Here is a 120,456-nt window from a genome sequence, read left to right on the forward strand (position 1 = left end):
AGTCCACGTCAGCTGCTGGCTTGATCCAGAGAGCAGAAGAGGTTTGTGATCAGAGCACTCAATCTGTGTCTGGGGGAGCCAGGGCAAAGAGAAGAACTCCCATGGGTTCCCCGCTGTTTGCAGAAGGTATTTAAGCCACTGGTTTCAATCTATCCAATAAATAATTATTCCTTCCAAAGAGGTAGCTTCCTTCCATAGGTAGCTTCCCTTTGTTAGCTGTGTGGCTAGGTTGAGTAATGCTAAAGCCACAGTTCAGGACAGCTTGGAAAGACCCTACAGAAGGAACATCACAGCTTCAAATCCTTTATGTGAGAGTTTGCAGAATTGGGATAATGCGTCACTCCACATGTACCTGGGCTGTTGCCCTCTTTGCGGGCGCTTCTGAGACCTTCTTGGATTGAATAAAAAACACAGGCCAAAATGTGCAAATATGGGTCACCTAGCAGAGCTATCTGGCCCCATTATTGTCTTTCCCAACACCATTTTCAGAGAAACTTCTGATATGGTAATTAGTAGGTCTAATGTAGCTATGACAACATTGCTTTTGGAACCTCAGGCCTTTTTCTTGTTTCTTCCTCATTTTTAGATATAGCACATTTTCTTTTTTCAGCTCCACACTAAGTAACATCAAGCTGCAGTGAGAGTAATTCAAAAAATAACTTAAAACAGCCGAGGGTTATAAAAATAACTGGTCCTGTGGGTAGCATCCAAAAGACTTTCCATCACGATGAGTGATTAGAAGGCTCATATAATTGTCTGTATGCAAATTGCGTGTCACTAATTCCTGACACTCAGAAATCTTCAGGTTTTAAAATTAAGATTATTTATTTGCCTTCTGGCTGATTTGGGGACTTCCACTCTGCAGTCTCTGTTGTTTCAATGTAGATATTTTTGAATGATTTTTTATAAAACAAGCTATGAATACCTTGTGTTCCCTGGATTTCAAGAACTGTGGTCTTAAAATATTTCAAGGATTGGGCACGAAGGCTAGAAGGAACTCCAAAAATCATGTGTTTTCCAAATAAAGAGAATACACAGATTTTAGTTTTAAACCCTCCGTTTTTTAGGACTAGCACATACTGCTGCAGTCAGGTTGTTCACCAGCACTTGGCCACACAGATGTTTGAGTCCACAAGCATCTCCAGGAAGATGAAGCACTGCTCAACACTTTCACCTCTGCAGGGTGATGTTCTGCATCTTCAAAGTGCTTCTCAAAATGTTTCGTATTGCATCAAGGTGGCTTCCACAACCCACCACGGGCCATTAGGTAACTGTGCTGTGCTTGCCCTGCCGAGTCCTCAGCTCCCAGCCTTGGAGACTTGGCAATGAGAAAGTTTATTCCACTGTGAAGCCCCATATTGGCATCCGATGAGGGATGAATGTGGCCATGAGTGGAGAGTGGGTTTTACGGAGAGAGAGCAGGGGCTGATGATCTCCTCGGCTTCTGGGGAAAGGGACTGTAATGAATCCTGATGCCCAAGGTGTGACAGGGTATGTTTCTAGTAGTGCTAAATGCAACTGATGCTGTGGGAATTCAGCAAAGCCGGGAGCCAACCACCTCACCTCTCAGTTTTTCCCATGTAGCTGAAGACATGCATGTTAGACAATGGTGAAGAACAATTTACAGGAGCAGTCTTTAGTAGCAGTTAAATTGTCCATGGCCAAACTCTCATTAAAAGTTTATCACCCTCAATGCAGAGGACTTATTTAGGGCAAGAACCTATTTGACAAGCAATATAAATGTGATGCAACAGGGATATAGCTGAGTTATCAGTTCTGGTACCAAATACAAATGTGGCTATAAGTGAGTTTTGTGTATACCGTCATTGTTTAAAAACTGCATTCAGGCCAGGCTCTCCTTGATTAAGAGCAGCCAGATGGACACTATAAATCAGTGCGAAAACTTTGTGCCAAACTCCATGCTCGGACTGATTCATACTGATTCATTCATTTAATGTCACAAATGAGATTTTTGCAAATGGAGCCCAGATCAGAATTTGGCCTTTTATGTTTGTTTAGATTAAGAAATTTGGACAGCAAAAGGCCGCTTATGTTCTGGCTAGTAGGCTGGGTATTACAGCACTCGAATAGTAGGAAGCCCAGACAGATGGTTACATGAATCACAGCTAGGCAGGTCTGATTATCTTGATATTTTCCATGTGATAAAGCAGAGAAGTGCTGTGCCATATGGTGGAATATTGTTGAGGGACCCTCAGCAGCTGCACGGGATGTAAGCACTTCCATGGGCAAGTGGCATGCTGCAGCACTTGCTCTTGGGATGAGTGGGGAAGGTGGAGAAGCAGAAACTTCCTGGCACCACCAGAGATCCTGAATTGAGAATCTGGGAAAGGGTGAAGGAGGAGTAAAGGCCAAGGCTGGAGGGTGGTGATCAGTTGGGGAGGACAACCGCAGGCAGCAGCCCATGCTGGGAGCTTCTCAGCTGGAAAGTGGGTTTGCAGAAGAGGATGCGTGGGTCCTGGTGCCAATACTATGCTTAATGCAGCCCAGGTTACCATGAGCCTTCTTTGCAGCAAGAGAACATTGCTGGCTCATGCTCAGCTTGGTGTCCACCAGGACCCCCATTTCTCCAGCTTGTTGAGGTCCCTCTGGATGGCAGCATAACCCTCTGGTACGTCTGCCCCTCCTTCCAGTTCTGTTCTCTCTTTCTGAGGGTACGCTCTGCCTCATCATCCAGATCATTAATGAATGAATGTTGAGATGTAGAGTCATAGGGAAAGAGAAGGTAAATGAGTGAAGGTGAAGGAAGCAGGAGAAGTCTTGTGGGGAGTAGAAAGGAAGCCAATGGCTTCTGTGGGGTTGAGCATCTAAAGAAAGTACAAAGGAAACAGGAGAGCAACACTGCTGATGGAGAAGAGACAGATCTGTCATCTCTCTCCAAAAGATTGCTGTTGTTTTGCTGGACCTCACAGTTATTTCTTACATGCTACTTTATGCTTCTTTGTGCTAGCCTGAGAGACGCAGAAAAGGGGAAATTGCCTAAAAGGAGCGGATTTCTACAGACATCAAGGAATGGTTTTTCAAAGTGATCTTGTGAACAGAGATCATTTACAGCCACTTCACTTTCATGACACGTTGGCTAGGGTTGCTGCTCTGAGGCTTTCATTTTGTGCGTAGTAAATCTATTTGCAGAATATCATGTTTTAAAAAATACGTACTACTAAAAACGTGCAAACTTACCTGTGTCAATCAAAGGATGAGGTGAGTTTATTCTTCAGAAATTCTTTTGAAGTCAGGCAATGATAAGTGATACAAGAGCTCTCCAGCAGTGGTAAAGGAGGCTGTGGGTGCAAACTGTGCAGGACCCATCAGGATTAGCTCTGCCTTCCTGTTGGCACTGAATTCAGAGCAAAGTGCTAAAAGACAGTCAGAAAAGATATTAGCAACAGCTCTTTAGTTAACTGAGGGAACAAGGGCTTGCCTCTGGGGCAAAATATGTAGAGCTGCATCACAGCTTGTCTGGCATTTGCCAGAGAGGATGCTGGTTTTATTTTGCAGAGGCTGGCAGGAAAATCATGCATGTTTAAATTGGGGAAGTGTTGTAGATGTTGTTTGTGTCTGGTAGAGGGTGAAACAGGGAAATGAGGAATGAATTTTCTTTTGTTTGGGTTCTGTGGTTTGATTGCTGAAGCTTATGGCTGGCTGTATATTTAGCAGACCTCAAAAATACAGTTAGATGCATCAGTGAGCAAGTGGAAAAGTACAGGAGACAAAGCATGAGAGAGCTGCTTTGGAGATCCCATGCAGCCTGCTGGGCTGTGATGCACTGAAGCAGGTGCCCTGCAGTGCTGGATGCAGTCAGGCATATAAACCCCACAGGACAGAGCAAGCCAGCCCCAGTGAAACTGTGTCGATGGCCTTCAACCACAGAGACCAAAGACCTCGGGCCACCAGGAGCCACCCAGCCTGGCAGGACAAACTGGAACGATGACTCTAGACACTTTAAAGAGAAAACCATCAATAAATGTCTGCAAGGAAAGAACAGAATGTGTAAATAGCCAGAAGAAACTGAGATGAACATTTTCAAACCAGGTGCCAAACCTTACAAATTCGCATCAAGCACAAGTAGGCACTCTTGTTGACTGATGCCCAGCAGCACAATTCCAGAGTAATGCCATAATTTCCATCTTCATCATAAAGGGAGCTCTGTAATGGCTGCTCAGAGTACAGATGCTGTTGCAGTTTTTCTGTTTTTGCAGTGGAGTTACATGTTGCTATTTTCTTCTAAGAGCTGGAGTAAATTCATTGCATTAAAGTCATTACTCCATAAAGTACCTGACTGTCCTCTGCATGCTGAGGAAATAATGACTGTCTCTGTGATGTTAGAACATCAGACGGATTGCACAACAGAGGAACTGGGACCTTTGCATGGAGAAGTAGATGTGTGCCACGAGCAATGGCTTTTGGAGCTAGCAGACAGCTTTGTCAAGACACATGGGACATGTTTGCACAGATGTGGAAGTGCCAGCAGTTGCCTAACCTCTTGCCAGAGTGGTTAATGAGAAAGGTCTAAAGGATGGAAGTGGTGTGGAATGATTGTGTCACACTCTTCAGCTGTGGTTGTATATCACAGTATGTAGTGTGGAAGATAAGAGTGATAAATCTGTCAGAAAAGCAGGTTTTAGAGTAAGAGAAGGGATTTGATATTAGATTTATTGTCTGAGATATCCCTTGGAGTGGTTTTGGCTATCTGTTAGCCAGATAAAATATTTCTCACTTAGAGAGGAGGCGTTCATAGTGATGAATGTACCAACTAGAGGAGCAGATATTAGCAGAACCAAGGAAAAGGACCAATTTGTCTTCTCTAGACAGAAGTTTGCTGCTTCTGGTAGTTCATAGCTTCCATCTTCTCCACATCACTGCACTGCTTGGTTGAGAAGCATCTGTAGGTAAGCCTGGAGCTCAGAGACCATGCCAGGAGCTCTGTGCCAACAGGAGCAGTCCCAAAGCAGCACCAGCAAGGATGCCCACGTGGGCCAGGCCACACTCTGCCTTCATCAGCAAAGGCACAGCCTAATCCTTGCTGCCATTTCCTGGAGAATCCGCACTGCTGCTCATAGCAGCTGGTGTGCTGGGCCCTCTCAGACCCTGAGGGAGGGAGCATTATGGGTTTGCTAAAATCCCACTGTTTGGACACCTGCCTCCAAGGACTGGGTTAGCACCCCCCTCATGACTGGTAGAAGACTCCAGGAGTTTGGCTCACCTCCCAGCCTCCCAGAATTGTGAGCAGGAGGAGCTGGGAAAGCTTGCAGAGTCAGTAGTACATCACAGCAAAACCTCCAGGACGTGGAGAAGGTGATAGTGCCTCTCATTTATCCTGAATAGACTTTCCTGTTAACCCATGGGGAAAAGAAGCATGTGGATACTGTTGTATGGCATTAGAAATCTGTTGATCTGCCACTGTCATGAACCAGAAAGCCTGGGTTAGTATGAAGCAACTTGGAGATTTTTGAGATAGAAATGAGGAAGACAAACACAAGATGTTAAGAACCAACCCACCAAGGACAAGGGAAGCCACATCTTCTCCACCTCTTCTTCCACCTCTTCTCACGAAAGGAAGGTCACTACAGACAACTGCCTGCAAAGATACCATTTGTTATTATATTGTGTACATTGCTATATGTAGATGAAAACAACCATAAGCAATTGGAAAACTACGTTTTTTTTCTTTAGTTACTTACATAGCTGAACTTATCAATTAAACTCTGTTTGAGTAAGTGTCCTAACTCGACTGAATTGATCCTCAGATTCCAGAACATATTAAGCCTTGGCCTGCTTGGGCTGTTTGTTTTGTTTTTAATAAGGGACTCATTGAGTTAGATCTCCTTCAGACTTGAGTCCAGTTTCTCCCCAGCTTTGTCCCTTCCCCTGCCCATCACCCTTCCATTTTCACTGGGTACAACCACTTCCCATTCTGCTGCCTCAGGCTCCACTACAGTGAGCTGAGCTCAGTTACCTGAGTGTTACGCTATCAGAACAGAAAATAGTTTTGAGATGATTTGTTGACACAGGAGTTTTTCACAGGATAACTTAGTTTAGACACATGACCAGAATTCCTGATCTGCTATCTATTGGAAAGCTGTAGCCCCTAATGGGTGACTCTCTTCACATCTCAGCAAGACCAGGGAACACAGAGAACAGTGCCTAGTGAGAAGCAGCCCCTGTGCAAGTGCAGAAAGCTCACTTGAAAATATTTCTGAGCAAAACATACAAAAATGCTGAATTGCACACAGCTGTTGTCCTCGCCTGCAGGAAGACAGATGTGAAATATTGCTCTAGCACAGGCTTGTCTGTAGTGAAAATCCCATGAGGAAAAGAGATGAACCATTTCAGTCCCCGTATCTGGTGTGATGACTGTGCCAGCGCCGGTACTGCACAGCTCTCACCTCCACTTATTAAGTGGATGCCACAAACTCTAAATCAACTAACACTGTCTCTGACATCTTGGTTATTACAGGACCAGACCAAAAGATTTATATCTCGATCTACGTAAAGTAGTTACAGCCTGTCTCTGCTGAGGAAAAGTCACAACTGCAATTTGATGTCAGTTTTAAGATTTGTTTCTCCCTAAATCCTGCTCATCACGGTGATTTAATTCAGTCCATCTCCTATCCTTACCACCAGCTGCTCAGAGATGCCTACTCAGCTTTCAATCAGTTAAATAGATCTTGCTAGCAAGTCCCACCAGTGTTTTCATGCTATCAAGGCAAACATGGAGACTATTTGAAGAAACCTGACTTCAGAAATATCAGAAATATGAGCTGCCCCCTTCCAAACAACCAGTTCATTTTTACATTACACACTAAATGTACATCTTTCATCTCCTCAATCAAATGCATTTGTAAGACATCCAAGGACAAAATGTGTATGCATATATACAGCCCCCAATGCTCATAAATACATGAAAATATAATTTATTTACATGTACCTGTCAGCTCTCTGCTATGTATAAATGAGTTTATTTCCAAATCTGCTCTCCTTGCAGTTAGCAGTGGCCTGTGCAACCATAGAAGTACCTGAGTACATTCAAAGTCATCAGAAACTCTACAGAGGGAAAAATGCTGTCCAAAGATAACTTATTCAAAACTCAGAAAGGTTGAAAGCACAGCCCTGCTGAAAAGCGATTGTGCCCCTCTGCTCTGTGCTGCTGAGACCTCACCTGTGTCCAGATGTGGAGTCCTCAGTACAGGAGAGACATGGAGCTGTTGGAGTGCATCCAGAGGAGGGCCACAAAAATGAATCATGGGATGGAACACGAGGGCATGTTGAGAGCTGGGGCTGTTCAGTGAAAGCTCTGGGGAGACCTGAGCGCTATCTTTCAGTGTCTAAAAGGGGGCTGTAAGGAAGGAGACAGACTCTTTAGCAGGGATAGGACAAGAGAAATGGGTTCAAACTAATGGATGGGAGATTTAGATTGGATATAAAGATGTTTTTTATAGTAAGGGTGGTGAGGTGCTGGCACAGGTTGCCCAGAGGGTTGGTGGATGCCCCATCCCCGGAGACACTCAGCATCAGCCTGGATGGGACTCTGAGCACCTGATGGAGCTGTAGATGTCCCTGCTCATGGCAGGGATGTTGGACTAGGTGGCCTTTAAGTTTCAACTCAAACAATACTATGATTCTAGGACTGTCATGTTTCTCTGGTGAATCTCTGAGCTGCAAAGTAGTTACTGTTACCCAGTTGTCACACTTTTTAAAAATGCTGTGCATACAGGAGAAGAATTTTTAAAATGGATGTAAATAGAAAAGCTGAAAGAAGTCAGTGCAGCAAATCTATCACAGACCTTACACACCCATACTCCAGACACTTCATTTTCAAATCAGTCGAGGCTTGGTTTTCTGATTAAAAGCTACAGCTCTATGCCAAAGTGTGGTAAGTCAAGGCACGGTGGTAAACCACAGCTCTGCAAGAAGGAAGTTCTTGAAACAGTTACAGCACTGGCATGGCAAGTGTATTTTACAAGTACTAGATCTGTTCTGAGAGTTAGGAGAGAAATTTTCTTCAGCTTGCAAAAGTAAGAAACATCTGGGGGGAAAGGATGAGCTTCTCACTGAGAATGAATGATAAAATAAACAAACAACCTAAACCACGTGGAAAAATATCATGGCTCCCTTGCATATGTGCTCTGCATCATAGGAAACGTGTGCATGCGTAATAAATGATTGGTCGGGTATGAAACAAACGTCTCTCCCCTCCATAGGAATGTAACACTGAGATTGAACATATAATCATGAAACATCAAGAGGGCAATGGAATTATGTGCAATAAGCCACATGTGTTTCTAAATAAAAGATCTTGCCAGACAGTCTTGATTACATTTATGATGGAGTTTTACCATTACTGGACAAAGACAATGATGTAAAGGAAACGTACTGTGATTTTAGTAAAGCAAATGATAGGGTGTCTCACACCAAAGAATAATAACCAGAATTGGCCTGGAAACGAACGTTGTCACATGAACTGAAAGCTGGCTGGAGAACTACAAACAGTGTTATAAAGAATAACTACACAATGAGTAGAGAACCCTCACAAGGGACCAGAGAGATCGGCCTTTGATTCATTCTTACAGAAAAACTGGGTCTGAAAGGCAAGGCTGGGGAGAAACAACTTACAGAGCAAGCCAATATTGTGCCCAGAACTGAGCCTGTCTGCTTTTTGCTGTCAGCTGTCCCCACGTCCCTGCAGGCACGGGCACTGCAGGTGCAAGCACTGCTGAGAACAGATGAGTAATGCCAGCAGATAATTAGAAAAGTGAACAATTAATAAAAAGAAAGAAAGAGGAAAATGCAGTTTTTTTACACCTGAGAAAATATTCCTTTCTGTAGGTAACTGCAGGAGGTTAAAAGGAAGAGGTGACAATGCTGAGAGAAAACCTGAAATTTGAAGTCAAACAAGATCAAAATTCTCAGAGGTTTTCATGTCTCACCACCTCCACTGTCCCTCACGGGCAGCTAAAATACCGGTGACTTAATATCAACCACAACTATTCTGTTGAGCTACAGTTCATTTTTAGTTCTGTACTTAGGACCATTTGGTGAGTACAGTATCGTGAGGATTTGACCTCTCCCCAACTTGGTGCCACCCAGAAGTGAACACTGCTTCTTTGCTGGTCGGTATGAGAGTGTGCACTGCAGCTGATTTAATGCTGACATCTGGGACCTGCAAATGGGTGATGCCCCATGAGGGGTGCTGAGTGGCACGTGAGCCCGAGAGTTCCTCAGTCAGTAGCTCTCACCTGACAGCAGCCCATCTAGCAAGCAAAATATACCCGCTCCACATCAGTCAATAAACAGACCAGAAGGAAAACCAGTTGAACAAGGTCTGCTCTGAAAGTAATGCCTCCAATATAATTATGTTGGCCTGTGACATCAAAGGTATGTTGGTGGTACAGCAGAAGTGGTTGAGCCTTCTTCCATTACATGTTATTGCTGTGTGACAGATGGCAGTGGAGGGGAAGTCTGACAAAATGGTGTCTAACATGGAAGCATGCATGAAGCAAAGGGGTGTCGCTGAATTCCTCCATAAAGAAAAAGATGGCATCCATTGACATTCATCAGTACTTGCTGAATGTTTATGGAGATCAAACAGGGAGGAGGTGGGTGGTGTGTTTCAGCAGTGGTGGAAGCAGCAGTAGGTCAGTCACCCCTGCTGGTACAGATTTTCACAAGCACAGCTTGCAGGCTCTTGTTCATCACTGGTGGTGACCATTGAAAAATAATGTTTTGTAGTTGAGAATATATGCTCTGTCAACTAGTGTTATGGTGCTCTTTGTATATGATGTAATTTCCATGAAATAAAGAGGAGGTATTACTTTTGGAGCCACCTATGTGCATTGGAAAGCCATAGGTATTAATTTAGCAGCAGGACACTGTTATTGCCTAACAAAAAGACATTTATTTTACAGACAAAGTTCATAGCATTGAAAGCACTGAGTAAAAGAAGCAGCTTTTTGCAATCAGCCTGCTGTGACTGCTTGCCTTTAGGTGCAACTCTCCAGCAGAGTAAATCATTATTATTCCCATTGTTATGCACATTATTCATTTGTTAATACTCACATGCCAATTAGCTATCAATTCCCATTTGCCAATTAAGCAATAAAGCAATCAAATCCACAGACTGGCAAGGCAGGCTCACCTTGATATTAGTCTCCAAGACACTGAGCGTACAGAAATACCTGCATGGATTTGGATGAAAGCATATCTGGGAGGGCTTGCCTTCCTTGCCAAGGCAGCTATGCTGAGCAGTGGCCATGCCACTTCTGCAGCCCAGTGCCCTGATACCCAGTGTAGTCACCCCAGGGCAGAGGGGAGAGATGCACAGGGCTTGAACAGGAGGCAAAAGCAGGGGCTGCAATATCCAGGCTAATGAATCTGCGGGTCATCTTGATCTGCTCTGATGTAAAAGCCAAGACTTGTGCTACAAGCAAGAGACTGACATTATTCTACAGATTAGGACTTACAGGGCACAGGGTCTGCTTCGGTGCCCAGAAAGTCACCATGTCTCATAGAGAAGCACCTCCCAGATTTTCCTGCAAGGTTCCAGCACAACTTGGCGTTTGCATTCAGGCCTCGCTCCACCTATCTAGTGCTGGAAGGGGGCCTTCAATGAAAGAAATCTTTCATTTTAAGGAGCCTTTTACATTGCTGGAGAGATCCAAGAGAGCCTTGCAGCAAATGGGAAGCAGGCTTTGAACTGGGCAACTGCAACACCGCTGTGCTTTGGGACCTGCACACCACAGCAGTCAGGCCTTAGGAATTCGCAATGTAAACTATTCACAAGATGCGATGGGGGAATTTTTATTATTCTGCCAATAGCAACTTTTGGATAGAGAAGGCTGGGAAAGCTCTGGCACTGATGAAACTCCAAAGGCTTCCACTGATAACACTGGAGGCCTGTGGACATGCACCAGCTTCTGGCGCCGGTCCCTCCCCAAATTCAGAACCGCCCCAGAGACTTCATTAACATCGGACTGCAACTCTCTGCTAAGGAAATGTGATTTATGAGCAACTCACATGTAAATGCAGAGGCAGAGATTTCCTGGAACATTTTTAGTGTGTTTGAATGCAGGTGGAGAAGGAAGGTAAGCTGGGAAAAGCCAGGGCTGCTGATGACTTAGTGCATGAAATAACCTTCATCTGGCAGCTTTTTACTTTTCCTCATCGATCCAGTGAGGTAACTGTAAAATTATGGCATCCAAATAACATTGAAAAGCATTAAATAAAGCACAGGGCCAGCATGTATTTTAGAGCAAGTGGATAATGTGACATCAGTGTCAGTTCAACCTTTTGAAACTCACAGAAATGTTCTGGGAACATTAAAATGTACGTCATTATGTCATACAGTGAAGCATTAAAATCCCGCAAATTCTAGGCTGTGCTTTCATATGCATTTTAATTTCATTTCGTTGAAATGGACTTTTTTGCTGCCTTGGTTACCAAAACTGGTCAAGCAAGCACACAGCTTGGCCAAAGCCCATAACTCACTCGTTTTCTTGACAAACTTCTCAGGATCAACAGTTTCCACTGACCTGTAAGTCTGTGAGCCAGTCGCAAACCTCTTTTGTGCCGAAAGGCAGCAGAAGCAGGGGGATAGGCCTACAATTGTTATTTCACATTTCTGTTTAACAAATGCACTGTGATCTTCTTGACACTAATTTGGCAGTGAGCACTAATGCTGTACTGCCAACGCTGTGCACGCTCATGTCTATGGTTATCTTTCAGCACACTTGTCCCCTCGGGCAGCTCAGCCTCCCCAGGCACTCATGCTACCACACATCCCCACCAAGACCTCCTCTTCCCTCCCACTGTATGAGCTGGCTTGGGGACCAGCAGCATCACATCACCAGCCTTGCATCTCCCTTCTCACTCCATCCCTCTTATTGCACCACTGCTCCAAACTCTCAGTGTTCAGAGTGATGAACGTTTTCACTCTTCAAGAGAAAGGATTTTGTTTCCAAAACAGGTTAATGAGAATTTTTAGATGCCTTTCTCCCCTCTGTCATCTACAAAAATTTCATTTTTACAAGTATTTTCAAAATGTTCTTTGTTTTGAAGGTCAGGGATTTAATACTGTTGCAAACTCTTTTCTGAAGCCTGAATACTAACATACTTCAAGTCCACAATGATTAAGGGGAGCTATAAGGAAAGGAGGGGGGCTATAAGAAAGGACAGACTCTTTAGCAGGGTCTGTGATGACAGAAGAAGGGGAAATGGGTTCAAGCAAAAGAGGGGAGATTTAGGCTGAACATAAGCAAGAAGTTTTTTACAATAAGGGTGGAGAGGCACTGGCACAGGTTGCTCAGAGAGCTTGGATACCCCATCCTTGGAGACACCCAAGGTCAGGCTGGAAGGGGCTCTGAACACCTGATGAAGCTGTAGGTGTCCCTGTTCAGAGCAGGGGAGTTGGACCTTTAATGGTCCCTTCCAACTCAAACAATTCTATGATTTTATGATTCTATGATTCTACTGTCCAGTGGTTTAGTTTTCCCTCCAATTGTATACGCATCAGTGGTGATCACCTTTGTGCTAATTTAAAAGCAATAGCCCTTAGCCTGAGAGCACTGTTCTCAATAACCAGGGCCGCTATCCCGCTGACTCAGTAGAAGTGTTAGGTCACAGCTTTCACATTGAGAAACAAGTGCAGTACACATACCTGTCGAAATCTTACCTAAACTTACGTTATCCAAATATCTTAATAGCTTTACATCTATTTGCTGGCTTCAGCAGCTACAATGGCACTTAGAAAACACAAAACCAATTAATTTCTCCTTGCTAAGTGTCTTTCCGCATCATGGGAAACAACCAATGTTTTATAAAATGCTAACACTGGGCTGCCATCCCCCCTGTACCCTCCATTCTGCAGCTAATAAAAAAAAGCAGGAAAACAGTTGCTTTGGAGGTGGGGTGTGAAAGGAAGAGAAACACGTGCACACTGTCCTCGCAAACAAAACGTGCCATGTTTTGGAAACCGTCATTTAGAAAGGCTCTGCACCAGATGGAAAGAACTGAGAGAACAAGATTGATGGGAGGTTCAAAACTTACGAAATGCAAGGAAAAGCTTTAGGGGTTGTCATTGCTTACACTAGGAAAGAGGATGTGGGGAGATAGATAGTGTCCGAATTCATAAAAGGAAGCTCTAAGGAAGAAAGAATCTTTTTTGTATCCCCTGGGATTAGGACAAGTTGTAATAGGCTTAGCAGAAGAGAAGGTGATTGCAGCCAGGCATCAGGAAAAAGTTCCTAATTGCAGGGACAATGCAGAGACAGGCTCAGGAGGGAGCCTGCAAATCCCCATTGCAACAAATTCTGAAGAAGTCATCCAGATGCCCTTCAGGAAAGACACAGATAAAGCTCTTGACAGTGTGGTTAAGTGATCCACCGTGGCCCTTTCTAAATCCGCTTCTTCAGTGTTGGTGTCAGGAAAAACTTAGATCCGCTTCAAAACCACTGCTTTTTTTCCTTAAAGCACTGTGATATTGGCACTAGCAGGTGGGAGCTGAAGCATGGCAGTGGTGGTGGCATTGTCCACATGTCTCCTGCTGCTGGTGGGAGTCCAAGAATTAAACCCTTCTGCAGTGCAGAAAAAGCCAGTCCCTGTTTTGGAGTCTGACAGTCCTCATTGTGCATATCAGCTAGAAAATCCAGGAATTTCCATCCTTGTATAATGGACCATTTAATCTGTAAACCATCAGCAATATGGTTAGAGGCTGAGACAGGCAGGAGAGCCAAATCCTCACTTGATGTAGTGCAGTGAAGTTTAAGCTCCCACCTTGGCTTACAGAAGCTGAAGATATGTCCATCAGATTATATTGAGTAATTCAACACTTCATACAGGAAATATATAGCTATTTCCTCACAGAGTCCCTGTCTGCAGGAGGATGTCTAGCCCATCTTTCATTTATCTGAGTCAGTTTTGAAAGCATCCCACTCTTGCAGTGAAAAAAACAGAGTGTGTCATGAAAGGACAACTAAAAATCTTGCCCGTAATTTTTTAATGTCTCTCATTCACAGCTCAGCAGTCCTACAGGTTGTTAAAGAGAGTTCCCTGTGGTGAATGGAAAACTGTAAATCCAGAGAGGGACCAGAAGTGCAATACTATCCATCAGTGTGTTAAAAACACAAACTGACAAAAAATATGGCCCTCTGGGTTCTTAAACACACTCAAAGTAAAATCCGTCTAGGCTATGAAATAGGAAAACTGATGCCTGCAATGGATCAAGAGCAAGGATGATAAAGTGATAAGTTTTATGGATGACTGATGTGGTACACTCGAATGGACCTCTGTTTGTGGGAGATCCCTTCATGTCTCCTGTACAGCCAGCGTCAACAATCTGCCCTCTGTTTCCAATAAATCCAAGTCCCATCAGCCATAAAACAAAGGTGCTCTATTCTTGATGCAACCCCAATCTTTTCCCATTCTAGTTACCAGAAAAGTTCCTGTTATGGATGTATAATCCTCACTGGGCACATATATGCCAACTTGCTCACATTATGCAATTTATTACTCTGTGCCTCAACCCACCAAAATAGGAATCTGGCTGCTTGCACAGCCAGTGCTTTGTGAAGCTCCAGGGAGTCCATCAGCAACACCTAGCTACGACAACAATAAAGAATGGGTTATTTATGAGCTGTGTGTGCAATCACACTTCTCAACTAGAACTTTAGGACAAGCATCTTCTAACACACACTCATCAAATTTTAAGTGATAGGATGTCTTTCTCAAGAACATGTTGATAAATAGGAACCAGTCCCACTGCTGAGCATCAATGTAAATGCCCTGGACTGTGGCTTTTCAAGGAATCATGTAGTGAGATGGGTACACAGTGAGGTCTATGAAAGTTCAAGACTGTACTTGATCAGATGCGTGACATGAATATTTTGTAGGTAGACAGCCTTCCCCTTAGTGCATCTGCATGCTGTGCTCAGGACTGCCATGCAGAATTAGCTCTGGGTATTTGCATTGCTGCCCATCTAGATGAGGCCAAAAGTTAAACAGCTCTGGGTGCAAGTGCAGATTTACATCAGAAATGTTGCCCACAAAGGGAAGAGATTAGGCCTTATCTTAAACACCATGCTATCCTTTCATGTCTAATATTTTGCTCTGTGCAAGGTCTTTCCAGATGAATATTCAGCCAGTGGCTTTTAACTTTGCCTCACAATTTCCAGTTGAAGGGCTGTGCTCTGGAAGTGACCAAAGGAAAATCTTCAGTGCAGAGAAGCCTGAAATAAGCAATCTTATGAGCCTATTAATGCAAACAAAGGAAATAAAGCATAAAAATCAGAAGTAAGATACAGAAAAAATACGGAAAAGACGAGTGGCAGGAAATCCCAGTGTCACTTGCTGATGGGTTCTGTTGACATGAGGCCATAAGCACACTGAGGTGCTCCTGCCAGTCATTATTTGCTCACAAGAACCATACCAGTTTAACTACACCAATTATAAAATCAAGCTTAATTAAATTGGAGCAGCATTTGCATGCAGGAGACATGCAGCCCTTCAAAGGCAAGCTTTTCTTTGATGCACTGGACTCAATTTCACATGGCATATATAATAAGGCTGAAATGGATATTCAGAATCGCAAAAGGCCTGGCTGTAATGGTCTTTCCTTCCTGGTGTATGGGTAGCAGTTGTGAAGGGGATAGAAGAGCTTGGTCAATGGCCCTGAAATAGAAACCTGAAACCTGGAGGTCTCTGCAAACATGTGTAGGGGCAGAATAGGGTATTTTCTGTTAATGCTAATCTGCATGCACAATATGTTAATAACTGCCACAACTTGAATTTCTGGACCTTTGTGAATTCCACTTAACAATTGCTTACATAGCACCTAACAGTTTTATTAGCAAGCCACTATCAAAAAGAGGACAGGCTTTCTCTTATCAGGGCCCTCAGGGACCATGGAGCATGGAGGATGACAAATTCCATCTCTCCCTAAAGCTGCTGTACTGAAGTCCAGAAAAGAAGGCTTCTAGACATCATTTGCAAGGAATGCTCAGATTTACAGTGGGGCTGCTCACAGGTGACAATGTGGAGCTGTTCAGACACCCATCCTGTTCTCCAAATTTCCCTCTTCTCCTCTGCTGTACCTCCGCTCCCTGTGAGCAGCTGCAGCCGCCATGAGGCCTCCCCTCAGCCTGCTCTGCTCTGGGACAAGCACACCCAGGGACATCAGCTGCTCCTCACTGCCTTCATTGTACTCCAGACCCTTCCCCATCTTTGTAGCCCTCCTTTGGACTCTCCCTAATAGCTTTATGCCCTTCTTACACTGTAGGCCCAAGCCTGCACCCAGTGCTGGAAGTGAGGCCGCACAAAGCAGAGCAGAGGGAACAGCCCTCTTCCCACTGCCTGTTGGCAGTGCTGGACCCAGGGCACCCCAGGGCACAGTTGGCCATCTGGGCCCCGGGGCACACTGCGGACTTATATTCAGCTTGCTGCCAACCAGAACCCCTGCATTACAGCTGTACGTCTGTATAAGCATCCATGATGCACAGAGAAGCTTCTCCCATTTCCCTTAACCAAATGGCAGGATTCTGCTCTATTTATCTTAGTGAGCAGGTGACCGAGTCAGTATTGAACAAACACTGTAAGAAATGCGTTTATGGGTTCCGATGAAAGAACACCTCAAAGCGTGTGTGAGCACTGAGGAAAGCTTGTGGAACATTTCTTTTGCAAAATAAATACACACTCACTGCCTAATTTCCAAATCGGCACCAAGAATATCAGTACTTGCTAATGTCTCTGGGGAAGAGGGTACCGAACTGCTAAATACACTCTGAGCTTTGAATAGTCATGGTGTACAGCTTCCTCCCTACCCCAGCAAACCTTCTCTCAGCCCTCTTCCAGCTGCTCTGGGATCAGCCCCACAACAGATGTGTTGGGCCAGATGCTGACAAGGTTGGGATACAGCAGCTGAAAGACCACGCGGATCCAACAGTGGGAAATGTGTAAGTACATGTGGCCAAGAAGGCACAGGGCATCCTGGCTTGCATCAGCAATAGCATAGCCAGCAGGAGAGCAGGAGCAGGGAGGGGATCGTCCCTCTGTACTCAGCTCTGGTGAGGCCGCACCTCAAGTGCTGCGTTCAGTTTGGGGCCCCTCACTACAAAAAAGACATTGAGACCATGGAATGTGTGCAGAGAAGGGCAACAGAGCTGTGAGGAGTCTGGAGCACAAGGCTTATGGGGAAGGGAGCAGCTGAGGGAGCTGGGATTGTTTAGTCTGGAGAAGAGGAGGCTCAGGGGAGACCTTATTGCTCTCTACAACTACCTGAAAGGAGGATGTGGTGAGGTCAGGGTCAGCCTCTTCTCCCCAGTAACAGTGATAGGATGAGAAGGAATAGCCTTAAGTTGTGCCAGAAGAAAGGTTTATTCTCTGGGTAGCCAGGCATTGGCACAGGCTGCCCAGTGAGGTGATAGAGTCACTGTTCCTGGAGGTCATCAAGAAACATATAGAAGTGCCACTGAGGGACATAGTTTAGTGGACATGGTGGTTGACAGTTGGATATTATGATCATAGAGGCCTTTTCCAACCTTAATGATTCTATTATTCTATTCAGTGATTCTCTTTCTTGTCCTGGAGGACAGCAGAGGCAGCCTGGCAGCTCTCTGAGCCTCAGACATTGCCACGGTGTTATCCAAGGGCTACCTCCAACTGGGGAAATGCTCATAAATGTGGATTTGATTTTGGTCAGGAAACAGTGAACTGCTGGGCGCAGGAAAGCCCAATGCCTTTGGGTGAGGAGGCAGCAGCACTCAGGCTGCATCCCAGGCATTAATATTTCATTTCCCCTTTGCTTGCACCCACACAGTTCCCCTGACTTGCAGGAAGCACCACGCACGCAGAGCGCACGTGCTCACATCAGTCTCAGCAATAGGATCACCCGAGCACTGTCCCATGCAGCTGATGCAGCTCACAACTCAGTGAGGCGGCTGCATGATGCTGAACCAACCACTGCCATTCCCCACTGCTTCAGGTGTGCACAGCAGGAGTGACTGCTACCATGTGCACTGCTGCACCCAGAACCAGGAAAATGACCCTATAGAGCTGAACTGAATCCCAGCACAGGAGGAAGGTGGACATAAGGAAAGCTGTGTGATGCTCATTCAGCATCCCCCCAGATGATTCCTAGCTCCCTGCCGCATGGCAGCACCCCGTCGGCACACCCAGGACAGGGCACCGGTGAGGACTCCAAACCACGGAAGGCCTCTGGGGAGGGACCCTGCCTTGCAATCACCTCGAACAGGAGGAGGGAGAGCGATGTGCCACTGCCGCACCCCTGGGATAACGCAACGTGCCCCCACAGCCACGCAACGCCTCCTGCTCTGAACAGGGTAACCCAACCTGCCCACCACTCCGCAGGACACGCGCACGCGCAGAACCGCGAGAACGCGCCGCCGACTCCGCGCGATAGCGCATGCGCGTCGCCCCCTCCCCTCCCCACTCCCCCTCCCTGTCCCCCGCACCGCAGAGACGGGCGCGAAACGGCGGTGGGCGGGGCTTGAGCGGTGGGCGGGGCTCGCGTAGGGGGCGTGTCCCGAAGGGGCGTGTGCCATCGCGGCGCGCCCTGTCCATGGTGCGGGCGGCGGCGGCGGCGGTTGGGGTGACGCCGGGGCGGGAGATCGGCGGCGCGGGGCCGCATGGACGTCATGTCCCCGCAACAGGAGCACCTCGGGCCCAGCCGCTCATCCTCGGTGAGCGGCGAGAGCAGAGTGTTCGCCGCCGCCGACGGTAAGAAGGTAAGGCTGCTCCTCGGGAGGTCGTGCGGGAAGGTGTCATCCGTCGGCGCGGTTCTCGTCGCCGGGCACTCCCCGGCTCCGCGGCGGTGCGTGAGGAGCCGCCGGGGGAGTTGGGACCGCGAGTGTCGGAGGGAGGGATCGGAGCAGGCGTGTCCAGCCCGTCGGGGTCTGCGGCAGAGCTTTGCCGGGTGTCTGAGACCGGGGACAGCCGAGGGTGTCACGTAGAGGTACAGGGGTGCCGGGAGCGTCAGCCCGCGGTCACCCGGAGAGCTGGGGAATGCGGAATGCCGGAGCTCCGGGTCTGTGCCGTATGGGTGTCCTGTGAGCTGCTGTGATCCGGCTGTGTGAGTGTCCCGGGGGGAGGTTTGGGGGGCTCTGTGGGGTGCACGGGGACTCCGTGGCGTGCGTGTTTGGGATTTGCTGAGCGAACAGGGGAAGGTTTGCACCCGATTAGGGGTGCTGGGGGCTCCCACATGTGCTTCGGATGAGAAAAATGTGAAGGCAACTTCCTGGAGAGGTGCCCTCTGCTTTCTCTGTCGTGACTGATGGGGACGCTTACAACCGGCTGTAGCTGTTCAGTGTGCCAGTTGCATCTGACACCATCAAGTGCGGAATGCTTGTTCTTCGTGCAGCTGAGGGCTCATTTCTGCCTTACACTGTGCTGTATTGAGTGAGCTGCTGTGACCACATTCTTCCCACTGTGTAGAAGGAGAACTCTTTCCTCCTTGGCTTAACAAGTACCGTAGTGGTTTTGTACCAAAGTGGGGCTGGGTGCCTTCCTGCCGTACCCGTTCTGCTTCACAGTGCCATCTACATCTGTGCTCTGTCTGCGTTTAGAGGAGCACAGTGTCACCGGCTGCCAAACACACTGGGAGGATTAGGACATGGCCGGGTTATGGTGTCCTTTATTAAAGCTGTCCACTTGATGCCGGGTAGCTTGTGCCCAGCCCTGCTGCCAGTGATGGCTGGGGCTTTGTGGCTGAGGGGACCCCCAGTTCCACTGCTCCTCCAGAGCATCAATCTGGGCTGTCCCTGGGATGTGTCCCCGTGTGTTTCATCCCACCAAGGCATGTACCTGACTGCAGCCCCAGGGACATACATCGCAGGGCACAAGTAGAGTGCAAAATGGCTGCTTGGGGGGTGCTTGGCCTGACTTCTGCCTACACCTTGATTTGATACGTTTCTGAATAAAGAGTGTGATACACCTACATGAAGGGGTGGAGTGTCTTCTGCTGGACAAATGGATGGAGTGAATGCTTGCCCTCCCCAGTACTATTTTAGAACCTGAGGCAGCTAAATGTGGGACTTTGATCGTTCTACTACCACTTCTTTGATTTTTGCTGAAGACACCTTGCTGCCATGATGCCAGACATCACCTGAAATGAGAAGGGATGCTCAAGTGCTGCGGAGGTGAACACTGCTTTCCTACAAATTCTTTGATTCAGCTTTCTGAAGACAAGAACTGAAGGTAGCACTTGTGCTTCCTGTTCCTGCTTCCACTGAAGGAACGCAGACCTCATTTTTGCCAGTGCTGACAAGGGAGCGGGGATGTTACTTGTTACGGACCTTGGCAGCTCTCTTGGAATTCCTCAGCCTGCAGGCACAGACAGTGGGGGTACATAGGGAATCCTCCTGCAGCCGCAAGCATCAGTCCAGCCCCTGTGCTCCTCCAGAGTCCCAGAGCTCCCTGGAGTTTCCTCACAGGCTGCCTCTCTGTCTGACTGGGGAAGAAGGTCCCTACCTTCGTGTCTGTTCAACACTGGGCTAGTCCTAAATCTGCTTGAAGCAGGATCTCAATGGCAGTTTTGCTCCCCGTTTGCTATGGAGTTTCTGAATACCTCTGTTTTGAGCTCCACACAGTGCTAAGGCACAACATTATTTTGTCAAAGCAAGAAGGCTTTGTTATTACAGGACATACTGCGCTGCTTGTAGCAGTTATATGCAGTTGTGCTGATGAGATCAGCTTTGATACTGGTGACACAGCATGGCACGTTTAAAGATATTGTTGCAAATACATACTTAACATTCACACTGCCTGTGATTCTCTGTGCTCTTTACTGAGATCCTGGCCAACAATCTGTGGGGCTGCAGTCAATATCACACCACACAGTGCCAGAAATCTCAGCTCTCCAGGAACAGTTCTGTGACAAAAATGCCCCCAAACATGGAGTGATGAGCCACCAATGAGCATTTCTATTTTATTATTTCAATTACACCGTTCCCAAGTTGTTCTTTGATTGTCTGAATTCCTATTTTATCTTCCACTTGGCTGTCACAACAAAGCTGAAGGATCACACCATAGGACCAGGAGATAGAAGTTGTCCAAAACTCACCCCGTTTGCTTTATGGGACCACTTAAACTACTGTCTTGCAAACACTTCCTCTCCTTTTCTTTACGTGTAAAGCAAGCTGAAATGCTAGCACACCTCACAAATACTGGGAGCTTCTCCCTATTAAAAGCTTGTAAGGCATTCAAGACACCCTTATGGAAGGTGACACCGAAGCTCAGTATTTTAATTGATGCTTTTGGAAAATTCTGGGTCACGTTCCCTCCTTTACTGGACTTAACTGGGGTCACTGGACAGTGGTTGACCTGCAGAGTAGTTTTTGTACTGGCTGTTTAGTAACCAATACCAGTAAATTGATGCAACTCTGAAGTGGGCTGAAGTAAGATGAGTAAAAGCGATTTTACTGATGGAGCTTATTTGTACAAATGTATCAAAACAAACGATTCAGCATGTCTTCTGTGCCAGTATATCTGTGTCAGCAGTAACAGCTGCGGTCATTTAATTGTATTTATAAGTTTCTGGAGTTTCACTTCTCCCTTCTTAGAGGAGTTAGATTCCAACCAGTGCTGAATATTTTACACAAGACAATCTTTGGTAACATAAGCAATCACTCTTAAGATTTTTTGCTGCCTCCTTGAAAATTTCAAGTGACTGCTTATAATTTTTGTGAGGCTCAGCAATTTGTTATGTTTATTCATACAACGTGTACAAAAAACTTAACCGTTTTGTATAGTAGTGTTTGTGGAGGCTTAAAGCACGGTATTCTATCACCATTAGAATGTTTCTTTGTAATTCTGATCACACATACAGAAACAGTTTACTGTCAGGAAAAGGAGGGCTGTGTTCCCAACCGTGTACTAAATAGATGAAATTCAAGCAAATTGAATTGGAAGAGTAAAGGCTGTCTCACGTAACCTTCACCCTGTCCTCTATCTTGCTCTGTGAAGATGAATCAAGAATGTGTTTGTCATTGTACTTGATGATACCTTGGTCTCACGTCCTTGAGTATATATGGTTTTTGACATAATGCTCCTTCAGGCTGAGATTTCTTCTTCCTGTGAGACTCTGTCCTCTTTCCTGTGACTGTGGCTGACGATATGGGGGGCTGCGGTCAGAATCACAGCACCAGAAAGCTCAGCTTTTCAGGAACACTTCTGTGAAGTAAGCGTTGGACGCTGGACAATTCCTGTCATCCTGCAGACATACCCTATAGCATCTCTGATGAGAACCAGAAAAGCCCCTGTTAATGAAGTCATCCATATTTGCCCTTCAGATGGAACCACCTTGGTAGGCACTGCTGACTGGTGATGACTTACAGCGATGAACCTTTTATTAGGTTTATGATTTAATTCAGAATGAGAGTTAGCTATCCCTCTGTTGTCTGTTCATGTGAGAAATTGAAAATCGTGTATAAAACAATGTGATCTAGCTCTTCAGTGTCCCAGTCTTGTGGTTCTTTAAATCCTGCACGATGGTGGTAGGAAGGAGAAGGACTCAACATGTCATATGGGGCCTAAGATAATAACAAATCATTGTCTGTTTACATTGTCTGTTCGTTGAGGCACTGGCACATGCTGCCCAGGAAGATAATGGAGTCACTGTCTCTGGTGATGCTCAAGAAGTGTGTGGATCTGGCACTGAGGGACATGGATAGTGGACGTGGTGAAGATGGATTGACTGGTGATCTTAGTGGTCTCTTCCAACCCTAATGATTCTGTGATTGTATGATACTCCCTCTGTCATCAGTGAACCGCTCCAGAGAATGGCCTGTCGTACAGAAACTGTGGCAGAACCATATCTGTATGCTAACACTGTTCTGTGAGGCTTGGTAGGAAAACTTGGGCTCCATCAAAAGCACTGAATCTGAAGTCACTGGTCCAAGCACTGTGGATGCAGATCAGCAGACAGCAGGACCCAGGGGCTAAACATTCAATGCTGACCTCCTCCACGTTCTTAATAATCTTCCACATGTGCAGCTTTTGATGTAAATTGGTGAGATCTTGCCAACAAATCTATATCTGTGCTTCCAAAGATTAGTATCTTGTGGGAGATGGGTTAGTAGGACATCTTTTGCACACAGTTTCTTTCATCAGTTTTTATTTCCACCTTAATGTTGGTCTCTATCTTCAGCTGCTGGTCCACCATTACCAGCTTTTTCTTCCTTTCTGTTAGTAGTTCTTTCCTCTTGTGCCCCTGCAATCATTTTATCCACAGTTATCCATCCAGAAATAGCTTTCTTTTAGGAAAGTCCATGTAAGTACAAGTATTCTGCCAGCATAAACATAAGCACATAGTTTTGTCACCTGCTCTGCCGTTATGGAAAATGGGACCTGGCTGTCTCTCAGGCACACAGGCACACGCTCTGCCTCCTGAGCCAGCCATTTACACGCAGCCATCTTCTCACCCTCTTTATAAGGGCTCAGGAATGTTACAGGTCACTGTAGGGCCATTTCTTGCTCTACCCAAGAATAAGAGATTCTTGTTTCTGGTATTTTTTGGGCATTTGTGCACTGTAAGTCTAACAAGTGCTGGATTATGGCATGGAGGAATATAGGATTTATTGTTTCTTGTACGAAGCCTGGTGATACAGGGGAAATAGAGATGCCCAATTGTCTTTGAGAATTAACGGCTGGGTGATGGGTGTTGTTTTGATGTTTCACTGTTTGTCAAGCAGTTAGCTGAACGTTATTGCACAGATCTCTGTAAAGGTTTGTGTTTGTGCTTTGGTTCATGTCTAGCTAATCCAGAAATGTGTGTCACAGATATGTTTTGTTACTCGGACAACAAGAACAGTTTGCATGGGTGAATGGTTTGCATGGTTATTAACTTAGTTTCATATAGCAGGCTTTTTTAAAATCAGACTTCTTTTCACTAAAATAATAAAGTTGTGAGAGGGAGAGCTTAGCCACGTGGGAGCAATCCTCAGCTCAAGGTACTGGTCCATCCGAGAGCTGCTCCTGTCACCCACTTAAATGACCTGGGCACACATCCCAGCCTTGACCCACTTCTGGAGCGAGCTTGTAAGTCAAGAGCCTAAAATCCTTTCATCTCTGGGGAGGGTTTTAGAAAGTGTCTGCACAATGCTGAGGAGGCATTTCTGCTGTGTTCACCTGCCAGCTAGGAACTGAGTGCATTTCTCAACTATTTCATATATGAATTTTGTAGACAGACATCAGGTAATATAATTTTCTCATCCTAAGCTCAAAACATTCACTATGAAGGCAATTGTTCGGTATGTTATTAAGCTTAGAAATTCTTCTGTTCCCTGTCCTTTGCTCAGATAGCAAGGAGAGAATTGAGCTGATTAATTCAACCTTACCAGTCATCTTAGTTTTTTGGTGCATTTAGTGGAGGAAGTCAGCACTTCTAGGTCAAGACTCATTTCATCTTTGCACAACTCGAACAGGATGGACGAACTGTGCACCGAACATGTCCTTTTCTCTCAGCTAACTACAAAGGCATTTTTTCAGGCATTCTTTATTCAATTTATGTTCTGCCATTCTCTTTCCAAGCTTGATATGGTTAAGCGATACACACAAATCACAAGAGAGCGCTTTATCTTCAGTTTGACGGTTTCTTAAGGATCTCATGCAGATGTTGCTGCTTCCCTTTTATTTATTTATTTATCTATTGGAGGAGAAGGAATGGGAATGATTTTCTTAACTCCAATATAATAATTTACCGTAGTATCAATACCCACTTCAACCACTAGCCAAATTAGCTGAATGTGGGCAGTCGGAAGCAGATTGTTCATACAGTCACAGACTTGTGAACTACTTCTCAAAACTGTACTCTAACTCTGCTCTTGGTTAAGACTCTGATTCAAGAAGAGCCACAGCATATTTTTAGTACTGTTTTGCAGGGTTACTATCCTCAGCATGGTGGGCTGATCTGCTCGCAAACCACCTACCCCCTCAGTTTACAAAATAGTGGTTCAGAGTGCAGGTCTGATCGTTATCTGCTGGAAGTTCATTCTTTTGAGATCTATAGCCCTACATGTGTTTATACCAGATGAGCAACTGGCCAAACACTGAAATGTTGTTGGATTCCCAATTCAACTACAGAAACAACCCTTTTTGTTTCTGTCAAGAAAGAAAGGAAGGCAGCCACCACCAGAAATGCAGAAAGTATGAAGTTAAACCTGAACTGGAAGGGAGGAGGTAGGGAACTGAGGCTTTTGAAAGCAAGGAAGGCAAAGATAACTCTAGTTTGTCCTGACTGATACAAGATGGTAATCTTTGCATCTGGCATACTGTAAACATTAATTATGGATACTGATTTTATGATACATTTCACATGGGTGTGACTCAGCCAGCAAGTATGAGGATTTCTCCCTGTGTTGACCTTTCTAATATTTACATGAAAAAATGGGAGGTTGTGTTTTGGGACACATTATGAAATGCTTCTCTGTGTCCCATGCTTGGATTCTTGGTTGTTGCATCTCCTTTTGCTCCCAAACATCTGCTTTCACTGCAGCTGTCCAGGATGTGTCTGCTCCTCTCTGCACTGCCAGGGTGACATCCCTGCACATGGAAGAGCAGGGAGATGGAGGGGAGCAGACATGTGGGTCCAACCTAGCCAAAAATGCATTTGTCCTATTCCTCCTCAAAATAAATCAAGTCATTGTGATGGTTTTTTATTTTCTCAGATTCTGTACATGGCAAAATAAAAACAAAATGACCCTTCCTGTCTATTGTTAATGTCTCTGTGTAGCATTTTTATTTGCATGTGGCTGACCTGACTCACTTCATTTTTTGCTCTGTAAACTTTCCTTTACCAAATCTCATCAGTGATCTTTGTCATATCTTAAAGCTATATTTCTGTAAGCTCTATCTGTATTAAGAGGCTGCTCAGAGAGGCTCTGGGAACTTCTCCTTGGGAATAACGCTGTCCTGGGCCATGATGCCCTGCTTAGACAGGCCTGCTCTCAGCAAGCCCGGAAAGGCCCTGAGGTCCCCTGGGACCCTCTCCTGAGTCACCTGAGCTCTAATCAAACACGCTGTAGTCCTTAGTCCTCAGATATTAAGGCACTATTCAGCGCTGCTAGCCCAAGTGTGAAAAGAGTGGCCGTAATTTACAGACATTTGGGATGCAAGGACAGGGCCTTTATACATGCGGAAACAGCCTATGATGTGAGGATATGGCCTCAAGTTGCACTAAGAAGGGTTAGATTGGGTGTCAGGAAGGATTTCTTCACAGAAAGGGTGACTAGGCATTGGGATGGGCTGTCCAGGGAAGTGTTGGAATTGCCGTTCCTGGAGGTATTTAGGAGATATGTGGACACAGTGCTTAGAGATGTGGTTTAGTGGTGAACCTGCAGTGTTAGGTGAGGGTTGGAGTTGATGATCTTAGGGGTCTTTTTCAACCTAAATGTTTCCATGATTTCAAAATACTGCATTTTTTTTCAGTGGCTTTCTTTTCAGACCGGACCAGTCAAAGGATTTAAGTTCTCTCTGGAAGCATCACCAAACCTCCACTGTGTTCACAGGAGATGAGATGCTCCAGTTTAAACCACCCCCTGAAAGCCACCTACCCAAAAAGAGACTTTCAGTACATTTGTAACTGGGAGTTGATGCTTTATATAAACTCCTACAGAACCTGATGGTTGAGCAAAATCTGTGGCTTGCTGTCTGTAGACTATTAGACACAGATCTCTTTATGCCTTCTCATTTGTAGATACTTTGTCAAATGCTAGCAGCTTCTCAGATTTGCCAGCAGTGAGATCTAATGATTTCATTCACTAGAAAAATGTATGATTTATTCTATTAGTAATCTATTAAGCTATTATTCAGTTAATTTACAGTTGGACAGAAGATATCTATATAGTCCCAGACCTAATTTATCTGTCTTGAGAAGGTTATGCCTTAATGAAAGAAACAGCAAGGTGAGATCATTTTTAAAGGTGAACTGAAATTACGTGGTTGAATTTACTGTTGTGTAATAGCTGTAACTGCAGATCTAACAAAATGAGTGTACTTGCATAAATAGGGAACCAAATAATGACAATAACAAATGCACTGCAGTGAGTGAAAGAGAAACACTTGTCAAAGGTAAAGCACGTGGTTCTGTAGGGTGTCTCCTCTCAGAGTGGACCAAACCACGCACATGCCCAAATAAATGTGTGCCACATCCTGAGCACAAATTGGCAGAAGAACCAGTTGTTCCCGAACATGTCTGTTCCTGGAACTCAGTGATTATATTTAGGATAAAGGAAGAAAATCTTGCTGTGCAATTATCTGCGAGCAGTGACTGCCAGAGGTTCCTCTGATTGTGTGCTCTCAGTGGTGTGCAGGCTGATGTGAAGGACCAGCTCAGGACATGTTCTGTCTAGGTCTCAGGAGGAGCTCAGCCCCCTCTGCTTGTTCACCAGTCTATTATGAAAAATATTTGAGCAAAATAAGGCAACAACTGTGCTTTGATGGAGGGCCTGTGAGGGCAGAGGTCACACGCCTTGGCAGCAGCAGGCCGCACCACTGCTTCCTACAGCAGCTCCAGTGCTCAGGCCAGTACACCATAGTCCTATTTCTAGCTGCAGGAGGGAGGCAGTGTGGTGATGAATACGTTTCTATGCAGCAAAATGTGTGTTTCTGTCTCCAGCACATGCTTTTGAAAATTTCTGCCTCCAGGGAAAGCAGCTTTGTCTATTTGCTCAGTATTTTTATTGTGGTATTCGACTTCACTTAGTGGGAATCCATGCTCCCTTGATAGCTATTGACATTTCCATCTCTTACCTATGCTTTGTTGTTGGTTTTTCTTTCTGCTGCTTTCCCTGTGTTTCCTTTTGCCCATCCCCTCCCGGTTCTCTCGTGCCTTCTGAAAACTGCCCTGCCCTCCCAGCCATGATCAGGAATGAGAAAAGCGTCTTTAATGACTACTGAGAGAGAGGAGCAATGTTCCAGTCAGATCAATAGGGAAGGAACTTGCTCATACCTCTTCAGAGTTCTAAAGATTTTGGAAACAAATGTAACCCAATAAACTTAGGTGGGTAAAATCCAAACATTAATTGAAAATATATTGCAGGGCTGGTACAGAAATGTATCGAGTATTTGAAATTAGATCCATCATCTGGATGCTTAGTACATATAAAGTAAAATAGATTCTTAAGGGTCAAAAAATGATTGAGGAAAAGCTCTGGATGTTTATTTTATGTATGCAGTACTTCGGATATCTCTGTATGGATGCTAATTGTCAGCTTCTCTGTATCACTGGCTTTCAGGCCATGCTCCTATTTTTCTCAGTATATGGCATTTTGCAACCATTTTCCACTCCCAAGGTTTCTGATAGCGATAACTCACCCTTTTTCCTGTGGTCTGAAATTGGAGTCTGGCTGCTACAAGTCTGTATGCACGCAGTAATGATTCCAAATCTCACCTACAATTTCTTTTTGTTTCTCTTTCCAAGCAAAAAATGAAGAGTTTGGCCCAAAGACGCCAGTCTGCACCATCCCTGATCTTCGTCAAAGCACTTAACAGATCTAGATCTGTCTCAAGGTGAGTCAGTGAGTTCTGCTGGCTGTACATGCTGTACCAGGTATAACTCAGGCATGGTAATTGTGGAACTGTACAAATCACTTTGAGCTGTGATGGACTGCTATTATGCACTCTCTCTAGAGGTCTGGAAGCCTATGCTGGTCTAGGAGAATGCTGTGGTCCAGGATATGGTAGTCCCAGCCTTGTCTTATCCTCCTACCATAGCAACTTGTGAGAGAGAGCATGTAAGTGTGTGCACATGTGATGTGTTCAATGCTTCATTTCTGTGTCTTCGGCCAGGATCAGCCATTTCTCCTCCCTTCCCACCCTAGTGTAAAGCTGCCATAGAAATGGGAACTTCTATGGAGCGGTTCCATTGTCCAGCTTTCTCTCCTGACCTGCCATTTGAACCGTTCTGCATACATAACTTTTATCTTCCTGCACTACAGTTCATTAGACTTTAAACTTGCAAAACATAAGTGTTTATCAAGAAGTGAACCATCTGGTAGGTTGTTAATGCTTCCAGCTGTGTAGAGCTCTTTACTAAGAAACATTATTGATGAAAAATGAAGTATGGCTTTGTAAGGAATATTTTTTTTCCTACAGTGTGTTGTGTTAAATAATCAGTATGTGAGCTTTGGAAAGTCTTCTGTGTTTGATCTAACTAATACCTGGTTTCATATTTGTCGTCTCTCAGAATTTCAGAAGCTTGTGGAAGTATTTTGTGGAAACATCAGAGTTGCAAAATAGGAAAGGAAAATGAGTAGAAACGACTTGCACGTCTTTTTACTGGCTGTGACTTGAAAGAGGAAGCTGAGAACTGAATTTCTAAAGGTGTTTGCACCTTTTTGTGTAGTCTGCTGGCCTCAGCTTAGGGCTGAGAGCCAGCAGCGTGTTCTGGTTCTGGCTGTAAAATCTGTTCTGCGGCCTCATTTTTACTTTGTTTCCTGGTCTTTAAAATAAATGGAATTGGTGTTCTGTAACCCCTTCATGGGATTACTGAAACGTTTTGATTGTCTGTACTATCCTACTTATTTTCCATTTACTACTATTTCATTGGATTTGTAGTTACACTCATAGTTGTGATACCACCTCTTGGGCATGGATCCCACGTTCATAACTGAAACTCTGAAATTAGAGATGGACTACGGCTATGAGGAGCAGCAATACCTGGAGGGTACAGGAGGCAAGAGATGCAAGCCCTCCACCCTTGGATGTTAGATTTTCCTACCATTTATACACCTGTGTTCTCATAAGCCTGGAGTCATAGAATCATTAACCATGTAATGGTTTGCCTTCGAAGGGGCCTTAAAGATTAATTAGTTTCATAGACAGGGATAGTTTCCAGTAGACCAGTGTTGCGCAAAACTCCATCCAACCTCGTCCTGAGCACTTCCAGGAATAGGGCAATTGTCTTGCCTTGGAACTGTCTTAACACTCGGTCCTCAATACTAAAAAAATGTATTATTTTCAAAGTTCATATGTCAGAGCTTCTGTCATTTGCCTGCTGGGTTCAGACATGGGCATTTTTCTTCAATTCTGCTTTTTTTGTTGTCCTTGCTTTATTGTCTGTTCTATAAGTGTCAGAGGTTGGCCATAGCTGGAGGAGCCACTGAGTGGGATAATACTCACCACGTAACTTTCACCTAAGAATATTTCACTGTTTCTAAAGTGTAAGTATGTCTTGCTTGCATAGCCCAGGGCAGAATTCTTTCCAGATCCAGATTTAGCATGCAGAAGGATTTTTTTTTTCTTTTCATAAGGCCAGTTGGCAGAAACTTTATGGTGGAGAGGTCTGAAGAACGGGAAATATTGCCTCGCTCTACAGGAAGAGAAACACCTTGCCTGATTGATCCTGCCATTTCCAGAGAAGTTAGGTGCTGCCCGCAGCCCTGCCTGTCCTCTGTCTGGGGCATGCAGCGATTTAGCTGCTCCTCTTGTTTCCAAGTAAAGTCTGTGGCCTTAACAAGAGGTGTTTGGTGAAGTCTGAAGACCCTGGAGGCCAGAGCAGGTGATTTTGTAGCTTCAAAGCCCGTCAGTGAGAGAGTAACGCTCTTGATGATGTAGTGTTTATTATTGTTCACAGGAGCAATAATTCTCACCTATACCTGACTTCCTTGTTTGGCTGCACAAAATACATTCCTCTTCATCACTAAACTGATGGATGAGTTTGAACTTTCCACTTGGTTTGTTGTGTAAATGCTTAACTCCTGTGAAGTGCTTTCTCTTAAGGCAAGCTAGAGAGCAACAAAATGACTTCCCGTGCTTTCTAATCTCCTTCAAATGTTTTATCTCAGAGCTGTCTTAGCTCTTAGTTCCCCCTCTTGTAGACACAGCCAGACTGCAAAATCCATTATTCTCCTCTGGCAGTGAACCTTAAGAGCGGGACTCCATTACACTTACTTGTTAATGGTTGATTAATGACTTGTAGATGATAAAACTCCTATCTGAAGTTAGCATACATCTGTGAGGGATTTATATGAATCCTCTCACCTCAGCAGCTGGCTCACCTCAACATTTGTTGAAATTAACGAACAAGTGCAAAGTTTAAAAGGGCAGGAAATACATATAAGCACAAGTCAGCTTGTATTTTTACACTGCTTTATATGTCAGGTGTCCTTGGATTATATAGAGGGCATTTTCATAAAATGTGGTGGCAGCCATTTTGGACAGAAGTACCTTTGGGCAGTTTAGAGCTTATTAATTTTCAAAGAAACCATTGTGACATCTGGAGATGGCTGTTATAGCGTTAAGAGGATTGAGTTTTTTAAATGGTTGTGTTACTGTAGCTCTTACGGCAGGAGGATGTAGGTGAGATGAGTTGATCAGGCTGGAAAAATCAGACCCTGTTTTGTGCCTCTGTGCTCTTCTTCAGTCTTAAAAGAGAAGGAAATTGGAAAGTCTTGTGTGTTCAAAAGCTTGTCTTCTTTTTCCTCAGCTATATCACTTGGCTTTATGAAAGTTAGGCCTTCCTTACAGATCTTGCCTTGCCACATTGGCCGTGGAAAAGGCCAAGACACTTCGCCTATGGAGGGGTTCTGAGATGACTGTGAATGGCACAGTGGTGTACAGATGTACAACCACTCTGCGGTCCCTGTTTCACTCAAGTGTATCTGTAGACAGCAAGGGAAGATAGTAAATAGTATAGATATTCTAGTGGAATATAGGCCATTACTTCCAACAGATGAAAATATGCAGACTATTCATTGCCTCCTGGTTTTGCTTCTCTTCCTCTTTTCTGAATAGTTTATCTTTCCTCACAAAGCAGTGATGAATAGGCATGCAAGGACTGTTTCACATCATCACATGTCCTCTTTGGAAGCAATTTGAGCAGAGTTATTCTAGAACACACCGAAAGAGTAAGCTTTTGGTATTTTTCTTGGCTGATATTCAGATGCAGAAAGTTTGATTGTTAACTACATTAATATGCATGAAATCAGCAAAGGGTTTGGGTTGGTTATATTTGGACCTGGACCTGTTGCACAGTTGTAATTTTCCCTTTTTTTTTTCCTTTATGTCCTGCACAACTTAATGATATACTTCGGTGCAAGACAAATTATGGGCTTGAAACAGAAATGTCTGAGACCTTGATTTAAGCATCAGGTCTTGTCTCCTCAAAATAACTGACGTTAATAATTGAGACTTGTTTCGAACAAAATTTTCAGCCTTTGTTCTGCTGTCCTTCAAAATAGTTTTCACATGTGACAAAGCCCAAGCTAACGAGTTTCTGCTCTGTTTTGGCGGACTTCTGTTCATATGGAGAATACTTGACAGGACAGCCAAATTCTGTCTTGCTTTTGCTGGCAGCTTTCCTTTTCCTCCTGCACGCCCCCACCAGATCTTTGAAAATGATATTTTTACATGCTTAATACTATAATTATTTACATGCTTTAATAATGTCATTTTACATTGCTTAGTCTTCATGACCATTTATAGGTACGTGCCTCTGCACGCTAAAGACATTAAAATATCAGTAATTAAACTACTCTTTATTGCAGAGTTAAGAGTCTTTATGATATTATTTTGGTATAAGCAAGAAGCAGGACTGGTTTTAAAATAAAATCAGGAATCGTTTTTAATGGCTTTTCAAGCAAACCTTTGCAGAACCTGAAAAGGAAATACCTAAAAAGTCAGCCCTCCCCAGTTTTATTATTTGGATTTAAAGTCAAAGAATTTAAAGGTATAGACTGGGTATTTCAGAAATCTCCAAGGGTGTTCTCCTGTCCTGCAGATAGAAGCAGGGCTGTGCTGCTCATGTTGAAGCTGCTCTTTCTTCTCCTGATGCACAGTAGATGACTGTGGTGTGTTATCTTCCAGGGGCCAGTGCCAAATGCTAAATATCCCAGATAACGAAGATCATATGTGTAATCTAGTAATGCGTTCCACTTGGCTCAAGTCAAATACAAAGTGTTCCCGAAGTCTTGTACATTGTGTTTTCAGGGTCTTAGTCAGAAGATATGTGGATGATCCAAGCTATGTGACTGGTTGAAGACAAAAATAGAGACTTCTAATAAATGTAAATTGCCAGGAGGCCCTAAATGCCTCCTTTTCACAGGGGAGATGAGTGCTTGGTGTTTCAGAAAAATGTGATTGTGAATAGGAACGGAATAAGTTCACTGTGAGTAACTAACTTGTTAAGCAGGTATTTCGCTTGTAATCATTCTGCTCATTCTTCGCTCGTTTCCATGGCAGCAATTAATTTTTCCTCTGCAATCTTTGCAAGGTGCATTGGGTTGGTAAAGCTCAGCACCTCTCTGCTTCAGGGGCTGTGGCAGGAAGAGGCCCCAGGCAGCCGCCATCTCTTCAGCTCCTGGGGCACTTGCTTCCATGTAGCCCCTGAATAACAGTGTAGGGGGAGGATTGGGAACAGCACGGTGCCCGCTGGGCTGAGGGCCTGTTCTGAAACTTCACAGCTTCTGTTTTTTGTGAGAACTGCAAGCAAGTTTCATTAGAAACCAAGTTTCTAGTCATCAAGATGGAGCAAAAGTCATATTCCCAAAGACTCATCCAACAGCGCAGATGAAGAGCCCTTTATTTCTGTATTTAATTTTTAGATTAAATTAAATCTCAACATTTCTGAATAGGATTTTTTTTTCCGAAATTTTCTGCTTCATGAAAAGTTCTGATACTTTAGCATTCTATCTTTACCTGAATGAGCATAATTCTCTGAATGAGAACTTCTCCAGAGTTCTCCCATCAGTATGTCCTGTTTCCATATGCAAGGCAAGGAAACATGAATTTGTATACAGTGAAAAGTTTAGGAAAGACAAAGCTATTTTGCTTCAGATTGTTCTTCCTTTTTAAATTAATCACGCTTAATTAAAATAATGATGATAATGTTATTCAGCACGAGCCAGCAGTGTGCTCAGGTGGCCAAGATGGCCAACGGCATCCTGGCTTGTATCAGCAATAGTGCAGCCAGAAGGAGCAGGGAAGGGATCATCCCCTGTACTCAGCTCTGGTGAGGCTGCACCTTGATTACTGTGTCCAGTTTTGGGACCCTCACTGCAAGAAAGACACTGAGGCTCTGGAGCGTTTAGAGGAGGGCAACAAAGCTGGTGAGGGGTCTGGAGCACAAGGCTTATGGGGAGCAGCTGTGAGGGAGCTGGTGTTGTTTAGTTTGGAGAAGAGCAGGCTCAGGGGAGACCTTACTGCTCTCTGCAGCTGCCTGAAATGAGGTTTTGGGGATGTGTAGGTCATTCTCTCCTCCCCTGTAACCACCAATAGGACTAGAGGGAATACCCTCAAGTTGTGCCAGGGGAGGTTCAGGTGGGACATCAGGAAAAATTTCTTCTCAGGAAGAGTGGTCAGGCACAGGAACAGAATGCCCAGGGATGTGGTGTTGTCACCGTCCCTGGAGCTGTTCAAGAAACATTTAGATGTTGTAATAAGGGACATGGTTTAGTGGGAAATATCGGTGGTTGGTGGACAGTTGGACTGAATAATCTGGGAGGTCATTTACAACCTTGGTGACTCTATGATTCTGTGATTCTGTGAATGTACTAGTTGTCATTTTTATAGTATTTCTAATTCATCTGTTATTTAAGCCAATTATTACACTGGAGTGTTGTTTCTTTAAACCATGTGCTTGAATGAATAAGTTATTTTTATGTAGTAATAGCCGGGGATAAAATTTTATTAACTGTTAACAAGGAACAAAGTGAACTTTCTGAGGCCTCAAATGGCCTTTTAACTCCGAGACTGGCATTCCTGTAGCCCCGCTGTTTTTTCTGTTTTGTTTTGTGTGAGCATGTGTGCGTATGTGTGCATATGTTTGTTTTTGATAAAACACATCAGGTCTTCATTTATTACATACAAAGTGGCTTATAACGATGTTTGTACATCTGGAGATTGAAATGAGCAGGGGCTCTCAGAGATCTGCTGCCTTTTTATTAAAAGAAAGGGAGTAAAGGTAAAAAAGACTGCAGGCTTGGAAGCAGGGTTTTGGAAGGATTGGAGTTTAAATGAGGGATTAATTTTACAATAAATGACTAATAGTTTAACACCCGTGCTTTGAGCTGATTCCCCTTTGGATGGAGTTGTGACAGTCTGAAGACAAAGGAGGCGAGCGGCTCTGCTCAGCGGGAGGAGTGCTCATCCAGATGTCTCTCTGCCCACGTCTGCTTTTGGATTCGGCCCATTTAGGGGCTTTTTGGATTAAGCCTTGAGATCTGGCAAAATGCAGCCCTCGTCCAGCCATTGTGTATCCCTGGTTTTAGACAATGAAATCTCTGCCAAACGACAGTCTGGCCAAACAGTTTGGGCAGCAGCATACCTGAGGAAATCACAGGACTGACTTGCTCAGACTTCTTTGTGGCCGTTTATCTTGTGTAAACAAGCAGAAAGCCTCTAATGATGTGCAGGCTGATGTGCAGCCTCTGGTGCTCTCACCTCTGACAAGGGCCAGCATTAAATATGCATTGAACTCTCCTCCTGGCTGATAGAGCATTGCTTCTCCACTTCCAATTGCTTTCTCATAGTGTACAGAACTGCTGGGGGGTGAGTTTTTAATCACGCTGCAAGAATAACAATCTATCTTTGGATTTCTTCTGTCCTTGTGTCTGAAGTGTTTGAGTACCATGGGCTAGATCCAGTGAGGGATAATGCCCTCAGGAGCAAGGCATGGGGATAATTTAGGTACCTGAATTTAAAGCCATCACTTAAAAAACACCTCCTTGGTGGCTGCCTGATTTCCCAAGTGCCTCTGGTCTTTAGGCACTAACCAGCTGACAGGAAAGCTCTCCATATACTAGGAAGTTGTGCTTCTGCATGACAGTTGATGGCACTGAACAGGTCAATGCCAAAGAGCTGAACATTGTCCCCTGGGGTGCCCCGTCAGCCATTCTGCTGATCCCATTTAGCCTGCCTGGACAAAGGCAAGGGATGTTTCTACCGTGTTCACTATTCAGGTCCTCACTGACCACCTCTACTCTTTGCTAAGCTTCTGGCCATGAAGCCTGTGCTCCTTCACTGGAAATGGATTGCCCAGGTTCAGTTCTTTCCTTCCTCAGGCAGCTCATCTTTCACTTCCCAAAAGAGTGATGCAACTACTGTATCTGTTCCTGGGATTTTTATTTTTTGCCCGTGGCTCTCTGATATATCCAGGTTCAGCCTTTCATATCCATAGCTCAGAGTGGTTGTATGCTTCCCACGTATGTAATTACTTATTACCATCAGGTGTGGGGATGTGGAGTGCCCTATAATATCTTTTTCCCTCATCACAGGCCACCAGTGAGGTAGAATTCTCTGACTAACCTACCAAAACCCTCTTGCACATGCAGGCAGGTAGTTGTAAGGGGTAAACAGGTATGTGTGGCTGCCCCTGGTGTGGCTGCTGGCTGTCCATAGGAATTTGGGTCACACACATTCAAGGACTGGCAGCAGCAGGCATACCAAATAATCTCTTCACTGTAATAGGATAATTCCTGTGCTGCAGTACTAGTATCAAAACATGAATTAAAGCCCTTGAGGAAAACCAAAGCCAGATTTGTTCCCATTAGAGCCGGGACAGGTGCAGTGAAGTGACAGACCCATCTGACACAGGCACTGTCCCTAATAAGAAAGCGGTCTCAAAGGACCACTTTGGAGGGGGGCTTATCTTGTAAAGGCAGTGCTTGAGCTGTTTATGGGTAATTTTGTGTGTGATTACTTTGTTTACCGTCAGCAAGTTTCTCCTGAAAAGGGCATCCAGAGAGCAGCTTCTGGTGGATTCTAATCATCTCTGCTTTGCCTGGCCACATTTTTTGAAGTCTTGCACTGTTTTGAATGCTTCTCTTAAAGCTTGTTGTGGCGCAACTGCGGTCTCTCCACATGTGTTATGAGCTGAGGGGTAGAGCCTTGGTGAACCACTTGCTGATGAATGGCAAAATCAGAGGCTAAAGGGAAATCACTGCTGAGCAACAGGGCTTTCAAAGAGCCAGAACCACCCTTCTGATCTTACCTGGTAATTGCATGAGGTGTCTGGCAGGCAATAAATCTTCAGGCAGTCACCTAGAAACTCCTCTGTTTCCCTGTTAGAAGGGCACAGTCCCACAGTAGCCTTGTTATTGTTCATTTACTTCCTACCTAACAGTTAGCTGCAGATAGTGGAAGTGGAGTAGCTGCAGGCACACACTTACATGTGCGCTCACTGACAGCCATAAATGATGGGCCAGAAGGAATTTCTGAAGATGCTCACACCAAGCTTGTCATATGTACACCTCAGCTTGACAGGGCTTGTTTCTGCTGAGCTCTGCAGCATCTCCTGGCTATTTTTGATAGCCTAGAATTCCTGGCTAATGCATGACCTCCGCTGAACTCTTTCAGTGCATTTTGTGAGATTTGAAACCCCCATTAGAAGGAAGGGTTAATTTCATCCTTGATGTAACTCTCAATCAGCTGAGTTGAGCTAAGCTTCTAAATTTCCCAATTGTGATTAAGTTGATTAAATGTCCCAGTTGTGATTGCTGCTTTACAAAATGTTATGGTAGGACATAATCCTCATCCCTTCAGGCTACTAAAATAATACTGGACCTATCTGGGGAGACACAGGTAAAGCTGGAACCCCAAAATGCTCTCCTATATGCCAATAGCATGGGTTCAAAGGAGCCAGTGTGGAGGTGGCAAAGACTCCTCCAGGCTTCTTGTAGTCCATAAGACACTCCAAAACAGTGAGAGTGCACTGCGGAAAAAAGGATCAGTTCTTCTCAAGGCCAAAACAGGTTTCATCGACTTCTGCACAAGGATATGTCCTTCTTTGCACTTCTCCCCCTCCCAGGAGGAGCTGGACCAAAACCCCTTAGACTTGGTGGTCTCCAGTTGGCCTATACGGCAGTACTGGAGGACACCCACACAGCAAGAGCTTTTCACTAGGTGTTTACTTAACCTTCACTAAATTCTTTTTGGGTGGAAATAGGCAAAGTATGACTGAAACGTGTGGTGCTACTTTATACCAGTAGAGAATGTTGCCCTTATGCTAAATGTTCAGGGTAAACACCTTGCAGCTGTTTGTTAAAATAAAATCATTTTTAAAAAGCCTGGAAGTAAACCAAACCACAGATGTGTTTCCTGTCTCCAGCCACCACGCTGTAATACATGTTTGCTCTGCAGGGAATATTGTCCTTTTGGCTATGCAGGAATTACTTAAGTGCCGTTTGTTTTCTGATCAGCTGCCAAGCTTCCATTCTGAAACGTGTGAGGATTTTTTAAATGCTGCTTCTTACCCTAAAGCTATTTGATATTTTACTGCAAGTCGTAGTTGTGTACTGATTTTTGGAAGACTACAGTAGAAAAGTGCCCTTACACGCTTTGGCACCGCTAACAACCAGTGTAAACCATGCCGATACATTGTGATAGCTTTTATTACTTCGAAGTAGATTTTAATATCATGCAAACGTGATTCCAGATGCTTAGGAAACAACTTTCAGAATTCTAGAATAATTTCAGTTGGAACATTTTCACAATATATTTTGAATTATAATATGCCCACTGAATTTGAGAAGCAGAAAAGCAGTAAAGAAGTTGCAACCAGTTGCACATTTATGCAAATAGAAGCAGACATTTTAGCACTTAGAAAATAACTAATGCTCTTTAAAAACCTGAGTAGATCTCACTAGCTTCACTGTACAAAAGCTACTGTACGTGATGGCAATGGCCTATGAGAACTTCAATAGAGTGCTTGCAGAAAATAGACTTGCTATTTCTGGAATGCTGTACTGCTTTCACAGAGTGCTGCTTCAACTCTGTGTGCTTTACCATAGGTGTCAGCAAGCAGACCTGCCCTGCATCCTGAAAAATAAGCCCTTAGCAGAACAGGGATGAGGTTGACAGCAGGTTTTCAGAAAATGGGTTTGCAGTCTGTGTGATTAAGGAGAGTTTTATACTTGTCTGTCCAAGTCCCTTCTATAAGTAGTCAGTTTGAGATTACAGCAGCATCCTAATTTTCTGTCAGCCATCACCTACCTTCCTGGAAAGCACTCCTACCCTCCAGGCTGATACTTTTTGTACTTACTTTCCCCCTCCAGGTATAATTACCATTTATTATAATAAGGTGCTGCATAAGCTTAGATGTAAAGCTGACTCCAAATGGTGAGAAGCTGAAGTGGGAAGACATGTGGAAGATCCTGGGCATATGGGTGGCTCTCCAATGCACTGGTTGTGGCTGAAAGGCAGCATGTGGTTGGCACCTTTAAAAATGCAATGGATCATTACTTTAAAATCTAACTGTCTAAATAAGGTTCTGAGCCTGTGGATTGCCTGTGGCCGAGAAGAATCCTGCTGGGGACAGGACAGGCAGAGCAGTGGACAGGCCTGCTTGCTGGCATCCTTCATCATCATCTTCCTTCCATGCAGTGGTATGGGTTTGTGCCAAACTAGAAGCGGTGTCACAAGGACACCTCCAGCAAGGCAGCGTTAACATGCAGAACCGTGTGTTATATTTCCCAGTTTCTGCCTCTTTGCACCTGCAGCTGGATTTGAGAAAATAATAAAGTACCTTCACAGGGCTTTGATTGTCCCACAGACGCTCTTCAAAGACACAGTCCCTGGCTGATGGAGTTCAGATGATCTGCTGTGATAAACCAGTTGCGCCCCCAGCCTTTCTAGTATGGCCAGGGACTCCTTTCAAGCCATGTGCCTTAACAAGCTATCAGCATGACAGAGGCTACATTGATCAAGAGCATAAGCAGGACTGTTCCTGTTGTCTTGCATTCAGTCCCAAGCATGGCTGCTAAGCTTCAGTATATAAGAAAATCTTTCTCCGCATTTTTTGCTTTTTTTTCTCTTTTTCACACATAGAATGTGATGATCGGTTACTGTGATACTGCCAGGTTGGCGAGGATACAGTATGACACACATCCAAACTATCATTTATGATGAAATTAGGTAGATGTTGAAGTCTTGAAATGTTAACACTGCACTTGAGTGCACTCTAAGCAGCTGTGGGACACAGGTCAGTGCTTACTGATGTGTTACAGGTCTGGGTTTTATTCCCACCTTATCTCAGAGAAAACAGGACTGCACACCACCATGAAGCTATTATCTTGTGATTAGTTAAAGAACAGTTATAGAGTGGGTTGGATTGGAGGGGGCCTTTAAGGTCATCTAGTTCCAATCCTCTGCTATAGGAAGAGACACTTCCCAATTGATAAGGTTGCTAAAAGCCCCATCCAACCTGGCCTTCAGTGCTTCCAGGGAGGGAGCATCCGCAATGCCTCTTGGCAGCCTGTTCCAGTGTCTCACCGCCTTCACTGTAAAGAATTTATTCCTAATATCTAGTCTCAATCTACCCTCCTCCAGTTTAAAGCCATTTCTCCTTGTCCTGACACTACATGCCATTAAAAGAATCCCTCCCCAGCTTTCCTATAAGCCCCCTTCTGGTACTGGAAGGCCTCTGTAAGGCACCCCAGCACCTTCTCCAGGCTGAAGAGACCCAGTTAATAATACCGTAATAAGTTTGTTATCTTGGATGCAGAACACCTTCTAACCATACAATGTGCATAATACACCTTATGCATTAAATGATTTCCACCAGTAAACAATCCTAGCTTCAAAGCTCCGGTTAACAAAGCCAGCGTCATTAGCAAAAATATGAAGCAAACATCTATTAAGCTGACATGGAATTTTCTCCTGACAGGAAATTTTATGAACTTAAGTGTCAAAGAAGGAGACACAGAAAGAAAGTGCAAATATCAGTAGCTGAGCTCCAGTGTGAGCTCCATTAAGAAAGTGATAGGATTTAATTTTTCTAGACCAGAATTGTTTTGAGGGACGTCTCTGCTGGTCACAAATCACGTGTCGGCCCTGACTGATATCTGAAACGTGGGCTGAGCTGCATACAGTTCTGACTGTGCAGATAACTGTTTACCCCAGCCTTAGGAAGGTGTGAAGAGCTCCAGCTTCTCTCACTGGGTTGCTCCAATCCAGCACTCTGACTCAGTGAAGAGAATGTAAATGCAGAAGCTGAAAATTAATTTGCTGCATTTTTTTCCTAAAGATAATTTGCCGATTCTTTAAATCAATCCAAAGCATGACCCTGAGATAAACAGAATAATCCTGTGGTCTGTGAATGCTGTGAGCTCTGGCATCTGCTCTGCCTGGTGGGCTCTGCAATTTGGAGTAGACGTTAGAGTTGTGGCTAAAATGAAGTTGGGTTTATGCCATGAGCTGCAGGCTCTACAGGCATAGGGATGAAACTGGGAAGAGCCAAGTGAACTGGGAAGAACTGAGTCTTTACCTGGGCTTCAGAATGGGCACAAATATTGCACGTGGGAAAATATTTTACTTGATATACCTATGTGTGGAATGAGCCTAGGCTAAGCTGTTCGCTCTAGGAGGAATTTGGAAATGTCTGATGTAGGCGTAGCTGCTGGGCAGGGTTTCACCTGGCTGGACTGCTTTGTGTTCCAGCCCAATGTGTAGCTGCCATTGCCCATCTCTGCTAATGAAACTGCATTTCTCACCTACCTCCTGTGTAGGACTTCTGAGATCGCTCAGTCTGGAGGAGTCCCAGGGGAGACATTATTGCTCTCTACAACTGCCAGAAAGGAGGTTGTGGTGAGGCGGGGGTCAGCCTCTCCTCACAGGTAAGAGTGACAGGACAAGACTTAATGGCCTTAAATTGCACCAGAGGAGGTTCCATTTGGATAGCAGAAACAGTTTCTTCTCAGGAGGAGCAGTGAGGCACTGGCACAGGCTGGAGGTGGGGAAGTCACTGCCCCTGGATGTGTTCAAGAACCGTGAGATGCGGCACTGAGGGAAGCGGTTAGTGGGTGTTGTGGGGATGGGCTGATGGTTGGACTGGAAGATCTTAGTGGTCTTTTCCAGTCTTCATGATTCTATGACTTCAGAGGTTAAAGAGCAGAATGTTGTTTTATCTCCATAGAAATCAGCCATGGAGAGAGCATTGAGACTGTGTCTTTAGAGGAAATAGATTTCTGCAGCTGCTGAAGCTGTCATCAGCTGAGAAAAGTTCTAACAGAGGACAATAATGAGAACAAGGTGTGTGGTTAGGATGGAGCACAAGCAGTGTGTGAAAAGAATGTAAGGAAGCTGAGAAACCTGCAATAGCTCATGCTAGCTTAGGTACATTGGGGTACAGATTGCTTCCCTAAATGACAGATAGGGTGAAGTCATCCACTGGAATCAGAGGGAAGTTTCCCATTGGCATACATGGTCTTTGTATCATTGATTTCATAACAGCTTAACATAGACTTGAAATCTCTGTGGGTGTCTATAATTTCTTCCATTGCTTTCACTACAAATAGACAGTTAAGCTGACGTCTCCACCACACTAAGAATTAAAATAAACACACTGGGGATCATGTTGTTCAGATACCTGTTTTTCTGAGAAACCCCATGGAAGTTTCAGTGGGGGAAGAAGGAGCACTGCTTGCTCTTTTGTGGTTGCTGGTAAACACAGCATTGCCCGAGTGAGCGTGGATGTGTTTGCTTTCATGCTGGATGCAGCGGGGATGTTTGGCTGACTACTGAGAGCTTTCAGCTTCATGTGTTACACCCACAAAATTGAAGCGTTCTTTTAAATCACTGTGCTTTGGAAAAAAAAACAAAAAAGGCACAAAATACCTATTCTGATTAATTTGAAAAATAATAGGTGTGAAAACTAGGCCCCGAAAATGTCAAGAGAAAACTCTTCAATTATCTTTTCACTAATTCCAGGCTGCAGAATGATTTTAATCTATTCCCGAATAAGCTGGGGGTCCCTCTAGATATCCTCAAATAACAGAATTTACTTCTTGGTTAAAATCAGGCATGAAAATTTCAGACCCTCAAATAGTACCTTTGTGAAGAAATACCCAACTGAGGCTAGACAGGTGCAGGGGGAATGCCATCTAAGTGCCGATGTTAGCCTAGCTTCCACATGAAGCAGAACATGACCGCTGACTTCGCAGGATGACCCCGTCTTTCAGATATCAGCTCACAGCCCCTTCTTAACAAATGAGGATGAAGGTCGTTTTCCTTTACAGACTGGGAATGTGTTACTTTGTGGGGTCCCACAAGTATTGATCTTAGAATGAATTTAGGAGAATGCAGAGAATTCTGAGAAGGCCCGAGATGACCGGCATACTTTTTTAACGATGTCATGAATCAGATTGGCATAAGCACTGATTTTGGCATTATTCTATTTGAATGAATTTTTGAAGAGCGTATATGTGACTGCTTAGCATTTTTTTTAAAATGAAGCCTATTTAATGGCCTGAAAAATCAGCAAGCCATTAAAAACCGAACTTCATATAAATCCCTGTGCCTCAGGTTACAGCTTATCTGCATTTTCTTCAGCGTAACAAAACTCGTGTTTCATTCTTGTCTTTTAAAAATGGAAAAAAAGGAACATCAATGGAGAGGATCAAAAGGATGCTTTTGATTTTCCCCCATGTTCCTGAGCTGTGAGGCTTTAGGAGGCCTGGTTGAATAAATAGCTTTGATTTTTGTCTGCTTTGTTTCAGAGAAAGAAGAGATTTTCACCTGGTTTTATTTTGCTTTTTTTTTTTGGTCAGGTAAACTCCATTAAAACACATCAGTCCTGTTTAGAGTTCAGATGATCAAGATGTGTGGAAAGAACTAAAGATCTGAGTCAAAGGGACTTCATTAAAATAGCTGATTTATATTATTGCATTTTCCTTTTCTGAAACCAAGTTTGAGCCTTGCTGGCATCAGTAAACCTCGTACACCCTCCTTCACTTATCTGTGTGACAGAGGTTTTGCTTAGTTTAATTTGGCATGTTCGTGGGATGACAAACCAGGCCAGTGAAATGTGGGAACAGGAATGATCCAAGTTGAGTTGCCTATATGGAAATATTCGAGGCTGAGTCTGCAGGAATTTGAGTATGGTTTAATGAACATTCGTGGTTGTTTGGTTGCAGCAGTGGAACATGAAAGGTTTTGTTCTGACTATCGTCATTTTTCCACTTAACCTTTGAGATAAAGACCGGGCATGATTTCTGCACCGGCGGACTGGCCATCTTTCTCTATTTCTGCCAGTCACCAATGAACTGCTGAACTGGTCAGTTCTCATGCAGGTGGCATGTTGTGGCTTACACAGTGTGTGTCAGCAACACCCAGTGTGTTGGACCAAAGTTCCTCTCTGTTTTTTAACCCCTGCCCTCGTGAGCACCCCTTCTGCTTAAGAGCAATCAAATAACCTTGGTTTGCATTATTCATCTAAAAGATGTTTTTCTTCTTTCTCTCTTCCCTAAAGGAGCAGGTAATTAAAGACAAGAGGGAAACTGTCAATTAAGTTGAGGAATTCCTTCATAAATTCAGGCTCCCAACCAGAGAGGGGAAAACAGAAAAACCAAGATGCTCACCAGCCCCTTACAGATCAGTGAAAGTGTGTCCTGCTAATGTAGGCCAATCTGAGAGCTTATCCTTTCTCTCCCTGCTGTCAGGATTTCCTAAATAATTTCCTGAGTAATCCAGCTACAGGCAGCAAGGAGAGGAGGCTGGGAAATCAGCCAGGCTGTAAGGGAGGTGTAAGGAGGCTTGTAATCTTCTTCGAAGATTTTCTCTGCTCACTCTTGTTTTCTTTCATATCCCTCCTGTGTGTTTTGGGGCTTTCACTTTGTAATGTCCATTTCTTCTCTCAACAAAACCATTAGGTGTTTGTCTTTCATTCCAGTGGGTATAGGAATAAACTGTAAGCTCAAAGCTGCTCCCTTCAGGCTTTTCTTGCCAAGGCGATCCAACCGAGATTTAGCTTGATTTTTCTTTTTCTTTTTGCTTGTTGAAGAATATATGAAGTATATATTTGAATAAAAACAGAACTGTTTGTTCAGCCAAAAGGAAGGGTTTCATTTGGAAAGACCTCTAGGGAATGCAAGTAATTGAAAAAGTCAGATTACAAGATCTAGAGAAAAAATGCTGATGGGTTCTGGCTTTAATCCAGAAGTTCCTCAGGTAAAGCACACCGTAGTGCAGGAAGCCCAGATTCGGTTCTGACATCTGCTGGGAGAATTCACGTCTCTGTCTGTCCAGTGGAAAGATGCACTCAGGGAAATCCTGCAACCTGCTCCTAGGAAGCCCTGTGTATGGAGAGCCTTCAGAAGATGCAGTGTTTTCCCTAAGAATTCAAACAAAGAGAGTCTAATACAAATAGACAACATGGAGAAGGCTGTATTTTAATCATTGTCATTTGATAAAGGCTGTCAGTGTTCTTGTGCTGTTAGAGTCAGCAAGGACAGTCCCCAGGAGGTTTTACGTCAGAATCAAACGTCTGAATTGCCCTCAGTGTCCCTCTAACCTTTTACAGAAACGTGGTCAAATAAATGACCTTTTTGCAGTGGGTGTGAACAGTCTCTGCCCAGTCCTCACTCACTGACACCTGGGTTAATTGGGTTCCTTTATTCCCTCTGTTTCCTTTTGCAGGGAAGGCTGTTTCTCCCCCATCAGCCCAGAGGCATGTCCCCTCGTGCAGTCCTTCATGTGCCACAACAGGACGTTCCTCCTTGATGGCCACGTGCAGCTGAAGACAGGCCTGCAGACCCAGGAGCGACACCTCTTCCTCTTCACAGACCTTCTGGTTGTTGCCAAGTCCAAGTGAGTATGGCACGCCTTCCTACACAGTAGCCCTTTTTCTCAGTAGAGGAATTCCTTCATGCTTTTTTGGTAGTAAATCTCCCCTAAATCATCAAGCAGCTTTTTGTTCGGTCAACATGAGTTAGGTGTCTGAACTCAGCAGTCACTTTTGTAGACCCTAGAACCCATAGAGTTCACAGCACAGCACAGTAGCAGATGTTCTTGAACACACTGCTTGTATCAAATTCCCTGCCTTGCAAACTGAGTGTTGTAAACTCACCACTGCTCAGTGTGTCCCTTGGGATCCCTTGAACTGAAAGTTACTTCAGAGTCATCATCAGTCCTATGGGGTTGCTGTGTTGGAGAGAGGCTACAGGCTTTCACACTTACCTGGGAGCTGCTTTGATGCTCTCCAGTGATCATGGAAATTTTAAGGTTGGAAAGACCACTAAGATCATCTAGTCCAACCATCAACCCATGCCTGTGACCACTCTAGACAACGTCACTCAGTGTGACATCCGCCCTTCTCTTGAAAACCTCCGGGAATGGTGATTCCACCACCTCCCTCATCAGCCTGTGCCTCACCACTCTTTCTGAGAAGAAAGATGATAAGCAGCTGATAAGCAGCTGCCTAAGAACAGAAGTCATAGGCAGCACCACAGTGCTGTGCCAGGAGCAGCATGGGGCTGGGAAGCAGTGCTCAATGGTCTGGGCCGAGCTCCTGTGCAGTCAGGCTTGCTGCTAAGCTCTGATTGTTCACTCTACCATTCACAATTAAATCAGATTTACAAGCTGCGTCTAGCATGCCAGCTTCATGCAGCATTTGTAGTTTAAGGCAATTTTAGAGGGTGCTTTCGCTTGTTGTTATGGGAAAATAACCATAAAGGATCCTGAAACAGCTTCATTCTCTGTTAGGCACTGTTTGTAGTCTCACAGGGTGGGTAATCTCAATGTGAATCCTGGGCTTTTGCGATGTGTCTCTTTGCTTAAGCAGTTGTTTCAGAGGCTGCCGGGAAAAGCCAGAATAAATCTGTGTTTTCAGTATAAATCTGAACAGTGTCTGTTTGAATCACACACAGTGAACGCAACCCCCCAGATGAACTCCTTCACCTTATGTGGTGTGACAACACGGAGAGTACTGTACCCAGACATGCTCTGCTAAGGGTGGGTGTGAACACTGAGATATTTACAGGACATCTTATTGCTCTAGCAGTAATATAAATGTTATTGCCTTTGTTTGTGACTGTGTTGTGTTTAGGCTGGGATTCATCTCAGTTTAAGCTTTCAAATGCTTATGAGTATTCGCAACTCACCTGGGTTTGTAGGTTCCTTTGTGTCAGCAGGGGAAAGCCAGCACCTCCCTGTGGCAAACCCTTTAGTAAACAGCATCAGCAGTGGAGAGGGGGGTGGTCCCAATGACTGCTCAGTGGTATCATCTCACCACCTTAGCTGTGAGCTCCTGAGCTGTGGAAGGCTGAAGCCAGGTGAGGTGAGTCCCTCCAGTCAGCATGCTGAGCCCCAGTCTGAGCTGTGTTCCTGCAGGGCTGGCTGGCTCCCAGTGGCATTGGAAAGGCCTACTCTGTGTCACCGCTCCAAAATACGGTCCCCAGGGAGTAATAACAGCTCTTACAGCACTTGATTTAATGTGGTGAGGAGTCTGCAGTGTTTGATGGAGTTGGAACAGAACAAATTGTGCTTCTGCATGTGGAAAAAAAAGGGGAGAAATAGTATTTGGAGTGATATCGCTTCATGTATTTTGAATTATATTCATGCATTTTAAAGAACTCATTGGGATGTTTTCTCTATAGCTTCCCTGACAGCATTTTTTTTAAAGCATCAGAGCTGTCACTAATGAACACTGTATGAAAATCAGCATTTTTAAAGGTACCACACACTAAAATACCATTGCTGATTCCTAGAGGAAAACCTGAGGGGGTACATACTGCTCTGCAGCCGTAACTAGGGATTGCTGTTGACTTTCCAATAATGGATACAGAGTCGGACCACAAGGTCACCAGGATAATGTGTAGACAGAATTGATGATGCAGCTGAGTCTGACTTAACTTCAGGGTTATTCCATGTGCAGGTGCTAAAAATTTGCCGTTTTCGTTAGGCAGTTTTTTCAACTTGGAGCCTATACACATCTAAGAGATGGCTCTTACGTGCAGCTCTGAACACTGTCAGTGCCAGCTGAGCTGGAGGTAGCTGGTCCCTGCACAAGGGAGCTCATGTGTAATTAGATTCTGTGTGATTGGCAAATGGGCATACATTCTTCTAAAGAGAAGCAACAGATATCTTGTGTCCTCTAAGCTGGCTGAGCAAAGTCCTGCCCAGCACTGAGCTCCTGCTTAAAAGGAATGAATTGGCATTTCTCCCATGGAAATGTGGGGAGGCGAGTCCTCTCCACAGCTGATCTCGCGTGCCTTTGGACAAGGTGCCTATCGGTCCATTTCCTGGTACTTTATAATCATTTTTGAAATGCAGACTGTTATCTTTTCAGTTCATCCATTAACCCAGCTTGTGAAAAATCAGACTAATACCCTGTGCTTGTCTATCTCCTGTCTCTGCATTTAATGCCTTCGTGTGAGGATTGTCATACATTAATCGATTGAAAGGGTTGGGTATTTTTTTCACTAAACCTATACTAAGAGTGCAAAATTGTATGCTGTTTTCCATTTACTGATTAGATTTCTTCCAGAGAGTGTGTGTTTTAATTCAGCAGAGTAAATATTTCAAGGACGTTTCAGTTCACTGATCAAGGTTTCTCACATAAGCTTTTGTAAGGGAAGGAAATGGCCTCCTCTTTCTTCTCCATAACACATACACACATAAATACATTCATTTTAGGGTTATTTTCCGAACTTGGCTGGACATAGAAATTAATGGTTGAGTAAATACGTGGAATTACGGTAGCGATTGCCCACTAGTTCCATTAATGCTTTTGTCAGAAAGTCCTATTAAGAAGATTAGCAAATCTAGTGAGAAGTTAATCTTCCATCTGTTAACAGCCTCAAGGTATCCAATTGCCACTTACAGAAAGCCAAAGGAACTGAGTTTGCTCTGCAGAGGTAAGACAACTCAGGGTACATCGGTACCTCCACCATTGAGGAGCATGAATTTTCTTTGATCTCAGTGCAGATTGGATCTGCCTGATCTTTACGGGACTGCTTTAAAAAATTATCTTAGATAAAGATCACCTTTAAAAAAATGAAATACTCTTTCCATTTTTCCAGTGTTCAGCCGTGCTTCTACCTTTGTCAGTAATGATAAATTCACTTCTAGAGGTAATGCCTTGGCCCTTAAATAGCCAGCCCACCTTTCACCAACACTGAGAACTCATGGACTGCAGAAAGGATGTGGCAGATGGGGATAAAATTATACCTCAGGCCCTTTAGATGTTAATGGAGGCTCCCGTTTCAGTGCCTCTAGAAACCAGGCCACTTGAATACTGATGATAGCTGAGAGCTGTGACTAGGCATGGCAAATAGGGTAAGGATATACATCAGGAACGACGGGGTGAGCAGCTCTGTGCTTCACCCTGCCAACACCTGCTGCTGGCACTGCGGGGGCCTGGCTTTATGAACTGTAAATGCTAATAAGTGAAGCAGCCAGTAGAGAGTTCACTGTACTGAATACTGGGGAAAAGGAATTGAGAAAGGGAAGCTCAGTAGGCTTGTCTCCAGCATAACCCCAGTCTTAATGGTGCTGCCAGGCCAAGCACCCATTTATTTACATTTACACTACAATTTATGTCTATATTTGGCTGTAAGTCTCCATTTTTTACAGTTAATTCTGTGGACAGTCTGATGCACTCCTTTCTGTATTCATCTTATCTGTTAGATCACAAATTGGCTCAATGATGAGCACATTGAAATGTTCTAAGCTTCTTTTGGGCAGGGTAATAAAGTGTAATAGCTTAAAGAGAACTGAAATGTTCAGCTGGCAGGAAACACTACGATATGGCTTAAAAAATGCAAGAACTTGAGATGGTATTTTACAGTATTTTACACTGTGCTCATTCAAGTACATCTTTTTGTTGTGGTGTATATTGGAGGTCTTTTCTTTCCCAGCACTATGAATGTAGCAGGGCTATCAGCAGTGCTCTGTTCAGAGATACCTGTCAGCACAATGTCAGCTGGACCAACTGAGGTACTGCATGTTCATCTCAGCCCTCTTTAAAGCTGCAAACTCCAAGTATTTTCATGCTTCAGACTGCATTAGTTCAGTCTGTTCTAATCAAATACCTTGTAAACGAGACTAATCTCTGAGAAGGTAGTCTTTGTGTACCAGAGCCCTAACAAAGTGCTTACCTGGCATATTTATTTATAGAGCACTAATCACCATGCTGCCTGGCACTGTCCCCATCCACATTTGCAATAGCGTGATGAGCTGACATGCTCTTGTTTGCAGTCCTCGGATTAGAAGGGCCTTCAGGGAAGGGCCATTTCTTCTTCAGCCTTTCCCTGTTAGCACAGCAGGCTTGTGGTTTTAATGTACATTAAATTTCAAACATTTAGGAAAATCATGTAATATACCTTCTTTGTAAATAGGCAGATATTCTGAGAACACAGTAGTGTTCTTATAGGAGAACAGCTTTGCAAAAGTGGACCTGGGGGTCCTGATGGACACGAATCAACAGTGTTCCTGAGCACAAGTCTGCAGTGTGCCTCTGCCATTAAGAAGGCAAACAGTACTCATAGCTGCATTTGGCAAAGCATTGCCAGCAGATCAAAGGAGGTGATCCTTCCCCTCTCCTCAGCTCTGGTGAGGTCACATCTGGATTGCTGGGTCCAGTTCTGGGCACCCCAGTAGCAGAGACATATGGACATACTGGCGTGAGTTCAGTGAAGGGCTGTCAAGATAATGAAAGGACTGGAGCACCTCTGCTGTGAGGAGAAGCTGAGAGAGCTGGGTCTGCTCATCCTGGAGGAGAGGAGGCTCAGGGGATCTCATCAGTGTCCATAAATACCTGGAGGCAGGGTGCCAAGAACTGAGGGCCAGGCTCTGCTCAGTAGTGCCCAGTGCCAGGACAAGTGGCAATGGGCACAAACTTGAGAGCAGGAGGTTCCCTCTGAACATGAGGAAGCTCTTGAACCAGAAAACCTCCAGAGGTGCCTTCTATCCCTAGCAATCCTGTGATGCTGTGAAGTCCTGCAGCTAGTTTGTGGAGGCCTGACATGACCCAAGCTGTTGAGTCTTTCCTGAGGACTAGCTTTTTCAGTCTGGTCGAGTTGTTGCTTTTCACAGTCACCATAGTAGTTGACCATGGAGCTAAGCAATCATACTATACTGTTAACACCTCAGCAGAGCTGAAATCACTGAAGTCAGAGGGTGATTTTGCCTGATGGTGAAATTTGGAGGTGAGCTCCAGTCATGGGCAGTTTTGTCACGGAAAGCAAGATGTCAAGGGATGTCCCAAGCAGCCTATTTATCTCACATATCAATTCTGTTGATCCCACTTGGATCAGAATTTGTTACATTTTCACATGCAAGCCAAACAAAACGTTGGTTTCTTTAACTAAAGCAGAAGTGCTCTTTCCATCGCTTCCTTTCAGATGCGCTCAAAGGAAGAGGAAACCCTAAGTTATTTAACCCCTCTCGTTATGTATTCCTGTGTGTGACAAACGTGTGAATTTCTGCCATCAGGTCGCACTCTCATTTCAAACTGAAGTGCCAAGCACGTCTCTGTGAGATGTGGACAGCATTTTGCACAGAAGAAGTCTGCGAAGGCAGCACCGACCCAGACAGGTCCTTTGTTTTGGGCTGGCCCACCACTAACTGTGTGGCAAATTTCAGGTAAGAAACAAGGTATGTTTTATTTAACAGGTTCCTGAAATGCGTTTAGGCTGAGAGGTAGAGACAGCCATAGAGTCATTTCAGAGCCAGTGAATATAGGAAGGAAGAAGTATAGGAAGGAAGACTCTTAACATAGTTCCCTCCACTGCTGTGAACGAGTCACCCTCTCTGCCCCATCTTCAGTCTCTGCAAATGTAGCAGTGGATCTCCCTTATCACTTAAAAAATCTGAGAGAATTTGTGATTTGGCACAGCACTTTCTGTGCTGCAGACTCGCTCAGTTGGGAGTCGCTTTTTGTTTGTTTTTAATATAATTGGTTGCACACTTCAGTTAATTAATAAAATGAACTAGAAATAGTAAGCAATCAAGCTAATGATAGGATCCAAGAGACCCTTGCAGGACAATTTCAAGCAGAAGTGCTTGTACTGGAAGTAGCAGGAGACACAGAGCAAAATAGTGATTTTTTCCTATTTCTCTCTTCATAAAATTGTGCCAGAGAAAATGTCAGATCTCCTCCTGAAGCAGAATCACTGAAAGACTGTGGTCCATCTTTGCAGCAATGGCTGCAGAACACATAAGGGCTATAGAGGAAATGTCAGTGATTAGACTAATTGCACTCTCAGTGGGAGGGCTGTGTCCTCACTGTGAGTGAGGGAGTGCACTGTCACCCTTGAATCCCAGATAGTGGCTGTGAGTTGGAAATGCATTTTCCTCTTTACCATCAGAGTGCAAAAGCTGACACGTGTGGCTTGATTTGTATGTCACGTTGTCCTTAGCCACAGATATCCACAGAGAGTGCTGGGCACAAACTGCTCTTTGTTGAGATGTTTGTTCTGTTTTGACTTTTTTTTTTTTCCTGGCTTAATAATCCTGAAACAAAACTGAAATTTTCCATTGATTTTTAATCGAACTCCTGCCGATAAACGTGAGCTTTGATCTGGAGACAGTATGTGGTTCTTTATAGCTATCAGAAACTAGGAGAGTATGAAAGCAATAGCAGCAACCCAGAATCAGAGACATATAGAAGGGGAATTGTTTTACGTCTGGAAGCACATAGAAAATCTAAAACACCATGCGTGAGTCCACAGATAGCATATCCTACAGAACTGAAGCAGCCAAAGCAGAATCACAGTCATAGTGTTTGTGAAGTGCGTGCCCCTGAAGCGGCACCATTCAGTAGATTTGTAGTTCCCTAAATGCCTGCTCTGACAATATGAAGAACCTGATTTGCATAAGTAGCAGTGGGAATGGCAGCTACTCCATCTGGGGCAGGATTTGGATCAAGGAAGTTGACACAAAATTAGGTTAAATTCCTTGTGCTGTCCTATTATTAGCTGCATTTACCCAGGTAGGTTTGTATCCTTGGAAGTGTCGAAACAAGACAGGTGTTAAAAAGTCCAACGTTAAGCATTTCTGAGTGAAGCAGTTTATATGTGTACTTTGTAATTGGGTGGTAAGCCAAGTAGCAAACAAGAAGATAAATGGTGGAAATGGAAAGAAACCTATATGCCCGAGGAAATACCTTTATACTTTTAAATTAAGCTATCATTTTTAAGCAGAGTGCTCTTCTCTTTGGACATCGGTTCCTATCTGAATTCACAGTAAAGCTTTGATTTCTGTGATCAAGATAACAACAGGGGCTTTTGATCTCCCTGGCAGCCTTTCCTGTTGATTTTGCAGGGAAGCGGGTTTTTCATTCAAATTTCAAAAACCCTTTTATTTTTGGTATGTATTTGTGGCACTTGCAACCAAGGAGCAATCCATTTCGCTGCGGTTTGTACAGGAGCTCTTTTGCTATCAGAATGACAGCTGATTTGTCTCTCTTTTTCTGCAATTCTTGCAGGTCTGCAGAACAGAAGGAAACATGGCTCTCCTTTTTGCAAAGGTACTTTATTATAGAGTCTTTGAAGGCACTGATAAAGGTCCCAGCCATCTAGACCAGTGATTCCTAAGTAGTGGTACAAATGCCATAATTATAGAAGCTCTTCCAAAGAAAGAAAGAAGTCATTCCACACCTTCTCCCTGCTGAGAGCTTTATGTGCCCTTTGAGCACCAGTTACTACTCAAGGAGGAAAACTTTTTTCCCTGTTTCTGCCCATGGCCCAACAGAAAATGGGAGCTATTTGTAACGTGTTTCCTTTCCTTCACTGTTGAAGTTTACATTGCCACCTTCACTCTAGTTGAGACTGTGGCTCTTTTGAAATTGATGGCATCTAACAAAGCCCAGCTCAGAAACCTCTGTTCTAACCTATCTGCAGCTCATGGCAGTGCAGAGCAGTGGGGCTAACTTCGGTTGTATGAAATGTACCCTAAGCCAGAGGATATACACAAGGGTCTGTGTAAACAGAGATCTCATTTCAGTCAACATTTTGAACAGAATACTACTAGAGGTGATTGTGTTTTCTCTACACCTAAACTTTCTGTCTTTATTTCATTCTTTGCGGTTCACAGGGCTGTTCAAATCATTCCTGCTGGGGGTGATTTATAATTCACTCTTCTCCTGTTCAATCTCTTTCATTGTTCTGGACGATGAACTGTAAATGATTTCAGCAGAAGCTGATGGTACAGCTTGAGACATTACAGTGATTAGTAGTTTTATCTGCATTTCTGTTTAAAACTGTCCTGACTTTGCTGCAGCCCGTTCTTCACAGTTAGGCTTAGTTGTATAGACCCTCCTGTTTGATGACTCCGATCAGGAATTCACATCCTTCATAAGTAGTTGTCATGTTCTCAAATAATCACCGAGTTATGCCACAACCTGATTGAGCTACAGATGTCCCCATTCATTGCAGGGGAGTTGGGCTAGGTGGCCTCTAAGGGTCCCTTCCCACTCAAACAGTTCTGTGGTTCTGTGGTTCTAAGGTAGAGTGGTGCCATGTTGATGGGCTCTTTAAAATGAAAACTTCAGGGAAGTCTACATAAGGATTTTAAATCTGGTTCTTCTGCTGTTTACACTGATTTCCGCAGTGTAGCAACTTGGACACAGCAGGGTATTTCTAGGTACTATGGTCAGAACGTGCTGGAGGCTTTCCTTTCCTCTGAGATCTTTCTATTGCAGTAGATCTGAAAATGATCTTCCTACGTAGTTTCTGCTTGATTGCTGTTTAAATGTTTGTCTTTATGTTTACTATATTAAACATTCACCTGTTTTGCATTTGTTTTGGCAGTCGAATAAGGGAAGAGAAAGAAAAAGACTATCCTAAAAGCATTCCTCTGAAGATAATTGCAAAGGATGTTGGAACCTGTGCATATGTAAGTGCTCTTGAGCTAATCTAGGGGTATAAATCCACATCATCTGTAAATCCTGTGCATGTCAGGGATGGGAGGGTTCTTTTGGGTTACAGCCTCCTTTAAGCATCTAGCCCCCTCTAGAAGACTTAGAATATGCAGCCCTCAGGTGTGTGCTTCCTGTCTTTACTAAGTGAGTTCTTTTTCAAAGACGATGTTCTTAGTAAGGAATGGGTTGGTCTCTTCTCCGAGGTAACAGTGAGAGGATGAGGGGGAATGGCCTCAGTTTGTGCCAGAAGAAGGTCAGGTTGGATATTAGGAACAATTTCTACTTAAGAAGAGTGGTGAGGCAATCACCATCCTTGGGGGGGTTCAAGAAATGTGGAGATGTGGCACTGAGGGATGTGGTCAGTGGGCATGGTGGGGATGGGCTGATGTTTGGATTGGATGATCTTAGTGGTCTTTTCCAACCTTAATGATTCTATGATTATAAATACTGGGTCCAACATACAGGCTAAAGGCTTTAGAGTTAAGTCCCTCCCCCCCCCCCCAACCCATATCCAAAAGAATTCATGCATAAACATCTTAAGAAATGCTGGTACAGTGTTCCTTTTTTTTTGCTTTTCAAACTGATTTAAACTCACAGCTGCCTTCATTCAATTCTGCAATGTTGCAATGTGTTTTATTGTTTATAATGATCATAAAGCTGTAAAGCTGTGTACACGAACACTCTGAAATTGCCCTAAATGTGGTTTTCATCAGCTTGGGGATGTTGGTACATTGTGGGCACAAAGGAAGTTAGTAGAGAAAGACAGTCCTCCACAGAGTGATTTGCACCTTTTTTTCCAAGCCATTTTTAACCAATTTAAACAAAATTCTTGTAGGTAGGCAGCTCCGCAGGGATATGCTGGCATTCAGTGGTAATCCATCTATTCTTCCTCTGCTTCTTTGACATTTGTACTTTCCTTCTAATGGTACTTTTAAGACATGTATCTCATGCTCAGAAGCATAAAGAGCATTTTCAAGGATGTGAGAAGTTTTCACCGCAGTTAGACTTTGTTGGATGTCTTTGCTCAACACTGAATTCTGTACTTGCAATGACAGAAACATAAAGAATTCCGCCTTATTCTGAAAATCATTGTCAAAGTGAATTGTAATAGAATTGCTGAGTTGCAAAGAGAAATGCTAATAAACAATAATTGTGGTAGTCCAAATGAAGGACTGCAGATCAAGGTGGGCTCAGATGTAAATGTCTACAAAGCACACCTGCACCCAGATGTTGCACTCTTGTACCAGGGTTGTTTTGGGGGATTTTGGATGTCTTTTCTCCTTTGCTGTAGTTAACTCATGTGCCAAATACAGTTTCCTGATTCTAGAAATGGTTCTTGATCCTAGAAATGACACACTGCAGCCTAGCCATTACCAGTAATAAAGCTGTGGAGGAGCAGATGGAAACTTAGTGATGCCAATAGTTCTTATGGCACTCCGCTGCCTGTACTACAGCAGCTGGGGATGCCCGAGAAATATTCCTCTTTTTTTGGAGGGTAGGGAAGGGTAAACACAAGGCATAAACCGTTTTATTATATTCTAGCCCAGAGCAAAACTTATGCAAATGTGCTGACCTACTGCTGAGAGCCAGATGTCAGTGCTTTGGGCAAATGTTAAATTTTTTATGGTATGAGCGTTCAGATATGTCCTCAAGCAAGATGTAGAATACTCTCACTACTTTCATTTGATTGCCATGGCAGCTTGTTACCATCAGGGACTTACACACTGTACAGCTCAGATCTTGTCTAAATACAGGATGTCAGGCGGCTGTTTCACCTAAACATCACATGGCCAGTATAAAATTGATGTGCTGCATGGAGCTGCAGGCTACAGCAAACCGTCCTGGGATGGGCAGGGACACTGACATCCTGGTTCTGCACCCTCCTCCCAAATCCCCCCCACCCTTTCTTTGGGCCATTGGATATGTCTGGGAGGTTTGGCAAAAGGTGTTCTGGACATGCTCTCCCCACCTGCTTTTCTGCCATGCAAGGTGATGGCAGTGGTGCTGTGCATTGCAGCGGGGATTGGAATAGAGTTGTAAATCCTGGTGTGCCTGAAATGTGTGACATGCAGCGTGATAGTGCAGAGCAACATCCCATGGTGCAGGAGGAGGCCTGGCTCCAGGCAGCAGGTGCTGAGTCTTGCCATTGCTATGTAGAAAATAGGCCTTTGTGCCCACTTTGTTCTTCTTTACTGCTACTGTGCAGAGGCAGGAGGGAGCTGGAGGGGCAATGTTTTTAACTGGAGGACACATTCCCAAGAGGAAGTGTTTCTGGTATTAAGCCAGATCTAGCTTTGAGAAGACTATATAGAAAGTGGCAAAGAATATAGAGAACAGCCTATGTACAGTGTTCTCTTACCAGGAGTTCTTCAATAGAAAGGGAAGGAAGTGATTTACAATTGATATGAAGCCTGAAAAGCACTGAAATGTTTCTTTTCTTTTCAAAGGGGACATGCATGCATCTCGTCCCCAGGAATCATGGCACTGTGCCCTTCTGATGGAGCTCTCGGGGAAGCAGGGAGCAAATACAGGCAGTGTGTGACAAGGCAGAGGAGTCAGACCTCTGTCTCAGGCAGCTGGGTCTTTCTCTGCGGTATAACTTACTTATTCAGCAAAATTTTAACTCCCTTTTGTTTTAGCAATGAATCATGCAGTTATTGGACTCTTCAAATACTCTGTGCAAATCCAGTTTTTTTAATGCCATTTTGCCTTTCTCCTTTTTCTCTGTTCGCAGTCAAAAACCCTAAATGTAACCAATGTTGATACAGCCAATGATGTCATTCTCATGGCCCTGCAGCAGCTGGGAATTTCTGTGAGTACTTGCACTGGTCTTAATGCGTCGCTTTTAATAATCAAGTCTTCTCTTGCACCTTTTCCAAGACTTAGGATGTGAACATAAATTAAAGCCTTTATCATTAGCAATTCAGTGTTGTTGGAATGAAGCGATACTTTGCCAATATACAGACCTCCAGAGAACATCAAATACCTTAAAAGTGTTGGATAAGTCTCCCATCCCTGTGATGAATAAGTCGTGTTTGGAGTTGCTTTTAAATCCATTTTTCTGATAGGTAAGAGCAGAATCTTGATACCAAAAAAATGAGTTTGATGCAGCTCCTTTTGTGTACTTCATTGTGAGCAGGAAGCCTGCTGACCTGCTTGCCTGTCAGTTTCATAATATGCAGAAATGCATGGTCAGCTGTGTCCCCAGATCACAGGCACAAGCACTGCTTTTGCATGTCCAGATCAGACCCTGTAAACACCCACAGATCTTTGGTGTCACGTGAGATGAGAGTAACTGAGTGATCGCATGGAATCAGAATACACCCAATTGAAGCAACGGTCTGAAACTGTCTAAGATACCTCAAAATAGTACATTGAGTACATGCAGAAATTCCCAGTAGATACTGAATGAACTCCCTTTCCCCTAAAACGGAAAAGGAAGTTCCTCAGATGGCAGTGGGAATCATTGCCATGGGCAAGAATTCCAACTCCCTTAGCCTTTTTATCCCATCTTTTCACTACACATCTGATCGATTCTGATGGTCAGAGGAGCTCCTGGATGACAGGTTTTAATGGCCTACCAGTTGGCTGTTTGGGTAACAAGGTGTTTTTGAACTTGTTGATCTTGGTGTCTGTGTTGTTCTAGATGCAAGGAATCTGACAAGGCTTCCCTTACTGCAGCCCCGCGTAAGAAGTCAAGCATGACCACATGCTACTCTTGCGCTTCCCTGAAGCTTCCTGAGACCCCTTGCCCAAATTAAAGTAACCCCAGAGTTTGCCTTCCCCAGCATTCCTAATCCCTAATTTGCACAGGCTTTTAGTGTGTCTGGAGGGCTACGTTGCTAGCGTGGTTGTTCCTGGGTGCAGCACTTTCTGCTGTTACAGCTGCTATGCCCCATCTACACCAGGGCTGTGGCCCAAGTTCGCGATCCTGCTTTATGTCCAGTTAAGGCAGCTCTGTATTTCATAGAAGTGGACACGATGTGAGCTAAAATGAAGCCCGCTGTCTGCCCCAGTCTGTGTCAAGAATGAAGACCACACTACATTACAGCTGCGATTCTGTATTGCAGTACATTTCATTTTTACCTATTTCACAGACATCGTTTGCATTTCCTCATTTCTTTTACAGAAAAATCAGGAAGATGGTGTTACCAAAAAAAGACTGTTGTGTTTGGGGTTCATGGGAGGAGGAGCTGGCTTTGGTGCAGCTCTGTGTTCTGTTGCATGTAGCACCGTCAAGCCATTCCTCCTCTTTACAATCTTATTTCAAGCAGGAAAAAAATAAAAGAGAAAGCCTTCTGCAAGATGTACAATCTTGCCCACGGAATCATTTGCTCAGAGTAATATACTGCATCTCTTCACTGCATCTGCATAGCATAAAGCCTTTTTCATTAGTGGCAGATGATCAGATTAGCAATAAAATCAGACGAGCTAAATAAATTAAGCTGCAGTCTATATATCACCCAGCTCCCCCGAAGGATTGATCTGACTGCGAGGGAGCTTTTCCTTATGCACCATCTCGAGGGGCTTTTTATGTCCAGAGAGAGCCACTTGAAAGGAGCTCTATGACTTTTCAATAGCAGTTCTAAAAACTACATTCCCCATGTTGTGTGGTTCATGTTACTTTGGCTGAGCTTACTCTGTTTTCATGCATCAGGGTTTTTCCCTCTGGTTTCTCTGATAAAACGACAACCAGTTCTCACAAAATGACATTGAGCCTTTCTCCCAGATGTTCAAGGGGAACAGAAAGAAGGGCTTTGGGCTCCCCAGCTCCATAGGTACACTCACTGCTTTCTCTGGGACAACCACAGTTCCAGTGACAAATGGCCTCATAAAGCCCATAAAGGACAACATTTGCAATCAGGAGATGAGCCCTGCCTGCCTCTTCCCTTCCCTGCCCCCTCTTCCCAGTAACTAACCCCTTCATATATATATATATATATATATATTTAAAAGGAAAAGTAAATACTGTTCTTGTGCTCCTCAGCTGTATTTATTTGCTCCTGGCGGCTTGCCCTGAGGCACCAGAGATGTCTCCAAAGCCTATTTATTTTCCTTCTGCCTCCTGCTAGCTGACTTAACAACAGTGCTAATATTGACCAGAGAGCTCTGTCAGTCAGCGAGCGAACCGCATGGTCTTTATGGGGTGTATTGGCACTATTGTGGGTGTGTGCAGCAAGCAGGAGAGTTTCAGGAGCTCTGGGACACTGCATAAAGTTCCAGACAGTACCTGACAGTGGGCAAATCTGTTTACAAAGAGGTAGGATTTAATTGTTGAGCTTAATGCTGCTTTGGGGTATTTATCATCTTTTGTAGCCAGAGAACTTTTAGGCTTTAATTATCCTCACTGAAAAGGCATTTAAGGTGCAGTAGTTCACATTTCATATGATGTAGTTATCCACTGCACTGTTGTCTTTCCTTCTGAAAGTGGTTTGTATTAAATGTCATTCTTTCTGTCTGTATTGCCTCGCTTTATGACACTTTCATATCTGAAATAATGTGCTATTCTCCTCCTTCAAGTAAGCTGTAACATTGACTCGTGTATTTACGCTAAGGGCAATATGTAGAATGTGCTTTCAAATCAGCAGTTTTACAGGCTTTGCCTAAAGTTGCTCACATTCTCCAATCCTCTTGAAATTGTCTCCTTTGATGTAAATTTATCCTCCCCACTGTGTATTATGAAGGAGGGTTCCGCAGCCTTAAAGCAGCATCCAATTCTCCTGAGCCCTTACAACCCCAGCATCTGCACAGCAGGGCATACAAGGCTGCGTGCTGAGTGCCACAAGTCCCTTGGGTACCAGCTGGGATGGCTGCAGGTGAGGGGGCTGCATTCCCCATGGTAGAGAATTCAGAAACTCGAATGGTAGCAACTTCAGGCACTGTGGAAGTAAAAGGGGCTCCACTGATGTCAGTGGCAAGGTGCAGGTTATTGTTATATTGTGAGAAACCTGACATGAACTTATTTGTAGTGGCTGGCAAACTTATTCTTGATTTTGCTTCCAAAGGGCTCTGAGAAAGACTACAAGCTGTGGGTGATTTCAGGAAGAGAAGACGCTCCGTACCCTCTTATTGGTATGTTGGTGACATCATCTTATTTTGCAGCTTTCACTCATTGTTTTTAGTGCTGAAGGAAGCAAGAAATGCAGAGAATACTGATGTGCAGTTTCCTCTTCTGTTTTTTGGGTTGTTTTTTTCCCCTTTCTTCCTCTTATGTCCCTGTCACCAAGCTTGCCTGTTTAGGGAGCTAAGCAGATGCTGATCCTTAGTTCTGATGAGCAACGTGTCTGATTGTGTCACATTCACAGAGACAGAAAAAGCTCATTTATTCCTGCTCTGTTTTTGCTATTTTTGGCTGCACAAGCCTCTGTCTTTCCCAGAGCCAACCTCTCCCCTCAGCTGCCTCCTCCCATGAAGCTGCTCCAGCTTTGCCATATTTCCTCCTACAGTCCCATGGCATTGCTTACTCTACTCTCCTCCTCAGCGCAGCTCAGCTGAGTTTTGAGAAATGTTCTGTGCTTCCACAGCTCACCTGATTCCAGTGGGCCTTTGCAGACCTGTGTTTCTGCAGATCTGTATTAGTGATAGGACAAGATGCAGTGGCCTCAGGTTGCACTGGGTTGGTTCAGATTGAGTATTAGTAAACGTTCCTTCTCAGAAAGAGCGGTGAGGCAGTGGCACAGGCTGCCCAGGGAGGTGGTGCAGTCACTGTCCCTGGGGGGGGTTCAAGAAATGTGGAGTTGTGGCACTGAGGGATGTGGTCACTGGGCACGGGGGGGGTGGTTGGACTGCATGATCTTACAGGTCTCTTCCAAACTGAATGATTCTGTGACTCTCTTACTGGCTGGCAGCTCCCCTCTGACTAGGAGCAAACTGTTCTTATTTCTTATTCCCTTTCTAAAATGCTTTTCTAAACATTCTGTCACCAGAAACCAACCCAAAGCTGAGAAGTGATGAAATGGGCTGATTTGATTTTGGCCTGTGGTTCTCCGAGAACAAATCCTCCCATTATTAAGAACCTTTCCCCCACAGAAATCCAGCATTACTTGTACTATATAAGAGTTCACACATAATTAGAATGAGAAAAAATCGTGGAGTTTCTATTTTCCTCCTGCAAATCTAATTTCTGTGAATCTTAGCATTCCTTCTTAAAGCATCCTAAGCTACAAATGCTTTGCTGTAGTCAGACAACAGTAATATGTATGAAATGTCTAACCTGAACACATTATGGACATTGCAAGTTGTTTTGTCTTTGAAATGTACCAAACTTTGTCTTGTAGACTATTATGTGTAGCTCAGTCAGATAGAAACCCAATTGTAGTTTTAAATACAGAACCAGAGCATTTAGAGATGAAGCAGACCTGTCTGCTCACTGGAAGTTTGAGGTGCAAGCTTTGTAAAAGAAGAATCTGACATCCAACTGATGCTGCTCCTGATGTTTACACAAAGGTTTATCAGATAAACCTTTTATTGGCTTTTATCAGGGCTGCACATTTGAAGCAGTTTGACTACATTTCAGTTTCACCCTACCTACAGTCTCAAATAGACTTACTTCCACTATCAGCACTCAAATTTAAGTACAAGGTAACTAATTTAATTAACTAATACATTTCAGACTGCCGTGTGTTTAGACAAGTTCAAAACGTGTCTTTCTGCTGGCATTTTTGAAAGCTCCTCCAGAAATGAGTTACCTCTGCACAGTCCCAAAAGGTGCTGTTGAATGCAGCTCACCTGCAGCAGCCCTGGGACTTGTGTTTCCTTCCTCTCAGCCTCAGGCAGGAGGTGCACTTGTGTCTCTCCTGGCTTCATTACCATGCAGAGGCAGGGAGCATCACTTCTGTAGTGGACTTGTTTGTTTGTTTTGCACACTCAGGTGACAGATGACTGCTCCCAAAATCTTGTTTCTTGACAGAACTGTATGAGAAACCAGCACCTAAACCTTCAGTGTCACATGTAAAGCAAGAGAAAGAATAAACACGGAACACACAGTCACTCATGTTCTTCTGATGGGCTTTTATGTGATGCAGCTGTACTAGGTCCGATGGCACCTTTACATCTGCTTAGTTACACTGAATGCAGTAACTCCATATCTGCCCAGGTATTATTTATGCCAGTGTAAACACGCAGAAAAGTGACAGTTCTCAGGTAATTGAGAAATTGCTGTGGCCAGCATGTAAAATGCTTTTCCTCCGAGGCAGATGGGAGCTCTGAGAGCCTCCAGCCAGTCCGGCCCACATGACAGGAATTTCTTTTTGCACAGGCCACGAATATCCCTTTGGGATCAAGATGAGCCACATCCGCGATGCCATGCCCCATGGCTCAAAGCACTGTGCCTGCCCCAGGCAGCTGCAGGGCTCCTTCCTGACAGAGCAGCTGCCCCAGGAGCTGCAGTGCCAGTTCGTGCTGAAGCCAAGCCGCCTGGCCGAGAGCCCGCCGCTGCACGGTACGTGGTCTGCCGCTGCCTCCGGAACGCAGAGCCTGCCCGTGGCCTGGCAGTGCTGGGGGAAGCCAGAGTGCTGGGATGGAGGGTGGGCACTGAGAAGCAGCGGGCAGATGTTTGTGCCAGCTGCACAGGGATTTTGCTGTGTGGTTCTCAGTGATTTCAGCATGCTGTTGCCTGTGTGTTGTTTTTATAAGTTACAGTTTGACAGGCTGCCTGTCAAGAGGTTGCTCTAAAAGCAGCCAAAGAAAGACAAGATCTTCCCCCTACAGGTTTTTGTAAGTCTATTAAAGGAGCTTCTCCATGCCGCCCTGTCTGTGCTCTGCAGCAAAGCGGGGAGGTTGTGTGGTTGTGAAGCTAAGGCTTCAGTTCTGCACAGAATTCAGTATCTTCTGTCTGAACAAGGTACCAAGGACTGCCTGCCTCCCTTACCAGCACCTGTCTCATGGTTTAGCCTGGGCATGAATTTTTGCGGTTGACAGTCAGCTAAACATAAACTAACAGTGTGCCCTGATGGTCCCAGGTGGCCAAGAAGGCTGATGGCGTCCTGGCTTGTATCAGCAGTAGTGTAGCCAGCAGGAGCAGGGTGGAGATCATCCCCCTGTACTCGGCTCTGGTGAGGCCGCACCTTGAGTGCTGTGTTCAGTTTTGGTCCCCTCACTACAAGAAAGACATCGAGGCCCTGAGTGTGTCTTGAGAAGGGCAGCAGTTCTGTGGAGGGTCTGGAGCACAAGGCTTATGGGGAGTGGCTGTGGAAACTGGACTTGTTCAGTGTGGAGAAGAGGAGGCTCATGGGAAACCTTGCTGCTCTCTACAGCTGCCTGAAAGGAGGATGTGGAGACGTGCAGGCCAGCTTCTTCTCCCAGGTAGCAGCAATAGAGTGAGAAGTAATGGCCTCAAGTTGCACAAGGGTAGGTTCAGGTTGGGTATTAGGAAAAAATTCTTCTCACAGATGGTGGTGAGGCAGTGGCACAGGCTGCCCAGGGAGATGGTGCAGTCACTGTCTCTGGAAGTGTTCAAGAAGTGTGGAGATGTGGCACTAAGGGTCACCATTAGTGGGCACGGTGGGGATGGCTTAATGGTTGGACTGGAAGATCTTAGTGGTCTTCTCCTACCTCCATGATTCTGTGGCACTGTACCTAGATGCAGTGAGGGAATACTGCTTCTTTATTTCACTGTTCCCTGTGTAAGGTGCAGACAGCAGTATTTTCTCCTGCCTTTGGCCTTGGTCCTGCAAAAATATGAGCACCTGCTCTCTGTTTTGCGCTTTGTTGTCAACGATACAGTGACTGCTCACTGCTCACGGGTAGAACATATGGGCAGATCTTTACAGGCTGGGGCGTTAGGCTATAAACACCATGAGACAAGGATGCATCCCACAGTGTGTTCTTATTGTGCTTCACACACTATCACGCTAAGCTTAGTTGGGAATTCTGCCCTTCCTCCCTGTTGATGACTCCATATCAACAAATATAATATATGTGCACTCTGTTATAGTCTGCAACCCCCAATAGCCAAGATCTCCTAAAATGTATGAGTAGAATCCATTTGTAATGTTTTGAGAAATTAAATGTAGCAAGGCAATATTAGTACCTGTTACAAATTGTTCCGGAAATTGATTGTGTTTTTATATAAATTAATTTCCTTTCCACACTCCTTTACCCCCCTCTCCCCAAGTAATTTGTATCATGTATTACTTCACAGCATATTTCAAGAATGAGGCAATCTAGCAGAGGGGTGTAATTAGGTTTACAGGCCCCGCTTGGCAGCTGACATTGACTGGCAAGAGAAAATAGGAATGCAAATCAGCACAGATGTGATGTCGGCAGCACGGTGTGAGCTGTGGGAAGGGGCCAGGCTGGCACTGGGGCGGCCTGTAAAACTGAAGGAGGGCCAGGGCCACACGGCTGGAGGAGAAGCTGTGTGTCCTTGTGCCTTACCTGCTTCCATCCTCTGCTGATGGAACCTAGTAGAGTAACGTGTAGGTCTGGTTGTTGCAAACCAGATCACCTTGCTGTTCATCATGCTCTTCCCACCACTTTCTCACCTGTTTTGGTTTTGGATAAGGATGAAAGGTGTCTGTGTGCTAGCTAAGGCTATGATTTGGTTTTGGGCTTGTCTTCAGGTCAGCAAGCCAAGCAGTGTGGGACTGCTGGGGGACCGCTGGGCACAGCACCACATATAGGGTAATTTACAGGGAGGAGGGTTTGGTCGCCCACACTTTGATGCCCATATGCTGTGTAACCCTCCTTCCCTGCTCCAGAGAAACTCGCCCCAGGCAGGAGAGGATTTCCCTGCTCCTCAGCAAGTGGCTGCTCTTCTGGTAGTGGTGCTACCTGAGCACTAACAATATTCTATTTATTTATCCTGAAAACGTGATGAAACCAGAGACTTGGAATCCAAGTTTGAGCAGCATCTTCAGCCACCTCTCCCTGTAACCACAGCGCAGACATGGCGTGCACCCTTGGCAAGTTCAGAACCATACAATTTTTAACCAAATGTTACCCTGGCCGGGATCTCACATTTGTGGGGCTAAGCAACTCTGTGCCACCAAGCCCATCCTCCTCCTGCCACCCCATTGCCATCACCTGTGGTACACCAGCTCCCCTGGCACTGGTGTTGCTGGACCAGATACACAAAGGGGAAGCTTCTGCTACAAGGACAGGCTGAGAGAGCTGGGGCTGTTTAGCCTGGAGAAGAAGGGCTCTGGGGAGACGTGGAAGCAGGAGGATATGAGATAAACGGACACTTTAGTAAGGTATGTTGTGACAGGACAAAGGGAAATTATTTCAAACTGAAAGAGGGGAGATTTAGGTTGGATATAAGGAAAAAGCTTTTCACAATAAGGGTGATGAGATGCTGACGCAGGCTGCCCAGAGAGGTGGTGGATGCCTCGTCCCTGGAGATGCTCCAGGTGAGGCTGGACGGGGCTCTGGGAAACCTGGGGGAGCTGTAGGTGTTCCTGTTAAGTGCAGGGGAGTTGGACCAGGTGGTCCTTCAAGGGCCCTTTCCAATTGAAATGATTCTACGACTCTATGAAACTGCTCAGCTGAATCATGTGAGGCCGTATGGGTGGTGACAGGAGGACACAACTGACTACTGGCTGTCCTGTGAGATAAGAAGCTGTGTGGACACCCACTGTGCTGCTGTAGCTGTGTCAGCAGTGCTGGCAGGATAGCTGAAAAACCTACAGAAGAATTTACTGTGTAGGAACACCACGATGTTTCCCTCCTGCAGCTTTTCAACACGTAACAGGACCAGCACCTTGCTGCTGAACACGGCCATTAAGTCATGCTCATGAGCACACGTCTAAAGAAATACCATAGATGCTAATTTGCCTTAAGTTTGACTTGAAAGAGCTGACTGATGTCAGTGACTCGTCTGTCATCCAAATTGTTATTTAGTCGTCTGGTAAAAGAGAGAGCAAATTGTCAGCGAGTTGGTCTCAATACAGAAAGAAGGTCTTTGAAAACTGTTTGAAAGGATTTGGTCAGGAAGGACACTGTGTTTCTAAGCAGATCTGAGGTTTTCTTTGGAAGTTCCCGATTAGTCTGTGAGAAGAGGAAATGAGCACTTGTGCAACTGAGATGCTGCCAATGAAGAAACCGAATCCCCTGTGTGTAAGATATGAGCCCAGCTGATCCCTAGGCAGATGGCTGCTGTTGTGAGCTCCAAGCAAGATGGGCAGCCAACATGGTGTTGCTTTTTTTTCTGATTCTGGGCTAGAATAACCCACCATAGCAGGCCCTGGGGTGCACTCTGGTGTCTGCATATGGGAGCTGTGTCTTCCACAGAGTGATAACTTGCATCTGTCTTGGCTGGGAGCAGGCTGTACACCAAACGTAGCTCTGCAGAGATTCAAGAAGAGAAAACGTATGTCTTCCTCTTCCCATTTGCTCTTTACCCTGACACTTCCCCCCGCTTTGAAATAGGGATGGGAAACAAATGAGTTCTGCTGCTCAGTGTGTTGATTTTGTAAGTGAGGTGGCATTTTGCTGCCTGGCATTACTTGTTGGTTTCTGTCCTGGTGTGCTGAAGAACACCGATTAAGCTTTGCCTCCTGTTCCAGGAGAGCTGCATTTAATCGCAGTTACCCATTGCTCACATCTTCCATTTGGGCCGTGACTTTCAAGAGATGAGACTGAGAAAAGTTCCTTATTTTAAGACTGTTTTTCTTTCATTTCTGCTACTCTTTTGTTTGTTTGTTTGTTTGTTTCCCTCCAAAATAGAATCTCTCCTTCATTTTTACTTGCTGATACACAAAGCTGTCAGAAAAAAACACACCAAACTATACTTGTGATTATGTGTCTGGAGCTCTGAGTGGAGCAAGCCATAGTCATGTGCAAATATCCTGCTCATCTGAAAGAAAAATTATTGTTTTGAAAGTTGTGCTCACATTCTCCCAAAACATGATGTGTCAAGTAAAGCCACAGACACTGCCAAGCTTATATTTCATGGAGCTTTGGGCTGCTTAAAATGTATATCCTCATTATTTTTTTATGAAAGGAATTTTTCATCAGGCTTTAGTATGGGTATGTTCACATTTTGAGTTAAACTGTAACTTTTCATCCTGTAAATCGCTAAAGAAAAGCCTTCCACCCATTCCCTAAGGGAACATGATCTTCCAGATTGGAATGATGTATAACAAAAATCACTGCCTGGGCTAAAAACCACACATAGTAAAGTATAGGAGAGAAAAATCTGGTATTATGTTGCAATCTGTACTTCTGCAAGTATTAGTTCTACCCTCTGCCCTCTACAACAGCAGAAGCTCATCACAGCACCAGGGGAAGTAGGGTACCTCTAGACGGTCAGCCAAGGGGAGGCCGGTGGTGCTTGTGTGTGCACTTTTCCCAAAGAAGGTCTGTGGTTTCACACCTGCAGATGGGAGATGAGGCCCCGAGCACAGGCCAACCTTATGCAAAGTCCTCAGGCTGAGGTGCTGACACTGTGGTCAGGCTGTGCGGTGTGGCTCTTGGTGATCCTCCTGAGAGCGTGGTTGGGCCGCAGTCACACGCACACACACAGGTACGCACGTGGTGGATTAGGCTGAGCCGGATGCCAGGACGTTGGTTCAGTTCATGACATTTTTTCCTTTGATACCATAGCAACCACTGCAAAACAAATACTGGAATTAGAATTGAAATGCATTTCTTCTAATAAACACCTCTCTTTTTTCACAGACTTGAGCCAGAAGTCATTTAAAAGGAAAAGATCCATCATAAATTGGGCTTTCTGGCGTGGCCCAGGCACCCACTTGGACAACGCGCCCCTCTCCTCGACATCTGCTGCCCCTGGGAAGCTCTTTGGCCTGCTGCTAACAGCCATCTGCGAGGACGACAACCTGCCCAAGCCTCTCCTGGTGAGTCCAGGCACAGGGCTGGCTCTTACAGCAGTGGAATTTCTTCGTGCAGCCAATGAGAACATGGAGATGCTGTGGAAATGGGACACTGCAATTACTCAAGCAGAGAAAACAGCAGGAAACCTCATCTATGGTTCCCAACAAAAACTTTGGTTTTTAACATATGCTGTGGTCAGGCCTGGTTAATGCCAGACAGCTTGAGAAGCATGTGACTGCTGTGTGCTGTTGCTTCTCTATAGCCCACGTTGTAAGGCTGGTTCCCAAATCCGCACTTACGTGGTGCAAATAAACACCATACTCACACATACTTTTCAAATCACTCATAAGGTTTCTGTAGAATTCCCAACCCCGAGCAGGTGATACCTGCTGTCCAGTTTAGGCAGCCCATGCTTGCACAGAAATGCCACCTGCCCCCCAACCTTTCCAGAGCCTTTCTTGAAGACACCCACCCCAGGGCAGACAAGCACTCTGAGTCCTCATTTTCTTCTTCAGGAGGAGTGGTGAGGCAGTGGCACAGGCTGCCCAGGGAGGTGGTGCAGTCGCCACCTCTGGAGGGGTTCAAGAAACATGTGGCACTGAGGGACGTGGTTAGTAGTATGGCAGTGATGGGCTGTATGGATTGAATGATATTAGTGGTCTTTTCCAATCTGAATGCCAATCTGGATGATTCTGTGGTTCTATGATTTTGGGTCAGGAAGGTATCCTGTTGTTGATGCAGCAATTGAAATGTTTGCCAAAGGGAGAGAGCAATTCCCACCATGGACCTGCAGGATTGGACTCTTTGTTTCATCAGACTGGCTTCCAGCTGGAACAACGTGAAATCAATGGGGTTACATCAGTTTACAGTAACAGATGTGTTTGTCTCTAAAGCTTGTGCTTGATGTGCTGCTTTATCATTTCCTGAACAGTGAATCACACCAGGACTTTTCAGGTCTTTTGAGAGCATGGGTTTGCTATTTTCTTTTGAGGGGGCAGTGTAAATTTTCATCATTATTTAAGCCCTCTAGAGATGAGCCCTGTGAGGACCTGGTGTCTCTTTCTCTCCCTTTGAGAGGGGAGACAAAGCTGCACTTAGGAAATTTCTCCAAAACAGAACTACTAGGAAAACTGTATCTGAAGAAAGTGCGGAGTTACTAAGGATAGAATCAGAGCTTGGTAGATTTTGTGGTTTGAATCTTAGAACACTGTGTTTATGCCACAAAATGTAACTTGCTTTTGATTTCATGCAGCATCTCTGGAGAATGGAAAACTGCATTTGAGATACGGTGTGGGATTTATCTGCAAGAGAAGGGAGATATTAGGAATGAATGTTGCAGGCGTGTTTGATATCTCTGCTGCAAAGCTCCAAACTTGATTTCACAGCTGAAGGGCTCTCTGTTAGTCGTTGCCTCACTGAATTATCTTCCACCATTAGCTTCCTTTGTGTAATCTTTTGGATTTACTACTTTTTTTTTCCCAACTTTGATCTTGTGGCTGCTTTATTCCAAATATATTTTAAAGGTGTTTGTTTATGCAGTGAGAGGTGTTTTGTCAGCAGAGCTGTAGATCCCCACAAAATAAATGTAAATGCTGACGTGAGTCCTGCTGCCTTGAGAGGGGCTCCTGCTGCACACACATTGCTTTCCACTTTACAGGAGCGAGAAAGAAACATTAAGAAAGCAAAGATTAAAAATACAGCTTCCATTAGTGATATCTGCATTAATGTGTGCCAGGACCAGACTCTGAGAGAAGCCAGAAGCCTCTGCTTAGCCATTACTGCTAGAGTGGCTTGGTTTTGTGATGTCAGCCTCTCTCCTTTTGTACCTTTTCTCCCCTTCCCTTTTGATAACTCAGTCGTCAGACCAGTGTGTGCATGCACATAGTTACAAAGGCTGTGTGCGTGTGTTTTCCCTCAGAAGAGATAAAGGTGACAACTCCCACATTGCTTAGAGTCATAGAACCGCAGGATCATTAAGGTTGGAAAAGACCACTAAGATCATCTCGTCCAACTGTCAGCCCGTCCCCACCGTGCCCACTGACCACGTCGCTCAGTGCCACATCCACACATTTCTTGAACCCCTCCAGGGGCAGTGACTGCACCACCTCCCTGGGCAGCCTGTGCCACTGCATCACCACTCTGAGAAGGATTTTTTCCTAATATCCAAACTGAACGTCCCCTGCTGCAGCTTGAAGCCATTAACTCTTTCTTAGAGCAAATCTTTGGAGAGGTGATCATGGGCATGTCAGAGAGACAGCCCAAAGGAGCCAGCAGCCAAGTCCAGCCTTACAGCTGATTTCACCAGCAGCCCTGAGCTGCTTGCAGAGTGCCATTCTGCTCCCAAGGCCCAGAAGGGGCACAATCCAGCAATGATCTGATGGAGAAGTGCAGGTGGATATAAAAAATCACTTTCCTAGCAGGTGAAATCTCCTTTTATACAGACATCAGGGTGTCAGTCGGAACAGAAATCTTCTCTGATCGGTGCTGAGATTGAACATGCTGGTGAGCAGGGAGGGTTTTTTATCTTCCTGCAGAGGGCTCTGCATTAGGCAGACAGTAGCCTTTTCCCATGCTACGGCATTGATTTGTTTGTACAACTTGGCTAAAACTTGCCCAGACCCTGGAGGAGGTCGTCCATGAGGTCAGTGCTCAGCAGTGGTGGCACAGTGTTTTTGAAGGGATGTTTACCAAAATCAGCACCCCGGGCCATAGCTGTGCTGTACAGCATGGCATCATCTGGAGGAGAGCCCTGACCTGTGTCTGAACCTTCTGAGGACTCAGAGGTTTTTGCCTGTGACCAAAGTGGTAAAACAACATTACTGTGGTAAAACATGGTTCTGAGAAACCCTCTCTGCCTTTTAATTTTGTTTAGGATATGCTTTCTCTCCTGTACCAAGAAGGCCCTTCCACTGAGGGTATTTTCAGACGCTCTGGAAGTGCAAAAACCTGCAAAGAGCTCAAGGAGAAGCTTGATTCGGGAGCTGAAGTGGACTTAGCCTGCGAATCCATCTTTGTGACAGCATCTTTGTTTAAGGTATGTGAGAAATGTTCCTTTCTCCCTTCTCAGGTGAAAGCAGCACAGATCTTAGGCACAAACAAGTGGGTCTTTTCGCCCCAGACGGAGAAGAGGAGTGGGCTGACACATTCACATCATTCTCTTAGCCTCACCTGCAAGTCAGTTAAATACCAGACAGGCAGATTTGCAGTCCTGTTTCTTTATTCAGACCCTTGCTAGTACGTAATGTTGCCCGACAAATCTCAGTTCATTTTCTCGTGGATTATCTTCTACAAACTCCTGTGTTAAAAGCAATGCTGCTTGTGCAAAAAGCATCACGAGCCTTCACTAAAATGTCAGCTACAAGGAACATACCTGTCCTCACATTTTATTATAGCGTGTCCATTTATGTGTAGTTTTTAGCTTAAAAGAAATTGTAATCATCCCCTCCTCATTCTCAAGCAAACATTGCTTTGGACAGAAAAAGAAAACCAAAACAAAAAAACATAACAGAATTACACCAAAAAAAGCATTTCTCTTGCTGCCACATGAGAGGTTTTCATGGGTAAGATACCACTGCATTGCTGCTGATGGTTTAAGATGTGCATTTAAGAGTATAGGGGTCAGCATCATATTAAGAGTGAATGTGATATTTGTACAAACTATGGCTTCCCAAACCTTAACTAGTTGTGGAAGCTGGGATTTGGGATTTGGGAAGCAAGAATTTGGGCTTCTTTCCAAGCTGCAGCAGCTTACCTGCTGCTATTTGAGCTTTTCGGAGACAGGAGCTAGAAGACTAACCCTGACCAGGGTAAATATTCCTTTACCACAAGGGACTGTGCCCAGAGGAAGGTAGGCAGGGGGTGCCTATGGTCTGGTGGTGTTGAAAGTTATCAGTTGAGGGGAACAAATTGGCTATGGATGAATTCAAGAGATAAGTAAATGCAGACATACAGCATCAAAATAACCAGACCCACTGCAGGGTTTTTTTCAGTTCACCAACAGCAGATGAAGCATCCAAATGCCTCTGTTGATAAGAAAGAGTGAGGACAGGTCAGGAAAAAATTCCATTTTAGCATAATCCAAAGTGCTTCTTTATCTGAGATAGTTTTCTGCTGGTTTTGGTTGCTGTGTGGATCAAGATGCTTATCAGTTAGTTCTGTCCCACTGAAACATCCTCTTATATCTGCATTGCTTCTTCCTATTTCCTCCCGCCCTCCAGAACAGCTGTTCACATTTTATTCTTCTTTTCTCTGGATAAGGATTTTCTTCGCAACATCCCAGGCAGCATTTTGACATCCCAGCTCTGTGATAAATGGGTCTCTGTGATGGATCAAGGAAATAATGAAGAGAAGATAAAAAGTATCCAAAGGTAGAGTTACGCATATTCTCTGTATTCTCCTTCTGTCAAATGATATCCCAGAATACAAAATCCCAAACATTGCATTCAAAACTTGCAATTAAGAACTCCACCAATTTAAATAAATGCTAAAATACCTTTGTATATGACAGAGAATTTAAACGCACATATATATTTAAGCCTATATGGGGCAATTTCTGACTCTCTTTTGTCATAAGTTTCTGCCTTTTGCGGATGCCAACAAATGAAACATCCTTTCATAAGAAACATGTATAATATTTACAAACTCGCTGTCCAAGACCTGGATTTCTGCCTGATACCAAAACCAGAGTTATCCACAGGGAAAATGGAGGTCCTGGGGGGAAGGGGAGCAAAAATCAGTTCCTCATATTTTCCCCCACATTCATCTCTAATGTTAGTGACTGTTTGGAAGATAGAATTGTAAATGAAACACTGGAGCTCAGTGACAAGGAAAGCCTCCACACTGCTAATGATACCAAGCAGAAAATGGGCAAAATTTATGTTACAGGGAACAGAGCTTTGTACACCAGTGAAACTGGTGCATATTTACATACATACGTACCTATGCCAACTAGATGGTGGGTAGTGACAACTGGACTTTTTGGTTCAGTGAACAGTCAACTGTCAAGCAATTTAGGTGAAATACAGAGTTATCTTAAAGGTTTTTACTTTTTCTAGTCAGTAATTTGAAGAATGACATTGGTACATGCTTTCAGGTTAATAGAACAACTTCCCAGAGCTAATGTTGTTCTCCTACGTTACATCTTTGGAGTACTACATGGCATAGAAATGCGATCTGAAGAGAACCAGATGAATGCATTTAACCTTGCCATCTGCATTGCGCCCAGCCTGCTCTGGCCTCCTGCTTCCTCAACTCCTGATATAGAAAGTGAATTCACAAAAAAGGTAGGAGACACCACAATGTAGCAAACACAGATAACCATATTCCTGTACAGTCTATTGGTTGCCAAGGTGAGAATAGTTGGTACCTCTTCAGATCAGTTCTCATCCTCTTATCAGCGCTTCAGAAACATTCATAAGTCTGTAATTATTATCTGTCTATGAAAAGGGGAGAGAGGTCATAAAGAAATACACAGTGCATTAGCAGAGGACTTCTGTCATTGAAAAGATCCCCATTTGTGATGGCCTTGAACAGGACAGAGTAAAAATGAAAAAGATATACGTGGGAAGACCAGCAGTATTTGGACTTTAGTCAAGGGTCAAAGGGATGTAGATGGGAGAGAGGACTGCAGTGGCTGTCAGGGAAAGAGATAATGGGATGAATGCCATCTACCAGCTACTCTTTTGATGAAGAAGGTGGAATTTGGCATGATGTGGGAAACATTTGGTAAAAACAACTCTAACGACAGGATATAACAGACAAGGCAGGGTGTTGTTGAGGAGATGCCACCTTGCTCTCTCTGTCTCCCTCATCACCTGCAGAGCCACGTCCCTGCATGCCCTTGCTCAGCATACCTGAGAGAGCTCAGGGATGGCTCATGGCAAGAGCTCAGGGCTGGGCCACCAGGGGATGGTCTGCCACGGGTCTGCTGGGGAGAGCACCTCCATTTAGACTATTTTAAACACTTCATGGATGAGTAGCTTGCTTGTGTTCCTCCTCTGTAAGATGAGTTTGCCCTGAATAAAATAATTCAAGATGTGACAGGACATCTCTCTCCTATTGCTTTGTTGCAGATTTCCAGTCTGGTGCAGTTTCTCACTGAGAATTGCTGCAAGATTTTTGGAGAGGAGATTAACTCCCTCTTTGGAGAAATCCTGATGACTTGCAAGAGAGAAAGTGGCTCAGGTAACGAAGATGAAGTTTTGATCTTATTAGCTAATCCCAGACCAACAAAGATCGACTATAGTAAGTGGAAGGAGGCTGTTCCCTCTTCACATGGCGTTCCCATGTACTCCTGTTGTCTTTTCCTTACCCAAAGTATTGGTGATAGTCAGTGATCCATCTTACCACAGAACTAAACCACACCACAAACAGCTTTCCCTAAGAATCCCATGCTCCTATTTGAGTCATCTGAACCAATAGATGAAAAAAGAGAGAGGGAGCTTAGGGGAAGGTGGGGGGGAAATAAATGAAGAAAGAAGGAGGAAGGGAGAGAGCAAGAAGATTTCATCTCAAATACTGAAATTGTGTTCTAGTGTCTTCTCAGTATTTCAGAAAGTCGGTGATCAACAAGAGTTAGGGTACAGCTCTCACTCTGTTATATTATGCTGTTTATCTTGCTCCACAGCTGCTGCTCTGAACAGCTTTTCTTGTATTCCCACAATATTAGGGCTGAAAGCATCATTTATTGTCAAGAGAGAGCTCTCCAGATGTTTAATGGAACAGGCAGGTTTTGCTTCTAGAGCAGCAAAGTCATAGAAGTGGGGACTGAAAATGGCCATCAATGTAGTTGTCTGATATACAGTATGTTCCAGAATATCATACTTACTCTTTTTCTCACCTCACCTCTCAGATCATAGAATCATAGAATCACCAAGGTTGGAAAAGACCTAAAAGATCATCCAGTCCAACTGTTCACCTATTACCAATAGCTCCCACTAAACCATGTCCCTCAACACAACATCCAGTCGTTCCTTGAACACCCCCAGGGTCAGTGACTCCACCACCTTCCTGGGCAGTGCATTCCAGTGCCTGACCACCCTTTCTGAGAAGTAATACTTCCTAATGTCCAGCCTGAATCTCCCCTGCCGTAGCTTGAAGCCATTCCCTGTGGTCCTATCACTAATGACACGAGAGAAGAGGCCGACCCCCAGCTCACTACAACCTCCCTTCAGGAAGTTATAGAGAGCAATAAGGTCTCCCCTGAGCCTCCTCTTCTCCAGGCTGAACATTCCCAGCTCCTTCAACCTCTCCTCATACGGCCTGTGCTCCAGACCCCTCATGGATTTTGACTGGAGGCTCAGGCCTCTCCTTAAATGATTTGTAAAGCTGCATTTCTGCAAAATAGATTTTGATACAACAGGTCTACAATGAAAGTGGTAATGGCATTTGTCCTGGTATGCCAGACTGACTCTGTTGATATCCAGAACTCTTCATGCACGACCTCCAGTGGAATTTGGTGAAATTTGACCTGTGCCCCTACCCAAAAAGAGAACCATGAACTTGAGTCATCAGTGTGCCCTTGCTGCTAAGAAGGCTGATGGTATTCTTGGCTTCATTAGGCAAAGTATCGCCAACAGGCAAAGGGAGGTGATCCTTCTCCTTTGCTCAGCACCATTGCGGCCACATCTGGTGTGCTGGGTCCATTTCTTCGTCCACCAGTACCAGAGAAACATGGGCTTGCTGGAGACGGTACAACAGATGACAAGATGATTCAGGGTCTGGAGCATCTCTCCTGTGAGGAGAGGCTGAGAGCTGGGACTGCTCTGTCTGGAGAAGAGGAGGTTTGGGGAGATTCCATCAGTGTCCATAGAAAACTGAAAGGAGGATGCAAAGAGGACATAGCCAGGCTCTGCTCAATGCCAAGACAGGGAGGCAGCTGGCACAAACTGGAGCATAGGGGGTTCCCTCTGAGCACCAGCTGATGGAGAGATGGAGCACTGGCACAGACTGCCCAGAGGCTGTGGGGTCTCAGAATCACAGAATCACAGAATGATCTGGGTTGGAAGAGACCTCAAGGATCATGAAGCTCCAACCCCCCTGCCTGGCAGGGCCACTAAACTTCCACATTTACTAGATCAGGTTGCCCAGGGCCCCATCCAACCTGGCTTTGAACACCTCCAAGGACAGGGCATCCACAGCCTCCCTAGGCAGCCTGTTCCAGGACCTCATCACTCTCCTAGTAAAGAACTTCCCCCTAACATCCAACCTAAATCTACCCTCTTTCAACTTAAATCCATTTTCTATTTCTCCTCCTTGGAGATCTTCCAAAGCTGCCTGGTCATGGCCCATGGGCACCCTGCTCTGGATGTCCCTTGCAGGGCAGCCAATGGACCCAGAGGTCCTGCTCAGCTGTGCTGGGACTGAGATCTCAAACCCATGGCAGGTTAATGTGTCTGAGGAAGTTTTCCAGCAGGCACTGAGGCATGGTAACTACCCATACCTGAACTCAGTCTGCTGCAAATGTGAGATAAGTCAGCTTAGCATAGCCCTGAGCAAAAGAGATTAATGTAATTCCAATTATCACATCTACAGAGCAGGGTACATGTGTGCAGGGCTTAGCTGAATGAAGTATGCCCTGTTTTCTTCAGTTGTTTAGAAGAGAGAATGAAAGGTTAAATGATGTTTTCACTGTTCAGTAACAAAAAGAAAGAAACATTCAATAATTTTCTGATTTAATATGCTATATATAAATTATTGTTCAGAGCTGGATTTTTTTGTACTACTCAAGTCTTCACATAAAAAAAAAAAAAACCAACACCAAAACACAAAGAAACCTTGTTTGTCCCATTACTCTGTGTTTCTTAGCTGAAGAGAACCAGAACTGCAACTTACCACTAATTTCAAGTATTTTTAGACAGCGTTTGTTTCTGAAATTACTGACATTTCTGTTCAAAGAGACTTTAATAAATGGCCAGTGTTCCTAAAATTAAAGGATACTTGCAAAAATAAATGCATGTAGGCAGGGTGGTTTTGTCACTGACATGCTACCACTTGGTTTGTCCTTGCAGATGTGGCTTCCCTCCATCTGAACGACTCTTCCTACGACAGCCTGGAAAATGAGGCAAATGATGAAGCCGACTCCTCTTCCAGCGACTGGATCAAGAACCGAGATCAGGATAACAGGAGCAGGGAGTCCATCTTCACCTTGAGTGACGGTGATTCAGAGCAGACTGAGGTGGATGAAATCCAAAATAAAACCAAATCGAAACAGTTGACAATTTCTGTTGATGTACACCGTAAGTTTGCATCGCAAGAAAATTCAGAGAAGGAGTCTCTCTGCTCCAGCGCATTGGGCTTCACTTCGGCAACTACCTCAGGTGTCCTCAAAACCTTAAGGAGACACAGGCGCTCCTCAGAGCCCGCCATCGGCCTCCTTGCCCCCAGTTTTGCCCACGCTGGTGATGGTCATGAGAAGGCAGCACGCAAAGCCAGCTGTGATGTTGTCCTCTCTTATGAAGATGAAGACTATCTCCATCAGCTTCGGTCATTGCAAATGGAGGGACAAAAGCTTATCAATCAGAGCTTGATCATAGGGATTAACGTTGGTAGAAGTGACAACACAAACCAAAATCTTGAAAAGAAAGACTTGTCCCATTGCCTTCTGCCTCCAACGCCAGAAGGATTAAATATTTGCTCAGGATTTAGCTCTTCTAGCCTGTCTTCTCCCGGCACATCTCCATCTCTGTCATCAATGAGCTCCCTGGACAGTGCTTTCTCTCAGTTTTCTGACCAATCTGTATTTACCCCAACTGAAACCTCCTCCCCTTTTGATATCAGCACTTTTCAACCAGTAAAGAAACAGGAAGAGACTGCTGCTGAGCCTCCTGATGACTATTTGGTTGCACCCAGTAGGGTGCCGCCATCTCCACAGCCTACTGAGGCTTTGGCAGAGGGGAGCTTGCTGGAGCCCAACAGCAGGCTGGCACCTCTGAAACTTACTGCAGGAGTCGATGGCTATCTGGTTAAGCCCAGCATTCAGCCATTACCTCTGAAAGTCGCAGAAAGAGACAGACTTCATGATCTGAGATCAAAGAGGAGGTCTAGGAGAGGACTGCAGCAATCCAAAGTTTGAAGAGACTGACCAAAGCTCTTTTTTTGCAGAGGAATCTTAACACTTAAAATAAACACCATAAAGAAAATGCCTTCGGTGTTAACGCGTGTTCATTTTAAGTTCGGTATCCAGGTTGTTCAAATCCAATTGAGCAGTCCCTGAACTCATGGGTTTTCTTTTTCCAGGAAACCGTTAAAGTTCCTACATCACGCTTTGCAAAAGGCTATTGTAAGAATAATCCAAATTGCTGAAAGCAAGCAAACAGAAACTCCTGAAACTCTGACGAGGTCCCAGGCTCTAAGTAAGAATGCGCCCTGCTCTCAGAGCCCCTTGGGCAGCAGGGCTCCTGCTGGGACACCCCATGACCACTTGTGTGTTGAGCCTTGCCCATGTGAGTCCCAGTCGTGTGTGCTTTGACGTAGCGTGCAAAGTCAGTGTAGATCCCATAACTGTGGTATTATACTACTGTTTTGAAACCGATAGGAATGACCTTGGTTGTCCTCCAAGGAATAAGTGTATTGTTTTCTGTATGTTTCTGGGGTACGTTCGATAGGTGTAGTTATTTCTTTCATGCTGCAACGGAAAGAAAAGAAATAAGCTCAAAAATATGTAAAGATAAATGCTGAAGCTTGTAACTAACACCTCCCTGCTCTGTGTGTCATTTATTGTGCTTTGTTGGCTGTTCTGTTCATGTTTAAGTTGTGAATAGTTTCTTAACATCGCTGTAAATGGCGTTATGTATTATTGCAAGCAGAACACATGTAATTTTATTATGCAGCACCTAAAACATCATATAATATATTAAAAGTATTGCATTATCTAAATGCTTTGAGTTTGTATAATATATCCTGATAAATTTTGCTATTATATATGTTCTGAAAAAATGTGTATTTTTGTACTTGCAAAAACTGCTGCTAATTTTATGAGTTCTGTTCTGTTGTTACAGCACTGGTTCTGATGTGTATGCATTCAATGCTATGTATTAAATATTATTTGTTATGTCATCCATTCAGTTTATGTTCCCTGTGATGTTTTTTAGGTGGTTATTTCTAGTTCTGCAAACTATCACCAAAGCAAAAGTCCCCGCAGTGCTACCGTGGATGTTGCCCAGGAAAGGAGGGCAGCATTTTTTCTCCTCTATGGGTGCCATCAGTCAAAGTGCATGTTGTCATGCTCTTCACTTTGGCCAGTTTTCATATGATTCAAACAGGAATTCCAACCATTCTGCTCTTCCTCTGGAAAAAAAAAAAGTAAAAGATTGTTTTCTGCTAACGGGACACTCTTGCCAATATGGAGGTGCAGAGATACCTTCAGGCAGTAGATACTGGGGCAGGGAGAGAGGAAGGAGAGGAGCAATATCTGTTATTTAACATCAGCAGGATTACGGAGGAGGCAAGAAGGAATGACAAGGTTAAAGAAAACACATCCAGGCATGTGTGCGTGCATGCAGCACTTCTGAAATTGCGTGCATTCATGAATTAGCCTTCCATTCTCAAAAGCTCTCCCCCACTCCAGTTTGTACAGTCCAATCCTGGAGTTTCAGATCCTATTCTATTCAAGTACCCTCTGGTAAAGCTACTTATGCTCCCCAATTGCTCAGCACTCCTGAAAAATGCAAACACTGCCCAGTGCTATAAGCCATTTCCAGTTGGTCTCAGTTAGAAAGCTTGCTAGCTCAGTACCAGACATAATGGAAATCTCCATCAGCTTTGGGGTGGGTGTTCACAAAGTTAAAATATCCTTACCTGAAGATACAGAATCGAAGGTTGCTGGTTGGGTCTCTAACCTTGCTTGTGGTTCTACCAGTGAACAGAGAGGTGTTTGCAGACAACTTCGTCATGCAATTAAATACCACGCACTTGGTACTATACCAGCATGTTTACGAGCTCAAATACTTAACTACTAATTCTTTTTTTTTCACATTTCTCATATTTATCTATTTTAATAAAAAATGGCACTATGCAGCATCTGGTCTGTAATAGTCACTTTCCAAAGGTAAAACCCTTCATGTGTATTTTGAGACCTGCCATCTAACAGCTCTGCAATATGCACCTCCTTCAAAGCAAAAGAAAGAAAAAGAAAAAAGATGTTATTTTGAAATAAAACAGCTACTCCGCGTTTCTATTCAGAACAGCAAAAAGCACATTGCCACCCTGCCAAGATTACATCAAGGAGCAAACGCTGATTCATTGCAACAATAATAAAGCTTTAGAAAAATCTCTAGTCTCTACAATATAAATGTTCTGTCCTAGAAGTGGTATCTTCCAGCAAGTCATTTATCTCCTCTAGGCTGAAGTTAAAGTATATCCAAGAGCGCTTCAATGTGAAACAAATTACGTGTCAGCTTTTGAGCTGTAGCTAATGTTAGAGTGCTTTCAAATTTAAACATATGGTGAACAAGCTGGGTGTAGACCCAGCGCAATTTAATACACGCTCCTGTCTTGAAAGACATGCACCCTGCTGCTGCACAAGGCTCATTCTGTGGCAGTCACTAAAACGAGCACTAATGGAGAAAATCACTGTCTGCAGTGCTTACTAAAGGAATTAAATGCTATTGAGTTCTAAAATGAATTGTACTGAGCCTTTTCAGAGTGTTGGATGTGACCTTGAGGACTCCAATATGTGGCGGCTCCAGGTGTGCTGTGGTTGGGGAGCCAACATCCGTGTACCAGGGCTCTCTGCTGGTCTTTCCCCTGAGCATCAGGGAGGTGAGACAGGAATAATATTTCAGTCATCTGGGAAATACTGAAAGTGACCTTCGGAGTGAAGCTGTCCTTTGGCCATGCTTCCAACCGCCAGGCTTCTGCTAACACCCACTGGTACAACTTCTTCCTTATTCTTGAGACGTACTTTTACCCCAGGATTTGGTGGTCTACATTCCCTTTCTAGCTTTGCTCTCAGTGTGCTCTGTGACATTTGGCACTCACCTGCCTCCTCTGTTCCCTGTTTCCATTTGTATGACTGGTCTTACAATTGCAGAACCATAATAAAATCTAGGTTGGAAAAGGTCTTCAGGATCACCAAGTCCAACCATCAACCTGACCAACCAAGCCCCATCATTGAGCCGCATCCCTTAATGCCACAACCACGTCTCATAAATGCCTCCAGGAATCAGGACTGCTCTGCACAGTCTATTCCAGTGCTTTACCTCTCTCTCCAAGAAGAAATTCTTCCTCGTGCCCATCACCTTAAGAAGGACATAGCAGTATGTACACAAAGATGGTTGTTCTATTTTCTGTCCCCTGAAGCCTGATTTTCATCCATAAAAACATAGCAGCACAAGATTATTCAGGACGGAAGGGACCTCAGGATGTCCCCGGTCCAACTCCTGACCTCTGGTGCAAACCCTCCTGGGATTTGTAATTCTACGTAGCCAAAGGAAGGATAGTAGCATCCCAGCGGTTCACTGCTATTCATCAGGATGGGGGGAATTTAGCAAAAGGTCACTGTCTGACACCTGAATAAAGCCTGTTGGAATAGACAGTGCTGCTGATTCTGAGAATCTAAAAAGTTTCTATGAAATCAGCAAAAGCTGTGTCTTACACTCAGCCTTCAGCTTGTCTTTATATTCAAATTGTATGCTTACAACATTATGTAACAGATACATGCACCCTGGACCCCGAACAGCACAGTACAGTAGGGAGATGTCCTCAGTGACACCACTGAATGGTCTGATGTACTCACAAGGCCTGAGGAATACCCTGGAGGAGGACCCCATTGGAGCACACTCGGGCCCTTCCTATGATGTCTGCTGGTGGATGGAGCCCCCAGTAAGTGCTCAGGGATCCCAGACAGCTTCCTCTCCCTCACAGAGGGTTTCCCTTGCTCCCTGAGCTGACCACATCTCTGTATGGAGGCCACTGTGGGGATAAACTAATTGACCCACCGGTGTCCACAGGGAAATGCAGTTGGTTAAAGGTGCTGAATATTTCTCTTAGGATACGGCTGTCACACAGAGCCTAAAGGTTCTGGACATCACTGTCCTTTATAAATATGTACAATTCACTTCGTAATGGGTTTTTCTTAAGAGCAGGTTTGCTCCAGGCCTTATTTTGTCTGGATTTCTTAATGGCTTCGCTACAAATGTCAGCAGTTCCTTGAGGACAGGCAGTCTGGTAGCTACTGCCAGCCGCATTCAGTTGAATGTTTCAGAGTTTAGCCATTTGGTGACCTTATTGTAAGGGAGGTGTTTTCAATGCAGAAATTATTTCTTTGCACTTGATTGTCTTGTCACAAACTATTTCCTTCAAACTGCTGCAAATCTGCTCCGTAAGGCAGCTGTAATTCTGATGTTACAGGGGAAGGAAGGCTCAGTCCTCATGCTTTTCCTCCTCCTTTGTTAATGCAAGTGACCAACTGAAAATGTCGTACTTGGACAAACCAGCTTTGGATGAAATGCCCTTGAAGGCCCTGAGACGAGCTGTCCCTGTAGCAGAGCTGAGCGAGGCAGCTTGGCAGAGCAAGAGGACAAAAGAAGGCAGCGTTTGGGTGCTCTGTTGGCACAGCTGCTTACAAAATGAATGTCTGGACACCACTGTCCTGTTTCTATTAGTGTTTTTGACTCCACGAGTACCAAGGTGAGCAGGCAGCCAAGGATGTCCAGGCCTCAGTGTCCTTTTCCAGCAGAAATGGGTCTCTGTGGATCAGAGCAGTGAAAGATGCACTTCATCGCTCCTGCCCATCTGAATAGCTCCATGGCACAGTGTCTCCCTACTAAATATTTGCAGAAATGTGCAGAGGGAAAACCAGGTCCATACATTTTTCTCTTACTATTTATTTCTAAGATCTATGCAAACTCAGATGAATTTTCACTGCCCGCAAGAAACGGTTCAAGGGTGAGCATCCAAATGATGCTGTACTCCTCCGTAGAACCATTAAACCTTTAAGGCTGGAAAAGGCTTCTAAGATCAGAGGCCCATCCCCCACCATGCCCACTGGCCATGTCCCTCAGTGCCACATCTCCATGTTTCTTGAACCCCTCCATGGACAGTGACTGCAGCACCTCCCTGGGCAGCCTGTGCCACTGCCTCACCACTCTTACTGAGTATGAATATTTCCTAAAATCCAACCTGAACACCCCTGGGGCAACTTAAAGCCAATTCACTCTCATCACAGTTTGTGTAAGAAGAGGCTGACCCAGACCTCACCATGTCCTCCTTTCAGGCAGAGAGAAGTAAGGTCTCCCCTGAGCCTCCTCTTCTCCAGACTGAACCATCCCAGCTCCCTCAGCCGCTCCCCATAAGCCCTGTGCTCCAGACCCTTCACAGCTTCATTGCAATAAGAGTCTGCAAGGTGAACCTCAGCAGCATGCCTGGCCTTGGGCTTGGCTTAGAGTATAAATAGTCCCAGAGAAGCGCAATAATGTCATCTGTGTGCTTAAATTCCTCACTAGGCAAAAGCCCACGTGCCTATTTTCTAAATAAATTAGAAACCAAACCAGATGTTCCTGCGTTCCTGGAAAAATTGCTCCCTATCAAGTTTCTGCTCTCCACTTTAATTTCTATTGCAGAGATCTCTCTATTATTTCGTAAAGTAGAGACTTAGCAAATATTTCTTCATTGCGGTGAGGACTAAGAAAAAGTGCTCAGTATTTGTGTGTTCCCATTTGAAAAATGAAGAATGTATCCAATAAACCATTTGGAAAAGCCAAAGTCTGAATGTTTTGCATTATTTTTTTACCTTGGGACACGAGTTTACAATAAGCTTGTCTGAGGTGTGTAAACCGGGCAGCACAGCAATTAGTTTATCACACAGAGACTGGAGGATCCAACTTCTGCCATGAATGTTTACTATGTAAATTCTTCACTTTTCTCACCTTCAAATGGAACGTAAAAGCCACGGGTCTGTGAACAAAGCCCTGCTCTGATGGGAGACTTGTAGTGTTCACACAGCCCACATACGAGTGCACTCAGCATCCCACTTGGAATCTGTAGGTTCACATAAAGAAATGAACGCTCCCACATCCGATTTTCTTCCATGGCCATCCCAAAATCAGGCTCTGGAATGTAACAGAGCCAAAGTGTGGGATTTATTGCAACAATTCTGTGCCATGCGTTGAGCCAGGAGATGGGCAGCCTGCACACAGGGCTGGGCCTCGCCTGCCAACAGAGATGCTCCCACTGTCTGTGAGGGAGGGAAGGTCTCACCTCCTACATGGGCATATGTCAGGGTCTCTGGGCAGGTTTAAGAGGCTCATTCTCAGGATGATGAAACTTGATCCTAACCATTTCTATAAGCGTCATGCCCTCAGCTCATGCCATCTCCCGAGCACCACGTCCCAACTGATGGCAGTGAAGCCGGGACCCCAGTCAGTGCATCTGAGTGCTGTCTTCACATAAAGCTCGAGGGACGTTCGTCTGAGCACCCAACCAACCCAAGGTAATGCATCAGGCTGCAGGCAGAAGGCTGGGTTGCTGTCATATATTTTCCTCTCAGCAAATGTGTACAAAATAGGTCAGTCTGAATGTTACAAGCTCAGCCTGTTTCCTTGCTGATGCCCGATTTCAGCTTTTTCTTTTATGTAGGTGTTATTGATTACAAGGAGCTGACAAAAACATGTACTTAAGATTCCTTTTTCTGTCAGCTTATGTATTTCCAAAGGAAAAAATACACTTGGAATGATCTTTTTTAACAGAAAAACAAAACCTTCTAACAAAGGTGACCTTATTCTTTAGAAGAAACAAACAAACAGAACAACGACAAAAAGCAGCAAACAGAAATGTTGTGTGAAAAGCCTGGAAAACTCCCTGCTTTCATTCGTTTTCCATGAGACTCAAACCAAAGATGCAGTGATGTGTTGCCATGTGCCCCATGTTCAGGCTGCTGGAGAGGGAACTTCCACATTGAGTGCAGCTCTGGAAGACCCTATAGGCGCCGTCCTTGAGAGGCTGCCCAGTACTACTCAACCCAGGGGCTTCACTGACAGACACATCACAAATAGTGATGGAATTAGAGCTTTCTGACCAAATACCTCAGAGGAACAACTCCTTCCAGTGGTGGGATCCCGGAGCATGAAGACAGGGCAGCCCACACACCCACCCAGTGCTGGGACCATCCATGGAGGAAGAGCCACCCAGCAGATTTGGGGCCGGAGATGGCACCTGCACTGCCTCCTTCCTTGGGTACAGCCCTCTGCCTTTCAATAGCCTTTTACTGGATGAAGCTGTGTAGGAGAGGTTTATATTTGTCCGGATACAGAATGGATGAGTTTGACAGGTAACACAGAGCCTGACACCAAAACCAGCACAAGAGGGTGTCAGCTGCATCTCTGCTTTGTAGGCTTACTAATGTCCTGAGTCGGAAGGGACCCATGAGGATCATCGAGGCCAACTCCTGGCTCCACACAGCACCACGCATCCTGATCCCCAGTGTGTACAAAAGGCTGGGTATACGTACATGTGTGTTCTATGTATTCACAGATGAGGAGCGTGCCCAGCATTGCTTTGTGCTGTTTCCCCATTAGCAGGACACAGAGGCCATCACCCTCCTCCTGCCGCCCCCAGCACACTCACACATGCTCACAATTAACAAAAGCCCCGTGCTGCAGGTTGGCTGCACAGATTGCTGAAGGGACGCCGCTGTGTGCAGCAAAGAGCAGCAGAGGAAGCCGATGGGGTTGGCCAACAGGAAAAATAAAAGGCTGCATTCTTCAGATCATTTACTTGCAATGAATAATTCAGTGCGCCTCTGCTGTGAAGCTGAATTAAATACAGAGCACAGTCACCATGAGATGTCCAAACACAGGGCACTATTCACTCCTAGCACAAGGAAATATTCTTTACTATCATTAATTATCTTCCACGCAAAGCCACAGCCATTTCTGTACGTTGTGAGAAAGAGTAAGAGGAGAATAAGAGCAGAGAGCTGCCATCCCTTCCCTCGGGTTTCCTTTCTCTCTGCAGATATGGGCTGGAATGGCAAGGAGAGATGTGCCATTGCCCCACAGCCTCACTGCCACAGCTCAAGGATCCTCAACACAAGAAGAGGTCAATACCATAAAGGGGTTCCCTGAGCAGCTCCGAGGATTTGGGTTGCTCTGGGTAAAGCTGAAAGAGGCAGAGATGCATTTGCCTTTGGGAAATGGGTTAACAGCCTGGGTGCCCCATCTACCTTCTGCATTTCCTAGCACTTAATGAGCCTGCGTGCTAATTAGCTCTCTGAAGTCTCTTATCTGAAATGCCAAGCTTTAGTAAAACCAGAAATGCAGATGCTTGGCAATATTGTTATTATTGCTGCGGGAGAGACTGGGGAGCAGCTCTTTGCAAGCAAAACAGGAGGCATGGGGCTGTTGTCTGGTGGCTGCACAGCTTGTCTGCACACCGTGCTCTTTGCAGATGATACTGTGGGCTGCAGGCAGAAGTGGGCGAAGATTTGTGGTCAAAATATTTTTCTCTAAGAAAATACAATTTTAAGTTAAATTGAAACACCCGATAAGTGCATATCTATTTTGCTTCATCGTTTCAGTTTAAAAAGCACAGAAGGTCCTCCTCCCCTCATTCACAAAAGTCCACATTTCTTCTGCTACGAGTCACAGCAGATAGCTGCTCAGGATACAGCTGGAAGGAAACAGTCCTGCCCAGGACTTCTAGGACTTCACAGGGGCTTTCAAGCAGGAGGGGGACCGCCTTTTTACAGTGGGAGATAGTGGGTCATTTTGATATTAGATTTTCTTGCTGTTATTTGTTTCACAATGTAGACCCCTAGTTTCACACCCAGAGAACTGAGTCACTCTCTGGAGATGCAGAAGTGAACAGGTCAGGAGAGAGCTCCACAGAGCTGCTTCCCAAGCAGACACCCACAGGAGCTCTCATTTGGTGATTGCTCTTCCAGCGCTCCTTTTGTACGTGCCATGTTTCCTGCCCACAGTCAGCTTGCTTTGCTATTGTACCATCAGAAATCCAGACAGAGGGTACCCACTGCCTCCTGCATCTCCTGCTATCCAGGTGACTATCAGAGACTATCAGAAATTAAGAAGGAAACTGCTCACAGGACAGGCAGAAGAAACAAGCAATCAGCGTTTTGAATACCAGATTGTACTGTTAATAGTTCTATTTGATCGATACATTGTTCAGAATCAAATACATTGTTTTTTCCCAGTTTCTACCTATATTTGAATTGGACAGATTCTGAGCCACCAGTACACATGCTTTTGGGTCCTCCCATTTTTTTTGCTGCCTGTGACCGAGCACCAGGTCCCGCATCAAGCAGCATGCTGGATATGGGCACAGGGCACGTGTTCCATGAAGCTCCCTGCTCCAGCCTGCCCAGAGAGGTGGTGGATGCGCCTTCCCTGGAGACACTCAAGGTCAGTCTGGGTGGGGATGTGAACGCCTGATGGAGCTGTGGTGCCCTTGTTCATGGCAGGGGAGTTGGACTACATGGCCTTTAAGGGTCTCTTCCAACTCAAACGACTCTGATTTTATGATTATGCTCCACTGGGGAAGGGGAGCAGTGATGGGTGCAGCTGTGCCAGCGGGCAGCCAGCAGAGGGGCTGCGCTGCTTACTCACTGCCTATCATTTTTGAGCAACTGACTTAAGTCTTCTTCTTCCAAAAGAAGAAAACTCCAGGGAGAGCTTCAAACACTTCTACAATATGCATTTGACTAACCGCATCAATTTAATTTATTGCTATTTCTCACATCCTTTCATTTTCTCATTCCTTCTCGTGCTGGTTTTGGGTAGAGGATTAACCAGGCAAATCTCTGGCTTTATCCCTCCCTGCCTCAGGCTAATGAGCAAGCTGCAGTGCAGTGCCTTCAGCCCATCTCCTCATTAAGCCAAGAACATGTTTTGCTCTCTCAGGGTGGCTGCAGGGCTCTCTGCGTCCAAAATTGCTCCTGTGCTCATTAACATCTGAGGATGCCACTCAGCAGCGCAGACAGCAAGGTGGGACGGTGATCCTTGCCCAGCCCCAGCAGCAACCCTCTAGATTTGGTTTGATCCCCTTCACTTAGAACTCGGATTGAAGGCCATCTGGTCATTGCCACCTCAGATTTTCTTCCAATCCACCCTACACCATTTTAATGCAAATCCTGCCACAAGAAGTGCTGCAAAGCAAGGCTCTGCCTTATACAACAGCCCCAGGGACACGGTGCAGAGAAAGGATGCTTGTGACCACCCAGGGACTCGCAGAGTTAGCAATAACTGCAGTAAAGCTGGGGTGAGAGAGGAGCACCCAAAGTGGGGAGCTGCAAGAGTTCACCCACTCTCAACTTCAGACACAAGGAGACTAAGATTCAGGCAGGGCAGCATCACCTGAACTGGTGCTGTCACAGGGAATGGAAGGAAGCAGATGGCTAATGGAGTCTTTAGGATTTAGGTGGAATTCTGGTGTCCTTAGCTGGAATTTAGATAAAATCCTGCTTCAGGTGTGACTTAGGACTGTTTCATCTGTGAAGTGCATTGAAGAGCAGTCAGAATCCCTCCAGAAGTGGCCTATGCAGAACAGAGTGAAGCAGCAGAATTTTGGTGCACTGCACATCCCAGAAGCTGCCCGAGGGCTCCTTGCCAGCAGCAGGCTGCACCCACCCCTTGGCAGCAGCAGCCACAACCAACCACGTAAGTGCTGCTTTGAACTACTGAGGTGGCTACTGCATGTGTAGGTGCCCTTGCAACCCCTCGGGCTGCCCAGGGGTGACCTTCTCCTCATTTAATGGGGAAAAAAGCCAAGAGTGGGTGTGTTGGTGGAATTTATCAGGTAGAAACCTGGCTCAGGAGTAAAAGTCAGGTCTCCTCATGTTCAGCTTTTCTGGCCCCGCTCAGGAGCTCCTACATCTCCTTGAGCTCCTGAGACAAGCTATGATTTTAAGCGTAATTGCTTTCAGGAGCCATTAATTCTATTCTTATCTTACACTGTAACAAAAGCTTACCAATAACGTCATTACTACTGATAGGGAATATCCACTAAATGCATTTAAATAACACAATTAATGCATTACCCTTTTTATCCCATGCGCTGTTTGATGTTTGGCCCAAAAGGTGAATGTCACATTTCCTTTCTCAGCTCTATCGTATTTATAGAGGACATCTTTCAAAGATCATTTCCCCAGAAAGAGTCACCATTGAGAAGGGAGTTGTCATAACATGGAAAAAAATAAAGCAGCACACACACACACACACACACACACACACACACACACACACACACACTGACCTCACTCATTACAGATGTACATTGTACAGAACAAGAGACTTTGAGTAAATTTAGGTGGATCTTTCTATTTCATTCAAAGGACAATGATTAAGCAGAGGGGGAACACATTGCCCAAAGAAGTGGTGGATGCTCCATCCCTGGAGACACTCCAGGTCAGGCTGGATGGGGCTCTGAGCACCCGATGGAGCTGAAGGTATCCCTGTTCTTGGGGTGAGGGGTGGGGAGGGGGAATAGATGGCCTTTAAGGATCCCTTCCAACTCAAATGATTCTATGGTTCTATGATTCTATGACATATTATTGCATCTTGTTGCATAGTTACTGCTAAAACTGGGATAGTAAAAACTTCTGAGCACAGACATCCATCAAATGTAAGATTTAAAGTCACTCTAGGGCACAGCTAGGCACTGCAGGCCCAAGGCAGCAGATAAATGTGTTGGGAAGTACCAGGCTGGTCCTTAAAATTGTAAGAAAAGAGACCAACACCAGAGAACTAGAGATGACAGGCCAACAACAAACAACAAACAAGCCAAGATCCTGAACTGAAGAGATTAAGAGTCAATCTCTCTGCTGCAGCAAGCAGAAATGGCCACAGCCATGGGGTTCTCACCATCCGGGGCTCAGCAGAAGAGATTCTTGTGATCATGGAGCTGCTCTGTGGAGGTGAAAAGATTTGCCTTCATCACAGAAAAAAACAAACAACCCTTAGATACAGAGCCAGAGGTAATTAAAAATTCCTCTAATCCTCCCACTCTAATTTCCTTAATTTGATATGATAGAAATGATTCTATCTGAGTATTTATGTACTTCGTACAGACTGACGGGGGGAAAAAACCAACAGCTTCCCACCTAAGATCATAAGATTCCTTCTCCTTCGGAGAACATCTTGAGGAAAGCTGGATAATTACAAAGTAGCTGAAAGATCACACCTTGAAATAACTTTCCTTGGAACTACCAGTTTTACCCACAGCCTCTCTAGCCCTCCAGGCACTCCCACTCATACAAACTCACCATCAAAGCAAGATACCTCATGTCCAACAGACACCAAATGGAGACAGATCTTGCCAGATCAACTACAGAATTAGCCAGTTCAGAGCCAGGTGCAGCTTCATGATAGAAACACCAAAAGCTATGGGGGATTGTCGAGCTCAACCAAAAATATTTTCATGGCAAAAAGTGTACTGTGTCCAGATGTGGAGCGCTCAGTACAGGGGAGACATGGACCTGTTGGGGTGCATCCAGAGGAAGGCCACAAAAATAACACAAGATAAAGCACCTCCTATGAGGACAGGCTGAGATTGCTGAGGCTGTTCGGCCTGGAGAAGGTTCCAAGGTCAACTGAGAGCAGTCTTTCAATATCTAAAGGGGTTGTAAGAAGGAAGGGGACAGACTCTTTAGTAGGGTTTGTTGTGAAAGATCAAGGGGAAGTGGGTTCAAACTAAAAGAGGAAACATTTCAACTGGAGATGAGGAAGACATTCCCGTCCATTCTCGTCCATACTCAGGGTGCAGCTGGACGGGGCTCTGAGCACCTGTTGGAGGTGTAGGTGTCCCTGCTCATGGCAGCGAGTTGGGCCAGGTGGCCTTTAAGGGCCCCTTCCAACTCAACCGATGCTGTGGTTCTATGATTTTGTGGTCTGTACCTTCTCCATGGTCTGAGAGATTTCAACTACTCTTACTGCCTCAGCCTCTCCACCAGAATAACGCTGTTTGTTTGGAGTAAAGCCACTGCTCTGATCAGGTTTCAGAGTGGGAAGGGCTGGTTCTCTGTAATAAACATGGCCATATTTCCAACTAGGTGGTCTGCTAACAATTATTATTTCTCCTTCTCAGCCTTGATCTCTGCAAAGCTTCTTCAGATTTTTTTCTTTCTGTAGGACACAAGTCTTGCCTTCTACAGCAACGTGGCACCATCAGCTCATGTCATGCTTGGACACACTGGCTCACATTCATCTCACCAGAAGCTCTACATTAAGAGCAACCCTTGAAACAGCTCTTCAAGTAAATCCTTGCTTGCAGAAACAATATTAAAAAATAAACAAGCATTAACAACAAACTAAACAAAGCAAACCCACCCCCACAAAAAACAGATGAGGACAAAATCACTGACATCGGGGAATTTTTAGGCTTCTTGACATGCTATTTCCTTATGAGCAAATGCTGTTGAGAAGCAGTAATCTGACACATGTTCAGGTGGACCTTTTCTGTACAAATTTCTTGTGTTGACTGATTTTTGCTTATAGATATCAGATGCACAGTTCCTTCCTTTGCACCAATTCCGTCTGCTTTCATTTCACCAAAACAGCCGCCAAGTACTTCACAGATACAGAGACTCATAGAATGGCTTGTGTTGAAAAGGACCTGAAAGATCATTCAGACTCTACCCCCTGCCATGGGTTGCTTGACACCCACCAGCTGAGGCTGCCCAGGGCTCCATCCAGCCTAGCCCCGATCACCTCCAGGGATGGGGCACCCACAGCTCCCTGGGCAGCTGTGCCAGAGCCTCACCACCTTCTGAGTATAGAATTTCTAATCTAACATCTAGCCTAATCTTCCCCTTTTCTAGCTTAAAACCATTCCCCTTTGTCTTGTCATTATTAGACCACATGAAAAGTCATTCCTTTCCTTCTTGTAAGCTCGCTTCATGTCCTGGAAGGCCACAATGAGGGTCTCCTCAGAGCCTTCTCTTCCCCAAGCTAAACAAGCCCAGCTCCCTCATCTCGTCTTCCACAGGAGAGGTGCTCCAGCCCCCTGATCATCTTAATAGCCCTCCTCTGGACCCACTCCAGCAGCTCCAAATCTTTCCTATACTGGGGGCCCCAGGCCTGCGCACAGTACTCCAGATGGGGCCTCACAAGGGCAGAGCAGAGGAGGACAATCCCTTCTCTCTCCCTGCTGCCTCCCCTCTAATGATGTAGCCCAGGGTGCTGGTGGCCTTCTGGGCTGCAAGTGCACACTGCTGGCTCTTACCCAGTTTTTTGTTGGCCGTGAGCTGATGAAATGAAATCTCTGATTCTGGAGCAGTCTGTCCCACCTGACCTTGAAAAAGCCAAAGGACGTGCCAGGCCACAGGCGGTATTTCAGCTGCTCAGCATCAGGCTGTGGTTGATCAAGGGATGCTCTACCTGACCCAGTTCTGAATCAAACATATCCAAACCGATGGGATGCTCGCACTCCATCCAAGGGTTTGCAGAAGGAAGGACTCTCCTTCCTAGAAAACTCAGACTGCAGAAGAGGAAGGGAAAGAGAGGATGCGGGATCCCAGTGTAGCTGCAGCTCCAAGATGCAGGAGCACATGGACACAAACCTCCCAGGGAGCTGGCAAGGGGGCTTGGCCAGGGATGAAGGTGGAAGGTCTCATCTCAGAAGAATGTTCGACAACAGAGGAAAAGAGCTGTGAGAGAAAACAAGTGGTGTCATAGAGATGAGGCATGTGGTAGCTGGGAGGGAAGGGGAAGTTCGTCCAGGTTCAGTTCCAGGGGATTAATGACTGTCAGCGGGGAAGGCTGGCACAGGATTCCTGCTTCAGGTTTCAGCACTTTTGTTCCTCTTTCTTCCAGCTTAATTGAGTTATGATGATCGCAGTCATTGCATTTTTCAATGAGAAGGCAGCTCAGGGGCTGGGATGTCCTTCTGCAATTCCAGTTCCAGCAGCCTGCATCTGAGAGTTGCATGGAGGAGGAAAAAGTGCATTTAAGCAGAAAATGCTAATATATTTTAAATAAACCAAGTTATTCTGATGTGAAACACTGAAGTCTGAGGAGTTCCTGAAGAATTCTGCCACACCGCCTACGCTCTGGATGGGAATGTGCAGCCACGGCTCTGGTGCAGGATAAATGGATGAGGCTGGACACAGCAGTAAAGAGGTAAAACCAATTACCTGGCAAGAGGAATTAATTACTGGAATAAAAGTGTGAAGTAATCACAGAGCATTCGCTGCAATATTTCACTGCCTCTATGAGCAGTTAACAGGCACTGTCAGCTGAGCAGCTTGGGGCCTCTCCCAGCACACCATATAGCACCGCGCTCACCATAAATAACAGGTTCAATACATCTCTGCTTCCTTCCAGCTGGACCTCCAGGTCCCAGAGTTTTGTAAAGTTAACATTCCCCGAGGGTCAGGTACCAGAGATGCCTGTGCTCTAGCAAAATCTTTTCTTTAAAGCTTTTGCAAGTGTGAGATGAATGCTGGCTCCAAGCCCAGCGCTGCCCAACACACAGGTTTGGTTGGCAGCTCCCAAATGAGGCACTGCCTACCAGAACCACAGGATGGGGCTTCTCCTCCTCCTCCAGATACAGAAATATACAGGAGGGTGCCGAAAATTTGTCATCACTTCAGGCCTGGAGGGAGACGAGCGTTATTTGAGTTCATTCCTGGGAGCACATTTTGCTGGCTGCTGCTCTGACTGTCGGCCTCAGTCTGCAAACACTTGACCCAAATCCAGGGACGGAAGGAAAAAGCCTTCAGCCCATCCTCACGGCCTGCGCCCCGTCCCTCCAAAACAAACAGACCGCTATGTTTTGGCTTAGCAAAAACGTTGAAATAAATTACGTTTGATACAAGTGATAGCCCTATTTCAGAAGTGCAAGCTGCAGTACTCCTGCCAGAGCACGCTGTGAGCACCAACACACACCGCACAGCCAGCAATGCTGCTCCCCCCGCAGGGCGCCTCCAGGAGACTTCGGAAGATCCCCAAGGAGACCCCACAGCCTCTGGGCAGCCTGTGCCAGTGCTCCATCACCTGCACTGCACAGCAGTGCTCCTGGTGTTCAGAGGGAATCTCCCGTGTGCCACTTCGTGCCCACTGCCTCCTGTCCTGGCACTGGGCACCACCGAGCAGAACCTGGCTCCAGCCTCTCGCACCCTCCCTTCAGTTTTCTATGGACACTGATGGCTGAGCAGCCCACGATACTACTTAATTCTAGTAAGCTGGTTCATAATGTTTTCCAAATCTCTTAGTTACCGAAGATGTCCTAAAGTGACCTTATGCTACAGGTTCTGAAAGATCGCAAATATTACATTGATATCCTAAATGTCAAAAACACCAATAAAACCGAGATGTTTGGCTAGAGGTGGCTGGGCAGCTGCATCAACTTTGGGTATCTGCTATCTCTAAGGCTGGAGCACCTCTCCTGTACACAGGCTGAGAGATCTGGGCTTGTTCAGCTTGGAGGAGAGTCCGGAAGGAGGGGACCAATTTCTTTACAGTCAGATAAAGAGAACAATTTTAAACAAAAAGAGAGGAGATCTAGGTTAGGTATTAGGAGAAAAGAAGCTGTGGGTGCCCGTCCCTGAAGGTCCTCAAGGCCAGGTTGGATGGGGCCCTGGGCAGCCCCAGCTGGTCAGGAACAGGAAGGCAAACCTCAGGCAGGCTATACTGAGCACTCTTTTTATCCCTTCTCTTGTCTTCCAGAGGTAGGACGCATACCCATCCTTCTGGGCTTGAGGAACAAGGAGGGATTACAACACTGGCAGCACTGCTGTGATTGCACACGGGCAGTGTCAGACAGCACTCAGCTTTCCTGCTGCTGGGCCAAAGTCAAGAGAGCTTCAGAGCTGTGGAAGAGGTCCTGGTGGTACTGCTCAGCACACAATGAGGTCCCTTTCCATGTCTTTGTGCGACACAGGAAATCCCCATTCCCTTTTCATACATTTTCAGATCATTTGAGGAAAAAATGCTATAAGTCATCTACAGCAGCTGCTTCTTAATGTTTTCTGCTCCTCAATACCTTCATGACTCAGCTTGAGCCTCTCTTCCCCCTTCTTCTCCCTTGAAGACTTACCATGGATGAGGATTTTCTTGGTCAATCCTGTTTTCAAATACCGCATTGCCCCTTATATCCTGCCTAGCAGCAACTAGGACATAATTTCACAAGCACACAACATCCAACACAGAGGTGGAGGGGACTGCTGGCTCCTGCAGACAGCTTCTTACCTGTCCATAAGCGAAGCTAGCAGGACTCCCACCCAACTGGGCTTTAAGGAGGGATGTTGCCCAGAGCCCCAGACATCACCCAGGAGGGCAGGAGAGGTTACCGATGTTTCCTTTTGGCCTGGCTTGCTCAAGCTGCAAGCAAACCCAGAGGGCCTTTCTAGCCCCAGAAACCACACAGAAGTCGTGCAGGTCAGAAGGCCGTTCTCTTCCATTGCTATAGATTCAAAGATCTGTTTCTGCCCCACCACGTGCTGCAAATTAGAGCTTAGAAACAGAGGAAACAAAACCAGTTGTTATTTTCTCATTTTTAAGAGGGCAGGAGAGACCCACCAACGTAATGTTTTAGTGAAGTTAGGTGCATCCAGAAAACCAGTTACCCATAATCTCTTTTCAGACATAGCAGTAAACAGACACCTTTAGTTTTGATGCTTTGTGTGTGACTGAGCAACAATTCATACGTACATGGGACTATGCACCACTAAGTGAAGCTTCACCTCATATCCAGAAGCACATCCCAAGGGAGCACAGATCAATACAAACAAGGTGTGTCAGAAGGTGGTATAAAAGAAGATTTATTTGCAAATCACTTTGACAAAAAGGAAACAAGTATGTCTGAGATGCGCACGGTGGGGATTCCGCACCTGTTCTTTTGTCTTCTGACACTTGTATTTATATGAACCGTGGAATTCTTACAAAGTTCAAAAGGAGCTTTGAAGGTCTTTTTTTCCCCCTTTTGTCTCGTTCTGCTGTTCCCTCCACTGGCACACTTAGAGGAGACTCCAACTCTTTATAATAAGAAGCAGCACATATAAACCAAGCTTGTTCTGTTGTGTTTTAAGGAAAACTTGGACAATAGACTTTTCCCTTTTGTTCAGGACAGCGTTAAGCACCTCAAGATTCCCCCCAGGAGAAGTAATTCCCCCCAGTGCTGTAGTAACACAGAGAGTCCCACAATCAAACACACCCCACCCTGAAACGTCACATCTCTACTGAAACTTCAGGTCCTTTCTCATGTAAGATGCAGCACATCTGGTTATGATCAGAGTTTTCTCTTGGAAGTTGAGCTGTGTTTCATGTAAAAATGATAAAGGTTTGGTGTTTAATAAGAACTGCAGTGTATAAATGAACCTGGGATAAAGGCAATACAGACAGCGAGCTTATGTGATTGTGGAAGGGTAACCTCTAAATTAGAGCTGCTCACAGCAGTTACAAAGGAAGACAGCAGCATCTTCAGAACACTTCTTCAACCAACCTCCATCTCTCCAGCTTTCAAAAAGTCAGGACATTTCAACTCTGAAGTTGTACTTCTGATTAGATGAGATACAAAGCTGATTTCCAACTCCTTTATGTTCTCTGAGCAGATCTCGCACATTAAGCATACCTTGCTTTAGGGGAAAGTCCAAAGTGAGCACCACAGAACAAAGGAATGTCTGCTCAGAGAGGAAAGCAAGGACCCCAAACTAGGTCCACTTTTTTCCTCAAAACAGCTCTAGAAAATATTTCTTTTTCTAACAGGGACTTTCTGTCCCCAACCCTTTCATCAAGTTCAAAGTAATTCCAATACTCAACACTGGAAAAATAGCACTTTGTATTTTTTTCCTTCATAAATACAATAATGCAAGAAAAGATGCCTAGGCATCATTGTCACCAGTTCAAATAAGGCATTAATGAATGCATTAATGAATGCATTAAAGCATTCAAATGTAAATAAACGTGTTACATAAAGGTAAGCCCCGAATCTTTAAATAATGTTATAACAGTAGTAAGTGCTGTATTAGTGACAGCCACTGCATTCAGTTATCTTGGCAACAATGAGCAGGTAAACCAATGCAAGCCTTAGCCATTATTTTATTTTAGCCTACTTTAGAACAACTAAATAAGACCCAACTGAGTTTTCTCAGCCATCGATCTACATAATAATCCACCCCAGGTGTCTTCCCACCTGTTCTGAGAAATCTAGTGCATCTTCATGGGAAAAATATACTTGGTCACATCAATCAATTCAATGATTCTGGGAGCAAGGCACAGAACCCGGGATCTTCCTCAGGCTGGATGCCTTAGCTCACATCAGACTGATTCCTGAGCAAGATCAGAACTGAAAAAGTAAGAGACGAGGATTCAGAACAATTTTTATGCTGACAAACCTTGCTCTTTTTCAACCTCAGTTCAGCCATCCAACTTCAGAGAACGGTAAGAGTTTGCATTTACTTCCTGTTTCATACAGCTCCAAGCCTTTACCTGGAGCCCTTTCAACCTCCACAGCTGCGGCACACTGCAACAACCAAACTGCACATGCCCAGTTCTGTACTGGCCCCTCGTTTTTACGGTTTTAACAGTATTTTCATGAGATGGGATTTGCCACATCTCTTCTAAGTTACAAAAACTGGAAAACAACTACCAGAAAATCCACTACTTGCAAAGGAAGTATCATATTCACTAAGAAATCCAATCAGTTCTGAGCATGTATCTTTAAAAGCAACACGTGAAAAAGCCCTTCTGCAATCTCACAAGCCCAGCTAACAGATCTAGGCCTGACACCCAGCAGTGTCCAGGGGGTCTGCAAGTCTTGTACAAGTGATTCAGTTTTCAGTCATCATTAAAGGTTTTGGCAGAGTAAAATTATACGAAACCTGTAATACAGTTGTTAACATTTATAGTCCAATGATCAGTTAGAAGTATTATTGCATCTGAAGCGTAAAAATATAGGAGGTTCTATAAAGAAAAATTAAAATAGCGTTGATCTAGTACTGATAGTCATATAAAATTAACTCACAATTATGTAAGTTTCCATATTTAATTACACATTTAAAAATAAGTTATAAAAATAATTAAGCTTCTTTAAAACTCCTACGATATTTTCTTTTAGGAGTTTTTACTCAAATCTACTGTTTGTCTAGCATCAGCAACAGCTTCTGGTACTCGAACAGTCATATTATCCATTGACTTCTTCAAGCAGATCTGGCAGCCTAAACGCGATCTGTAAGGAAATAATATTGGTTTTAGTTCTAGCCAACCATGCACCTACCAGTATTTACAGCCCCACTGTATCCCCAACATTTAGCCAACCCAAACAATTTATGGTCCAGAAACTGACCCCCTACTACTGAATGGTCATAACCAAGAGAAGCAGCAAACCGCTTGCATGAACACAAATATAAGTCATATCAATCATGGGCATGGATTTACATCCTTAACTTGGGACATTTACGTTGGGAAGTTTAACCTGGGTACTTCCCACTTGCTGAGGAAACGTACAAATGGTGACCCTTCCATTTTCAATGACTTACTAATAGTTCAGCCAAAGGTAGGGACAGACACTTGATCTGCCACAGAACACTCAGCATCTCTGCAGAGACCAAGGCAATCGGATGGAAAGCTTCAGTAAAAGCAAGGACTAACTTACCCACAGTCTGAAGACAGCTGAAGAAAACTGAGCACACGTTAGTACAACTCACCTGGCAGCTTAGGTTAGTTTAACTTTTATAGCTTCCCAACAAGGTACAACCCGAGTGAGAAGAGATTAGGAACTTTTGGGTCACTTGTATCATACTAAAAGCTCATACCCAAGTCAAACATTTTGGATTTTTACAAAATTTCTACCTGGAATTCTATGTTTTTCCTTAAATACTTACAGGACAAAATACCTATTTATCTCCTCTTAACACAGTTAGCACTTAAGCAGGTATCTAAGAAGAAATATCTTCCTATGACTTAAATTAACAAAAGAAACACCTCTGTGGTAAGGTAATGGAGAGCGTGCATGAGCTGCCACATGGGGCACATTAACTACCTCCTTACATGCACAAATTATAGCTTCAGCAACTTCTAGCGTCTAAAATTTCATCTCTTCACAACTCGCTCACTGCGAGCTTAACACGTTTGCCAGCAATTACACACATGAAAGAAGCCTGACAACTTTTTAGCAGTTCATAAACAGAAGAGAATTACAGCTGAGGATCGTTGGAATTTTTAACACAAGAAAGTGGATGATGATACTCCATGAAAAACAGGAACATATTCTGAAAAGCATCTTTAGGGTCCTAAAAATTCACCCACCCAACCAAAACTTTATGTTCACAGAAACAAGCAAACATGGCTTGTGTATTGGATGAGGCAGATTTAAATAGCTTCTTAACATCATTTTTAATCTCAATAGTCACCACTGAATTAATTCTCTCTTCCATTTTTGCTTCTTCAGTCCAGCAAGGTGCAGCACCTTTCTCCACTGTTTTAACATCAGAGCTCAAGGCTCATTCCCTGCTTTTGCAAGGAATTCAGTTAATTCAACCTATACACCCTGATATTTAAGTGCTGAATCCATAAACTTCAGCAAGGATGGGCAATATTCCATGTCACCAGTTGAAAAATAATTTCATCAGTATAAGAACGTAGGCATAGAAATCATTTTAAAAGTACCATTACATTAATACGAACACAACACTTTCAAGCACATAGTGATCAACTGTTAAAGTTCCCAACTCAGCGCTAGATACAAAAGTGATGTTAATGACTGTGTACATCAGCTTCTAATTACTAGAATATCTGCATAAAATACCTTACCAGAAAATTTCAACTAATGAATACGCAAACATAACAGTAGCTTTAAAAATTAAATCATAAAGTACATCTCTACTCTAGAGATCTGTTTGCAAGGCTTAAATTGACTGAAATTTGTTTCTCAAAAATAACCAGTGCTAATTGCACGTGTACTCTGTAGTGTAACAATACATTTAACCTCATCTGCAATAGCACTTTGTTCTGAGCCTGCTACATGGCAGTACAAATAACTACATAAAGCTAACTCCTTCAGTAAGAAACAACCTTTTCCTATTCAAATTCTTCTACAGCGCTTGACATGGACCTCTGACCCGATTCTCCCCTCCCCTGACAGCCTAAGAAGGTTGGGCCCCCCAAAAGAACAACTTCGCCAACTCCTTCCAGTAGAAGCCATTCAAGCCTTCACCATTTTTACAGGTTTTCCCTTGCCTCCTCTCACTCTGCTATATGTTTTATGGATAAATTTTAAAAGGCAGTAAGTCGGTGCTGCACAAGTATAAAGACTTATATAATAGTTAATCTCTATCTAGGCACTGTACTAATTTCTGCTCGTTTCTTTTGTTTGTTTTTGTGTTTTTTTTTGTTGTTGTTGTTGCTGTTTTTTCCACCTGTTCTTATCTCATATGACAGACATCCCACTCACTTGCTTTTTAAATACCAAACTTTCAAGTGACATTCCTGGAAAGACACTAGCTAGCTGACAGCCCATTTCAAGTATGTAAAGCCACCACTGTTCACCTGCCTCTCCATCATTAAGACAAGCACACCCAGCAGGTCCAGGGACTCCTCACTCTACTCTTCCCTGATGGGACCACATCTGGAGTACGTTGCCCAGTTCTGAGCTCCCCAGTTCAGGAATGACTGAGAACTCCTAGAGAGACCAGTGGAGGGCCACACAGATGACTGAGGGCCTACAGCATCCCTCTAAGGACAGACTGAAACCTGGAATGTTCAGCCTGGAGAAGAGAAGATAGAAGGGATTTTATCAATGCTTATAAATATCTACAGGGAAGGTGCCAAGTGGACAGGCTGTTCTATTTTCAGTGGTGCTCAACAACAGGACAAGGGGCAACAGGCACAAACTGGAGCACAGGAAGTTCCATATATCATGAGAAAGAACTTCTAAAGTGTAAGGGTGACAGAGCACTGGGACAGGCTGCCCAGAGACACTGTGGAGTCTCCTCTGCAGATATTTAAGACCCACACAGACACTTTCCTATGTAATCTACTGTAAGAAACATGTTTTGGCATGGGAGTTTTATTAGGTGATCTCCAGAGGTCCCTTCCAGCCCTATGATTTTGCGATCTATTAACATCAAATTCTATTCCTGTCAATCAATTGGAGAAGATTCCCCAAGGTTGTTTTTTTCCCCTACCAGTAACACAGTACCATATACCATCTTTGTCATCTTAGTCTTCATCTTTTTTTTTCCCCAGGTATTTCATAGATATGGTCAATGTACAAAATCTAGCACACAAGTTTCAGATCCCACTTGACCACTTACATTTACAAGACAGAAAAGTACTTATATCATGTTGAAAAACAGTATTTTTTGACTAATTAATGGGCCTTTGCTCTTACCCCGCAGCAATCCAGAACTCAGTAAAGGAGTCTGGAAGCCAAGCAGCTTCTGATAGTATGAAGTATCCTTCATGTTCTGTGATCCATTTAAGAACTCCCATATCTGTTACTTCTGTCTAAATAAGCTCTGTTGAATTCTTTCCTTACTACTATTTAGCAATAGCTAAAAAAAAACAACAGGCAACAGACACAAGCCTAAGGAACCCAGTATGGAACTAACTGTTCTCTATAGTCAATAATGATATTTTAATGGTTAACTTGCTACCTTCCATTCCTATAGCTTGGAAGCTGGTTAACTAATTAAACCTCATAAAGAGTAGCTCAGCAATGTCATATGAGTTCCTTTAGAACTCCTGGGTGAATACCACCTACCCTTTCCATTTGTTACTACTGATTTATTTGTAACGCTACTACTTCCACGGACACATAAGAGAGATCTTTCAAGAAAGCTTTCAGTGCATGGAGATCCTGTAAAAGCTCCAGAGAAAACAATGCAAAAAAACATCTGCTGTGACATTAGCTCTTTGCATTTTAAGTACAGCATCTGCATCATCTATTAATTCCTCATGCAGATGACCTTTTTGCTTCTGATAAGAACAAACAGCCTGCTGAAAAGTAGAAGAGGATTTGTTTGGCTTTTACCTCAGTATTTTTTAAACATTTAATTTGCCAGGGTTTGCTTTCCTTCCCTCTCATCTTATTACATTGAATAACCCCTATTATTCTGAAGTATTATTCTGAAAACAAACAAGTTTGTTTTAGCCTTTTTAATCAGTCCCTCATTTTAAGAGGTATTAATACTCACAACAGCTGCTAGTTGAAACTCCTCCAGTTCCAGAGTCACTGACAAGAAAAAACTTTTAGCCTTAAACTTTTACTGCAATGCTCTGCCCTGTCTCTATTACAAAGCTTTGTACTAGCATAACACCAGGCAGCCTGCAGTAAACCAGAGGATCATTTCAGCACTGTCCTTCAGAAAGCTGTCCTTTCACACATGAAAGATTTCTGGCCATAGAAATGACACCATGACAGGAAAAACCAACAAAACACCAAAGTCTTCAGAAGGTCTAAAACTTAGTTTCTCTCAAAATTCTTTGGACTAAACTAATATTTAAACAGAGAACTCTGGCTTCCTACTGCTTTTCAGTTCTTCAATTAAAAAAACAAACAAAAAAACAACTTGTTTTAAGCCTTTAATTAAAAGATGGACAGAGAAAAACAGAAGCTGAAACAGGCTTCTTAGCTTGACTTCTTTGCCTTCTCTATCTCCTAAAAAGATAAGATTTGGCTGAAATGAGGAAAAAAAAGTGTACTGTCACGCAGAAGAGATTTGTACAAGATTCCAGTGTTACTGGCAAAAGGAGATAAAAAGCTTAATTCAAAATACCTCCTTGCAGACACACTGAAAATTTAATACTGTACAGGCCAGGTATAAAACCTTCTGAGATCACTGGAAAGACTCACAGAAACTTCAAGAAGCATTTCCTTTGAAACCTGAAGGAAAGAGCTAATAAAACTCACTCAGCACAACTGCTTATACCTCATGTGGCTACATTCTCTGAGACAGGCTATGTGTACAGCAGCAGGTAGCCCACGAGGAACTGGTGTGTGAAACAAAATGCTCTGAAATGAGAATGTTATGGGGCATGTGACAGTGGGGAAGATAAAGAACAGAGGAGTAAAACACTCTGACATGAGTGGAGACACAGCCACGTGGAACACCTCAGCCTGGAGAAAAGAAGGCTCAAGAGAGATCTTATCAATAGATACAAATGCCTGAGAAGCTGTGGAGTCTCCTCTTCGGAGATATTCAAAAGCCTCCTGGACGTGGTCCTGGTGACCCTTATTCTGGGTAGCCCTGCTTGAGCAGGGGCTGGACCAGAGGAGCCCAAAGATGCCTTCCAACTTTAGCAGTTTTACAGTTCTGCAAAAGGAGGGTCTGATACAAACTGAAATACTAATGTAAACACATCCATAAAATAAATTAACTAACTGCTGATTGTTAGGATCAGAAAACAGAAGGGAAGCAAAAAGGAAGTTCAGACACAGGAACACAAAAATGGACAGCATTTTCACCAACATTTCATCATCAGTACCAACATTAGTATGAACTCAATATTTCAACTTGCCAGTCCTACCCATGTAACAGAATGCAGCTATTCACTAAAAGCTGATTAAGGTGCTTTAAGAACACTGGACTGCTCCACTTGCAAACCCTCCTTTCCATTTACTGATGTAGCAAAGCATTACATTGCCTTACGTTTCTGTGAGACCATACGCCAGGTCTAGCATGTCCATCTCTTCATCAGTAATTGCATCTAGTTTCTCAAATATGTGGTCTTCAAAGATTAAATGACAAGTTGAACAGGCTAATGTTCCTTCACATGCACCTAAAGAGAACAGCAAGTTAACAGAAAATTCCAGATAAGTCAATTTCACAACAATACTTTAATATAGAACATGTTTATGCTAACATAATAAACAGCGTAACTCATCACCAGGCTGTAAGAAGCACACGGAAAGCACTGTGCTGCTACACTTCAGAATGGTATTAGCAACACGTCTTCAAACCCAACACGACACTGTTCTGCATGATCCAATTATGAAAATATATCACATCTTCATGTACATAAAAATACATGTGGGAAACTTTAAAGAACTGTAAAGTGCTGAATGTAAAAGCTGTCACATCAACAATTTGTGTCTTTTAACATTGGGGAAAATAGTAATAAATAAGTTAAAAAGAAAAATCACACTAAGAAGACTGTTTAAACAGCAAAAGGTCTTACTGCAATTGCCAAGCAGCAGCAAACTACTCGAGGGCAGCTGAGCTTTACAACAGTTTGATTTCAATACACACGTTTCTACCACTATTACTGCATGTAGGATGCCCCCTGGTGATAGAAGTAAATAGATAACACCTGCATTTTACATTTATTTCCTCATTATCCAACGCCCCTCTCGAAAGAGCACTATGCTTCTACATTATTTCCAGTGCACTACTTCTCTGCTCTAGTATGATGCTTCATTATCAAATTATTATTGAAATTATGTTATATATGTTCTAATTAAAGATTGGTAAAAGTATCTCAAATATTTTGGATATTATTTACGATCTATTAACAACATTATCTTTTTTACTCCACTTTACCATAATGTTTTAACATGGCTGAAATTAATGTGAAATGAGAAGACCTTAATTGCAGACTAAAGAGTAGCCATACACCTATAGAATGGATTTATTTAATGACATCTAACAGTAGCTATGTCAACGTGCTGTGCATTTTTTGGTTTATTCTTTGAATGTAAACAACCCTTAACAATATTCTTTAGAATCTTAAGGATTTTACTACTAGCAATGACATGTATTCATACTTGAATAAAACACACATTACATTTCAAGCTGTGCTGAGCTAGCGTACTTCCCCCCACTGTGCAATTTCTCTATGCTATATATATTCATTCATGCAAACCGTAATCCCACTTCCTGCTTTACTTTGCATTATTCCTTCTTAAACTCTCATTAATTTTAACATATGCCCTGAAAGTTTGCTTTGTATAGTCAGAAGCCTGTAACTACCAGGGAACTAGCTGTGGAAAGTCCAGAGTTTGGAGGAAAAGGGAGGTTTAACTTCCTTCTGTTTTGATTTTAAATAGAACTTGTAGTGAGTTAGAACACCCCAAACACATCGGTCTCCTTTACCTCGCTTCTTTTATAATAAGTTTCTGCTCTTCTTTGCAAACTGACATAATACCCGGTTGTTTCTTTCATTGGCCATTCAAATACTACAGCAATATGTGCTACAAAAAGCCAAATAACAAATTCAGATCACACAACAATAGAGAAGTAACTCATGGTTAGAAATACACCATTTTAGTGTGGCCTTCAGAAGCTTTCAGCTCAAATCTCCCAAGTGGCATCTCTCATCTTCACAGAGAAATTGTCCAAGCAGACAGAGATTGGGTTAGGAAAGTTAAAGCACTGATAGAATTGAATCATGCCAGAGACACAGACGGCAACAAAAAAAGCTTCTCTAAACATCGCCAGCAATAAAATGAAGACTAAGAAAAATGTGAGCCCCCTCTGGAAGGAAACAAGAGCTGGTTACGTGGGATACGCAGAAGGCTGAAGTTCTCAAACTTACTTGCTTCAGCCTTAATCAGCAACTGTTCTAGCCACACTGTCTAAGTCACAGAAGGTAAAGGGACTGGGAGGATGAAGAACTGCCTGCTGCAGGAAGAGATCAGACTCAAGGCATCTAAGGAACCTGAATACGCACAAGTCCATGGGACCTGATGGGATGGATCAGAGCATTCCAAGGAACTGGCAAAGCTGCTAAGCTGCTATCCATCGTACTCTTAAAGTTGCAGCAGTTCAGTAAAGTTCCCACTGACTGGAAAAGGAGAAATATAACCCTTATTTTTTAAAAAGAAAAAGGAAGACCCAGTGAACTACAGGCCAGTCACTCTCACCTCTGTGCCTGGCAAGGTCACAGAGCAAATCCTTCTGGTAACTATGCTAAGGCACATAGAAAATAGGAAGGTGATTGGTGACAACCAGTTATGACTTAATTAAGGGCAAATTGTGCCTGGCAAGTCTGGTAACCATCTGTGATGAGGTTACAGTGTTGGAGGAAAAAATCATCTTCTTGGACTTGTACAATGCATTTGAAACTACCCCAACACAGCATTCTCGTCTCTGCACCAGAGGCATGGATCTGACAGATGGACCACTGAGTGGATAAAGAATGGGCTGGATGGTCACACCCAGAGTTGTGGTCATGTCTAGGTGGAGATCAGTGACAAGCAGTTGTCCCTCAGGGGACTGGCACAATTTAACATCTTTGTCAGTGACATAAACAGTGGAATTGACAGCACCTCCAAAAAGTCCACAGACAACACTCATCTGACTGGTGAGACCTAGATACAGCAGAGGGAATGGATGCCACCCAGAGGGACTTGGATAATCTGGAGAGGTCAAACCTTATGAAGTTCAACAAGGCCAAGTGTAAGGTCCTGCACCCAGGTTGGGGCAATTCCAAGCACAAATACAGGGTGGGAGGAAAATGAACTGAGAGCAGCCATAAGGTGAAAGACTTAAGAAGGGAGGACTGGGAGGGGTGGGGGGGGGGTAGGGAAGTCAATGAAAAACTCAGCATGGGCTGGCAACATGCAATTGTAAGCCCAAAAATCCAACTGTATCCTGATCTGCATCACAAGAAGCCTGGACAGCAGGATAAGGGAGGTGACTGTCCCCATGTACTCCACTCTTGTAAGACCTAACCCTGCAGTACTGCATCCAGCTTTGGGGGCCCTGTTCTAAGGACATGGAGCTGTTGGAGCAGATCCAGAGGAGGCCACAAGGATTATCAGAAGACTGAAGCACCTCTCCTGTGAAGACATGCTGAGAGGGTTGGGGTTGTTCAGCCTGGCAAAGAGAATGTTCCAGGGAGAACTTATAGCAGCCTTCTAATATGTAAAGAAAGGTGCCTACAGGAAAGCTGGAGAGGGACTCTTTATCAGGGAGTGTAAGTTATAGGACAAAGAGTAATGGTAAATTTAGATTTGATACTATGACAAAATTATTTACTCAGACGGAAGTAAGATACAGGAGCAGGCTGCGCAGAGATCTGGTGGTTGCCCCATCCCTGGAAGTGTTCAAGGCCAGGCTGGCTGAGGCTTTGGGCAACCTGGTCTACCAGGAGATGTCCTTGCCCATGGCAGAGGGTGGAACTGAAGGGTCTTTGAGGTCTGTTCCAATCTAAACCATTCTATTATTGCTTAGATTCCTCCTTGACACCATTCTGTCACAATTATCCTCCTTCAATTCCTTCAAGCAAGGCTCACCCCAAATATCTTTAAGAACTAGATCCAAAATACTCTATACACCCACAGGAAAAAAAAAAAGTATTTTCTTTGGACTCTTTTCCACATCCAGGTTTTATAAATACATTCATAAATACTTATGAATGAAATGGTAAAAGATCCTTATTTCCAAACACTGAATATAGTATTCAAGGAATCCACTTACCAAAACCATCTATGTCTAGATTATTATCAACAACAACATCCAGCAATGAGTCTCCAGGTTTTCCTTTGGCTGTTAGCTTGTCACCATCACGGTTTATGAAATGAACAGTTATTTTATCTTCTGAGCTGAAAAAGAAAAGCACATAACAGAACTAAAGAAGCAAATCCATTATATTTTATATCTTTACATTTGACTGAATACTGCTCCAACAATAACTTCTATCAATGGCAGGAACACAGAACTCTAATGGAGTTACTGACTTTTCAAAGCTGTAATAGTTATAGGCATTCACTGGTGACATGAAACACAAAGACATGAAAAACAACACCAAAAACCCCTTTGCTTATGTTTTGTCACTAGAAGCCATACAGAATCCTGATGCTTCACCTTTCACCAAAGGGATTCAATGCTTTCTTTTAGACACACTATTTGTATTTTCGCCAACTAAAAGAGCTGACTTGAAGTACTTCACATTTCTCTGGGAACTCACACTTTGCATTTACAAAACGATCTGGCAGATAACACTAAAAACAATTATCAAGTTTAAGATCTTCCCATGCACAGTTAGAACTCAAGGCATTTCATTACCTCTACAATCTAATTCTGTTATCCTTCCAATAACAGAAGTAGTCCAAAAGTATTTACCTTTTTTGACTGCAGGTTCTCTTAGAATTTCACCTTGTAAATATTTCTAGTGAAGTGCATCAAAATTTCAACACAGACATGAAAGCAAAGTCTCCTACTTTGCTTTTCAGGCAGTTGCGTATACTTAAGTTTTTATGCAGAATGCAAGGGAATTATTTTTCTTAAGGCTAACGCTTTTGATATGGAAAAAAATCTGGTGTTCCATATGGTTTCTTTTCACAAGCAAATTAAAGGACAGTCGTTAATATAATAGCAAATAAAACACAGTTCATTAGAATAAACTGTGCTCTTTATCAGAGCAAGCAAAACTCACTAGAAAGGGAAGAAACGCGCTGAGAGGTGAGAGATACAAGTAAAACAACTGAAAGGTAATGCAACATCTATATCTCAGTGTGAAATCCACACTTAAGAACAGCTCACTTCATATTACATATGCTCTTTGTAATAACTGTGAGCTCTAAGTGATCTACAACACAGAACACATACAAGCCTGAAAAACCAAGCCACCTCCTAGGAAACTTGTATCAGGGGAGCACTTCCAGCAAGCCATTCTGCAGAAGTTTAAGTTACCACTATGCTCTTCTTTCCACTCCTCTGCTCAGCCTTCCTGCCTCCCACAGCAAGAATGAGGAAACCAGCACCCACCTTCCAGATACACAGTGCAAAATCCACCGCCTTCATCAACAGACAACCTCACTAATAGGTTTCGATTGCATCTGCAAAAGCAGAGTTTCCAATTCTGAGAGCTAAAGTAAACCAGCAACAATGTTGGTTTGAGTTTGTTTTAGGTTTTTTGTTTGTTTAAGTTCTTCAAGATGTACTTCCAGAGCTCACTGAAGCACTCATTCACCAGAACATTTCTGTCAATATCTCCTAGCAGGAGACAGGGATGCAGTTACATGGGCTTAAGATGTCTATCAATGCAAGTGGTAAAAATGCATTCAATATCTAAAACAGACACTTTCTCCCACTACAGAATAAGGCAATCACCAGTAACACAGCCCAAATAGCAAGATGTCTGACTACAATCCTCTGAGATGACAGGAACCTTCCTAAGAGTCTCCTTAAGAGGCCCTTCGTAGGCAGGTTTTCACAACACACCTGAACTATCTTCCTCAGTGATTACACTTCAGTCTGGAATAACAGCAGTGTCAGATTAACCACAGATCTCCCATCCCTCCTTTGTTCACTTCACCTCTAGCACTCACAAGTGCCCTGCAGTGAACTGGGCTGGAAACAGAATGGGCTAAAAACCAATCTTGGCAGCCCTGCAGCCATATGAACAGCAGAACTGATACAGTCAGATCTACCTGTTACATGACACATCTGTTTAAAATGAGAAGACAGGAAAAGCACCCCTCTTTCTGCAGCCAACATCTTACACTGGCTTCTACCAGCTGTGGGGCAGCAACAGGGCTGGGCATGCCCAACTGAAGTGCCGTCTTTAAGCCATCAGTTTTTGTTAAAGAACATTACCAAATTAATCCTTCCTATGAGGATTAATCCACCTGGTTGATCACTGAAACTGAAATTTATTTGTAACAAAGTTTAAGACTCTTTGGTCTCCCAGTAGTATCTGTCTTCCTGGTGCTGGAACAGGCTGCCCAGAGATGTTGTGGATACCTGGTCCCTGAAGGTATTCAAGTCCAGGTTGGATGGGGCCCTGAGCAATCGATCTAGTATTAAATGTGGAGGCTGGTGGCCCTGCATGTGGCAGTGGGGTTAGAGCTTCATGATCCTTGCGGTCCATTCCTGTGATTCCTGCACAGACAGAAAGTTTAATTTCCAAATCACCGAGGCTTTACAATACATAAACCTGACTGCTGAAAATGCTTCCAGAAGTGTAAGTACATCACTTGTCACAGGGTCAGAATGGACACTGTGCACATCTTTTCAACGGAGAGATTCCACCAGAAGAAAAATCACACCTATGTGGAACAACTTTAGGGTTTATAAGTTTCAAGCAATGTGGCTTTTATCTACCCAGACATCATTTACACGGGGAAAGAAGAAAAGCAACAGCAAACAAACAACAAGAGCAACAAAACCCCCAGCACTCTGTGAACTGCTCACAGAAAACTAACATGAAATATATGCCAGGTCTTGTGCAAGCATGAATAGCCTCAGGGTTCCTGGAAAGAACCAAACATATTTCACGTGATTCACTTAGAACATAAATATCGCAATTCATACTTAGATTAACTTCTTTTTTTTAAAGCTATATGTTAAAAAAAAAACAATTCATGTGGTTGCCACAGTACTATTAATATTGTTATCAAGTGTCACTAGGGTACCCTAAATTAAGCATACAGCAAATGAACTGAACAGTAGCCGAGAACTGTTAAGTGCTGTTAGTTGTCCCTCCTTTGCACAAAAGCTGAAAGAACACCTCTCCTCCCTTGAAAAGGGTATCCTTCCCAGTCTTCAGCCACTACCTGCATGATAAGTGTCATGTGTACTCCTCCAAACAGAACTGTACCTGAGTGTTGCACATGGAGAGACCAATTCTATTATTCCCAGATTTACTGATTAAACGGCTCGTCCAACAGCCCAACCTGACTGTCAGAAGAATCTACTACGCAAGTCTTAATTAAAATACGTAAGTTGTAAATTGAAACTAATCCTTAAAACATACAGCAATTACGTAGCGTAATAAAAGCACTGTATGAGTATCTAAACTGCTGTAGGAGAACTGCTAGAGAGCTGCTGTTCCCCACTAAATGCGAAGTGGGGATAACAGGAAAAAAACAGACTGAAGAAAAAGATGGGAATGAAAACAATGCCTGCTGCCTCACTGACACCCTTGGAAATCTCTGCTCACAAGAATCCCTGCTGCTGATGACTTTATACAGCTAGGCTTTCAATTCCTGGACAAAAGTATAGGTAAGTTTACACGTATCTACTATCATCAATCTTTTTATTGGGCTGACACTGGCTGATTACACAAAGTTAAGGAACCAGGTCTTAATACAACATCCAGAAAAAGTAAGACTTAGAAAAATAACCAGCAGAAAATTGAGGAAGTACTTACAATCAGGTAAGAAAACATTTTCCCTTTACAGTAATCTATTTCCTCCCATTTGTACCTAGTTCAATCACTTCAATTTGTTAAGTCTTGGCAATGCTTTAAAAGATCTTTTTTATGTTTTGACCTCAAAACAACAGATAGCCTGGGCAAGTCACTGGAGACTTATTTTAAGGCACTGGGCTGGGTCACTCAGAAGAGATCTAAGTAGGCATACAGGAGACCTGGATTAAAAACTTCTTTGCACTCTGTATTAAGAACATTTTCTGGAACAAAATAAGAGCAGCTACAGGAGATCTTAAAAGCAAACTACTGAAATGACTCCTATGAATCTATAGGAGTTGGACTTGATGATTTTTATAGGTCCCTTCCAACTTCCAACTATTCTATGATTCCAACCACAGTTGTGAGAGCCACTCAGCAGCTGGGAGCAGTCCAGGCTACACCCACAGTGCTGGGCAGCTGGCTGGGGTCCCTGCTCTAAGCCAAAGGGCCTGACAACCAAGGTAAGCTGGCCTTTAAATCTGTATTTTCAATACTGGAAGCAGGCTGTTTGAATACTCGAGGTACAGAAGGGAAGGCAGTCTTTGATGATACTTACTAAAGTGCAAACCAACAGGTGAGGGCTGTGTGACATTATAAGACAGCCCGGTCAGGGCTCCACAGCTGTAAGTACAAGGGCTTTTCAGTGAAGAGCTATGCTATAAGCAAGGACGCGTCTCCGCGGTGCTCCCAGCACCCAGCCTGCTAACGCACCGTAGCAGCGAGCATGGCGCCGCACGGTGACCTCCCCGGGAAAGCCCAGCAGCTGAACTCCGCACTCCGGCTCTACCAACACGCATCGCCCGCAGCCCGGTCACAACGCAAGGCCCGTCCCGGCCGAGCTCCGGGCTCCCCCAGCCACCGGGCACGACGGGATCTCCAGCAACGCGGAGCACGGCCTGACGGAGAGACGGCAGAGCCTCGAAGCCGACACGGAGCCGAGGAGGCGTCGGAGCGGGCCAGGACACAGAGAGGGCACGGCGGGAAGGTCACGCAGCGCCGCCCGGCACGACCGCCCCGCGGCCCCGGGCTCCCTCAGCGCGGCCGCCCCACGAGTGAGCCCGCCCGTCGCCCCAACCCGCTTACCTGCGCGCCGCCCGGGCCGAGAGGCTGAGCGGCCGCAATGACCTCACGGCCGCGGCGCTGCAGCTCGGCCCCGTCCCCGCTGCCGGTAAGACGGAGAGGAACCAGCGGCGGGAGGGGGCGGCGGCGGCCCGGAACAGCAGGCGGACCGGTGCCGGAGCGGCCATGGCGTCGGGCGGGCAGCGCGAGGCCTCGGCACCGGGAGGGGTGGGGGCAAAGTCTTGGCTCTTACGCCTCCGGCGCAGGCTGCGACGACTTTCGTAGCGGTCTACGCTATCCACGTAACGCGCTACCCGCCCCCTTCTGGCGGCATCTAGAGGAGACCGCGGGGTGGGAGGAACGGCGGTACGCAAACTGCGCGACGTAGCGCTGCGTAGCTGCAGGCGGGACGGGAGAGGCGCAGGGCTGCTCGTCTCCAGGGCCGGCGTTCTCGCGTCGTTCCCTCAGTGCCGCCGCAGGCGGTGACAGGTCCCTGCTAACAAATCCAAGCCCTGCTTCTCCCGGGAGGTTCTCCCGTGGAGCTCGAGGTGAGATGGTCCCCTCCCCGGTTTGTTCTGAGCGACTTCTTGACTCCCCAGGTCCTCCTTGCTATTTGTTCTGAAAGGAGATGAGCTTATAACACACAGGTATCAGCAGGCGGCCCTCGGAGGATTTCTCAGGACGAGAATTCAAGTATCAGTATGGAAACGTTGAGATTTCCTCGATGTTACAGACCATTTGTGGCCCTAAGTCGGCTTTCTGCAGTGCACACGTTGGTCTGCAAGTTTTGACCAGAATCATTGTGTGATCATTTTATGAACCACGTGTCCCTTTTCACTTCTTATTAAAGAACTGTTAACAGGATGAGTTCTTGCTTTCCTCAACTGAACACAGCAAGCTCTGAGCTTTGTTTCAGTTCCTTCCATGTGGGACCTACATCCATATGGTGCTTTCATGAAGAAGGCCGTTTCCATTAACCAGCTTTACCCCCATGTTCAGCACATTCCCAGCTCTGTCATTGCCCTCAGATGACCATGGTCCTGAGCACGTCACCCATTTGTAAATGTTAAGTTGGCAGAGTCCAAAGTCAGAAGCTTCACTGATTAGAGCTGTTGCAGTAAAAGCTAGAAGTGAGGTGCTGTCTCTCCTTCCTCCTGGGGGCCTCTTTGAAGCAGAAGTTTTATGCTGGCCCTTGCCTCCTGCACAGTGCAGCCATGTAGCAGCTGTATTTGCATTGTCTGACGTCTCCAAAGGTCTGTTTGGCCTTGACTCAGACTCACTGACTTAGCATCCTGATAAGGCTTTAGATGTGCCTCGTCACCGTGGCCTTGCTGAGTGAACAACTAACTGCTGCTGACCCTGACTGCTATCTTGCAAACCAATTTTGACTCTGGCTTGCTGCTATGCTCCCTGACTCCTTGGTGAGGTGACTGCTTTCCTTGCCTCATTGCTCCACTTGGCTTCCAGCCACATTCCCTTGCAGAGTTACCATCTCTTGCTGTTCCCTGACGTCTCCCACACCCAAACACAGAGCCCTCCTATGTTGTTTCTTTGCATTTTCTATATAATGTATGCTTTTGTGGTGGGCAAGTTTGAGAAAAAGGCAGAGCAATTTGGTCAGGATACCCAGATGAAAAGCAGCAGACTGAAATAAAAGAGACAAAAATAATTCATGGTGTGTGTATATAAAACATCTTTCTGAACCTCACATTGCTTGTGTAAAAGCATTGTTGCTTGTCTGCATGACATTGTAAGGATAAACATTTTGCTATACAAGCTTCATCTTTCCTATGTATTTGTGTAGGTTCTAGCATATTGGGAAACATATATATATATTACAATTACGTACTCCTTTGTTTTTAAGCTCCTATTTGCAGGAGACCAACAAACCACTAGATGGCAAACAATTTCTACGAGATAATACCCATGTATTTATACAGTCTTCTGCTCCCAGCTTTATAACTGAGGCTTTGGGATGTAGTGCAATGGAAGTTCATAGGAATCTGGGATGAAGATGATGCAGTCCTGCTCGCCTCACCCTCCCTTTTGCTGTTTGGTGTTCATGCAGCCAGGTGTGGAGAGTGTTCTGAGAGGTTACCTATGCAAAAATAACCTAGCAAAAAACAAAAGGAAGCTGAAAGGGCTGTTTCCAGCCTTTTAAGTTCCATCAACCAGCTTACAAAACAAGAAAGTTTATTCTGAGAGCAGCTGTCTCATCTTGGTTTGTTTTATGCTGCTCAGCAATGGTATCACATTTCTCCTATCTGGCATGAAATTCCAGGGTTCAGGAGGACAACAACATTCTGCATGTATACAAATGATCATCAGATAATCTCCACAAGTTACTGAAGATGACCCCGGTGACTCCTGGTTTTTCATCTGCAAGAGACATGGTATGAAGACATGTTTGTGACATGGTTGTTTTTATGTTGAGAATAAAAGTGGTTTGTAAGCCTTTCTGTAAGGGCAGGTTATCTGAGTGCCATCAAAATCCATGTGGGGCTGCCAAAAAGTTCTGCAGTTAAAGGGTGATTTGGATTTGAGAACTTTGTTTGTTGCTGAGGATCTGATAACTGCAGTACAACAGGGCAGGAAAGTGGTTTGTTTTCAGTTGCTTTGTCTTTGCTGCTTTCACTACAGCAGCTGAAATGCAGTGGGGAACAGATAGAAATGTTTGGAGATTGTCATTCAAAGAGGTGGAGCTCTGGGAATGAGGCAGAACCCAGCTGGAGCCCACCTCTCTTCTCTGCACAGTGCTGTTATGAACTACATGTAATACATTTTACTCTCTTCCCAGATGTCTTTACAATTGTTCTGTAAAAACAAATGCAACTAAGAGTAAGGCAAATCTCTCCATTAAGCAAGGGCATTGATTCTGTCCTGTCATTTCCAGGTGGAGTGAGTAATATACAAGTACTGCACGTTGGTCTTTGTTATCTTTGAAGAATACAAGCCTGCTAGAAAGGAACGCACTTACTTCTAAAGGCAGTCTGTTAGTTTGTGCTGAGAAGTAGCTCAGTTACACAAGAGAAAACGTTTGGTGTGGGATTTGTTAGGGAAAGTGAAGTACAAAGGTAGCATAGGAAGGCTTGCAGGAGCTCTGTGTGCCCGCCAGGAGGCACAGCAAGCTCGGGCTGCAGCTTGATCATAGTGCTGAGCAGAGCGGTAATGAAGGGAGGCAAAAGTTTTCATCTGGTTTTTTGCATCCAGAAGGAGGAAATGGGGAGATTTCTAATGAATATATAGAATAAAAATGGGAATTTGGAGAACTGGCAAGAAACTGGAGTAATCAGATGCATGTGTGTTGAAACTATCCTCCGGCCAAGGCTGCGAATTGAAATACATTTTGTTGCTGTTGTTCGCTTTCATTAGATGTCACAGTTGGTGTGACTGGAAACAAAAATGTGGATCAATGCATAAAGCAATAAAGTGGCTCTTCTTCTTAAGGTGTACATAAGCAGCTGTGTAAGAGAACTTTCCAAATTAGATACCTCTGTGCACATGTGGAAAAGGACCAAGTTGTGATGCTGCAAACATTTATGCATGTGCATCATCATATCTGTTATCTATCAATACATACATATAAAAGACTGAAAAAGCAAAAGCCACACGAAGCAGATATGGGTGTACCAAAAGGCACTGCATGTTTGGGACTGCACAGAAGTCTGGTTTGGAATAAGCTTATCAGTTATGTTTTGTCTCCAGTGGTGTAACTGAGTTAGGAAAAATGATCCCTTTTTCTGCCAGCCTTGGAGCATGCAGAGCGCATCTGGAACCTGAACAGTGGGGCACTCAAAGCTGCCACATGTTATCATTCCTATATTTTAATCAAAGCCTTCTTTGCATCATTTCAAAATCAGATGGTAAGTGAGGAATTGAGAATCAGAAAAGAAGCAAGCAAGAAGTTCTTTTCCCAGGCTTGAAAAGAAAGGAAATAAAAGCACGGAAAGGAAATGAAGAGAACCCCAAACTATTATTAAAGTCTCACGAGTGTATTTTTTTTTTTTTTTTTTTTAAATTGCCAGTCCCATGACTTTCTGGGAACTGATTTATTGAAAGCCTTGGTTTGGCAATTCTGTGCTTGGCTAGCTTGGCCTTTGCCCAAGTCCCCTTTTTTTCTTGGCAGCACTTAAAACAGTTGAGCTGTGGCCCATGCTCCTTAGTAATCCAAGATTGCTGTGTGCAATGAAGAGCCCTTCAGCAGAGGAAATGAGCACGGTGACCTCAAGCCCAGCTGGCTGCGTGTGCTGTGGGGGGCTGCACCCCAGCACTGCCCCCTCGGTGGGCTCAGCGCATCTGGCACTCTGCAACTGGTGCAGAAACTCGTGTTTATTTTAAATCCCGCTGGTTCAGCTGGCAGTAACCCAACCGCTGGAAACTCAGTTGTTTAGAGAGAGCTCATCTGATCTTTCCAATTATTTTGCATTTGCATGAGCTGCTGTACAGCAGACAGCCGCAGCGTGCAGCCGTCTCCTGCGGCAGCTGACGTTCCGCTGGAGCAGTGCCGCAGCAGCGCCGGGCATTAGTGGTCGCTCAGCGAGCTCAGCAGGAAGGCAGCAGTAACACAATGCTTCCAATGTGCTTCACTGGCTTTGCCAGTCCTCTCTCATTTCAAGGCAAAGCATTGCAGGTGTATAGAGAGAGTATAGAAGGTTTGTTTCTCTTGCGCTGCTTTTAGGGCTTTCAGCCAAACTCTTGGAACACGTCGGGTTTGGTAGCCCATAGCGGTACCACTGCCATTCCAAGCTGCTGAGGTAGCACTCTGCCCTGTTACCTTTTAACACACTTAGGTTTTGTATATACAGAATCACTCAGTACTAAGGCTTTGTTTTAAACTGCCAGCTGTGAAGTTAGCAGCATCCATGCCGGGACAGCAGCACAGAGCCTGGCTGACCAGCACAGTACTGGGGCTCTGGGCATTGCCCAGTGAAGGACTGTCCAGCTTTGGTTTTTATGCCCTGTGTGATTAAGAGTGATACTTTTAGTACCCTCTTAAGAGCAGATGGTTAATGGTTTGCTGTGAGTTTCTGGTCTCACTGCAGCTGATATTCCAGCACTGGTGCTTGTTGCACGTGATAGTTATGTGTAGGCTGGTGTCTTACTAAGATGGAGGAAGCTTAAAACATTCACCTATATAATGAAATAGCAATTGCTTTTCCAAAAATTACTGGCTGTTAAGCAGAGGGGAGGTATCTCCTGAGCTGACATTGTTGTAGCTGTTGCAGACCTGGTTGTCTATAGAACCTTTACCGTTTGTTAGCTGGGACTGACAATTATGTAATCTGAATGTGTTTCCTCTTACACCTCTTATTGTCCCTCAGCTCTGTGCTGCTGAGGCCTCACCTGCAGTACTGAGCCCAGAATGTGGAGTCCTCAGTGCAGGAGAAGCATGGAGCTGTTGGAGCACGTCCAGAGGAGGGCCACAAAAATGATCCAAGGCATGGAACACCTCCTTACAAGGACAGGCTGAGAGCTGGGGCTGTTCATCCTGGAGAAGTGAAGGCTCGGAGGTGACCTGAGATCAGCCTTTCAGTATCTAAAGGGGAGATACAGGGAAGAAGGGGACAGACTTTTTAGCAGAGTTGGTTTCAATAGAACAAGGGGAAATGGTTTCGAGCTTAAAGAAGGGAGATTTGGGTTAGATAGAAGGAAAAAGTCTTTTACAATGGGGGTGGTAAGGCACAGGTTGCCCAGAGATGTGGTGAATGCTCCATCCTTGGAGACTTTCAAGGAGAGGCTGGATTGGGGCCTAGGCAACCTGCTCAAGCTGTGCATGTCCCTGTTCATTGCAGGGGAGCTGGACTAGATGGCCCTCAGAGGTCACTTCCAACTCTAAGGGATTCTTGGATTCTCTTGTTGCTGGTTTAATAGTTCAGAGAGTATGTATGAAACACTACAGTCTCCAGCAAACATATGAACAGTTTTGTTCTAAAGACTTGTTCCTACTGCACAGCCTAAGTAAATCAAGTTTTTACATGTACTATTATGAATACCGTATTTTACTGAATTGAAAAGTCGTAGGTTCAAACACATGGACACAGAACTCTGTGCTTTTATTTGATGCTTGTGTTTAATGATTATGGAGGTGACTGTCCCTCTGTACTTGCCACTGGTGAGGCCACAGCTCAAGTACTGTATTCAGTTTTGGGCTCCTCACTACAAGAAAGACACTGAAGCTCCAGAGAATGTCCAGAGAAAGACAACAGAACTGTGAAGGGTTTGAAGCACAGGGTTTATGGGGAGTGGCTGAGGGAGCTGGAATTGTTCAGTCTGGAGAAATGGATGCTCAGGGGAGACTTCATTGCTTTCTGCAGCTTCCTGAAAGGATGAGATGGAATGGGCTCCATTTACACTTTGGGTTGGGGAGGGGTGTTCAAATTGGTTTATAGCAAGGATTGCTTCTCAGGAAGTATGGTGAGGCAGTGGCACAGGCTGCCCAGCGTGATGGTGCAGTCACCATCCCTGGAGGTGTTAAAAAGATGTGGAGTTGTGGCACTGAGGGATGTGGTTAGTGAGCATGGTGGGGATGGTTTGATCACTGGACTGGATGATCTTAGGAAACCTTTCCAACCTTAATGATTCTATGATTCTATTTGAGTATAAATACAATAGAAATCACCCCTGTGCACCAGAGCCTGACCTCTGGATCTGCTCCAGACGAAGAATGCGGAGCTTTCATTCAAAGAAGAATGAGATATACTCATTCAGTATATGTCATCATTCAGTATAATGTCATCATTGCAGATGGACAGTTCTGCAAACCAAAATGCATATGACCAATTCTTCAAATACACCAGGACTGCTAATGAGACTCATAGATCATAGACTCTGTTGCTATATTTTAATGTATGTTCTATGTCTAGCAGGACTGTTGCCGTGATCTTTCAGTATTACATAAATCTACCAATGAAAAAAAACACTAAGGTAAAAAAAAGTTATTTTCTCCCTTGCCACTTTAGCACAAGTAGTGTGACTTGGCTGCTACTGATAGATGAACTTACCTTAAAAGCCAGATTCTATTCTTCCATATACAGTAGTGGGAGTAGTGCCATGAGAAGAATAAAGAGAATATTAAAAACAGCCTTTGTAAATGCAAAGGACTTTAAAGAATTTGGGGTGGAACTGTGACAAAGCCTTCCATGAAGACTGGTACCTCTCTAAGAGCCTTAACAGCTGAAGGTTGCATTTTCAGTTATAAAATGTAATTGCTAAGAAGATCTGTAAGCAGGAATCTAATTCAACATTCGCATGGGCTGTTGCATTTGGGAACAGGGTTTTTGGAGCCCTATTAGCTGTACAGTAACACCTGAAATGGGTCTCTGCGTAAATGAAATTCCCAACAGCCTGTGTTGTCTAGAACTGACCTCCTACAGAAATGAAGGACTTTCTCACCAGTTATGAAACTTGTATTTCTTACACTCTCCTGAAGGGAACTAAGAAATGACCTTTCAGAAAGAGTTAGGAACAATTATGTGCACTTCAGTAGTCTCTTTGAAACTTCGTTTTATAGAATTAAACCTTAGAGATTCTTCCTCCTGTTTTTCCTCGAGGCAAGTACAGTTTGATCACTGACATGCTCTCCCTGTGGGCTAAACCTAGTTTTATTTCAAAGAAAATGCTGAGCTCATTGGAGCATGTAACGCGCCGTACTGCATGATGTTCATTCAGCCCAATTGTGCACATGTAACTGTTGCTGATTCCCAGTGCTTCTGAGAGGAAGCAAAAAAAACACCACCCAAACCCAACATATTTTCAACAGAATTGGGGTGACAGAATTTATCCTAGCTTGTTTACACCTGGTGTTCCAACCTGTTTTCCAGTACCTTTAGCATCAATATCCAGAAATAGTAATTGAAGACGGGAGAATATTGCACTTTCTCTGAGACCCTCACTGTGTGACATCAGTCTTACAGTCTATCTTGTTCTTTAATGAAAGGATGACACTTGGCTCCAAATAACTAGTTTTCAACTTCACAGTCTGCCTCTTCTTGTACGACAAGAAAACTCACA

The 120,456-nt window shown here is 44.5% G+C and overlaps 2 protein-coding genes across 2 annotated transcripts; one reads left to right on the forward strand and one right to left on the reverse strand.

The window, feature by feature from the left end:
• The first annotated feature begins 18,547 nt into the window (after nucleotides 1-18,547).
• On the forward strand, nucleotides 18,548-79,424 carry ARHGAP20 (Rho GTPase activating protein 20). The gene is made up of 15 exons (XM_072326605.1): nucleotides 18,548-18,749; nucleotides 28,439-28,527; nucleotides 45,367-45,537; nucleotides 51,163-51,312; nucleotides 53,156-53,197; nucleotides 54,480-54,564; nucleotides 57,324-57,401; nucleotides 60,595-60,661; nucleotides 62,847-63,029; nucleotides 68,210-68,388; nucleotides 71,238-71,399; nucleotides 72,623-72,732; nucleotides 73,458-73,647; nucleotides 74,437-74,548; nucleotides 77,374-79,424. Exons 1-15 carry the CDS (start codon nucleotides 18,651-18,653, stop codon nucleotides 78,435-78,437), a joined length of 2,781 nt encoding a protein of 926 aa, XP_072182706.1. The 5' UTR covers nucleotides 18,548-18,650; the 3' UTR covers nucleotides 78,438-79,424.
• Nucleotides 79,425-97,332: 17,908 nt separating this feature from the next.
• FDX1 (ferredoxin 1) lies at nucleotides 97,333-113,035 on the reverse strand. The gene is made up of 4 exons (XM_072326607.1): nucleotides 112,471-113,035; nucleotides 107,673-107,797; nucleotides 103,902-104,031; nucleotides 97,333-98,479 (listed from the first exon to the last, which is right to left on the reverse strand). The coding sequence occupies exons 1-4, from the start codon at nucleotides 112,632-112,634 to the stop codon at nucleotides 98,365-98,367; spliced, it is 534 nt and encodes a 177-aa protein (XP_072182708.1). The 5' UTR covers nucleotides 112,635-113,035; the 3' UTR covers nucleotides 97,333-98,364.
• Nucleotides 113,036-120,456: the final 7,421 nt, after the last annotated feature.

The sequence above is a fragment of the Excalfactoria chinensis genome, chromosome 1, assembly GCF_039878825.1.
Source record: "Excalfactoria chinensis isolate bCotChi1 chromosome 1, bCotChi1.hap2, whole genome shotgun sequence".
NCBI classification, from domain to species: domain Eukaryota; kingdom Metazoa; phylum Chordata; class Aves; order Galliformes; family Phasianidae; genus Excalfactoria; species Excalfactoria chinensis.

What these genes read in the sequence shown, in the direction of transcription:
- FDX1 (XM_072326607.1), bottom strand. Translation starts at nt 112,634, where the DNA reads ATGGCCGCTCCGGCACCGGTCCGCCTGCTGTTCCGGGCCGCCGCCGCC. An exon ending in TCTAGACATAGATGGTTTTG is followed by an intron (nt 104,032 to 107,672) that starts GTAAGTGGATTC and finishes TGTTCTCTTTAG; the next exon opens with GTGCATGTGAAGGAACATTA. An exon ending in GCGTATGGTCTCACAGAAAC is followed by an intron (nt 98,480 to 103,901) that starts GTAAGGCAATGT and finishes ATTTCCTTACAG; the next exon opens with ATCGCGTTTAGGCTGCCAGA.
- ARHGAP20 (XM_072326605.1), top strand. Translation starts at nt 18,651, where the DNA reads ATGGACGTCATGTCCCCGCAACAGGAGCACCTCGGGCCCAGCCGCTCA. An exon ending in CGAGAGCCCGCCGCTGCACG is followed by an intron (nt 63,030 to 68,209) that starts GTACGTGGTCTG and finishes CTTTTTTCACAG; the next exon opens with ACTTGAGCCAGAAGTCATTT. An exon ending in ACCTGCCCAAGCCTCTCCTG is followed by an intron (nt 68,389 to 71,237) that starts GTGAGTCCAGGC and finishes AATTTTGTTTAG; the next exon opens with GATATGCTTTCTCTCCTGTA.